This window comes from Rhamphochromis sp. 'chilingali' (genome assembly GCF_963969265.1).
Source record: "Rhamphochromis sp. 'chilingali' genome assembly, chromosome: 12".
NCBI lineage: Eukaryota > Metazoa > Chordata > Actinopteri > Cichliformes > Cichlidae > Rhamphochromis > Rhamphochromis sp. 'chilingali'.
In genome coordinates this window covers 27,340,274-27,484,452 of record NC_137939.1, presented here as the reverse complement: position 1 = coordinate 27,484,452, position 144,179 = coordinate 27,340,274, and the positions used below count along the sequence as shown (strand labels likewise).

At 40.3% G+C, this 144,179-nt stretch overlaps 4 protein-coding genes and 4 long non-coding RNA genes across 8 annotated transcripts; 7 read left to right on the top strand and 1 right to left on the bottom strand.

Annotated features, from left to right (window-relative positions):
* Positions 1-32,470: 32,470 nt before the first annotated feature.
* LOC308406851 lies at positions 32,471-140,232 on the top strand. The gene is made up of 4 exons (XR_013973596.1): positions 32,471-32,553; positions 32,646-32,774; positions 32,957-33,042; positions 140,013-140,232. It is a non-coding gene; the product is annotated as an uncharacterized lncRNA (long non-coding RNA).
* LOC308406849 lies at positions 33,973-35,264 on the bottom strand. The gene is made up of 3 exons (XR_013973594.1): positions 34,877-35,264; positions 34,673-34,790; positions 33,973-34,541 (listed from the first exon to the last, which is right to left on the bottom strand). It is a non-coding gene; the product is annotated as an uncharacterized lncRNA (long non-coding RNA).
* LOC308406579 (deoxynucleoside triphosphate triphosphohydrolase SAMHD1-like) lies at positions 91,247-108,000 on the top strand (the record flags this gene model as incomplete). Its single annotated transcript, XM_080897660.1, has 7 exons — positions 91,247-91,301; positions 93,950-94,110; positions 103,490-103,686; positions 103,946-104,052; positions 107,196-107,372; positions 107,590-107,690; positions 107,916-108,000. Coding segments are annotated over exons 1-7 (837 nt in total), but the record flags the coding sequence as incomplete, so codon positions are not given.
* On the top strand, positions 108,013-108,343 carry LOC308406852. Its single transcript, XR_013973597.1, has 3 exons — positions 108,013-108,036; positions 108,119-108,210; positions 108,304-108,343. It is a non-coding gene; the product is annotated as an uncharacterized lncRNA (long non-coding RNA).
* LOC308406850 lies at positions 111,534-112,544 on the top strand. Its single transcript, XR_013973595.1, has 3 exons — positions 111,534-111,638; positions 111,749-111,898; positions 112,018-112,544. It is a non-coding gene; the product is annotated as an uncharacterized lncRNA (long non-coding RNA).
* On the top strand, positions 118,394-140,021 carry LOC308406844 (deoxynucleoside triphosphate triphosphohydrolase SAMHD1-like). Its single transcript, XM_080898108.1, has 17 exons — positions 118,394-118,506; positions 120,540-120,592; positions 120,713-120,752; positions 121,123-121,283; positions 121,447-121,562; positions 121,781-121,854; positions 122,257-122,403; positions 122,489-122,589; positions 133,821-133,929; positions 134,017-134,108; positions 134,205-134,320; positions 134,934-135,067; positions 138,059-138,088; positions 138,174-138,239; positions 138,369-138,473; positions 138,566-138,694; positions 138,877-140,021. The coding sequence occupies exons 3-17, from the start codon at positions 120,717-120,719 to the stop codon at positions 138,898-138,900; spliced, it is 1,440 nt and encodes a 479-aa protein (XP_080754234.1). The 5' UTR covers positions 118,394-118,506; positions 120,540-120,592; positions 120,713-120,716; the 3' UTR covers positions 138,901-140,021.
* On the top strand, positions 122,656-130,448 carry LOC308406578 (uncharacterized protein; the record flags this gene model as incomplete). The annotated part of the gene is made up of 3 exons (XM_080897659.1): positions 122,656-122,937; positions 128,004-128,955; positions 130,444-130,448. The coding sequence occupies exons 1-3, from the start codon at positions 122,839-122,841 to the stop codon at positions 130,446-130,448; spliced, it is 1,056 nt and encodes a 351-aa protein (XP_080753785.1). The 5' UTR covers positions 122,656-122,838.
* On the top strand, positions 123,568-132,693 carry LOC308406846 (uncharacterized protein). Its single transcript, XM_080898110.1, has 5 exons — positions 123,568-123,887; positions 124,335-124,383; positions 130,444-130,599; positions 130,801-130,893; positions 131,845-132,693. The coding sequence occupies exons 3-5, from the start codon at positions 130,528-130,530 to the stop codon at positions 132,157-132,159; spliced, it is 480 nt and encodes a 159-aa protein (XP_080754236.1). The 5' UTR covers positions 123,568-123,887; positions 124,335-124,383; positions 130,444-130,527; the 3' UTR covers positions 132,160-132,693.
* Positions 140,233-144,179: the final 3,947 nt, after the last annotated feature.

The following is a 144,179-nucleotide window of genomic DNA, read 5'->3' as shown; positions in this document are numbered from 1 at the left end:
TTAATTATGTAACGCCGGTACATGTATTCCGTTACTCTCCATATGATACCACTTGGCCAGCACAGACCAAGCAGGTCTGTGGCTGCTTGGTCTGTGCTGTACAGTTGTCCCTCGCTATAACTAGGGATGGGTATCGTTTAGGTTTTATCCGATACCGGTGCCAAACCGGTACTTTTGAAACGGTGCCGGTGCTTAAACAGTGCTCGAACTGGTGCTTAAAGAATGGAGAACACAGACTTTGTCCAAAAACCTCTCATGTTTAGCTATTTTTTTGTAAAAAGATAACAATGTTAGCCTTTTCTGCAGCTACAGGGCATTTATGGTATGACTCTTGGCTGGAAGCAGTGCTTAAACAAGTGCTTTAACAAATTTCCCACCTGTGGGACTAATATTCAAATTCAATTCAATTTTATTTATATAGCGCCAAATCACAACAAAAGTCGCCCCAAGTAATAAAGGTCATCTTATCTTAAACAATGGAAAAAACAAACTTTGTCCAAAAACCGCTAATGTTTAGCTGTTTTCCACTTTTTCTTTGGTCATTTTAGCTTTTTTGCCAGGGTGAAGGGAGTATCTGCCATCAAACAAGAAGATAGCCACATGTAACTATGACGGTGTTTGCTAGTTCACCTTACATGCATTATTTAATAACGTGGTTAGCCTACTCAACGTAAATTACACACGAACAACATTAAGCTACTCACCCAGAGAAGAATGGCTGCTGCTGCCATCATCATCCGTCATCATTTCTGCTACACTGGCAGGGCTAGGGGCCAGGACTCTTCTCTTTGGGTTCTTGAGGGATGTTAACTCCAGGTCCAATAACAGACACCACACCCGCAGTAGATGTGCTCGGTGTGAGGTCTTGCAGCAAGCTATGAAAATACGGCGCATTTCTCGGCTTTTAAAAAAAACCACTATGCGTCGCCAGGTGTTTCATCAGATTCGAGGTGTTACCTCCTTTGCACAGTATCACCTTAAAGCACTTGTTGCAGGCTGCTGAGTTTGTATCTTTTGCTGTGAAGTACAGCAAGACTTTTGACTACTTCGCCTTGGGCATTTTTAATCTGTAGCTCTGCTCTAAAAGAACGTATGTACCTGCTATCCTGCTACTATCCTTGGAAAGGTAAAATGATTGGCTAGAATCCAAAGTATATGACACCTCAGGAATAAAAAAGCACCGAAATGTGCACTGCTTTTCGATCTGGTTACTACCGTTTATGTCAGAATCTGTGCCATAATGGCACCGGATACCGGTACCCATTCCTAGTTATAACGCGGTTCATCTTTCATGGTCTCTCTGTTTTGCAGATTTTTGTGTGGATGCTTTAAGCATCCACACTTTCTTCTTTCTTCTTTATTATTATTATTCCGGGTGTTTCCGTACACTTTTTGCCGTGGAACTACTCCCACAGTTTTCATCCGATTTTCGCCATTCAAACTTTAAAAAATTCTGCTCTTTCTGCTAATGCCGGTTATGACTTTTGGTGCTCATAACTTCTATACTTTTTGAGATATTGAATTTTTTTTTGCAATATTTTTTGCCCATTTCTGCCATATCATCAGTGGCCTCACTGATTTTCCTTGCCGGGTTGACCTGTGTTTTAGCTCAGTGAGATGAGCATCCGTTCTCGGACTGGGAGGCCCGGGTTCAAATCCCGCTTATAGCAACATTTCTTTCAGTTACCAGTTACACTTTCTTAACTCTTTTCAACACAAATTTCAGCTTTTTCACCCCTTTTCAGCACAAATACCAGCTTTTTCACCACTTTTCAGCACAAATACCAGCTTTTTCAGCTGTTTTCAGCAAAAACCTCTTTTCAGCAGAATTCTTCTCATTCAACTCTTTTCACCAGAAATTCTTCTGATTGAACTCTTTTCAGCAGAAATTCTGCTGCTTAACCTCTTTTCAGCAGAATTCTGCTCATTCAACTCTTTTCAGCAGAAATTGTGCTGATTGAACTCTTTTCAGCAGAAATTGTGCTGATTGAACTCTTTTCAGCAGAATTTTCACCTCGTTTCTGCAGAGATTCTGCTTATTCAGCTCTTTCTGCAAAATTTGCAGCTTTTTTACCTCTTATCAGCACAATTCTCAGCAGGTTCTGCTCATTTCAGCAAAATTGTCAATCTCTCCACCTCATCGTTGTGAGAATGAGTTTGGCTCAGTGAGCTAAATAACTAACTGCCCTTAGACCAGGAGGGCCAGGTTCGAATCCTGCTCAGGGCAACATTTTTTTTGTTTTTTTGTGTCTACTGTTTCAGCTTTTTTCAGCAGACATCTTCAGCATTAAGGCATCCACACAGCATTTTCGCAGGAAATGCAAATTTTTCTAGTTCTTTATTATTCCTCTAGTTGCTTCCGTACGTTTTTTGCCGTTTAACTACTCCCTCAGTTTTCAGCCGATTTTCGCCGTTCAAACTCTAAACTCTTCTGCTCTTTCTGCTAATGCCAGCTATGGCTTTTGGTGTTTTTTGCTATTATACTTTTTAAAATATTACACTTTTTTCCTTTAATTTGTCCCATTGAAATGAATGGGAAACTTCCACAATTCTACTAAAACTTTCTTGTCTTTGAAACTTAACTATTGCCTCATACTTTCACCTAGAAACTCCATTCAAACTTTAAAATGTTCTCAAATGATTTGGCTATTCCTGTATGATTCAGCTTTTTCAGATCTTCTACCGTTTTAATCTTATCCCTCTTTGAGTTTTCAGTTGCAAAATTGTGATTTTTCAGAAAATACATGCGTTGCTATGGTTGCTATGCAATTAACTCACAGTGCACACTAGTCCGTTCTGAATTTTCTCTTCATGTCTGAACAACTTCTTGCTACTCGCTCAATTTCCACTCAACTTCCACAAATTATACATCAAAACGTAGGTATTTTTGCTGGCTTTAAGACAGTGTCACTATAATTATTGTGAGAGTTACGGTTTTTTCACAATTTGCCTCGAAGTGACACAAGGTCTAAAAACTCCCCATTCAAAGTCTATGGGGAGGTTGTGAAACTCAGAGCTGAAATACTGAAACTGAAGGTATTTTCAAATCGTCAAAGTTAAGACATGAGGCTTGTCCCCGTATATCTTCAGACACTCCTGACGCTCACAATTCAAGAATTATTTTCTCACCTATTACCGTTCTGAGATGAGTTGGACTTGTTTGAGGGTAGGAAATTTGTCCCTCGCTCAGATTTCTTCAGATTTCAAACTCTGGAAATGAGGCACTTTTTTCTCTCATCATATCTTTTTGATGGATTTCCACAGAGCCCTGAAAATTTCCATGACTGTTCACCAAAGCCTGCTGTTTCTTACGGTGAAAGAATGATTTTGATGCTCCATATAGATTTAGAGTTACCAAAGGTTGTTTGAGCGCAAGTCAAGGCAATTTTGCTTCGCCTCTACTCAGTTACAGTGTATTACAAGTCATATATCTTTAATAATTTATATTTTATCTCTCAATTATGAAGACCTGAAGATTCCCCCATCTCTTCTGAATAAAACGATGCCTGAATGACCGTTCTAGCCTCTACGGTTAGGAAATTATGGCCATTTGTTCGAGGGGAATCCTGAATGTCAGAAATACACTGAAGAAAACTCACACCTCTCTCTGTGTCTGTGTGTGTAAGGGCTGACTACAGCAGGTGCAGCTAATTTAACTGACCTACATATACCAAGCGCAGACTCTCAACAGCTCCTGTTCCCTTTACTCTCTGTGTATGTGTGTCTGTGTATCAATATTTCTCCTATGTTTAAGTATTACTCCTCAATCATAGTATTTCTGCTAAAGCAAAGTACTTCCACTACATCTTAGTACTTCTGCTAAATCATAGTATTTCTGCTAATTCATAGTATTTTTGCAAAATCATGGTTTTGAGGCCAAATCATAATATTTCTGTTATTTTATAACATATGTGCTGAATATATAATATGTGCCAAATCATAGTATTTATCCCAAATTATAGTATTTATGCCAAATTACAGTATTTCTGCTAAAAAGCAGAAATAGTCCTTTTTAGCAGGAATTTCTGCCAAAAGATAGTATTTATGTTAAAACATAGTATTTCTGCTAAATCAGAGTATTCCTGCCAAATCATAGTATTTGTACTCAAACATAGTACTTCTGCCCAATCATAGTATTTGTACTAAATGGTAGTACTTGTGCCAAATCATAGTATTGGTGCCAAAGCATCGTATTTGTATGGAGTCATAGTATTTCTTCTAAATCATAGTATTTCAATCAAATCTCAGTAGTTGTTGTTAAAACGCAGTATTATTGCCAAATCATAGTATTTCTGCTAAATGATAGCATTTGTGCCAAATCATGGTATTTGTGCAAAAACATAGTATGTCTGCAAAACCATAGTATATCTCTTATGTTATAGTATTACTACTAAATCATAGTACTTGTGCCAAATCATAGTATTTGTTGCACATCATAGTATTGGAACCAAAACATAGTATTTGTCCCAAAGCATCGTATTTGTATGGAGTAATAGTATTTCTTCTAAATCATAGTATTTCAATCAAATCTCAGTAGTTGTGTTAAAATGCAGTATTATTGCCAAATCATAGTATTTGTACCCAATCATAGTATTTTTGCCAAATCGTGGTATTTGTGCCCAATTAATAATTCTGTTATGTTATAGTATTACTACTAAGTCGTAGAATATCTGTTATGTTATAGTGTATCTGCGGAATATAGTATGTGTGCTAAATCGTAGTATTTATACCAAATCACAGTATTTGTGCTAAAACATTGAACTGTTATGTTATAGTATTACTACTAAGTCATAGTATTTCTGCCACATCATAGTATTTGTGTGAATTTGTATACTGTAATATCACTGTATTATGTAGTGGCTAAGTAGGGGCTGTTTACAGTGTAAATAGGTCATCTCTTGTGTTGGAGTGCCCTCTTGTGGCGCCTTTTGGGTAGTGCCTTAGTAAACGTGAACCCTGTAAGAAGTGGTATCAGACTGATTTGTAGTGGAGGAATTTGTTGCCAGTTTTCTTAATCATAGAAACCACACCATATAACCTCTCCACATCCTCCTACTGTATGCCATACCTCCCTGTACCATCCATCTGACCGCCAATAAACTCCACCTGTGGTAATCTAATCCCTGGATGTCAGCCTCTCCTTCTGACCGAGGATAGTTACTATTGCAGCATCACCCAGCATTAAACTGACGTACACCATTCTGTACAATAGTATTTGTGCTAAAAAGTAGTATTTCTGCCAAATCATAGTATTACTGGTATTTCATACTATTTAAGCGAAATTACAGTGTTTCTGCAAAAACATTGCATTTTTGCTAAATCATAGTATTTCTGTAATCTTATAGTACTTGTACTCAATTATAGTATTTGTACCAAAACATAGTATTACTGGTAAATCATAGTATTTGAGCCAAAACATAGTATTTCTTCCAAATCATAATATAACTGCACAATAAAGGTTCTTGAGCCACATCAGTGTTTGTGCTAAAACATAGTATTTGTGCTAAATCTTAGTATTTCTTCTAAATCCTAGTAATTCTGCTCAATGATAGAATTTCTGCTACGCTGTAGTACTTTTTTGCTAGATTGTAGTACTTCTGCTAAGTCAAAGTATTTCATGTAAATCATAGTATTTCTACCAAGTCCCAGTGTTTCTGCTAAATCATAAATAATGTTTTAGCACAAATTGTATGATTTGGCTCAAATACTATGATTTTTCCAGAATTTTCTGTTTCAGCACAAATGCTATGATTTGGCAGGAAAAAAAATATTATTTAGTATAAATACTAAGTTTTAGCAGAAATACTATGTTTAAACTTTAAAAAATTCTGCTATTTCTGCTAATGTGTGTTATGACTTTTGACCATTGAAATCAATGTGGTCACTGATTTTGCATGCCGGGTTGAGCTGTGTTTTAGCTCAGTGAGATGAGCAGCCGTTCTCGGAGTGGGAGGTCCGGGTTCAAATCCCGCTTGTGGCAACAATATTTTCAGTTCACAGTTGAACTTTTTTAACTCTTTTCAATTTTTAGCTTCTTCACCCATTTTCAACACAAATCCCAGCTCTTTCAGCAAAAACCTCTTTTCAGCAGAAATTCTGCTGATTAACCTCTTTTCAGCAGAATTCTGCTCATTCAGCTCTTTTCAGCAGAAATTCTGCTGATTCACCTCTTTTCTGCAAAGTTTTCAGCCTTTTCACCTCTTATCAGCACAATTCTCAGCCGCTTCTGCTCATTTCAGCACAATTATCAGTCTCTCCACCTCATCTTTGTGAGAATCAGTTTGGCTCAGTGAGATGAGTAGCTGCCTTGAGCCCAGAAGGGCCAGGTTCGAATCCTGTTCAGGGCAACATTTTTTTTCAGCTTTTTTCTGCAGACATCTTCAGCGTTAAGGCATCCACACAGCATTTTCGCAGGAAATGCAAATTTTTCTAGTTTTTATTGAATTTTGCATACTTTTTTTTTCAACAATGCATTGTGTTCTGCGTCCTGATTGGCTGTAAACCATTGCACAGTACACAATGAGTTCAACTTGTCAAATTTACATATGCACCTATACACATGCTAAAGGAAGGCAGAAGTAACTATAATTTTGGGATTATAAGGCGCATTAAGCGAAACAAAACAGTCAGATAAGTCAAACTTTAACTCATTCTGCTTGCTTCTGATTACTGACACTGAGTGAGTCAAAACCATTGCTTTGGCCGGGTGGCCATTTTTTTTTAGCACACAACAACCGGCATGTGGAAACTAACAGAACTGTACTTTGAAAAACCCTGTTTGTGTGTCACCAAATACCGTTTTAATATTTTTTAGCCAAGAATTTAGTGGTTTAATCTTCAGATATCTGGTCGGTTTGTCAAGATAAAGCCTCTTTGCAAAAGTTAGCTGCCATAACCCCCGCTGTTCACTGACTTCATTTACTGAGGTTATATTTATCAGGTTTTTATTTCCTGATGTTCGTATGTGTTCATACCTGTTTCAGTCGCCAATTCTGAATTATAACTAACATTAAAAACACGTCTGAGGAGGAGAGAGCGCAAATAAATCCGCTTAACAACTGATCTTTGGGTTTTTGTTCAATAATCAGCGTGACCTGTGTATAAACGCATAAACTTTATTAAAAGAAATAACATTGGTGTTTCCATCAGGTAGTAACTGTTAGGTTTAACTGTACAAAGGTTGTTTGACACTATGAAACACATACAGACTTCATGATGTTCGGCTAATATTTTTATATTTTATATTAATCATGAGGGTAAAGGCCCTGTACACCACAGAGCGAGGTCAGCATATCCACAATATCTTCAGCTCTCTGAGTTAACCCAGAGTTTCCCAGCTGGGTCACATGAAAGTATCAGCAGCATCAAACTAATCTAATGGTCATCCACAAATAATTCAAGGGTTATACCAATATGATTTTACAAAAAATCATCCTTATTACTGCCAACTATTAAATGTGTCATAAATATTTATTTAATTATTTCCAATTTTAATTAATTAATGCCACATTTAATTAATTATTTAATGGTGTATTTAATTGATTCATTATGGCAGTCCCGGGTGCGTTCCATAGAAAGACAGCGATACATGTAGAAAAAACAAAATAAAGAAATACAGATGACTACATCTGAAAAAACTGAGAAAGAAACAGGTGACATGGATAAAGGATGGAAAAAATAAAGAACAAATAGTGCTGTGCATGAAAGAAAAGTGGACAGTGAAAATAGAGCAATGGATGAATGCTGGGTCTCTCCAGATCCAAATTTTTTTTTATCTCTGAGATGACAAGGACCCTAGAGAACAGTTTGTAAGAACTGACCCTCCCACTTTTCCAATGAGATAAGTTTTTCAGGTATGAACATAATCCAAATTAAATATGGTTCCCAGCTAATCAGTGAGCACCTCCTCGTGTGTATTAGGAAGGCTCAGCTACTGAGACTGCAAGACCAGACAGACCACCCTGTGCACGACCACTAATAACATTAGTGATGGTAAATGTTAAAAAAATATATATACACAAAATGTAATTTGTCACTGCAAAAAATGTATTCTGTTCTTCTGGATGTATGGTTTTCAGTGGGAGAAACAATTTGTTACCCACCTCATCCACGTGATTCTTCAGTCTCACCTAAGTGATGGTTTTGCCAACCTTATAAACAGAACATTTGCATAATGACTGAAACTAGCATCACTAACAAACAATGGATTGTGAGGTTAGTTTCATGATCATTAATATGCAAATTGTCATGACCATCAACAGTCACTGTTATCTTAACAAAGAAATGAGTAAAATATAACGTCTTTAATGTCCTTTAGAAACTAAATCTATCAAACAGTGTTTCAAATCAGTAACTTCAAACTTTCACACCTTTATTAATTTTACTCTCCTGTGTGTGCCAAAAATAGTGGTGGTATTACGAAAGCATTTAACGATTCAAATCTTTAGATTTACTATGATTGTCTTGTCCACAATAATAGAATGGGATATGATATGTGAAAGCTAATACTGCTGTATCAATTAATCATTATTTGGCAAAGTTGTTTATTTTATTCTATGAGCATGCTTGCTTTATCTTTAAAGCTTTCGCCACTAAAACACCTGCCTGTATATTCTTGCAGCATGAGGACGCCTCTAATGGCATGCTTGATCACATACTGGAAAACACAGACGGTCTGAAGGACATGATGGAGAAGTGTGGTCTGGAAATAAAAAAAGAAAAAGAAGATGGAGATGACTTAAAGTTCATTAAGGAAATGATTAAAGGAAAGAAAAATACAGATCAGGTATTGGACAGTTGTGTGAATTAAGTATCATCTTTGCTGCAGAAGACAGTATCTAATGTTTCTACGCTGGCTTTATTTCCACAGTGGCCATATCAAGGTCGAGAAGAGAATAAATCCTTTCTCTATGAAATTGTGTCAAACAAGGAAACTGGGATTGATGTTGACAAGTTTGACTACTTTGCCAGGTAAAGCTTGCTTTACAAAAGAAAAAATCACTTTTTGATGCAATATGCAAAACTACTTTGTACTGTTTTCTGCATTCAACTAGTTAGTTTTACTTTTTGTAGCAGACTTAGTGGTTCTTTTAAGAGTTTACCAGAAGTTGTTTTTTTTAGTAAGTTTTTGTTGTTGTGGTTTTATTTGCATGTTTCCTCTCTCCCATCTCAGGGACTGCCAACGGCTGGGCCTTCCGAACAGCTTTAACCATCAGCGCTTCATCACGTTTGCAGGGATCTGCTGTGATGAGAATGGGCGCAAACACATTTGCTCTAGAGAAAAGGTGTTGACCTATTTTAAATCTGTTTTAAAGGAAAAATTGATCTGAGTAGCTATAACTAAATTATCCTGTCAACAGGAATTGGCAAATCTGTATGACATATTCCAGACAAGGCTCTCTATCCACAGAAAAGCCTGCCAACACAAGATAAAAATGGCTGTAGAAATTATGTGAGTACTTACAATTCCATTTTTAATACTACACAACACAACATCTAGTTTGTCTGCAGAGTTCCCCTGAAGTCATGTGTTCGGTCATTATGTCCAGGATCAAAGATGCCCTCTTACTAGTAGATGACCACCCAGACTTCAAAACTATGAGTTCAAAAGGCGAGATGCTTTCTCTTTCTGACAGCAAAAAGGACATGGAAGCATACATAAAGCTGACAGGTAGTGGCTTCGATCTGTGGATAAATTATAATTTGTCTTTGCATGCACTCTTTTTCTTACTGTAACAGCTTTTATTTTTCTATTTCAGTTAATTTCAGATTTTTATTTATAGGTGCCTTTAAGACCCTCAAGGTCACCCTACAATAGTACAAAACAGTAGCAGCAATACCATATAATAAGATGTAGCAAAACAAAATTTAAACACAAGGTAAATGAGAAAAAAAACCAAGCATGACAATATAAAAGCTAAGCAAGGTGAAAATAGACTAAGACGGAATTATGGGTATCCAATTCTGAATTGATGGGTTTTGAGACGTGATTTAAAAGTGGTGAGAGAGTTTGTGGTCCGGAGATCTGGTGGAAGTGCATTCAGGCATGCAGGTGGAACAGAAAGAAGGGAAGCTGAAGAAGAGCAGCGTGTATGAGGGGGTCAGTACATATGGAGAAGATCAGATACATATCGAGGAGCGAGGTTACGAAGCGATTTGAAAGTAAGAAGCAGGATCTTGAAATTGACACGGAGGGAAGCCAATGGAACTGTTAAACAACAGGTGTTATATGTTTGGTTGAACTAATTCTGGGTATAATACGAGTAGCTGTATTTTGAACTAACTGCAATTTATGAAGAGATTTTTGAGGTAGACCATAAAGAAGAGAATTACAGTAGTCTAAACGAGATGTGACAAGAGCAGTGTTGGGACTAACGCGTTATTAAGTAACGCGTTACAGTAACTACGTTATTATTGTGGTAACGAGCACGGTAACTAGTTATTATGCCAAAATCAGGAACGCGTTACTCGTTACTGGGATTTAGATAGGGTCGTTACTCGTTACTTCGTGTGGTGGCTATCACGGAGCTTCCACAGATTCAGTAACGTTAGCAAGTGGTGGAGGCCAGCAGGTGGATGAAGGAAAAGAGACCCGAGGCGGCCGCCGGTCCAAGTGTGAACTGAACTTCAGGTAAGAAGTTATGACCTGCAGTCTCTCTGGGTCAGATATAAACCAAGTGTAGGTGGAGTTTATTTTCGTTATTCTGACTTTTTCCGTACTGCGTGCTAGCTAGCATGACGGAGTTTCTATACAGCTGGGTGGTGCTATGAAGTTAATGATGTTGAACTTTATTTTGTTCATAAGTTATTAGAGTTGCCAACCGTCCCGTCTGGTATTCAGAGAAAATATTACGCGTTTCTTATTGAGGTGAAAAGGAACAGTTTGTCCCGTAATTCAGCTGCAATGAAAAAGACACAAAGCTGGAGTTATTCTGTGTTTACGCTGCACAGCTGCCTCTCCTCTCATTCTCCCGTTTCTACTTCAATCATGAAACTGATCAATGATCAGCTGATCAGCTCTCTTGTTTGTTTATCGCCCACTTTGCGCCGAAAGAGGAAACCAGCGGATGTCGCGCTAAACAGCAGCAGCACGTTTAAGCTTGATCAGCTGTTGTTAGACTTTATTTAATATTAATTTCTAGTATCAGCTGATGTTTGCTGGAGCCACAGCTGTAAAGCTGCTGGTCATGATATGGTTTGGTTATCTGGTGAGAGGGAAACATGAAGATGAAACCAGGAGATGTCCTTACTGGATCATCAGAGCTGTGATGGAGAAACAGGTTTACCTTTTAGGTGACATGAATGAGTTGAAGTTATGAACTGTTTCTGAGAGACAAATAACCCCAGGATCCTTTTCTAAGTAGCTGACAGCTGGTAACTGTGCAGGGGCGGGTCTAGCAAAGTGTTGCCAGGGGGGCAGGTAGGGCATTAACAGGGAAAGGGGGGCACAAAGAAATACTTTTCTTTCTTATTCTCATTTAAAATGTCTAGCTTTTAAAAAATAATTATCTGAATCTTACAACAAACGATTGATAGGTTGATGCATATATACCATCAGAACAGTGAACATCACTGTCACAACAGTGTTTATTTTCATTCAAAGGCTTTATGATTTTTCCTATAATGGTGGGCCAGTCTCTAGTCAAAATGCCCGGGACGATTTTCTGTCCCAGTCCAGCCCTGTATGCAGCTCATCTGCAGTCTGGTGTTACCTACATCTTCCTATTCAGAAGGCAGAATTTCCGAGTTCTGAGTACAATCAAAGCACCACGACTGCAGTTTTTGTGTTGGATGTAAAAGGCGCGCATGACGCTGTGACGTAGGCTAGAATCATGGCAGCAGTCAATGACGGTCCAGGCGTGGGATTTCTCTCGTGGAAATATGCACATTATCTTTTTCTTTCTATTGGTAGGTGGCACAGTGCACTGTGGCAAGTAAGCAAGCTAGAAGACTGCAAAGTTATGGGAGCAACACATTAACAAGAGAATTCTGAGTAAAACCAAAGTTACTTTCCCTAGTAACTAGTTACTTTGAAAGTAACGAGTAACTTGAAGTAACTGAGTTACTTTTGAGAGAAGTAACTAGTAATGTAACTAAGTTACTATTTTAAAGTAACTTACCCAACACTGGACAAGAGCATTGACAACTATGGCGGTACTGTTTGGAGTGAGTGAAATACAGAGGCGGTTAACATTACAAAGATGAAAATAGGAAGACTGATGATATTATTTATATGTGCTGTGAAGGAAAGAGCGCTATCATGACACAGAGACTCTTAACCAGAGGGGAGGGTGTGACAACAGAGTTATCAATGGATAATGAAAAATTATTGTTTTGAACTTAAGTCAGTTTTGATATGGTGCCTATTAAAATTAATTCTGTTTTATTGCCATTAAGTTTAAGAAAGTTGTTAGTAAACCAGACCTTGATTTCACTTAAACAGTCAGAAATGGATGTGGGTGTGAGAGTAGCTCTGGGTTTGAAAAATAAATAGAGCTGGGTGTCATCTGAGTAGCAGTGAAAATGGATGTTATATTTCTTGAAAATATTACCTAGGGTGGGAGATAGATAATGAAAAGTGAAGGACCCAGGACAAAGCCTTAGGGTACACCAGAATTATCTGGAGTAGATAGTGATCTGTCAGTGAGTAAATGAATGAACTGTGAACGGCGAGAGAGATACGAGGCAAACCAGGCGAGTGCTGTACCATTGATGCCAAAAGATGTATTTGAATAAACCATCTCCAGATACAGATACAAATTGTGAAAGAATATGGACAACACTCAAACACACTTTTGACTGACACTTTTAAATATTTCACTGTTTATTTATTTAAACTACTGTGGTCTGCAGAGCTTTATTTTATTGTATTTTGTTTGCTATAATAGTTCAGTTTTGGGTTTTTTGTTGTTGTTTTTTGTGATACAAATTTGTGTAAATAACTTTGTAAGTACTGACTTAACCAATTTATTTCTGTATTACTTTGTAGATCAGGTGATTGAAAATATACTCAACTCTTCCTCTAAGAAACATTGGTGGTTTAGCTGGAGAAACAAGGAAAACAATAAAAAGTTGGAGGATGCAAGGAAGATTCTACAGAGGGTTATGACTCGGGACTTGTACCACTGTCTGGGTGAAGCCACGGTATGCAGTTATGTTTTCATGTGCCTGTATTACAAGTCAAATATTCACCCTTAATGGGATGCATGGAAGGAGCAAAAGAGGGAAAGAAAAACAAAATCTGAGCTTACAAGGCATAGAATACTACTTTTTAAGAAAGTTTTACAAGAGCTCAAATTTGGCAGATGAAAAAAAAAAATCTAGAAATAGAGAAATTAAGAAAAACAGATTTTCTTTAAACATTATATATGTGATCATGCTTGCTGTGTGTTTTCAGTACTGAATAAATCCTTTTCTTCTCTCTCCCACATTTCCCCTTTCTCCATTGAAGAATAGAAACCTAGTGGAAATAACAGAGGTAAGAATGAGAACATCTCATGAAACAAGATTAACAAAACAATAATAATTACACATGTTTTCACCTCCATCCTTCAGGACATGAAGAAAGATTTGAGAAAACAACTGGTTGACAAAACTGGGGTCAGCAAAGATGACTTTGAAGTAATTGTGAGTTTTATTAATTCAAACCTTTTTTAAAATCTTGAGTTTTGTTCATTTTCATTTGATTTAAAAGATTTTTCAACCTCCACTGGGCCAATATTCACATGTGATTATAAAGACAGGCTTCTCTGTAAAATTTCATTTTAGGAAGTCACTTATGACTATGGGAAGGAAAATGAGGACCCCATCAGTAAAGCATATTTCTTTCGCAAGGATGATCCTGACAAAGGAATCCCAATGAAAAACTTAAAGGTCAGAACTACAGCATTTCTTTGCATGAGCTTTGTGTTCTTTTTTTAATCATTTCCAAAAGACAACTTTGGGTGTGTAATATGTAATTTTTATCCTACTGTCCCTGATGTCAGGTGTCCAACCTTTTGCCAAATCGTTTTTCTGAGAAGATACTTCGGGTTTACTGGAAGAACCCAGAAACTAAATCTGATATTAAACGAAAAGCCAAGGATTGCTTCAAAAAGTGGTGCAAGAGAAAGGGCTTTGAGGTATTGCTTTATTTTATTTAATTGCTATGATTGATGATAACTACATAATAAGCAAAACTATGTGAGTGTAAGCAGGAAAAGTGCATTTAAAAGAAGATCATCCCGTAAGAGCCCTGAGTTCAGTTTACACTTCATCACTCTTACGTCTTGGTGGTACTAATAAACTTTATTTATAAATACAGATGGAACAAATGGATGATGATGACCATGACACCCCAGCACCTCCAGGAAATTAACAGTGGATCTGAAAATTTGAAATATCCAGATATTACATTTTTGTGAAGAGATTTTAATATAGGTGATTTGAATCGGGAAATTAGTGTAGTTTGGATATCTTCATTTTTTTTTCATTTTTGAATTTAAACCTTAGCTTTATGATTTAGTCTAGATATGAAATGTTATAAAAATGTTACATATTAATAAACTATTTTTTGTGATTAATACTGATACTAACTACTTCCTTCAATACTTCCTTCAACATGTATCAATATGAAACAAACTGTTGATAATCTGAAATAAATCATTTATTGTAATGTTTCAACTACATATTGTTTTCACTAGAATTTCACTAAATAGATCACCTCGGTTCAGTAAATGCAGGTTTCTGTACTGCTGTGATTTGCTCATTGTGTGAAAATTAATTATTTATCATGTCATCTCTAAATGAACATTTAGATTAATAGAACCTTTTAACTGTTTTTCTGTCTAGATTTATTTCCATTCTGATTTCTGGTCAAAATAAATGTATTTTTCTGTTTGTTTGTGTCATTGTGTATGTGATTACTCGCGTTAAAGAGGTTCCTCAGTTATTTGCACAATGAGTGGATAGAAAGAAAAAAAAAATCAAACAAACAAGCGTTCTTTTCTTCCTGTGCACTTCGCAAAAACTTATTTCAGTTTGTATTTGGGAGAAGGAAGATGCTACAGCAGTCTACAAAGGCAATATGGACATTACTTTTAATTTTATTGCACAACAAGACAAGAGCAAAACTGTCTCCAGGACAGAAGTGATTGCATTATATTTATAACACAGCTCTTTACAACCATCTGCAAAGAAACAATGCTAACACAAATCTAACAAAGTAATTCAATTCAATTTTATTTATATAGCGCCAAATCACAACAAAAGTCGCCTCAAGGCGCTTCATAGATACAGAGAAAAACCCAACAATCATATGACCCCCTATGAGCAAGCACTTTTGCAACAGTGGGAAGGAAAAACTCCCTTTTAACAGGAAGAAACCTCCGGCAGAACCAGGCTCAGGGAGGGGTGGCCATCTGCTGCGACCGGTTGGGGTGAGAGAAGGAAGACAGGATAAAGACATGCTGTGGAAGAGAGACAGAGGTTAACAACAGATATGATTCAATGCAGAGAGGTCTATTAATACATAGTGAGTGAGAAAGGTGACTGGAAAGGAAAAACTCAATGCATCATGGGAATCCCCCGGCAGCCTACGTCTATTGCAGCATAACTAAGGGAGGATTCAGGGTCACCTGGTCCAGCCCTAACTATATGCTTTAGCAAAAAGGAAAGTTTTAAGCCTAATCTTAAAAGTAGAGATAGTGTCTGTCTCCCGAATCCAAACTGGAAGCTGGTTCCACAGAAGAGGGGCCTGAAAACTGAAGGCTCTCCCTCCCATTCTATTTTTAAATACTCTAGGAACAACAAGTAGGCCTGCAGAGCGAGAGCGAAGTGCTCTAATAGGGTGATATGGTACTACAAGGTCATTAAGATAAGATGGGGCCTGATTATTTAAGACCTTGTATGTGAGGAGCAGGATTTTGAATTCAATTCTGGACTTAACAGGAACCCAGTGAAGGGAAGCCAAAACAGGAGAAATATGCTCTCTCTTTCTAGTCCCTGTCAGGACTCTTGCTGCAGCATTTTGGATTAGCTGAAGGCTTTTCAGCGAGTTTTTTGGACATCCTGATAATAATGAATTACAGTAGTCCAGCCTGGAAGTAATAAATGCATGAACTAGTTTTTCAGCGTCACTCTGATACAGGATATTTCTAATTTTAGAGATGTTGCGCAAATGGAAGAAAGCAGTCTTACATATTTGTTTAATATGAGCGTTCAAGGACATGTCCCGGTCAAAAATGACTCCAAGGTTCCTCACAGCGTTACTGGAGGCCAAGGTAATGCCATCCAGAGTAAGAATTTGGTTAGATACCATATTTCTAAGCTTTTCAGGGCCGAGTACAATAACCTCAGTTTTATCTGAATTAAGAAGCAGAAAGTTAGCGGCCATCCAGGTCTTTATGTCTTTAAGACATTCCTGCAGTTTAACTAATTGGTGTGTGTTACCTGGCTTCATGGACAGATAGAGCTGGGTGTCATCAGCATAGCAGTGAAAATGTATGCTATGTCTTTTAATGATTTGAGAAAACTTGCACATGACACTTGTCTTGCCCGTGCTGAATGCTTGTTACTTTTTTGATATAATTGTTTATACGTGTGAAGGTTGATTTTATTTCCAGATCTTGTGTATGCGGGCTCCTGGTGGAGCCAGTTTTTAAGACAGGGATCCAGGTTTGGTGAGTTGACGCATGAGCGTGTCCATGCGTCAAGAGGTGGGGTCCAGAATTAATATTAAACAATGTTTACTATTATTGTTGCAGTGATTTGTGTGATTAGCTGTTTATTTACAAGTATTAAATCTATGCAAGTGGTGCATCCATGTTCAGATGAGGCTTTGATGGCCTATAAGTGAAGTTCACTGAACTAAAGAATGTGGTTTGATGATTGTTGACATGCTCTCCAAATAGAAGTTTTTTTTGAAATACAGTGGTGCAGCAGTGAGGAGAAACATTCCAGGCATAGCGGACAGCCCAGGCAGTGGTTGAGGTCAAAGATCAAGCTGGTTGGGGCCCATCATGAAATCAGACCTTGGAGCCACAGCAAGGACCATGAAACTGCCTGCAAAATAGAGGAGAGGATCGTCCACAAGATGGGAGAGAGACTTCAGGAGGATCAGAGATCATCTTCAGCACAGCAGACAGGACACAGAGAGCTGTGCTACTAAGCTTCCAGGAGATCAAGAGGAGACTTCCCACAGCAAGATTTTAAATAAAATGAAAGATTCAATATTGACGCTGAGGAAGACAACTAAGGTGTACGACGTGCTCTGCCTTAAACCTTCAGCAGCGTTGGAACACGAAAACTCGAGGGATGAGGAGCGTGCCAAGCTCCACCGACAGCGCAGAAGGAGTTCGAGGATGACATCATGATTCTGTGAAAGCACAGGAACCAGAAGCTATGGTGGTGATGACAGCAGTTTACTATGAACATCACCTAATGTGCCACTGTACTGTGCATACGATGACACTCTGAAGGCTGCTGGGATCATAACAGCAGTAAGACAACCCTGCACCCTTTCCACAGAGGTGTTTCTCTGCAGAGCGTGGACAATTAAGGAGTCATAAATATCCCCCTCACAGGACGAAGGCTTGAATGGGGTAATGAGAGGCCATAAAACTAGAGTGCTGAGAGGTCTGCAGCTTTGGAAATAGCTGAGACCCATGTTGACAAACAACAAAACCAACTGGTATGTTTGAATGTTTATTCTACATACATTTGGACTCTGGTCCTATGGACAATGATGGAAACAACTGGAAGAGACATTCATGACGCCCTGCAGAACTCAAACAACTCTGCAGAGAGACATGTGATTTGCACACCTGGAGGAAGCATTACCAAGCTGAGATGTTTTTGAAAATGTTACTTTCTTATTTTCACTATTAAATTAACAATTTCTTTGGTTGCTCGTAAGATGCAGTTTGCCATGAGATGAGCTCAATGAATGGGATAACCGCTAATGCATTTGTTAAACTGTGTACTTTTTCAGTAATTTAGGGTGATTTGACATATGCTGAGTATAAGAATGTTTGCCTTAAAGCTGTCAGACATGAGGTATTCATAACTGGGAACTTTTCTAGCATAAATGTCGAAAAGGGGGGAAATGTTAGATTTGTATTGTTGATTGTCATTTATGCTTAGAAACATTTAACCATAGATGCTTAGAAGTGTATAATCAATTGTGTAGTGATAAGTTGTGTGATCTTTAACAGGCTACAGAGGCTTGGTGTGCATTCCTGGAATGCACACCTGCATCTTGGGGGCATGGGAAAAGTTTGCATCTTGCCTTATAGTTTTATGGTAGGATTAACGTAGTTACATTTGTTCTAGTCTAAGTGCTTTTCTGTTTAGATGAACTGCTGGACTTCCTTACCGGGGGGGTCTAGTCTACCCTCTTCCTGACCAAGGATGTTTGCTTGTGTGCTTTTATGACCCTTTGATCAGCAGAACCACACACACACACACACACACACACACACACACACACACACACACACACACACACACACAAGGTACTCTTTGTGTGTATGTAGACGTCATATGTTAATGACCCTATGCATATTCATGTAACCTCAATAAAAGGATAGTGTACGGGAGAACGGACGAGAGCAACTGGGGCCAAGCGAAGGAACGGCGTTTGTCCGGTTCTCTCCCGTGCACGAGTACCATGAAGAAGTTTGCCTACTTGCGTCTTGCTTGCAGTGTAATTATATTGTCTTAACGTTCCAGCGAATAGGTTCAAGCTACAAACCTATCACACACCTTGTGCTTTTGTGCACTCCAGTGATGTTGCAGCTCTGAAATATGGCCAAACTGGTGGCAAGTGGCATCTTGGCAGCTGCACGCTTGACTTTTCTCAGTTCATGGGCAGTTATTTGGCGCCTTGGTTTTTCCACACGCTTCTTGCGACCCTGTTGACTATTTTGAATGAAACGCTTGATTGTTCGATGATCACGCTTCAGAAGCTTTGCAATTTTGAGACTGCTGCATCCCTCTGCATCCCCTTCTCATTACAGAGATGCACATCACCTAATATGCTTAGTTGGTAGTAGGCTTTCGAGCCTATACAGCTTGGAGTAAGACAACATGCATGAAGAAGATGATGTGGACAAAATACTCATTTGCCTAATAATTGTATGGCACGAAACCGCTTCCAAGACATCATGCAACACCTACGCTTTGATGACAAGTCCACCCGCTGTGATCGAGCAAAGACTGACAAGTTTGCTGCAATTTCCAGTGTGTGGGGATCATTTGTCACCAACTGCATCACGTGCTACAACCCTGGTCTACATATCACCGTTGATGAACAGCTTTTCCCATCAAAGACTCGGTGCTGTTTCCTGCAGTATATTGCAAGTAAACCTGACAAGTTTGGGATCAAGTTTTGGGTGGCTTGCGACCTAATATCCAAGTACATTTGCAATGTCTTCCCATATCTTGGTGTAGCCAGATGGGCTACTCGCCTTCCGTTGTTTTTCTTCTCTCATTCTCTCTCTCTCTCGCTCGCTCTACCACCCTCGCTCTCTTTCCACTGCACTCGCTCCTTGTATCAGGTGATCGGGTTAATTGGGAACCCACCTGCACATTGATTGCAGGGTGGCGCTAGCCTGTATAAAGCTAAGCCGATGTCTTGTTGGATTAATTCCTCCCGAGCTTCTGGTACGATACAGCAGTAAATGCTGGCGTACTGCGACGGACTGATCAGCAAGAGCCGATTATACGACAGCTACAGGTATGCTCTCGCTTAACCTTGGATTCCCTCCGAATACTGGAATTGGTGTTAATATCCTTTTCCGGCCTGTTGTAGCGCAGCAGTCTGTTTAATTCTGCCATTGCGGAGAGAGGTGTTCGTGGTATCTCCACCAATGAGAGTATAGTGCCTCCGGTCCTGGGGTAAGCTGTTAGAACTACTTTTATTAGCATTCATAGCTATAAGAGTTTAAGGTTACACTTATCTGTTTCAGGGTTCACTGCTGTACTCACCTCTCCATGGTAAATTGTCCAACCTAAATTGGAAGAGTGGACTGCCTTCTCAGTTGCTGTTGTGAACTCCTCCTTGGTGGAGTCTGCTGTCTTGTCTTGTTTTGTCTTATCTTGTTTTTATTAAGTAGGCTTACCTTTTTTTGGGTTCGCCTGGTGTTCTATTTTACCCTGGACTGTTGCTCGTACCCACACTTCTGTGATCGGGCTGAAGTGATTCTCTGCCCGAGTGTCGTGCTGGGACTCTAAATCGCCTGGGTGGCCGGTCTCAGCCGGTGGGGAGCCAGACCGGCCTACGCCTGAGAATAATTATTACCAGCACGAGTGGTAGTTTGACCCGTGGGGAATAAGCCTTTCCCGTGTGTGTGTGTGTGTGTGTGTGTGTGTGTGTGTGTGTGTGATTTCTTTTATTAAAGTTATTAAAGTGTGTTTTAGTCTTTTTATGATTTGTAGCGAGCCTGACGCTCAGTGTCCTTTTATTCTTTTAACATACTTTTCTGTGTTTTATTTCAGTGAAGGAGGACGAGCCAGTGGCCCTGGGACCTCAGGTGGTGGGTCGTTTTCACACTTTCTTTTGTACAGCACTGGGTGGTCTGCAGTGATTCTTTTGGTGTGATTTTCTTTTGGTTCCACGGCTGCTGGTAAGTCCAAGTTCCACGATTGTTTATTTTTACTGTAGGACACTGTCAATAATGACGCTACATCTTGCCTTTTAATATTTTATTTATAAAATATTATTTATAATATTTTATTTCTATAAATAAAACTGTTTTAATATTGGAAGCCAACCTGCCTCAGTGTGCATCCTTGAATCTGTGCGGTCTTCTTTTATTCCTTTTATTTATTTTTCTTAAATATATTTCCTGGGGGTGTAATTCCCCTAGGTGGCGTTGTCAAGTTTATTTATTTTGTGCATAACCCCGCCGACCACTTGGTCACATACTTGGCGTTGTCGACAGGATGCACGTTTGAGGTAGATGTTTGGTTTTGTAAATTGTTTTATTTTTTTGCAACGAGTCTAGTTCACCTGTTTGAAGGCTCTATTTGTTTTAGAGTGTGATTATAGACAAGACAGCAGTATCCAGGTAGAAGGAAGAGTAATAGGATTTTAGCACCTTGCTGATTTAATTTTCTCTTTTTTGTTGGGTCAAAATTTATTATGGAGGAAGAATTGCAGCAACTTAGAGACTTGGTAGTGCAGTTAAGGGCAGATAATGAGCAATTGCGCCGGGATGGGGGCGCTGTGCTCGAGTCTGGTGGCGGGGCCGCGTCGTCCTCTTTCGTACCAGCTGGTTGCATACCAAATGTTGGTAGCCAGGCCGCCGTTACAGAGCGTCTGGTGGTGGTGCCTAGGGACCGTAAATGTCCCATGTTCAATGGTAGAACAGGCATCACTATAGCTGAATGGGTCGAAGAGGTTCAAGCATGCATGCGGGCCCGGCACCTGTCTGTTGCTGATCAAGCTTTCTTTATTTTTGACCATTTAGAGGGAGAAGCAAGGGAGGAGATCAAATTTCGCCCTAATTTAGAGCGAGGGGATCCTGCTCGGGTGTTGACCATTTTAAAGGAACTGTATGGCAATGCGCAGTCCTATGTCACTCTGCAGCAGGCTTTCTTTTCGAGGAGACAACGGGAGGAAGAGACTTTGCAGGAGTTTTCCTTAGCGCTAATGGCTCTGATGGAGCAAGTAAAACAAAGTGCACCTGATGGTATGCGTAACGCAGAGGTGCTGCTCCGAGACCAATTTGTAGAACATGTTGTTGATAGTGGTCTCCGCAGAGAGCTTAAACAATACGTTCGCCGTGTGCCCACTGCCACCTTGTTAGAGGTGCGCGGGGAAGCAATTAGATGGGAAAGAGAAGGGTTTTCAGGCGGTGTTCGCGACCGTGGCTATTCTCAACCATCGGCATATGGTTTTCAGTGTGGAGTGCACACTAGCCCTAGGTTCGCTCCTGTTGGTACACCCGAGTCCGAGTGGCGTGAGCTAAAGGAACTCCTAAAGCGCCAACAAGAGCAGTTAAATCGGCTCACTGAGACAGTGGCTTCTTTACAGAACCCCCGGAGAAGTGTTCGGCCTTCACGGGCTGGCTCGGTGATTTGTCGCCGGTGTCAGCAGCCAGGACACTTTGCTAGGGAGTGCACTGGGGAGCGGGCTTCACGCCGCCCTAGAGCAGGTTCTGATTCAGGCCCTCCTTATGCCGCAGTTGGCAATCATCTTCCCGCTACCCAGTCGGAAAACTAACGCCATCTGTGCTGCAGAGTCACAGTTCAGGTGGGGAGTTCACTGGCTCACAGAAAGATAGGATTGGCAGGCTAATTTCATCGTGTCCAAAGATGGATGTGCTTATTAGTGGGGTAACTGTCCCTTGTTTGGTGGATACTGGGTCCATGGTTTCCACCATCACAGAAAGTTTCTTTTTGGCACATTTTGCCCCTTGGGGACAAGAACGCCTTCAGTCATGTCATTGGCTACAGCTTCGGGCTGCCAATGGGCTTGCCATCCCTTACATTGGCTATTTGGAGCTCAGTGTACTCCTGTGTGGCAAGGAAATGCCCTCTTGTGGAATCCTTATAGTGAAGGACCCTCCTGGGGCTACGCCCTCTGTCCCTGGCATCTTAGGAATGAACGTAATCCGCCGCTGTTATCAAGAACTGTTTGGGGCTTTCGGTGGCTCTTTGTTTCATTCTCCTTCTGTGTCACAGGCACCGAGACCAGTTTTGGAGGCCTTACATCAGTGTCACCAGTCTGCAGCCCAAGCCCCAGAGGACCCTGTCGGTACCGTTAAGGTACAGGGCCCGCGGGCCGTGCGGATACCTGGTGGTGTTATGCAGCTGGTGGCCACTACTTGTTCTCAGCAGTTGTCAGGTCAGGCTGTGCTTTTTGAACCTTCTGAGTCCGGGTTGCCAGTTGGGTTGCTGGCCTCTCCATGTTTGGTTCAGGTGGATAAGGGCGTTGCCTACATCCCAGTCACCAATGTAGGGACAGCGGAAGCTGTTCTCCACCCGCGGACCCGTTTGGGAGTGATAAGCAAAGCTACTGTTGTTAGCCTCCCTGCCGGTGTTAGCGAGGAACACTCTTTTCCTGTTACCGTTTCCTCCCATACAACCAGCAGACCTGCTCAAGAGATGGTGGATACGATTGACCTGTCTGCTCTCACTGAGTCAGAGCAACACGAGGTACGGTTACTTTTGCGGAAGTACCGCTCTGTTTTCTCCACTTATGAGGGAGACTTGGGCTGCACAAACCTCATTTCGCATGACATACCGCTACTCGATGACGCACCTGTCCGGCAGAGGTACAGGCGAATTCCTCCTTCTGATTATGAGGCTGTCAGGGCTCATATCAACCAGCTACTGGAGGCCCAGGTAATTAGGGAAAGTAGCAGCCCTTATGCCTCTCCCATCGTGTTGGTCCGCAAGAAGGATGGAAGCCTCCGGCTGTGCGTTGACTATCGTTTGCTGAATAGCAAAACAAGGAAGGACGCCTTCCCCTTACCTCGCATCGAGGAAAGTCTGGATGCCCTAGCTGGCGCACGCTGGTTTTCTACCATCGACCTGGCCAGCGGGTACAACCAGGTGCCAGTTTCTGAGCAGGATAAGCCCAAGACCGCTTTTTGCACGCCGTTTGGCCTGTTCGAGTGGAATCGTATGCCATTCGGGCTGTGCAATGCTCCTGGTACCTTTCAGCGCCTAATGCAGAGGATGTTCGGGGATCAGCAGTGCCAGTCATTACTGCTGTACCTAGACGACATCATTGTGTTCTCCTTGTCTGTCTCTCAGCACCTGCAACGGCTAGAGATGGTGATGGCAAGGCTGCAGCAACAGGGGCTCAAGGCTAAGTTAGAAAAGTGTGCCTTTTTCCAGCAGAAGGTTAACTACTTGGGCCATGTAATCTCCTGTGAGGGTGTCTCGACCGATCCAGCCAAGGTTGACGCAGTAGCCAAATGGCAGTGTCCTCGTTCCGTGTCAGAGTTGCGATCCTTTTTGGGCTTCGCCAGCTATTACCGGCGCTTTGTGGAGGGGTTTGCCGCATTGGCGGCTCCCCTGCATCAAGTGGTGGCTAAATCGGCTGGCACAAAGACAAAGAAGGGCTCGGGACAGAGTTTGAGTGCTCTTTGGACCCCTCAGTGTGAGGAGAGCTTTGAGGCCCTGAAAGCAAAGCTTGTGTCTGCACCTGTGCTAGCATATGCTGACTTTACGCGCCCATTTATCTTGGAGATTGACGCCAGCCACAGTGGTTTAGGTGCAGTTCTCTCCCAAGATGTAGAAGGTGTCGTTAGGCCAGTGGCTTATGCTAGTCGAGGTCTTCGGCCACATGAGCGCAATATGGACAATTACAGCTCCATGAAGCTGGAGTTTCTTGCACTCAAGTGGGCCATGGCCGAGAAGTTCCGGGAGTACCTGCTGGGGCAGAAGTGTGTGGTTTACACCGATAACAATCCACTCAGTTACCTCTCTTCAGCTAAGCTGGGTGCCACCGAGCAGAGGTGGGCCTCCCAGCTGGCGGCATTCGATTTTGAGATCAAGTATCGCTCAGGCCGCAGTAACAGGAATGCTGATGCTCTCTCTCGACAGTATGAGACGAGCTCCAGCTTGGCCGAGGGTGTGTTGCCTGGGACTTGTGTCCCGACTTCACTTCGGCAGGCTCAGTGTCCAGCCGTTTTGCCCTCCGTTACTCAGTTGGAGATTGGGGCCTTTCCATCTCACTCCCTGGAGGATATTCGTGCTTTGCAGGAGGCTGACCCCCTCCTCAAGGATTTCTTGGTACACTGGAGGAGGCACACCCTGCCCTCTTCGGAGGAAAGGAATCAGCTCCCCAAACCAGTCATGGTTCTGCTGCGTCAGTGGGATCGTCTGGTGGAGAAGGATGGCATCCTTTATCGCCGTATTTTGCGTCCAGGTGGAGGTGAGGAAGCCCTCCAACTTGTTCTCCCAGAGGCTCTGAAGCCTGAGACCTTGAGGCAGCTGCACCAGGACCATGGGCACCAAGGTATTGAGCGCACCACTGAACTGGTCAGGCAGCGTTGCTATTGGCCCGGGATGTCCTCTGACATCAAGCAATGGGTTCAGCGTTGTGAACGCTGTCAGGTCGCAAAGGACTCAGGGTTGGGGCCTCATAGTTATATGGGTCACCTGTTGGCGTCTAGGCCAAATGAAATCCTGGCCATAGACTTCACGGTGTTGGAACCTTCCCGTAGTGGAGTTGAAAACGTTTTGGTTATGACTGACGTTTTTAGCAAATACACTGTTGCAGTCCCTACTCGGGACCAGCGGGCCTCTACTGTGGCCCAGGCCCTGTTAACAGAGTGGTTTTTTAAGTTTGGCGTTCCAAGCCGCCTCCACTCTGACCAGGGTAGAAATTTTGAGAGTTTGGTGATGCAACAGTTATGCGAATTGTATCGGGTAGCCAAGTCCCGTACAACCCCTTACCACCCAGCGGGTAATGGGCAGTGCGAACGGTTTAACCGAACCCTCCATAACCTCCTCCGGACTCTGCCATCATCTCAGAAACGCGACTGGGCTGCATGCTTACCGCATGTGCTCTTTTGCTATAATAGCACGCCACATCAGGGCACCGGAGAGTCACCGTTTCTCTTGATGTTTGGCAGGGATCCTAGGCTGCCTATTGATTTCCTTCTAGGCCGCGTTCAGGACCCAGTGCCTGGAGAGGTACAGGACTGGGTGGCCGAGCACCAAGCCAGGTTAATGGTGGCTTTTGAGGGAGCTCGGGCACGGTTGTCGCTGGCCGCTGACCGCCGTAAGGAACGGCATGACCAGAGAGTCCACCCTGTTCCTTTAAAGGTCGGTCAGCTGGTGTATCTTCGAGATCATAGCACCCGGGGCCGGCACAAGATCCAGGACCTTTGGAGCTCTGTGGTCTATCAGGTGTTGAGGGCACCCCAAGAGAACGGGGCTGTTTATACCATTGCCCCCGTGGGAGACTTGGAGAAGGTTCGACATGTCCATCGTGACATGTTAAAGGCACAGGTCAGCCTAGGGCCACCTACACCTGGTCCACCGGTTCCACCCCCACCTGTACCCGCTGACTCAGAGCAGACCTCTCTGAGTGACGACGAGTTGTGGCTCCTTGTCCCTGAGGTACCCTCACACCCTGTCGCACCTGTGGTGTCACTTCCCGATGCCTCTAGAGTTCCATCGGTGGAGCTCAGGTCTACTCCCAGTGTGATTGTAGCACCCTCGACCTCTGCTCCCCCAGGTTCTTCCTCAGGCTCTGTTGAACAGTCTGAGGTGAGTGGGCCACATTTGCGGAGAACAGCACGTTCAACAGCTGGTCATCACTCAAATGTTTATCACTTGCCACGTCCTGTTGAATCTGCGTCAGTTGCTAATGCTCAGCTTGCCATATTCAGGCCATGGTGTTAGGTTCCTTGAGTTATTGTCGGGGCGCCAATACAAAAAAAGGGGGGTAGATGTAGCCAGATGGGCTACTCGCCTTCCGTTGTTTTTCTTCTCTCATTCTCTCTCTCTCTCGCTCGCTCTACCACCCTCGCTCTCTTTCCACTGCACTCGCTCCTTGTATCAGGTGATCGGGTTAATTGGGAACCCACCTGCACATTGATTGCAGGGTGGCGCTAGCCTGTATAAAGCTAAGCCGATGTCTTGTTGGATTAATTCCTCCCGAGCTTCTGGTACGATACAGCAGTAAATGCTGGCGTACTGCGACGGACTGATCAGCAAGAGCCGATTATACGACAGCTACAGGTATGCTCTCGCTTAACCTTGGATTCCCTCCGAATACTGGAATTGGTGTTAATATCCTTTTCCGGCCTGTTGTAGCGCAGCAGTCTGTTTAATTCTGCCATTGCGGAGAGAGGTGTTCGTGGTATCTCCACCAATGAGAGTATAGTGCCTCCGGTCCTGGGGTAAGCTGTTAGAACTACTTTTATTAGCATTCATAGCTATAAGAGTTTAAGGTTACACTTATCTGTTTCAGGGTTCACTGCTGTACTCACCTCTCCATGGTAAATTGTCCAACCTAAATTGGAAGAGTGGACTGCCTTCTCAGTTGCTGTTGTGAACTCCTCCTTGGTGGAGTCTGCTGTCTTGTCTTGTTTTGTCTTATCTTGTTTTTATTAAGTAGGCTTACCTTTTTTTGGGTTCGCCTGGTGTTCTATTTTACCCTGGACTGTTGCTCGTACCCACACTTCTGTGATCGGGCTGAAGTGATTCTCTGCCCGAGTGTCGTGCTGGGACTCTAAATCGCCTGGGTGGCCGGTCTCAGCCGGTGGGGAGCCAGACCGGCCTACGCCTGAGAATAATTATTACCAGCACGAGTGGTAGTTTGACCCGTGGGGAATAAGCCTTTCCCGTGTGTGTGTGTGTGTGTGTGTGTGTGTGTGTGATTTCTTTTATTAAAGTTATTAAAGTGTGTTTTAGTCTTTTTATGATTTGTAGCGAGCCTGACGCTCAGTGTCCTTTTATTCTTTTAACATACTTTTCTGTGTTTTATTTCAGTGAAGGAGGACGAGCCAGTGGCCCTGGGACCTCAGGTGGTGGGTCGTTTTCACACTTTCTTTTGTACAGCACTGGGTGGTCTGCAGTGATTCTTTTGGTGTGATTTTCTTTTGGTTCCACGGCTGCTGGTAAGTCCAAGTTCCACGATTGTTTATTTTTACTGTAGGACACTGTCAATAATGACGCTACATCTTGCCTTTTAATATTTTATTTATAAAATATTATTTATAATATTTTATTTCTATAAATAAAACTGTTTTAATATTGGAAGCCAACCTGCCTCAGTGTGCATCCTTGAATCTGTGCGGTCTTCTTTTATTCCTTTTATTTATTTTTCTTAAATATATTTCCTGGGGGTGTAATTCCCCTAGGTGGCGTTGTCAAGTTTATTTATTTTGTGCATAACCCCGCCGACCACTTGGTCACATTGGCAAGGACCCCAATCGTCCCACTGGGGAGAGACTTTCTGAAAATGTAGTAATGAGGCTGATGGAACCATTCCTAGACAAGGGCAGAAATGTTACCACGGACAATTTTTTCACATCGCTTTCACTTGCGCAAAAACTTCTTAGACGGAAAACCACCATCCTCGGCACAGTCAACAGGATTCGCAGGGAAATTCCTCAATCCACTAGGCAATGAATTCACCACTCAGGTATGTTGCAGGTCTTTTGTGGTTCTATGTTTATGTGTTTCATTGTGTGTAAAAGGGCTATGGAAATAACAATTTATCTTATTTCTTAGGTGTTTTCAACCTCTGCTGCCACGCCATGCCAGGATTGTGAGTGATTGCTGAAAATGTTGTAATATACTCACTCGCTTTTTATTATTATTTGTAAATATGTGTACAAATGGTTGGTTTTTTGTACTGTTTTTATCAATAAATGTCAGCAACAAAGGACCTACACCCATGTGTGTTGATTTCTCCCTAAGATGGCAAACTGAAACACTCCACTCCCCCACCCCCTTAATCACACACCCCCACTCCCCTCCCTCCAGAATTCCTATTTAACAGCCTAATATACATATGAATGACTAGCCAATTTAGCTTCCACTTCCAGCATTTGACTGCTCTCCGGCTTTTAAAGGTAGAACGGTAGAAGCCTGGCAATAACAGGCTACAGAGGCTTGGTGTGTATTCCACACTGGAATGCACACCTACATCCTGGGAGCATGGGAAAGTTCGTACCTTGTTTATTGTGTTATGGTAGGATTAACGTAGTTACGTTTGTTTTAGTCTAAGTGCTTTTTGTGTATAAATGAACTGCTGGACTTCCTTACTGTGTTATCTAGGATGAGGGGGGGTCTACCCTCTTCCTGACCAAGGATGTTTGCTTGTGTGCTTTTATGACCCTTTGATCAGCAGTACCCCCCCCCCCCCCCCCACACACACACACACACACACACATCCACCACACACACACAGGCAAGGTACTCTTTGTGTGTATGTAGACGTCATATGTTAATGAACCTATGCATATTCATGTAACCTCAATAAAAGGACAGTGGTACGGGAGAACGGACGAGAGCAACTGGGGTCAAGCGAAGGGACGGCGCTTTGTACGGTTCTCTCCCGTATACGAGTAACATGAAGAAGCTTGCCTATTTGTGTCTTGCTTTGCAGTGTAATTATATTGTCTTCAACGTTCCAGCGAATAGGTTTATGCTACAAACCTATCAGTGTGCAATCAGGGATGGACTGGGACAAAAACTTGGCCCAGGCTTTTTTGGCCCACCTACCTCTGCATATCACCTTTAAAAACTATTTATCTTGCTTTGTTATCATTTGGTATCATTCTTTTCAGCAAAACCTCATATTTCTGAATTTACAGTTAGTTTTTCATTTTGACACAATTACCATAATTGATCTAAAATCAGACAAAAAACATAAAATCTGAGTAGAAAAGGTTATATTTTTTATTGTAACAACCACAGATATGTTTAACAGATCATAACTTGAAATGTAAATATAAATTTTAAATTTATAAACAAACGACAGTTAACTATTTGCAGCCATGGGATTCTTTTATAGCCATTTCAAACTATTTACAGAACAATCTGGTGTTCTGCATCAAATAAGATGCCATACAAATTATTTTTGCCACTCCAAAAAATATTTTTCGTCCACTATAAGACAGAGGACATCATCTCAAGCCTGATACCTGCAGGCCTGACTGCACGAGGTGTATCACTCATCCCGTTTTCCACCTAGAGACAACATTTACACTGTAATCTGTCTCTGGTGACTTTTTAGCTGCAACTGTGACATTCACCAGTCGCCTCATTGTTCTGACACACACACAAAAAAACTAGCAACTACACACTAACTACACACTCCAAACACATTAAATATCACAAATCTCACATCTCAAAACTCTCACTCTCTCTCGCTACCGTCACTCTAAAACAATTACCCTTCTTCCTAAACAACAAATGCCCCATGTTGCCATATGATTTTTTGATTGGCTGACATGGTACATTTTTCCACCAATAGGAAAGGGGTGTTTGTTATTTTATTTTATATTTGTTTGGTCATAAGCAGAGAGTGCTTGCTAGCGCTGTCTTTAGATGTAAATTTGACAATAGCATTCAGGAAAAATAAATGCAAACATTTTTTTATCATGGCTCTGGTTTTACGTGTTCTTGTCAACACAATTTAAAAATTAGTATATAGTCTGAATACCTCACTTTAAACACAAAAATGGACACTGAGGCTTGTCTTGGGTTCACATGACATCTTGTTGCTATGTCATCTTAAATTGGTCATGTTACCATGGTTTACTACTTTTCTTTCTGAGCCAATCAGCAGCACTTGTGCAATTGTTTTGCCCACATAGCTCCCGGTAAGCTGTAGACAACTTCAACTGTCTGTGTGTTTACAAATAGTAATGCATCCGTGCAGCATTTTCTTTTTAGTAACGGTAACAGCATTGTAACAGTAGAAATAGTAATGAGTTAGATTACTAGTTACTGAAAAATGCTGTTATTCTCATCACTGCTCTTCTCTTCCCCACCTCTCCACAGCTGGGGCGATAACGGTGCAGCAGCTAACATGGTGGTTAATTTGACACATTTTGCTGCATCTGCTAGTTTATTTTTATTGTTTTCTCTCAGGTGTGGACCAAAACAACTGCACCAAGACCCTGTGGCCCCATCAGATGATCTCATGACTCATTGAGTGACACCACTGACCAGTCAGTTGGTGGCATGCAGTCTGATCACATCACATTTTAGTACCTGCTCAGATCGCTTTGAACCCTGACTGAGCAGGCGCTATTTTAGTACCTGGTACAAGGTACTATGACCTAATAGAAAACCCTGAAAACTGTGGCGAGTAGATCCAATTAGGTACTAATAAAAAGGGGCTTTTGGAGAAGGTTCGTTTATGGTATGAACATAATTCAAACTCGATCCCAACAGACTACCAGGTGTACATTGAGAGTTTGAACTAAAAAGCTTCTGTAAGATTTACATTAGAAAAAAGGCAGGAAATTACTGTAGATGTGCAAAGGCCTGTACAGGCTAGTATCTAGCCATAAAATAAATGGAAATTGTCCTCCGGGAACTGCATGCATACTCCCGCCACATCAGGACTGATATTGTCATGCACCAGGAGGAATCCAGGACCCAATGCACCAGCATAGGGTCTGTAAGCGTGGGACTTCAACCCAGGATCTGTTGCATAACTTGTAGAGGTTTGTGTGTCTCTCCATGGATATGGCTCCCTAGACCATCACTTATAAACCCTCAAACTGGTCATGCTAAACAATGTTACAGGCAGCATCACATTTTCCATGGCTTCTCCAGACCCTTTCACAGCTGTCCAATGTGAGCCTTTCTTATGTGTTCAGCTCTCATCTGTGAAAAGTGCAGAGTTCCAGTGGTAGACTTGTCATTTCTGGTATTTAATGGCAAATGCGTGGCGCAAAAGAGCAGATACTGCTCTGGACGGGACCTTCTATGGCGCTTTCCTGCTCTCCTAGAGTTACTGCTGTTAATGCCCTGGATTCTCCTCCATTCTCTTGAGACTGTACTGGGAGACACAGAAGAACATCTGGCAGTGGCTTGTATTAATGTGCCATTCTGGAGGATTTAGACAGCTTCTGTAGGGACCATGTATTGCATCAGTCTTCCAGTAGTGACACTGACCCTTGCCAAAAGCAAAACTAGCCAAAAGCAGTGAGCCAGCCTGACGCAGGGCTTATGCAGAGAGACAGACAACCATACCCACCTGCGGGCAATTTAGATTCCCCACTTAACCTAACCCCACTACTTACATGTCATTAGACTGTGGGAGGAAGCTGGAGTACCTGGAGAAAACCTCCAAAAGAACATTAAACTCCACACAGAAAGGTCCTGGCCAGATGCGAAGTTGAACTCAGGACCTTCTTGGTGTGAGGGAACAGTGCTAATCACCACGCCACTGTACTGCCCGATGTTCTCAATATTTGAGACAGAGTTAAGCTGAATTCATCGTAGCTGATTTTGATACCATTTTGAAACCATTTAAATCCATAATGAGTCATTCATAGTCACCTACATAATAGCTTATTAGCTCAGTTTAACCTACATTTTATTTTATTGCTGGAAAACATCTAGTTGATTACAATATTTGCGGTGTGTGAGTGCGCTAAAAAAGAGAGAGATGATGTGACTCTTCTCTCCCTTTCTCAGCTCAAGAAAGAAGACCAAGAGGAAATACAAGTAAGAGTGAAAAGTGATCATAAAAAGAGATCAGCAAAACAATGATAACACAATGACAGCACATGTTCTCTCCTCCATCTGTCAGAAGATGAAGGACAGCTTGGAAAATGAACTGGTTAAAGTCATTCCAAAAGACAACTTTGAAATTATGGTGAGTTTTTATTCTAATTACACCCAGTAATGAATATTCCTAAAATCTTGGCTTTTGTTTTGTTTTTTTTAGCTAAATTGTGTTGCCAACCTCCACTGAGTCATAATGTACATGTGAACATCAACACAGGCTGGTCTGTCACACTCTTCTTGTAGGTTGTCACTTTGGACTATGGGATGAAAAACAAGGACCCCATCAATACCACATATTTCTACACTAAGGCTAACCCTACTGAAGCATTCAAGATTCCCAGAGAACAGGTCAGAACTACTGCATGTCTTTGCATGAGCTGTGTGTTCTTTCTGTAGATGTCTCTGTAAAACAGCTTTTATGTTACTGTCCTTGTTGTCAGGTGTCCAAGCTTCTCCCAGTGTGCTTTGCTGAGAAGATCCTCAGAGTTTACTGTAAGAACTCAGCGAGTCTGAGAGATGCTAAGTTCTGCTTTCAAAGCTGGTGTCACAAAAATGACTTTCTAACTGAGGTAACACTTTATTCTGTTCAATGGCAGTGACAGGCATTACCATGTTACAAGCAATGTGATGAGAACATAAACAAGAAAGCTGCAGTTAAACCTGCATATCCTGTCAGAGCCTGGAGTTAGTATTACACTTTTGACCTTTTGGTTGTACTAATGAACTTGTCTGTGTCCTTTTATATCTACAGGATCGAGACAGAGCAACTCCATGAAATGAAGATGGGAAACACTGAGAAATTGGTTTTTTTGTGTTACTGCAGAGATTTAAAAACAGGTAAATCGATGAACTAAAGTAGTTTGGTGATTATATTGTTTATATTTATTATTAGTTATTTATACTATTTATCACACATTGTCACTATAATCAAACTATATAGCTCAACTTGACTCAAACGTTTAGATACAGTAAAGGCTACTGTTGTGATTTGCTCATTGTGTGAAAAATCATTATTTATTATATAACAGTTCTAGATGAAAATTTTACCAAAGGATAACAGAATCTTTCTGCTGTTTACTGCTGGTTTCTGATCAATTCAAAATAAAGTTTATTTTCTCTTTGTGTGTTATTTTTAAGTAATAGCTCTTAAAAGATAAGATGGAACGATGGCACAAATAGTCTAACGAGCTCAAAAAGAAAAGTGTCTGGACTTCTTTTGTTAGGATGCCTGGGTCGTCGACCCAGGGTTTTTGAGTTTATGATATTATTTATACTGTCTAGTTTTTGGGTTTCTTTGAGTTCTGTCTTATGGCTTATGTCTCTGTCTTCTTTAGTTGCTCTGTTTCCCCTATCACCTGCATCCCCTTGTCTAGTTCGCGTCTATGTGTATCCTAAGTTCCTATATCCCCGTGTTCAGTCAGTGTTTGTGTCTGCCCTGTTCCCACGTCTCTGTTCCCTTTGTAGTGTCTGCATATGAGTCTGTGTCTTTGTTCAGTCTGTGTTATGCGTTTCCTGTTTTACTTTGAAGGTCTCTGTCTTATCTCAGTGTGTTCAATTTACGCTTCTTTGGTCTCGTCAGTTCTGATTTGCCCCAGCTGTGTTTCCCTCCTGTTACTCATTTCCTGATTGCTCCCTCTGTGTATTTAAGCCCTGTGTTTCTCTGTGTCCGTGTCGCGATCTACCGTTTATTTTGCTGTGTGTTTTGCCTGTCCACCGGTGTTAGTTTATTTTGAGTTTTTCCAGTTATGTCATGTTTGCGTTCAGTAGTGATGGGCAGATGAAGCCCCATGAAGCACTGAAGCTTTTCATCCAATTGGTTCACCCCAACGCGAAGCTTCATGAAGCTTCATTTGCTCTAGCAGGACACCTACTGGACGTAAAAATAATAGCTGGCATGAATTTGAAGAGTGTGGCATTTTGCACACAGCCTGTAAATGTCAACAACAAAAGGAGTGTGTAAAACATGTATATTGTAGTGATGGCAGTATACTGTGTATATTTATAGTGGCAGTATGGGAAATGATTATTTGGAAATGCTTGAAATGGAAATGATCATTTACTGTGAGGTGAGGTGTGGTTGGGGTGTGGACAGTGGTTGTGCTTTTGTAACGTTGAGGTATGGACAGCTACACACTGAGGCTTTGTCCTGCCTGTTCACATTTTATTCTGTAAAAACTAAATTTTCACTGCTTTTATGACCTTTTTAGTGGGGAGAACATAGCTAGGATTTAATGATTTAACAAATCTTTTGAATCCTTTGTCCTCCACAATGCTAAATGGCTGGGAGTCCTCAATCACCATGCTGACCAGGTCTTCATCTATTTGAGATTGTTCTCCTGAGGAAAGACAATAAAGATAAAGCACAAATATAAATATCACATACGTAACTTATAACAGTTGTATAATATTGTTATATCATTTAGTAACATTACTGCATGCTATATTATCATGGCATTTGATGGCTCACCTGGTCTTGCTCCACAATCGGTGTCCCCCTTATTCTCATGCAAAGCTCTGTAGTGCCTAAGCATGGATGAGGTGTTGTTGTTATATCCCAGCTCCCTGGCACATAGAAAACACTTCACCTTGTACAAAAGTCAAGACAGCTCAACATAAATTGTATTGCACCATCAGTATCATGAAAATACATCTTCTGTAGAAATTTACATACCTTGTTGGGAGGAATAAGATCAAAATGTTCCCACACAGGGGAGGACATCCTCCTCTTCTTAGCTGGCTCCATTCTCTCCTGACTTTCTCTCCTCACTCTCATAAACCTCCATACGGTCTCCAAACTCTCACTAACCGCAACTCTCCATCAAACACCCACATTTTTGAATGAAGTCTGAGGGGTTTATATCGCTGTCATATCTCGCGGCAAAGTTCGAACCACTTCATGAACCAGTCACGTGGTACAGCCGGGCAGCGAGGCTTCGGACGTCATCATTTTCAGCTCCTCCCATAAATGAAGCAAGCCTCGATACGCGCTTCGCGGAAACGCCCCCTCCATTACTCGACACACGCTCCGAAGCCTCGATACAGAACGTCCCATCACTAGCGTTCAGCATTAAAGCTGTTTTTGTTTAAGTTCTGTCTCCGGAGTCTGCACCTTGGGTCCTATTCCTGCCTGCACACAGCCACACCTAACATCTTTAAGGTTCTTGAAGACATTTTACCTATTATCCGAGAAGCTTCTTCAATTCTAGGGTCAAATGATCCTCTACCTAATCACATTAGGTAAAAACTGGTGTAGGTCACAATCATTGTTCAGTGGGCATCTGGGAAGGGATCCCATTCCAGGCGCCTTAACGCTCACTCACATCGTGGGCCATCTGACCTCAGGAAATCACATGATAGGGTTGGGCTGGGTTTCACAATGAGCTCAACTGAAACCTTGGCCGATTGTGACCTACACCTATTTTCACACCTTGGCTCATGTGATTAGGTATAGGATCATAAATTCTGGGACTCCACCATTTGACCTCATAAGTGAAGAAGCTTCTCGGATGAGAGGTGAAACGTCTTCAAGCAACTTAAAGAAGTCCAGACGCTTTTCTTTCCAAGCTCCATAGACTACGATGACCTGGATGACTGAGAACCTTCACACACCTAAGACACAAATACTATATGTTTTTAAAAAATTGCATAAATTTCACTATGCTACTCAGCCCCGCTGGTTACTGTTGGAAAAATCATCCATAATGCAAAACATAACAGACATTTATAGCAGTTCACATTGTATCTGATTTCCGATCCCTAGTGATGCTCGTGCAGGAGTGGAGTTTAGGTAATAATTATTATTGTTCAGAGAGATCAAGCCCATATGTTGTTAGCCCCTTTGCCACAGCTGAGGTTTAGAGACGCCAGAAACCTTGTGGGAAATGAGAGATTGAAAGAACTGTGTTTAAGAGAGGCTGGACAGTGTCACAGGACAGTCACAAAAGCTGTTGGCACAATTTAGATGGTTGTGCTCCAACTTACAAGCAAACCAGGTGCACTGCAGTTACTAAGTTGAGAAGAATCTTTATAACACATGTATCAGACCACATATGTTTGTATAACATGTTTGTGTTGTAAAATTTCAATATTCCTTTGTTCTGTGGCTCATGTGCACTTACAAGCTACTGGCCAAAGCTAGTGAATGCCAGGTACTGGATCAGTAAAGTGTGTGGTGCTGATATTACATGCCATTGAATGAAACATGAAAATGAACATGCAAAGTGAAAGACTGCTACAACCATCAGAGTGGTACACAAAACTTTACAGGCAAAGCGACTTGGATGGATTCTTCCGAGGAAACAAAGATTTAAGCTGCACTGATTAGCCATCGTCTGCAGTTAAGGAAGTTTCTTTAATATGTGTAGTTGGTGCAACGATAAGATGCTGTAACACATAATGTTACCGATTATAACTTACTTATACTGATACTGAGATTTTCCATGGACTACACATCTGGCAATCACTTGAAAGAAAAAGAAGAAAAAAAAATATGTTAAGTGTCATTCAGTAAACATCACAGCAGAGCACAGTCTAAATCCACTGCACAGCCAATCACTGTGATCTCCAGCTGTGAGGTCAGTCTGTGCTCATCATCAGCTGATGGCTCTGCTTTCACTGCTCTGAGATTAGTAATGGTTTGTTCTTAGTGTGGAAACACAGCTAGCATTAGCATGTACACAAGCTTCAGTGATTTTTAATTGTAACAGATGTGTGTCTGCTTGAAAATTACCTTGATCAACATGTGTGATGTAGAGAAGATAGAGGGTAGAAAGGTTGTTAATAACTCATTTAGTACATTATCAAGGACAACTGGCAATGATGGAGAGGGGACGGCAGCTCTGAAAATGTCTGGTCTAATAAACAGGCAGGCTGATCAAGTGCAGGCTTAGCAGCACCTTCAGATTAGCATCTATGAAAATCTCTGAATGTAATATGTTTAAATGCCTTACGAGCACTCCACTTTACTGTATATATTTTTATTTATTTAATTGGTTTTATTTAAAAATGAAATGTACAATATTAACATAATGTTCCCATTGGATGCATTTTACGAGTTATCTTAAAGCTAATTTCCATGTGGAATCGATAGATTTTCCTGTAAGGGGAAATTGTTGTGTTACAGCAACACGATAAACAAAAAAAGAGTTTAAAATATTACGGTCTACACTAAGCAACAAACAAATAACAAAGTTAAAGTACCACAGATGCTTGTTAAGGGCCTTATATTACCAGAGTGCAAGAATGTATACATACACACCGTTGATTGAAAAAAAGGAAAAAGCCAGAATCAAAGTAAAAATTAAGTTAACTAAAAAGAGAAAAAACCAAGACTGACATGGTGTATTAGAGTGGTGCAATTTGCATTAATATGTACACTATAAATCTAAGAAAAACAGCTGCTTGAAGGTATAATACAAAAATATGTTTGGGATATTAGGACTGACAGATGGCGCTGTCTGGATTGACAAGCGCAGCTGCGTTTTAGAAGAGAGGACCCAGACCCTCAGAGACAGGACTGGTCCGAACAAAAGAGCCGTTTATTTAGGTTGGATGACAATTAAACAAGAATACAAAACAAAAGGAGACTTAGATTTTCACTAAACAAATTAAACTGGGTATGTCTGTGAGGGTTCTTAGTCATCCAGGTCATCGTAGTCTACGGAGCTTGGTGAGAAAAGCATCTGGACGTCTTTACGTTTCTTGAAGACATTTCACCTCTCATCCGAGAAGCTTTGTCAGTTCTAAGAGTAATTGGTGGAGAGTCCCAGATTTCTGTTGGGAGAAAAACTCAGGAGAGCCTTCTACGAGCGTGGCATCTCAGTGTACTTCAAACCCAGCCATACACTCTGACAAAAACTGGTTCATCCCAAACCACAAAGCTCCCAAACACAAATGTAACAACGTAGTATATGGTGTACAGTGCAGCAAGGAATGTTCAGACCCCGATATTGGAGAAACCAAACAGCCACTTTAAAAACACATGGCACAACAAGAAGAGCCAACTTTACAGGACAACCGAGGATGCCAATGTGCACATTTTGGACAGTTGATTTGAAAGAGGAGTGAAATAAGCCATCTATGTCCACTGTGAACAACCATCTTTTAACAGAGGTGGTGGCTTACGACACCAACTGTCTGCCATCTATAATTCAGGTCTTAGATCCCTTCCCAGATGCCTTAACACCCACTCATATCTTGGGTCATTGGATCTCAGTTAGTCCCATGATAGGGTGAGCAAGGTCTCACAATGGATTCTCCTACCTTGGCTGATTGTGACCTACACCCGTTTTCACACCCTGCCTCCTGTGATTAGGCAGAGGAGCAATAGGGGATCCATGACCATCTTAGGGACATTCCTAATAGAGCTTAAATCTTGGACTCTCCACCAAGGACTCATAGAACTGAAGAAGCTCCTCGGATGACAGGTGAAACGTCTCCAGGAAACTTAAAGAAGTCGAAATGTTTTTTTAAGACGAGGTGGCCAATGTATGTTGAGCATAATGATTAACATGCAATAATCATATGTTGGTGCAGTGAAGTGTGTTTCTCAAATAAAATATGAAACTCTCATATGAGAAAAATAATTTAAAAATACAAATGCTGATGCATGAATATGCAGTGAGTCCAGGCATTAAGTCATAGGTGTCAAACTCTGGCCCGCGGACCAAATTTGGCCCGCAGCCTAATTACATTTGGCCCGCGAAGCCATACCAAATTACTATCAGAGCTTGTCTACTGGTATTATACAGCTAATATATATATTGTTTAGTATTAAGCTTTGCTTGTTCCATATTCAGTTTTTCAGCAAAACGTGTTTGAGTCCATAAGAAAAGATTCATTCTTATATCTGGGGGAATAAATATATTTCAATAAATATTAACGTTAGCCTGCGACTTTGTTCCAGTTCTGAATTTTGGCCCACTGTGTATTTGAGTTTGACACCCCTGCATTAAGTTAAGTGTACATATGACCTCTTTAAAACACGTGTATGAGCTCAAACAATTGGTAAAACAAGACTGAACAATGTTGGACACGCCTAATGCATGAACCAAAAATAAATAAAGCAGTAGAAAAACTGGACACACAGGATAAAAACAGCACAACAAACCTTGAGTGACTGTTCCACAAGTATTCCTTCTTTTATACTCAAGTCTTCCTGATCATCATGTTTTCTCTTTAGACATAGCATACAGGCAGGCTGATCAAGTGCAGGCTTAGCAGCACCTTCAGATTAGCATCTATGAAAATCTCTGAATGTAATATGTTTAAATGCCTTACGAGCACTCCACTTTACTGTATATATTTTTATTTATTTAATTGGTTTTATTTAAAAATGAAATGTACAATATTAACATAATGTTCCCATTGGATGCATTTTACGAGTTATCTTAAAGCTAATTTCCATGTGGAATCGATAGATTTTCCTGTAAGGGGAAATTGTTGTGTTACAGCAACACGATAAACAAAAAAAGAGTTTAAAATATTACGGTCTACACTAAGCAACAAACAAATAACAAAGTTAAAGTACCACAGATGCTTGTTAAGGGCCTTATATTACCAGAGTGCAAGAATGTATACATACACACCGTTGATTGAAAAAAAGGAAAAAGCCAGAATCAAAGTAAAAATTAAGTTAACTAAAAAGAGAAAAAACCAAGACTGACATGGTGTATTAGAGTGGTGCAATTTGCATTAATATGTACACTATAAATCTAAGAAAAACAGCTGCTTGAAGGTATAATACAAAAATATGTTTGGGATATTAGGACTGACAGATGGCGCTGTCTGGATTGACAAGCGCAGCTGCGTTTTAGAAGAGAGGACCCAGACCCTCAGAGACAGGACTGGTCCGAACAAAAGAGCCGTTTATTTAGGTTGGATGACAATTAAACAAGAATACAAAACAAAAGGAGACTTAGATTTTCACTAAACAAATTAAACTGGGTATGTCTGTGAGGGTTCTTAGTCATCCAGGTCATCGTAGTCTACGGAGCTTGGTGAGAAAAGCATCTGGACGTCTTTACGTTTCTTGAAGACATTTCACCTCTCATCCGAGAAGCTTTGTCAGTTCTAAGAGTAATTGGTGGAGAGTCCCAGATTTCTGTTGGGAGAAAAACTCAGGAGAGCCTTCTACGAGCGTGGCATCTCAGTGTACTTCAAACCCAGCCATACACTCTGACAAAAACTGGTTCATCCCAAACCACAAAGCTCCCAAACACAAATGTAACAACGTAGTATATGGTGTACAGTGCAGCAAGGAATGTTCAGACCCCGATATTGGAGAAACCAAACAGCCACTTTAAAAACACATGGCACAACAAGAAGAGCCAACTTTACAGGACAACCGAGGATGCCAATGTGCACATTTTGGACAGTTGATTTGAAAGAGGAGTGAAATAAGCCATCTATGTCCACTGTGAACAACCATCTTTTAACAGAGGTGGTGTCTTACGACACCAACTGTCTGCCATCTATAATTCAGTTCTTAGATCCCTTCCCAGATGCCTTAACACCCACTCATATCTTGGGTCATTTGATCTCAGTTAGTCCCATGATAGGGTGAGCAAGGTCTCACAATGGATTCTCCTACCTTGGCTGATTGTGACCTACACCCGTTTTCACACCCTGCCTCCTGTGATTAGGCAGAGGAGCAATAGGGGATCCATGACCATCTTAGGGACATTCCTAATAGAGCTTAAATCTTGGACTCTCCACCAAGGACTCATAGAACTGAAGAAGCTCCTCGGATGACAGGTGAAACGTCTCCAGGAAACTTAAAGAAGTCGAGACGTTTTTTTAAGACGAGGTGGCCAATGTATGTTGAGCATAATGATTAACATGCAATAATCATATGTTGGTGCAGTGAAGTGTGTTTCTCAAATAAAATATGAAACTCTCATATGAGAAAAATAATTTAAAAATACAAATGCTGATGCATGAATATGCAGTGAGTCCAGGCATTAAGTCATAGGTGTCAAACTCTGGCCCGCGGGCCAAATTTGGCCCGCAGCCTAATTACATTTGGCCCGCGAAGCCATACCAAATTACTATTAGAGCTGGCCTACTGGCATTATACAGCTAATATATATACGTATTGTTTAGTATTAAGCTTTGCTTGTTCCATATTCAGTTTTTCAGCAAAACGTGTTTGAGTCCATAAGAAAAGATTCATTCTTATATCTGGAGGAATAAATATATTTCAATAAATATTAACGTTAGCCCGCGACTTTGTTCCAGTTCTGAATTTTGGCCCACTGTGTATTTGAGTTTGACACCCCTGCATTAAGTTAAGTGTACATATGACCTCTTTAAAACACGTGTATGAGCTCAAACAATTGGTAAAACAAGACTGAACAATGTTGGACACGCCTAATGCATGAACCAAAAATAAATAAAGCAGTAGAAAAACTGGACACACAGGATAAAAACAACACAACAAACCTTGAGTGATTGTTCCACAAGTATTCCTTCTTTTATACTCAAGTCTTCCTGATCATCATGTTTTCTCTTTAGACATAGCATACATTTTCACTGCTATGTAGGTGATACCCAACTTTATCTATCCATGAAGCCAGATAATACACATCAATTGGTTAAACTGCAGCAGTGTTTTAAGACATAAAGACCTGGATGACCTCTAATTTTCTGAGTCTAAATTTTAATAAAACTGAGGATTTTGTAAATGGCCCTCAAAATCTTAGAAATATAGTGGCTAACCAGATTCTTACTCTGGAGGGCATTTTCTTGGCTTGCAGTAACACTGTGAGGAACCTATCAAACCACATGTGTTTTGTAGCATGTTTTTGTTGTAAAATTTCAATATTCCTTTGTTCTGTGGCTGATGTGCACTTACAAGCTCTTGGCCAGAGCTAGTGAATGCCAGGTGCTGGATCAGTAAAGTGTGTGGCGCTGACATTATATGCAAAATCAAAGACTGCTACAACCATCAGAGTGTCTCGATGTCATCCAGGTGAGTAAATCGCAAAAAGTTGATTCTGTTCATCTAGCATATATTCAAGTGACTTCTTTGCACAGTGACTGAAACAAACCCACTGATTAAACAATGGGCTCTGAGGTCAGTTTCTTGATCATTAATATGCAAATTGTCATGACTATTGATCAACAGCCACTGATTAACCACTGATTTTGTTCAAATAAAATATGAAACTCTGATATGAGAAGTATGAAGTAAATATACAAATGTTGATACATAAATACCCAGTGAGTCCAAGCATCAAGTTAAGTGTACACATGATTTGTTTAAAACACGTGTATGAGCTCAAACAATTGGTAAAACAAGTCTGAACAATGTTGGACACGCCCAATGCATGGACATAAATAGCAGTTAAAAACTGGAAACACAGGACGAACACAACACAACGGACCTTGAGTGACTGTTCCACAAGTATTTCTTGTTTTATACTCAAGCCTTCCTCATCATCATGTGTTCTGTTTCCTTTTTTGTTGTGAAATCAGAGACAACTTAAAGATGCCTAGGAGAATATTTTCATAGCCATTTAATCAGGTGAAGAAACTGCAGAAAGCTGAAGTAAATATTGGTTTGAAAGAGTAAACGGAGAGGCAGACTGATTACAGCTAGCAACAAATAATTTTTCAGTGATTATTTTGTGCTGTTGAAAAAACAGAATTGAACAAAGTTGGACACCCAATGCATGAAACAAAAGATGATGTAGAAAAACTGGACACACAGTATTAATACAACACTTAAATATTCAGGCACTGAAGACACCAAGTGAAGTGTTTTAGGTGTAATTGTCCCATTCTTCCTGCAAACAACTCTTAATGCTCTTTCAATCCTTGGCAAATAAACATAATGCAGACAAAAAAGATGTAGCTCATTGAGTGAATCCAACATACCCTGTTCTTCCATAAAGTTAAAGATATTTATAAAGTGTCTTGATACAACTCTGTTGAGTTCTGCCCACAGTCTTTCAATTCTTTGGTTATGTACTGAAACACCTGTAATAACACTGCCTACTCCTCTTCTCTGTAACATAAAACGAGCAACCTGTATATTTTCCATACCATGATCACACCTGACCCTTAAGGGCAAACCAAAGTGTTGTATTCCTTCCAAAAATAATGACAAGACACTTGAGGCTCTGTTATTGGATAAGCAACGTAAGTATATGATAGTTCGGCTGAAGCCATCAACACAGCCATGCAGCACCAAGTGCCATCTAATCAACTTGTGGTTGCCGTCAAAATGCCTGTTGAGAGATCAGAAAGCATTACTACAGTTCCACATGTTTGTTCATATTATTTAGTAGTGAATTCCTGACCCTGTACTTAAACAAAAACTAGGTTTCATTTTGTACATTTACTTCAACAACACCACACCTCTCTCTCTCACACACACACACACACACACACACACACACACACACACACACACACACACACACACACACACACACACACACACACACACACACACACACGCGTGCTTACACGTGCACACACATACACACAGTGGCATAAAATGTCTTTTTCCACACTACGTTTACCTGGCACAATCGATGTTAGAGATTAAAATTGTGATGTGAAATAAAGGATTAAATAACTCAGCAGTATATACATTAGACGACATCTAAATTGATGTACTATGAATCCCCCAAATATTTAACATACTTATAGCAATTTCAGTTTATTTGGTTATTGTTATTTTTTATTATTATTATTACCTTATGCTGATCATATAGATTAACTTCAGTAATGTTTTGAATGAAGGACCTTTAATTTTGATGTATTGTGTTAATACTTTTAAACACAAGGCCTGACCATTTGTTTCAAAGCAGTGAACTTACCATAAGTGGTTGGGGGCCTGAACACTATAGATCCTTCGCCTTATCGCATGACGACGTCTAAATGCACGTCCAATAGGATCCACTTCCTGTAGACTTTGTCTGACCCTCCAACGTTGAACTCTTAAGCCATGAGATCTCAGACTTCCAAGAATGTATACTTCCCCTGCATTTGGAGTGTTCTGTAGGATATCCGTCACAAGGCCATTCAGTTCTTGATTTGAAATATCCACATAGCTTAATGGCTCAACTCCCAAAGTTTGTCTGTGTCTGTACAGGGTTCTTCGACTTATTCCAAAGCATGATGCAATTCTCTGCCATGTCATACCAATGGAAACAAAGTGAGAAATCTGTTCAGCAGATATAGTGTATCGTGGCCAACCTGGATGACCACTCAAGGTGGTTGGGGGTAACAATCTGTGGGTCACATAAGCAGATCTCTGTCTAGCATCATATTCATGTAGCAAGCTGCAAAAGCATCTATACAAGGATCCTAGTAGGTTGGTGGCAACCCTATTATTGGGATCATATCGAGATACAGCAGCAAGAAATAGAATTTGTGTATGATCATCTAGCTCTCTATAAAGCCGCTCTTGTCTGATATTGCCCGAATTTTCATTTTGGAGCGCCTCAATACATTGCAGAGCTCAAGTAAAAAATCTTTCAACATCTTCTTCATTGGTTCTCACCTCAAACAACAAAGAATGTATGTAAAAAATGACAAGGATCTGATGTAATTTCATTGTAGATGAGGTACTGTCAGACACAGTCTTTCCAGATTATACGGGCAGCTAGCATAGCCAGGATGCCCCGACTTGTTGCAATAGGCTGCTACCCTACAACAATGTTTGGATAGTCACTGATGAAGGCAAAAGATTTTTGAATTATACCTCTAACAGACTGTTGTAGACGTCACCGCGGTGTTAGCTGTGCATTAATGTGTTATTTGTTTTTCCTCACCTTCCTGTGCAGCTAAAATACCTTCCTGTTCAATTGAAATCTTCTTGGTTTTCAGTAGTGTGTGTGAGAGCGTTTCAGTAGTGTGTGTGAGAGATAAAATTTCAGTAGTGTGTGCAAGAGCGTTTCTGTAGTGTGTGCGAGAGCGTTTCTGTAGTGTGTGCGAGAGCGTTTCAGTAGTGTGTGCGAGAGCGTTTCAATAGTGTGTGCGAGAGCGTTTCAATAGTGTGTGCGAGAGCGTTTCAGTAGTGTGTGTGAGAGATAAAATTTCAGTAGTGTGTGTGAGAGATAAAATTTCAGTAGTGTGTGCAAGAGCGTTTCTGTAGTGTGTGCGAGAGCGTTTCTGTAGTGTGTGCGAGAGCGTTTCAGTAGTGTGTGCGAGAGCGTTTCAGTAGTGTGTGCGAGAGCGTTTCAATAGTGTGTGTGAGAGATAAAATTTCAGTAGTGTGTGCAAGAGCGTTTCTGTAGTGTGTGCGAGAGCGTTTCTGTAGTGTGTGCGAGAGCGTTTCTGTAGTGTGTGCGAGAGCGTTTCAGTAGTGTGTGCGAGAGCGTTTCTGTAGTGTGTGCGAGAGCGTTTCTGTAGTGTGTGCGAGAGCGTTTCTGTAGTGTGTGTGAGAGCGTTTCAGTAGTGTGTGTGAGAGCGTTTCAGTAGTGTGTGTGAGAGCGTTTCAGTAGTATGTGTGAGAGTGTTTCAGTAGTGTGTGTGAGAACGTTTCAGTAGTATGTGTGAGAGTGTTTCAGTACTGTGTGTGAGAGCGTTTCAGTAGTGTGTGTGAGTGGTAAAATTTCAGTAGTGTGTGTGAGTGGTAAAATTTCAGTAGTGTGTGTGAGTGGTAAAATTTCAGTAGTGTGTGTGAGAGTGTTTCAGTAGTGTGTGTGAGAGCGTTTCAGTAGTGTGTGTGAGTGGTAAAATTTCAGTAGTGTGTGTGAGTGGTAAAATTTCAGTAGTGTGTGTGAGAGCGTTTCAGTAGTGTGTGTGAGAGCGTTTCAGTAGTATGTGTGAGAGTGTTTCAGTAGTGTGTGTGAGAGCGTTTCAATAGTGTGTGTGAGAGCGTTTCAGTAGTGTGTGTGAGAGCGTTTCAGTAGTGTGTGTGAGTGGTAAAATTTCAGTAGTGTGTGTGAGAGCGTTTCAGTAGTGTGTGTGAGAGCGTTTCAGTAGTATGTGTGAGAGTGTTTCAGTAGTGTGTGTGAGAGCGTTTCAATAGTGTGTGTGAGAGCGTTTCAGTAGTGTGTGTGAGAGCGTTTCAGTAATAATGTCCCTAACGGCACCTCATATACTTTTACCCTGTTGTTTAACACAGGTCAAAATAAAGGACAAACAATGCATATGCTTAAGCAGCATTTATTATTTGTTGGTTCTTCCTTAAGTTGCAGTGCATTTGACCTCACAGGCCCACTGTAGAAAGTACTACAAATACCTGTATAATGATATCACTGTAAAAATAGCACCAAAGGAAGGAAGCACCAAAACTCCTGTCTTTATTATTTGGAGAATTGGAACAGCTCTTACAATGGCTACCACACAGGTTACCTGTCTCATTTAGTAATGAAAAAAATGAACTATTTGAACACACCTTTTGTCTTTTTTGGTTGATTAGATTTTGTTTTGTTGATTTCTTTAATTGCTTTGATTTGTGTGGGGCCGAAAAGGTATGTTGAAACACACATTCATTTCTAAATAAGTTTTGTTTGCATTGGAAATAATTTCAGAGAATCATGTAGGGCTGTGATCCAAAGTTGTTCCACAAACTCAGTGTCTTACGCTTTCATTTATTTCGTTAAATGCAAAATTCTGGGTATTGACTATATATTTGGGTTTCAAAGTACACATGTAAATTTTTCCACATTCTAATCAATCTTCCCTATTTGCTCCCTTTCAACATGCAAAATAACCTACAAACTGTGTGTGTGTGTGTGTGTGTGTGTGTGTGTGTGTGTGTGTGTGTGTGTGTGTGTACTCTCCCTTTTTCCAACAGAACCCAAATCACCCCAGGCCACAGACTATTTGCCCTTTTTATTTATATACATATATATATATATATATATATATATATATATATATATATATATATATATATATATATATATATATATATATATATATATATATATATACACACATACATATATATATACACACATACATATATATATATATACATATATATATATATATATATATATATATATATATATATATATATATATATACACATACACATATATATACACATACACATATATATACACATACACATATATATACACATACACATATATATATATATATATACACATACACACTATGGCATGCCCTTTAGGAAAATATTATATATATATTCCAACCAAAGTCTGAATATATAGAATGAAACTTGAATATATAGAATGAAGCTTGAATATATAGAATGAAACTTGAATATATAGGATGAAACTTGAATATATAGAATGAAACTTGAATATATAGAATGATCTTCTGAATATATAGAATGAAACTTGAATATATAGAATGAAACTTGAATATATAGGATGAAACTTGAATATATAGAATGAAACTTGAATATATAGGATGAAACTTGAATATATATAGAATGATCTTTTGAATATATAGAATGAAACTTGAATATATAGGATGAAACTTGAATATATAGAATGAAACTTGAATATATAGAATGAAACTTGAATATATAGGATGAAACTTGAATATATATAGAATGATCTTTTGAATATATAGAATGAAGCTTGAATATATAAAATGATCTTCTGAATATATAGAATGAAACTTGACGTCACGGAGGCGCTTGCGCCATCTAGTGTTTTCCTTGTTTGTACCTGCGAGGAATGGCACTATGAGCCAGTCCGCACGGAATTTTGTGGCTCAAATTCTAAGTAATGAGGAGCTAATTAACACCCTGGCAAATGCATGTTCTGGGCAACCTAATATTTGTACTAGTGTACCGCATCGTACTACTGATGAAGAAATTTATTCACTTTTTCGTCGTGGAAGACCAAATGCAGTGAACCTCTCCGGTCAGATAACCCCTGGTTATCCAGCTAACGTTACTGCGGTCAAGTGAGCCCTCACTTACGAAGTCGCAGTCAAGCTAGCCGCCCCGCCAGCCGCACCTAAAATGTTGTTGCACTACTCTTACGCATATTACGGTATAGGTGCCGACTGGCTTAGAAACGCAGTGTTTTCTGTCCTGACACTATTTTACTTCACAATCCACTCCCAGTTTTGGTTAATCTCCACTTTCACCCCTGTGATCCACAGCCCAAATTACTGTATGATTCAGAGAAAATTAACAATAAAATTTACCCAATTTACTCAACTATACTTTTAATGTCCTCATCTTTGAGCTCAGATTACAGGAAAACTGAAAGAGGTGACGCAGATATCTCACTGGATTCTGACTCTGGGTGACCCCCACTCTGCATGCTGTGATCCACAGCCAAAATTACTGTACAGTTTTTGAGAAAATTGATAGTAAAATCTTCCCATTTTGCTTTACTGTACTCTACATATTGACATCTTTGATCTCAGATTACAGGAAAACTGTAAGAGGTGACGCAGATATTTCACTGGATTATGAATCTAGGCTGTCGCCACTCTTCACCCTGTGATCCACAGCCAAAATTACTGTACGGATTTTGAGAAAATTGATAGTAAACTTTGCACAATTTACTCTACTGTACTCTATATATTCTCATCTTTGAGCTTAGATTACAGGAAAACTGTAAGAGGTGACGCAGATATCTCACTGGATTATGACTCTGGGTGACCCCCACTCTGCACCCTGTGATCCACAGCAAAAATTACTGTACAGTTTTTGAGAAAATTGATAGTAAAATCTTCCCATTTTGCTTTACTGTACTCTACATATTGACATCTTTGAGCTCAGATTACAGGAAAACTATAAGAGGTGACGCAGATATTTCACTGGTTTCTGAATCTAGGCTGTCGCCACTCTTCACCCTGTCATCCACAGCCAAAATTACTGTACAGTTTTTGAGAAAATTCATGGTAAAATCTTCCCATTTTGCTTTACTGTACTCTACATATTGACATCTTTGAGCTCCGATTACAGGAAAACTGTAAGAGGTGACGCAGATATTTCACTGGATTATGAATCTAGGCCATCTCCACTCTTCACCCTGTGATCCACAGCCAAAATTACTGTACGGATTTTGAGAAAATTGATAGTAAACTTTGCACAATTTACTCTACTGTACTCTATATATTCTCATCTTTGAGCTTAGATTACAGGAAAACTGTAAGAGGTGACGCAGATATCTCACTGGATTATGACTCTGGGTGACCCCCACTCTGCACCCTGTGATCCACAGCCAAAATTACTGTACGGATTTCTGATAAAATTAAATCCTATTCCATTACCAAACAAAATGAGTTCATTGAAGTATTTGCTTAGCTACAAGAAATGTCTTTCCACACACAATTTAAATTTTTCAAAATGTCATTCACACACCACCTCAAGTATCAACTTCAGTTTTAGACATTATTTATTCAGTGCTTAATCACAACAATAGTCAACTTAAGGCACTTACATAATAAGTTAAACCTTACAATAATACATACAGAGAAAAACCCAACAATCATATGACCCCCTATGAGCAACAGTGGGAAGGAAAAACTCCCTTTTAACAGGAAGAAACCTCCGGCAGAACCAGGCTCAGGGAGGGGCGGCCATCTGCCTCAACCGGTCAGGGTGAGAAATTACATTTCTCAGATTACTGATTTCTCATATTACTACTACACAGTTTAGATACACTCAACAAAAATATAAACGCAACACCTTTGTTACTGCTCCCATTCCCCATGGGATGGACGTAGAGACCGAAAATTCATTCCAGATACACAATATAACCATCCCTCCCAAACAGTGGTCACAAATCAGTCCAAATGTGTGGTAGTGGGCACATCTGCCATATTGAGATAATCCATCCCACCTCACAGGTGTGCCACATCAGGATGCTGATCTGACATCATGAGTAGTGCACAGGTGTACCTCAGACTGCCCACAACAAAAGGCCACCCTGGAATGTGCAGTTTTTTGCGCTATTGGGGGTCTGGGGACCCAGAACCGGTCAGTATCTGGTGTGACCACCATTTGCCTCATGCAGTGCAACACATGGTCGCATGGAGTCTATCAGATTGTCAATTGTGGCCTTTGGAATGTTGGTCCACTCCACTTCAATGGCTGTGCGAGGTTGTTGGATATTCGTGGGAACTGGTACACGCTGTCGTATACGCCGGTCAAGCACATCCCGAACATGCTCAATGGGTGACATGTCCGGTGAGTATGCTGGCCATGCAAGAACTGGGACATTCTCAGCTGCCATCTGCCCTGAACAATGTGAACCATGATTCATCCGTGAAGCGCACACCTCTCCAACGAGCCAGACGCCATCGAATGTGAGCATTTTCCCACACAAGTCTGTTACGGCGACGAGCTGGAGTCAGGTCAAGACCCCGATGAGGACGACGGGCATGCAGTTGAGCGTCCCTGAGACGGTTTCTGACAGTTTGTGCAGAAATTGTTTGGTTGTGCAAACCAATTGTTCCAGCAGCTGTCTGGGTGGCTGGTCTCAGACGATCTTGGAGGTGAACCTGCTGGATGTGGAGGTCCTGGGCTGGTGTGGTTACACGAGGTCTGCGGTTGTGAGGCCGGTTGGATGTGCTGCCATATTCTCTGAAACGCCTGTGGAGACGGCTTATGGTTGAGAAATGAACATTCAATGCACGGGCGACAGATCTGGTTGACATTCCTGCTGTCAGCATGCCAATTGCACGCTCCCTCATTGCTTGTGGCATCTGTGGCATTTTGCTGTGAGACAAAACTGCACATTCCAGGGTGGCCTTTTGTTGTGGGCAGTCTGAGGTACACCTGTGCACTACTCATGATGTCAGATCAGCATCCTGATGTGGCACACCTGTGAGGTGGGATGGATTATCTCAATATGGCAGATGTGCCCACTACCACACATTTGGACTGATTTGTGACCACTGTTTGGGAGGGATGGTTATATTGTGTATCTGGAATGAATTTTCGGTCTCTACGTCCATCCCATGGGGAATGGGAGCAGTAAAAAGGTGTTGCGTTTATATTTTTGTTGAGTGTATCTAAACTGTGTAGTAGTAATATGAGAAATCAGTAATCTGAGAAATGTAATTTCTCACCCTGACCGGTTGAGGCAGATGGCCGCCCCTCCCTGAGCCTGGTTCTGCCGGAGGTTTCTTCCTGTTAAAAGGGAGTTTTTCCTTCCCACTGTTGCTCATAGGGGGTCATATGATTGTTGGGTTTTTCTCTGTATGTATTATTGTAAGGTTTAACTTATTATGTAAGTGCCTTAAGTTGACTATTGTTGTGATTAAGCACTGAATAAATAATGTCTAAAACTGAAGTTGATACTTGAGGTGGTGTGTGAATGACATTTTGAAAAATTTAAATTGTGTGTGGAAAGACATTTCTTGTAGCTAAGCAAATACTTCAATGAACTCATTTTGTTTGGTAATGGAATAGGATTTAATTTTATCAGAAATCCGTACAGTAATTTTGGCTGTGGATCACAGGGTGCAGAGTGGGGGTCACCCAGAGTCATAATCCAGTGAGATATCTGCGTCACCTCTTACAGTTTTCCTGTAATCTAAGCTCAAAGATGAGAATATATAGAGTACAGTAGAGTAAATTGTGCAAAGTTTACTATCAATTTTCTCAAAATCCGTACAGTAATTTTGGCTGTGGATCACAGGGTGAAGAGTGGAGATGGCCTAGATTCATAATCCAGTGAAATATCTGCGTCACCTCTTACAGTTTTCCTGTAATCGGAGCTCAAAGATGTCAATATGTAGAGTACAGTAAAGCAAAATGGGAAGATTTTACCATGAATTTTCTCAAAAACTGTACAGTAATTTTGGCTGTGGATGACAGGGTGAAGAGTGGCGACAGCCTAGATTCAGAAACCAGTGAAATATCTGCGTCACCTCTTATAGTTTTCCTGTAATCTGAGCTCAAAGATGTCAATATGTAGAGTACAGTAAAGCAAAATGGGAAGATTTTACTATCAATTTTCTCAAAAACTGTACAGTAATTTTTGCTGTGGATCACAGGGTGCAGAGTGGGGGTCACCCAGAGTCATAATCCAGTGAGATATCTGCGTCACCTCTTACAGTTTTCCTGTAATCTAAGCTCAAAGATGAGAATATATAGAGTACAGTAGAGTAAATTGTGCAAAGTTTACTATCAATTTTCTCAAAATCCGTACAGTAATTTTGGCTGTGGATCACAGGGTGAAGAGTGGCGACAGCCTAGATTCATAATCCAGTGAAATATCTGCGTCACCTCTTACAGTTTTCCTGTAATCGGAGCTCAAAGATGTCAATATGTAGAGTACAGTAAAGCAAAATGGGAAGATTTTACCATGAATTTTCTCAAAAACTGTACAGTAATTTTGGCTGTGGATGACAGGGTGAAGAGTGGCGACAGCCTAGATTCAGAAACCAGTGAAATATCTGCGTCACCTCTTATAGTTTTCCTGTAATCTGAGCTCAAAGATGTCAATATGTAGAGTACAGTAAAGCAAAATGGGAAGATTTTACTATCAATTTTCTCAAAAACCGTACAGTAATTTTTGCTGTGGATCACAGGGTGCAGAGTGGGGGTCACCCAGAGTCATAATCCAGTGAGATATCTGCGTCACCTCTTACAGTTTTCCTGTAATCTAAGCTCAAAGATGAGAATATATAGAGTACAGTAGAGTAAATTGTGCAAAGTTTACTATCAATTTTCTCAAAATCCGTACAGTAATTTTGGCTGTGGATCACAGGGTGAAGAGTGGCGACAGCCTAGATTCATAATCCAGTGAAATATCTGCGTCACCTCTTACAGTTTTCCTGTAATCTGAGATCAAAGATGTCAATATGTAGAGTACAGTAAAGCAAAATGGGAAGATTTTACTATCAATTTTCTCAAAAACTGTACAGTAATTTTGGCTGTGGATCACAGCATGCAGAGTGGGGGTCACCCAGAGTCAGAATCCAGTGAGATATCTGCGTCACCTCTTTCAGTTTTCCTGTAATCTGAGCTCAAAGATGAGGACATTAAAAGTATAGTTGAGTAAATTGGGTAAATTTTATTGTTAATTTTCTCTGAATCATACAGTAATTTGGGCTGTGGATCACAGGGGTGAAAGTGGAGATTAACCAAAACTGGGAGTGGATTGTGAAGTAAAATAGTGTCAGGACAGAAAACACTGCGTTTCTAAGCCAGTCGGCACCTATACCGTAATATGCGTAAGAGTAGTGCAACAACATTTTAGGTGCGGCTGGCGGGGCGGCTAGCTTGACTGCGACTTCGTAAGTGAGGGCTCACTTGACCGCAGTAACGTTAGCTGGATAACCAGGGGTTATCTGACCGGAGAGGTTCACTGCATTTGGTCTTCCACGACGAAAAAGTGAATAAATTTCTTCATCAGTAGTACGATGCGGTACACTAGTACAAATATTAGGTTGCCCAGAACATGCATTTGCCAGGGTGTTAATTAGCTCCTCATTACTTAGAATTTGAGCCACAAAATTCCGTGCGGACTGGCTCATAGTGCCATTCCTCGCAGGTACAAACAAGGAAAACACTAGATGGCGCAAGCGCCTCCGTGACGTCAAGTTTCATTCTATATATTCAGAAGATCATTTTATATATTCAAGCTTCATTCTATATATTCAAAAGATCATTCTATATATATATTCAAGTTTCATCCTATATATTCAAGTTTCATTCTATATATTCAAGTTTCATCCTATATATTCAAGTTTCATTCTATATATTCAAGTTTCATTCTATATATTCAGAAGATCATTCTATATATTCAAGTTTCATTCTATATATTCAAGTTTCATCCTATATATTCAAGTTTCATTCTATATATTCAAGCTTCATTCTATATATTCAAGTTTCATTCTATATATTCAAAAGATCATTCTTTATATATTCAAGTTTCATCCTATATATTCAAGTTTCATTCTATATATTCAAGTTTCATTCTATATATTCAGAAGATCATTCTATATATTCAGAAGATCATTCTATATATTCAAGTTTCATTCTATATATTCAAGTTTCATCCTATATATTCAAGTTTCATTCTATATATTCAAGTTTCATTCTATATATTCAGACTTTGGTTGGAATATATATATAATATTTTCCTAAAGGGCATGCCATAACACACACACACACATATATATATATATATATATATATATATATATATATATATATATATATATATATATATATATATATATATATATATATATAAAACACCCAGCACGCCCCTGCGGGCGGTTTATCCTTCAAGCTCGGGTCCTCTACCAGAGGCCTGGGAGCTTGAGGGTCCTGCGCAGTATCTTAGCTGTTCCCAGGACTGCGCTCTTCTGGACAGAGATCTCCGATGTTGTTCCTGGGATCTGCTGGAGCCACTCGCCTAGCTTGGGAGTCACCGCACCTAGTGCTCCGATTACCACGGGGACCACCGTTACCTTCACCCTCCACATCCTCTCGAGCTCTTCTCTGAGCCCTTGGTATTTCTCCAGCTTCTCGTGTTCCTTCTTCCTGATATTGCTGTCATTCGGAACCGCTACATCGATCACTACGGCCGTCTTCTTCTGTTTGTCTACCACCACTATGTCCGGTTGGTTAGCCACCACCATTTTGTCCGTCTGTATCTGGAAGTCCCACAGGATCTTAGCTCGGTCATTCTCCACCACCCTTGGGGGCATCTCCCATTTTGACCTCGGGACTTCCAGGTTATACTCGGCACAGATGTTCCTGTACACTATGCCGGCCACTTGGTTATGGCGTTCCATGTATGCCTTGCCTGCTAGCATCTTGCACCCTGCTGTTATGTGCTGGATTGTCTCTGGGGCATCTTTACACAGCCTGCACCTGGGGTCTTGCCTGGTGTGATAGACCCCAGCCTCTATGGATCTTGTGCTCAGAGCTTGTTCTTGTGCTGCCATGATTAGTGCCTCTGTGCTGTCTTTCAGTCCAGCTTTGTCCAGCCACTGGTAGGATTTCTGGATATCAGCCACCTCCTCTATCTGCCGGTGGTACATACCGTGCAGGGGCCTGTCCTTCCATGATGGTTCCTCGTCTCCCTCCTCTTTCTTGGGTTTCTGCTGCCTGAGGTATTCACTGAGCACTCGGTCAGTTGGGGCCATCTTCCTAATGTATTCTTGGATGTTCGTTGTCTCATCCTGGACTGTGGTGCTGACACTCACCAGTCCCCGGCCCCCTTCCTTCCGCTTAGCGTACAGCCTCAGGGTGCTGGATTTGGGGTGAAACCCTCCATGCATGGTAAGGAGCTTTCTTGTCTTTATGTCAGTGGCTTCTATCTCCTCCTTTGGCCAGCCTATTACCCCAGCAGGGTACCTGATCATGGGCAGGGCGTACGTGTTGATGGCCCGGATCTTGTTCTTACCATTCAGCTGACTCCTCAGGACTTGCCTGACCCTCTGCAGGTACTTGGTGGTTGCAGCTTTTCTAGCGGCCTCTTCATGGTTCCCATTCGCCTGTGGGATCCCCAAGTACTTGTAACTGTCCTCTATGTCTGCAATGTTGCCTTCTGGTAGTTCAATCCCCTCAGTTCTGACTACCTTCCCTCTCTTTGTTACCATCCGACTACACTTCTCCAGTCCGAACGACATTCCAATGTCATTGCTGTATAGCCTGGTAGTGTGGATCAGTGAATCGATGTCTCGTTCACTCTTGGCATACAGCTTGATGTCATCCATGTACAGGAGGTGGCTGACAACTGCTCCGTTCTGTAGTCGGTATCCGTAGCCAGTCTTGTTAATGATCTCACTGAGGGGGTTCAGGCCTATGCAGAACAGCAGTGGGGACAGAGCATCTCCTTGGTAGATCCCGCACTTGATGGTGACTTGTGCTATGGGCTTGGAGTTGGCCTCTAGTGTTGTACGCCACATCCCCATTGAGTTCCTGATGAAGGCTCTTAGGGTCCCATTGATCTTGTACAATTCTAGGCATTCCAGTATCCAGCTGTGGGGCATTGAGTCATAGGCCTTCTTGTAATCAATCCAGGCAGTGCACAGGTTGGTCAGTCTGGTCTTGCAGTCTCGGCTGATTGTTCTGTCTACCAGTAGCTGGTGTTTTGCGCCTCTGGTATTCTTGCCAATCCCTTTCTGTGTCCCGCTCATGTATTGACCCATGTGCCTGTTCATCTGTCATATATATATATATATATACACATACACATATATATATATATATATATATACACACACATACACATATATACACATGTATATACACATACACATATATATACACATACACACATATATATATACACATATATACACATATATATACACACATACATACACATATATATATATATATATATATATATATATATATATATATATATATATATATATATATATATATATATATATATATATATATATATATATATATATATACATACATACATACATACAGTGGGGCAAAAAAGTATTTAGTCAGCCACCGATTGTGCAAGTTCCCCCACTTAAAATGATGACAGAGGTCAGTAATTTGCACCAGAGGTAGACTTCAACTGTGAGAGACAGAATGTGAAAAAAAAATCCATGAATCCACATGGTAGGATTTGTAAAGAATTTATTCGTAAATCAGGGTGGAAAATAAGTATTTGGTCAATAACAAAAATACAACTCAATACTTTGTAACATAACCTTTGTTGGCAATAACAGAGGTCAAACGTTTACTATAGGTCTTTACCAGGTTTGCACACACAGTAGCTGGTATTTTGGCCCATTCCTCCATGCAGATCTTCTCGAGAGCAGTGATGTTTTGGGGCTGTCGCCGAGCAACATGGACTTTCAACTCCCGCCACAGATTTTCTATGGGGTTGAGGTCTGGAGACTGGCTAGGCCACTCCAGGACTTTCAAATGCTTCTTACGGAGCCACTCCTTTGTTGCCCGGGCGGTGTGTTTTGGATCATTGTCATGTTGGAAGACCCAGCCTCGTTTCATCTTCAAAGTTCTCACTGATGGAAGGAGGTTTTGGCTCAAAATCTCACGATACATGGCCCCATTCATTCTGTCCTTAACACGGATCAGTCGTCCTGTCCCCTTGGCAGAAAAACAGCCCCATAGCATGATGTTTCCACCCCCATGCTTCACAGTAGGTATGGTGTTCTTGGGATGCAACTCAGTATTCTTCTTCCTCCAAACACGACGAGTTGAGTTTATACCAAAGAGTTCTACTTTGGTTTCATCTGACCACATGACATTCTCCCAATCCTCTGCTGTATACTCCATGTGCTCTCTGGCAAACTTCAGACGGGCCTGGACATGCACTGGCTTCAGCAGCGGAACACGTCTGGCACTGCGGGATTTGATTCCCTGCCGTTGTAGTGTGTTACTGATGGTGACCTTTGTTACTTTGGTCCCAGCTCTCTGCAGGTCATTCACCAGGTCCCCCCGTGTGGTTCTGGGATCTTTGCTCACCGTTCTCATGATCATTTTGACCCCACGGGATGAGATCTTGCGTGGAGCCCCAGATCGAGGGAGATTATCAGTGGTCTTGTATGTCTTCCATTTTCTGATGATTGCTCCCACAGTTGATTTTTTCACACCAAGCTGCTTGCCTATTGTAGATTCACTCTTCCCAGTCTGGTGCAGGTCTACAATACTTTCCTGGTGTCCTTCGAAAGCTCTTTGGTCTTGGCCATGGCGGAGTTTGGAGTCTGACTGTTTGAGGCTGTGGACAGGTGTCTTTTATACAGATGATGAGTTCAAACAGGTGCCATTCATACAGGTAACGAGTGGGGGACAGAAAAGCTTCTTACAGAAGACGTTACAGGTCTGTGAGAGCCAGAGATTTTCCTTGTTTGAGGTGACCAAATACTTATTTTCCACCCTAATTTACGAATAAATTCTTTACAAATCCTACCATGTGGATTCATGGATTTTTTTTTCACATTCTGTCTCTCACAGTTGAAGTGTACCTCTGGTGCAAATTACTGACCTCTGTCATCATTTTAAGTGGGGGAACTTGCACAATCGGTGGCTGACTAAATACTTTTTTGCCCCACTGTATATATATATATATATATATATATATATATGTATGTATGTGTGTGTGTGTGTGTGTGTGTGTGTATATATATATATATACACATACACATACACATATATGTATATATGTATATATGTATATATATATATATGTATATATATATATATATATATATATATATATATATATATATATGTGTATATATATACACATACATATATATACACATATATATATACATATATATACACACACTTTTATATATATATATATATATATATATATACACACATATATACACACATATATATATATATATATATATATATATATATATATATATATGTATGTGTGTGTGTGTGTGTGTGTATATATATATATATACACATACACATACACATACACATATATGTATATATGTATATGTATATATATATGTATATATGTATATGTATATATGTATATATGTAGGGCAGGGATAGCTCAGTAGGTAAAGTGGTCGCCCCATGATCGGAAGGTCGGCGGTTCGAATCCACTTAACGGCTACCCTGAGGTACCCCTGAGCAAGGTACCGTCCCTACACACTGCTCCCCGGGCGCCTGCTTAGTGGGCTGCCCACTGCTTCACTGAGTGAATGGGTCAAATGCAGACAAAAACAAGTAATTTCCCCATGGGGATCAATAAAGTATCCATTATTATATATACATATATATATATATATATACATATATACATATACATATATACATATATGTGTATGTGTATATATATATATATACACACATATATATACACACACACATATATATTATTTAATGTTTCCATTAAATAATGTGGGTTTCTGCATAAGCCATTAATATAAAGTAAACAAAGAAATATAAAGGGACACTTTGAAAACACATCAGATATCAATGGGGAAAAACAATGTATGTGCCAGATGTGCATATACACAGTTTTTTCTCCAACAGTGGCAATTTTCTGGGCAGAAAAATCTAAATCGAAAACAAAGATCTCCTTTGCAGGATTTGTTGCCAAATGTGTCAATCATAACTGGATCAAAATCAACACATAGGAAATTGACCTCCACTGAAGACATCGAACAACAGACAGCAAAACAAAGGTCACCTTGGAGGATGTCACAGCAAAAGCAGAAGGTGATATTACCACCGAAGTACACAAAAGCCCATACACAAATAAAAATCTACGTACAGCACTAACACCTAATCAGAAGAAAAGAATGTTACAGTGAGCTAAAGAGAAGCAATCATGCACTGTGGATTACAGTAATATTTACAATCAGGTGATCATGAATCAATCAAAACAAATAAGAACTAGCCAAGGATGATGATTGAGGAACTTTAGGCTGCTGCTCCATTAAAACATAAAGATGACTTCCTTAACAAAATACACATTTTCCATGTGTATTTTGCATGATGAAAAATGTGATGAAAAGCAAAAAAGTTCAAAGAAAGAAAAGAGGAACTATAATTTCTGCCAGGGGTTGTATAGTTTCCTGTATGGCTAAGCCAAATGAAGTGGAGATGTTTGATCATAAATGTGATTTTCATGTTTTAATACACAGTAATTCAAAGTGGGATCAGTTTCTTTCTGTGTCAAGAGGGAAGGTCAGTGACACAGAGGTAGATGATCAAATATTGAATTTGCTATACAAATGGGTATCAAAGTTATCACCTCAATGATCAACTGTTGCTTCCTCCATTGAAACAAATGTAATATTGTAATATTGCGGCTCCGATGCTCTGGAATAACCTTCCCCTCCAAATTAGACAAGCGTCATCAGTGCAGGTCTTTAAGTCCAGATTGAAAACCTATTTTTATTCCCTGGCTTTTAACTCTGTAGGAATTTTATTGTATGTAATGATCTTATGGTATTTTTAATTTGGTTGTTGTTTTGATCTGTGTTGTTCAGCACTTTGGTCTGCCTGGTGTGTTCATAAAGTGCTATACAAATAAACGATAATGATGATGATGTCAGTGTATTCTGTTTTGCTTCCTCGCTGTCTTGTCATGTTTAATTAGCCCTGTGTTTTCCTTTACTCTTTGTTGCATCGTTAACCTAACCTAACTTGCACCGTCATGGCTGTGTGTCTCCCTCTGTACCTCCTCATGTGTTTTGTTTTACACATGTCCCAGTATAGTTTTGTATTTTTTCCGTTTCAGCAAATAAAGCCAAAACGAGTTTGGGTCCTTTTCCTGCCTGCTGCACAAATCCTACACTGGCTGCAACTTAAAAGTAAAACAGCTTTTTCTCACAGCACACTAAATCCCATGCACAGGTATTGCAGCAGTGCTAGAAAACACAGGGGGGGGGAATTAAACACCAAATACATCTTATTGTAGATCTTGAAGTGCATAGCAGTCAGAACTTAACATCAGTTCATCAGTTAACACACACGTCACATTATTACATGTGAGATCCTTCAGTTTAAGGTTTTATATGGCAGTTATCACAGGTCCGTATGTATTAAAATGGTTGGTCTTATGAGTATAACATGTTATCGATACAATTTTATTCAGAAAGCATGAAGTTTTTTAAAAAAAAAACAAAGGAAAAACATGCAAGTATAATGTAAAGTACATTAAATGTTTCCATCTTAATGTTCTTATTTGATTTTTTGCTCAGTGCATCTTTACTTTGTGAGTGAGTTAGTGTTGGAATTTCTGCATAGTTCCATTTTGTCTTTTGTTAAGGTTTTGATGTAATATGTCAACCATTCCTAAAAAAATTTTGTTCAGAATAAAAAAATCTGAGTTACTAAAAGAATTTATTGAACAAAACATTACTGAACAAAACATTTTTTTCAACTTTATTGTGAAAAAAAATCAACGGTCAACAAACAATCAGTCACTATAAACAGAAATAAGTCAAAGTCAGCAGAATCGTAAAAATGCTATTTCAGCTCAGTATTGCAACAATGCACAAAGTCTTCACATTTAGCAAGAATATGAATTTTTACAAAACACTGTTTTAAAATATTGACTATGTTAATTTCACACATCATACAAAATTGGTACAGCTTCTGGATACACAGAGTTGTGCATCCAGACTTTCTCACCACCTTCCTTAACAATTCTTGAATTTAGTTCACTGGCTAAAAACAGATAAAAACACAGCTGTTTGATGGCACTGGTTGCTTCAGATCTTCTAGTCTCCAGACATGAAATGATATCTGAAAGGGAATTCTTTTTTTTCTTTTTCTTACATAAAATCTGATATGTGACATCTTCACATAACATGCTAACATAATCTGGTGCTGAAGAGACACAGACTCACCACATTCTAATTTTTAAGTATTGTTTCATTTTCTCTGAAACACCTAAATACTGAGAATGTAAAAGGAAATGTTATGTAGGTGACTCGACCCTGAAGATACACATTTTCCTTGCCTGTGCTCATCAAAATCAGGCACAAAAATGGCAAACAAACTGTAAAATAATTTAAACTATACATTGGGTTTGTCAAAATATGATCAGAGTGTCTGATAAAGGCAAACTTTCGCTGTTTACCTTGATTAAGAATCGTCTTAGACCTTAACTTTAAAATACTCAACCAAAATGTGCTGTAGTTAATTTTAAAAACTGAAAATAGGAAGCAAAATATCAGGACGTTGTTTCAAAGAACAAGGAACATTATTGTATGTGCACCACCAGTGTTGGGAAGGTTACTTTTAAAATGTATTCCACTACAGATTACATGCCCAAAATGTAGTATGTAACGTATTCCGTTATGTTACTCGATGAGAGTAACGTATTTTGAATACTTTGGATTACTTAATATATTATTATGCTTTTTACAACTACATGTATGTACTATTGCAGTGTGATTTATTACTATTACTGAAGACTACTCGCCATACCAATGCCAACTAGATTTTTAAATCTTAATATAAAATGAGCAACAGTGGCTGCACTTTTTGCGGTGATCTCGTATAGAAAACTATTGCGCGCGTATATGAAACAGGTTTGCAACTTTGCTAGCAAGAGACAGAGAGATGGTCAAGATTCGGCTGTGTGCAGGCAGGAGTTTGACCCAAAATGCAGACTCTCGGACACGAGGGATGAACTGAAAAACCACAGCTTTATTGAAGGCAAAGGAAAAGGCATACAACACAAAACTAAACTAATGTGGAAAAGAATAAACTAAACTCACAGGGAAACACACAAAGAAACACAGCCGTGAGGGACGGCGCGTCACTGACACTAGACTTGTACAGGGAGTGCAGAATTATTAGGCAAATGAGTATTTTGTCCACATCATCCTCTTCATGCATGTTGTCTTACTCCAAGCTGTATAGGCTCGAAAGCCTACTACCAATTAAGCATATTAGGTGATGTGCATCTCTGTAATGAGAAGGGGTGTGGTCTAATGACATCAACACCCTATATCAGGTGTGCATAATTATTAGGCAACTTCCTTTCCTTTGGCAAAATGGGTCAAAAGAAGGACTTGACAGGCTCAGAAAAGTCAAAAATAGTGAGATATCTTGCAGAGGGATGCAGCAGTCTCAAAATTGCAAAGCTTCTGAAGCGTGATCATCGAACAATCAAGCGTTTCATTCAAAATAGTCAACAGGGTCGCAAGAAGCGTGTGGAAAAACCAAGGCACAAAATAACTGCCCATGAACTGAGAAAAGTCAAGCGTGCAGCTGCCAAGATGCCACTTGCCACCAGTTTGGCCATATTTCAGAGCTGCAACATCACTGGAGTGCCCAAAAGCACAAGGTGTGCAATACTCAGAGACATGGCCAAGGTAAGAAAGGCTGAAAGACGACCACCACTGAACAAGACACACAAGCTGAAACGTCAAGACTGGGCCAAGAAATATCTCAAGACTGATTTTTCTAAGGTTTTATGGACTGATGAAATGAGAGTGAGTCTTGATGGGCCAGATGGATGGGCCCGTGGCTGGATTGGTAAAGAGCAGAGAGCTCCAGTCCGACTCAGACGCCAGCAAGGTGGAGGTGGAGTACTGGTTTGGGCTGGTATCATCAAAGATGAGCTTGTGGGGCCTTTTCGGGTTGAGGATGGAGTCAAGCTCAACTCCCAGTCCTACTGCCAGTTTCTGGAAGACACCTTCTTCAAGCAGTGGTACAGGAAGAAGTCTGCATCCTTCAAGAAAAACATGATTTTCATGCAGGACAATGCTCCATCACACGCGTCCAAGTACTCCACAGAAAATAATTCTGTCATCACATAAAAGAAGAAAAACTAATGACATGGCCTCCTTGTTCACCTGATCTGAACCCCATTGAGAACCTGTGGTCCATCATCAAATGTGAGATTTACAAGGAGGGAAAACAGTACACCTCTCTGAACAGTGTCTGGGAGGCTGTGGTTGCTGCTGCACACAATGTTGATGGTGAACAGATCAAAACACTGACAGAATCCATGGATGGCAGGCTTTTGAGTGTCCTTGCAAAGAAAGGTGGCTATATTGGGCGCTGATTTGTTTTTGTTTTGTTTTTGAATGTCAGAAATGTATATTTGTGAATGTGGAGATGTTATATTGGTTTCACTGGTAAAAATAAATAATTGAAATGGGTATATATTTGTTTTTTGTTGAGTTGCCTAATAATTATGCACAGTAATAGTCACCTGGACACACAGATATCCCCCCTAAAATAGCTAAAACTAAAAACTACTTCCAAAAACATTCAGCTTTGATATTAATGAGTTTTTTGGGTTCATTGATAACATGGTTGTTGTTCAATAATAAAATTATTCCTCAAAAATAAAACTTGCCTAATAATTCTGCACTCCCTGTATTGCAAGTGATTTCTTTGCACAGTGACTGAAACAAACCTACTGATTAAACAATGGGCTGTGAGGTCAGTTCCTTGATCAATAATATGCAAATTGTCATGACTATTGATCAACAGCCACTGATTAACCACTGATTTTGTTCAAATAAAATATGAAACTCTGATATGAGAAGTATGACGTAAATATACAAATGTTGATACATAAATACCCAGTAAGTCCAAGCATCAAGTTAAGTGTGCACAACTTGTTTAAAACACGTGTATGAGCTTAAACAATTGGTAAAACAAGTCTGAACAATGTTGGACACGCCCAATGCATGAACATAAATAGCAGTTAAAAACTGGAAACACAGGACGAACACAACAAAACGGACCTTGAGTGACTGTTCCACAAGTATTTCTTGTTTTATACTCAAGTCTTCCTGATCATCATGTTTTCTGTTTCCTTTTTTGTTGTGAAATCAGACACAACTTAAAGATGCTCAGGAGAATATTTTCATAGCCATTTAATCAGGTGAAGAAACTGCAGAAAGCTGAAGAAAAAATTGGTTTGAAAGAGTAAACGGAGAGGCAGACTGATTACAGCTAGCAACAAATAATTTTTCAGTGATTCTTTTGTACTGTTGAATAAACAGAATTGAACAAAGTTGGACACCTAATGCATGAACCAAAAAAAAAATGATGTAGAAAAACTGGACACACGGTATTAATACAACACTTAAATATTTAGGCACTGAAGACACCAAGTGAAGTGTTTCAGGTGTAATTTTGTGCCATTCTTCCTGCAAACAAGTCTTAAGGTGGGCAACAGTACGGGGTCTTCGTTGTGGCATTTTGTACTTCCAAATACGCCACACATTCTCTATTCGAGACAGGTCGGGATAAACTTTTACATGATGGCTCAGGACAAATTTAGCTCTTTTTAAATTACTGTTGATCTCCACAAACTAAAGAATTCGAGTCAATTTCCACAGCTATGGGCCAGTTATGTTTACAGTTGACATTTTTATTCATTGATTTAGCACACAACCATTAGGCTGGGCTATTTAGATGCTTTTCTCTTTACTTATGTTAGTAAAATGATCAGGGATCTAGGGAAGTGGTCACTTGCAATGTTGAACCTTGAACAATATTAATTATGATGATGTGGGAACAAGACCAACACGAGGATATCAGATCCTGCTGGCAGGCACGACCCTAAAATGAGTTCTATTTTTAAAAGTGTTGACAAGAGAAAGACAATGAGCTGCCGAGTTAGTTAGGACTGTAGTATAATATAATACGCTCAAGTTATTCCTGTCCAGTTATTTACAAATCACTATCTATTACCCACTCCATGTTGTTTTCCATTTTTTCATAGTATTGGGTTAATGTGCTGTCTCCAGTATTTCTAGTACATTTTGTTTGTTCATACATTTGCTGCAGTGATATGGAAGCTGTTCCAGTCTGTTGTGGTAAAAGGAGAGCTGAGTGTAAAACTGAAGCTCTGAATTTACCATTACCTATGGTTATGAGCACTGGGTAGTGACCGAAAGAACAAGATCGCAGATATAAGTGGCTTTGTCCGAAGGGTGGCTGGCAAACACCTGGCCTGTCTCCTTTAGAAATAGGGTCAGGTGTTTGGCCATCTGGGAGGGCCTCAGAGTAGAACCGCTGCTCCTCCACATCAAAAGGAGCCAATTGAGGTGGTTCGGCATCTCACTATGATACCTCCTGGGTGTGGTGTTCTGGGCATGTCCCAGCGAGAAGAGGCCCTGGGGAAGACCCAGAACAAACTCAAGAGAATCTATCTTTTGGCTGGCCTGGGAACGCCTTGGTGTTCCCCTGGAAAGGCTGGAGGAGGTGGCCCAGGAGCGGGAGGTCTGGGTTTTCTCTGGTTAGGCTGCTGCCCCTGTGACCTGGCCCAGGACAAGCAGAAGAAAATGGATGGATGGATGTCCAAACAGGGACTCAGAAATGCACACTATCTTGGTCGACTGCTGCATCTAAACTTTCTCCCAGACTTCTCTTTCTTTCTTGCCTTCATAAAAGACCTAATGTCCTGTTCAATATCTAATCCAAAGTTTATTTAGCATACAGACTGGAAAATCTGGGATTGATCCACTGACTTTTCAATTTGTAGGCGCTACTACCTGAGCCACAGCCCTCACCAACACTGCATGAATTTAGAAACTCCTTTTAAGTCTGAAACACATGGAAAATGTGTTTGTTTATGTGGTAAACAAAAAAGTGTGAAACAACTCAAAACATATTTTAGATTTTTCAAATAACCAGGCTTTGCTTTGAATACAGCTTTGCACACTCTTGGCATTCTCTTGATGAGCTTCATGAGGTAGTCACATGAAAAGGTTTTCCAGCAACCTTGAAAGAGTTCCCAGAGATGCCGAGCACTTGTTTGACCTTTGGCCCTTACTCGGTCGATCTCATCCCAAACCATCTCTATTGTGTTTAGATCAGGTGACTGTGGAGGCCAGGAAACCAAATACTAAACATACTAAACCAACTAAACGCAAACTGGAAAGGATGGCATGTCGCTGTTGGTGCTGCTTCAGTGTGCGATTTTGCGACTTCCTGCAATTTTAAAATTACATTGATTAAAGTCATATTTAGTTTTGTTTTATAAATTCTCTATTTAAGCTAATTGTTTGGAGGAAATAACCCTTTTGCTTGGAAAATGGAACAAATGTACAGACCTATTTGAACTGGAAGACACTCACCTTCTATCAGTGTTTGCACAGTGTACCTTATGATTGCACAGTTCTGTGTTTTTTTGTCTCTCTGTTTTTGTATCCAAGGGTGTGGTGCTCCTCCCTCACAGCTACCTGTTTGCACACCTGTCATCGATCATGACATCAATGCTGTTATACTGCTGTCCATACAATGTATTTGCATTTTCATAAACAGAGTATTCATAATAATTCTTTAATATCATAAGTTTCAGTGTGCCTTCAATTTTGAATAAACCCCCAACAGTGTCACCAGCAAAGCACCATCACACCTCCTCCTTCATCAGAATCAGAATCAGAATCAGAAAGGGTTTTATTGCCAAATGTTGAGTTTACAACATTAGGAAATTGCTGCGGTGCTTCAGTGCAAACATACTGTTATAAATTACACTTAAATAGACAAGAAAATAAAAATAAGAATAAGAATTAAAAGTGCTGGGGAGGGGAGAGAGCAGCGACATGTGAAGACGTGTTTTTGCGAGCTCTGCTTAGATTGACCATTTGCGTAATTTTCCCGCTCCCCTTCTAGTACATCCCGGCGCGAACCCGTCTCACAAGTGCCTAATCTTTCGAATCAGTTGTATTTTGTAGTCTAAAGCTGTTCAACATGCCTAAATCGCTCAAGCAGAAGCCGGGGCCTGATGCCTCGGACTTGCCTGGTGCGGATCCGGCCGCGGGGGTGGGGGCCGGGCCGGATCTCGACACAATCATGGCTGCCATAAAGCAAACGGAGCAGAATGTGCTAGCCAAGATCGACTCGTCTGTGATGACAGCTGCAGGTGAACTACACAAGAAAATAGACGACTTGGCGGGTGATTTAAGGTCAGAGGTCCTGAGTGTGCGCGCAGAGTTTGCGAAGGCTATCGAAGACATGCAGAAAGAAAACGCCACGCTCTCGACCCGCACTGATGATCTTGAGGAGGAAGCTAATGGCCAGGCTAACCGTGTTGTAGCACTGGAAGCTAAAGTTGATGCGCTATCTGCCCAAGTCGTCCGGTTGGCAGACAAGGCCGATGATTTGGAGTCCCGGCAACGTCGTGATAACTGCAGACTAATTGGAGTGGAAGAGGGATTCGGAAATATTCGACCGGAGAAAGCCGTGGCTGAATTGTTGAAGGAAGCGCTCGCCCTCGACTATACGCCGACGCTCGATCGGGCGCATAGGAGCCTGCAGCCGAGGCCAAAGGATGGAGATGCCCCGAGACCGATAATCGTCAAGTTCCACTATTTTCAGGAGAAAGTGGATGTTCTTCGAAAGGCCATGGGGGCAGGTCCCATTACCCGTAATGGGAAGCGTTTCTACATCTACCCAGATTACTCGGCCACCGTTAGAAAGAAGAGATCGGCCTTTACCGAGGTGAGAAGATTGCTTCGCCGGTGTACGGGAGTGAAATATGGTCTCCTGTATCCAGCTACATTGAAAATCACGACCCCGGCTGGCGAACAGATGTCTTTCGAAGACCCGATCAAGGCAAGGCACTACGTCGAGACCAATCTGCGCCCGCGGGAGACGGAGGGAGAGTGACAGTTAATTCACGGACCACAACAAGTATCACACGCTGCGTGCTACCATTGAGGTAGTCTGCACAGGCTGTGCATTGACTGGTGAACGTCGCCACGCTACGGTTGGATGCCCTTTATGATTGGACAAGGTATAGCTATAAGATGTTGGGGATTTCTGTGGATGTCATGTGGCCTGGGGAATATTTTATTTCAGAATATCTTCGGTATCCTCATTGGTCTTAGTTCCAGCCCGACACCATAACCCCAACAGTGCTTTTATTTTGCTTTTTGATGTATTCTGATTAATTAATCCCCTTTTTCTTATCACCAGTGTCATTATTTTTATTGGGTTTTACCCCTTTCTTGTGGGATTATTTTCCAACCGTGAGTGTTCAGAGCCGTACCGGCCTGTAAGTGGATGGGTGCCGACATGCATGCGGCAATAATGATGCTGAGTCAAGGGTCCTATTATACTTTGTTCTGTCTTTGCTGAGTTCATGTAAGAGTTTAAGCTAGTGTAAACGTGTTATATGCCTAGGAGAGAGAGGAGTGTTTTCAGGGCAGTCTCAGGTTTGTGGAAGACCAGCCCAGGGGTCCAGGATGGTGAGAGGTTTATCTATGTTTATCTGTTTGTTTTTGTTAGTTTTGCTTTGGGTTTATCTGTGGTTTATGTTGTGGCTCAAACAGGCACTGAAACACTGAGATATAACCAACGTGCAGGATCAGTCTATTATCGATTGTGGCACTATGACTCTGGATAATGTGAATAATCAACAGAAATCGGTCTCATTCATTAGCTGGAACGTCAAAGGGCTGAATAATTTGGTTAAAAGAAGCAAGGTATTTAGTCATTTGAAATCGCTCAAACCTGACGTGATGTTTCTACAGGAGACACACTTAAATACTAACTCCCAAAAAAGATTAGGTTGTAAGTGGATTGGACAAATATATCATTCACGTTTTAACTACAAAGCCAGGGGAACAGCAATCTTAATTAGGAAGGGGGTTCCATTTGAACACTCTGAAGTGATATCAGATCCTAATGGCAGATATGTTGTAGTGGGCAAGCTGTTTAACACACCACTAATACTGGCTAATATTTATGGACCTAACTGGGACAACGCACAGTTCTTTCTTAATTTTTTTTCGACTCTCCCAGACCTTGTCTCCTATAAACTAATTCTAGGTGGAGACTTTAATTGTGTCCTTTCTCCCCAGCTGGACCGATCAAGCGTAAGGTCGAGCAACACCCTCTCGTCAGCAGCAGTGGCTATTAATTCCCTACTTCGTTCTTACGGCCTATCAGACCCTTGGCGTGCAACAAACCCATCTACGAAGCAATTTTCCTTTTTTTCCCCTGTACATCATAGTTACTCCAGGATTGATTACTTCATTGTCGATAACCAGCTACTTCCCTTAATTTCCAGCACCAAATACCACAGTATAGTGTTGTCAGATCATAGCCCTGTGCAGATGGGTCTGGTTTTTCCAGGTAATGTAGCGCCCCAACGAACGTGGCGGCTAGACCCCCTATTACTTTTATGTGAACGCTTTAAAACGTTTCTCAGCAATCAGATTGACTTCTTTCTAGAAATTAATGACACCCAGGATGTGTCGAGGGGAGTCTTGTGGGAGTCTATGAAAGCCTATATTAGGGGCCAAGTTATTTCTTATGTGGCACACAGAGACAAGGAGCGCTCTAAACAACTTAAAGAACTGGCTGACAAGATTGCGGATATGGATAGGCGTTACGCTCTTTCACCTACGCCAGATCTTTTTAAGGAGAAATTACTGTTGCAAACTGAATTTGACACGCTTATGACATGGAGAGCCGAAAGAAATATTTTTAAATCCAGGCAGGTATATTATGAGCATGGAGATAAAGCGGGGAGGCTCCTTGCACTTCAGCTCAAACAGCGGTCAGCTGAGCGCGTGATTTCGGGAATTGAAATAGGTGCTGATTCGATATCTCACGACCCCCGAGTCATTAATGACCAGTTCAAATATTTTTACTCTACCCTATATCAATCAGAGGTGGGCAGTAATTCATCCGAGATCTACTCGTTTCTTGACTCGCTGGATCTTCCCAAGCTCTCTCCGGACGCTCAGTCGCCTTTGGAACAGCCGTTGTCGATTGAAGAGATAACGAACGCTATTAAATTATCTCAGACTGGAAGGTCGCCAGGTCCGGACGGTTTCCCCATGGAGTTTTACAAGGAATTCTCTTCGAAGCTCACACCTATTTTAGAATCAGTTTATGCTGAATCTTTTGCTACTGGCAATCTGCCGCAGACGCTTACCCAGGCCACGATCTCAGTCTTACTAAAGAAAGATAAAGATCCTGTACAGTGTAGCTCATACAGGCCAATAAGTCTTTTGTGCTGTGACTATAAGATTTTAACCAAAACTCTTGCACTACGGTTGGACCCTATTATTTCCACCATTATTAATGAGGACCAAACGGGCTTCATTCCCGGACGGCAGTCATTTTTTAATGTGAGACGACTGTTTAATGTGGTATTCTCCCCCCATTCGACAATACAACCGGAAGTTATTCTGAGCCTTGACGCTGAAAAGGCGTTTGATAGAATCGAATGGTCCTACCTTTTCACAGTTCTGGAGAAATTCGGCATGGGACCTACTTTTTGTAGATGGATTAAAGTCCTATATTCAACGCCTATGGCTGCAGTCAGGACAAATGGTCTGATTTCGGAATATTTTTCGCTCTACAGGGGGACGAGGCAGGGCTGTTGCCTGTCACCCTTCCTGTTTGACATTGCGATCGAACCGCTGGCAATTGCTATCAGATCTGATGAGAGGATTAAAGGTATATCCAGGGGTGAGGTAACTCATAAAACTCTGCTTTATGCTGATGATCTCCTTTTGCAGATATCAGACCCAATTGGGAGTATGCCCCACCTTTTCCGCTGGCTGCGGGAGTTCAGCAACATATCGGGGTATAAGGTTAATTTATCAAAATCTTTACTGTTTCCATTGAACAATCTGGCAAAACAGACCACTTATGACGATTTGCCTTTTAAAATTGAAAATGACAAATTCACATATTTGGGACTGGAAATAGCTGGCTCGATTAAGACTATTTTCCAGTATAACTACAGGTCTATTCTGGACAGTACTAAATCTGATCTGGGTAGGTGGTCAAAACTTCCACTTTCGCTGGCAGGACGGATAAATGTGGTGAAGATGACTGTAATGCCCAGGTTTCTTTATCTATTCCAAATGATCCCCATCTTTCTCCCCAAATCCTATTTTGCCCAGCTGGATCGCTTTGTCTCTTTGTTCATATGGAACAAAAAACCTGCACGCATAAGGAGAGCAAGCCTGGAGAGAGCTAAAGCTGATGGTGGTTTGGGCTTACCTAATTTCTTATTCTATTATTGGGCTGCTAACATTGTCAAGCTGACATATTGGATAACCATGTTTGCGGATGGGGAGGGTCCAGTCTGGGCAGATATGGAACTGAGAGCTACACTCCCAATCTCTCCGATTTCGATCTTAACTGCCCCTCTCCCACTGAATGTCAAAGCATCTGGGCTGAACTCCAATTTGGTGGTTCAAAATTCAATTAAGATCTGGGGTCAATTCAGGAAAAATTTTAACTTGACAAATACTTGTAGCTTTTCTCCGATAATGTTCAACCATCTTTTTACACCATCTCAAATAGATCATTCATTTGCAGTCTGGCACAGAAACGGTCTGGTTTTCTTTCAAGATCTCTTCACTGAGGATGGCTTTGTCTCATTTAAATATTTGTGTGAAGACCATAACTTACCAAAGTCTCACTACTTCAGATACCTTCAGGCTCGGAGTTTTGCCTCTAAATTTCTCCCAGGGTACCCGTCTCTGCCCTCTAAGGACCTACTGTATCTAGTTCTTAATGTGAGTCAGCCCACTAAAAGAGCAATATCGAAGATTTATGCATTGATTCTTGAAAGCTGCCCTCATACATGGGACAAACCTAAGGCGGCGTGGGAAGGGGAGGTTGGAGAACTCATATCAGAAGACATCTGGAAGAAAGCCATACAGCGTATACATACGTCTTCTCTCTGTATTAGACATGGCCTGATTCAATTTAAGGTCGTCCACAGGCTCCACTATTCTAATGACAGACTGTCTAAACTGTACCCTGATGTTGCACCGAATTGTCCTAGATGTGATTACTCTCCTGTTTCTTTGGGGCACATGTTTTGGTCATGTCCCTCCCTGTATGGTTTCTGGACATCAATTTTTCAATCACTGTCAGCTATATCGGGTGAAACACTGCGGCCTGACTCTTTGATAGCTATCTTCGGTGTACCTCGGGAAGAGCTGAGACTCTCTCCCCTCCACAAAAACGCAATAGCCTTTGCCTCGTTGCATGCCCGCCGTCTGATACTGCTGAGCTGGAAGGCGTCGAACCCTCCTTCCTACGTCCATTGGATTAGAGAGGTGATGTTGGGATTAGCTCTGGAAAAAATTAGGTATACCGTGCGCGGCTTGGAGAGTAAATATGACAAAACCTGGTCACGGTTCATAACTCATGTCAAGAGTCTGTCTTTTGCCTGATTTATTGTTCTTTACTTGTTGGTAATTTATGCTCTTGCTCTCTTCTCGGACTGCTGTCCATAGTCTCCTCAATGCCCGTACTTTGACTGTTGGGATTTCTTTATTCCCTTTTTCTTCTTTGTTTCTTCTCTCATGTGCCGGGGTCCGGCTGTTGGTGCTATAATGACTGTCACAGATTGGTTTGAGTGTTTCTCCCCTTTTTTTTTTTTTTTTTTTTTTTTCTGTGTTGTGTGTATTGTGCTTCCTGGTTGTGGGGATGCCACCTGGATGGGGGTGGGGGGTAGGGTTCGCAACTTTTGTAAGAAATTCTGGACTGTTTTGTTGGAAAACTATAAATAAAGTTGTAAAAAAAAAAAAGAATTAAAAGTGCTAATAAGAATTAAAAGTGCTGATAGATAGATAGATAGATAGATAGATAGATAGATAGATAGATAGATAGATAGATAGATAGATAGATAGATAGATAGATACATGATATATACATGAGTGCAGGTGGTGATCAGTGCCAAACATGGAATGATGCAGTGAACACAGCGTAGGGTCATGTGTTAGTGCTTCACATTAGGACTCATCCATGCATTTATCTCTAGTTGCCTTGATTACTGTAACAGTATCTTCACAAGTTTACCTAAAAAATCAATCAGACAACTGCAGCTGATCCAGAACGCTGCTGCTTGTGTTCTCACTAGAACCAAGAAAATAGAGCACATTACCCCAGTTTTAAAGTCATTACACTGGCTCCCTGTAGCTCAGAGAACAGACTTTAAAGTGCTTTTATTAATTTATAAATCCTTGAATGGGTTAGCACCAGAGTACATTAGAGATCTGCTATCATGGTACAAACCATCTAGATCAGTTTGGTCCTCCAGCTCTAGTTTACTGACTGTCTCTAGAACCAGAACTAAACATGGAGAAGCAGTTTTTAGTTTCTATGCTCCTCACATCTGGAACACACTATCGGGAGAAAGCAAAGCTGCAGAGACACTGAACTCTTTTAAGTCTAAAATTAAAACTTACTTATTTAAACTAGCTTATGAGTAACTGATCCTATTATGGCTTTCTACTTGCTCGTTTTAATTTTCATACAAATTATTGTCTTGATTATTGTTTTATTGTAAATGTTTTCTTGTATTTTAACTTTTAAAGTGATTTATGTTCTATGTTATGTGTTTTAATTTTAATCATGTGAAGCACCTTGAATTGCCTTGTGCTGAAAGTGTGCTATACAAATAAAATTGCCTTGTCTTGCCTGGGAACCATACATACAGAGACCATCCATTCACCTTTTCTGCATCGCACTAAGACACGGTGGGTGCAACCACAGGTCTCAAATTTGGACTCATCAGACCAAAGCAAAGATTTTAACTGGTCTGATGTCCATTCCTTGTGTTTCTTGTCTCGGATGAGAGGTGAAACGTCTTCAAGGAACTTAAAGAAGTCCAGATGCTTTTTTTTCCAAGTTCCTTAGACATCTGACTAAAGACCATTTTCTGTAGTATCTGATCTACCTGTGTCATTCTTCTCCAGACACAGGTAGATCAGAGATGTACAACTCTCCGGTTGAACACCTCAAGACTATTTTCACATTTGTCAGCCAGGTTTGCCATTTTGATTAGGACACAAGATTTTTATGGCATTTTGTTATATGATGTTGTGCTGTTTCTTAAAAAATTTTTGTGGAAAAAAAGAATGGTTTGTGGTGTTATGTAATAGTAAGTAAGTAAGTAAAATTTATTTATATAGCGCTTTTCACAGATAAAAATCACAAAGTGCTTTACAACACAGGAAATGGAAATATAAAAACAATATAACAGTAAATAAAACAATGTAAAACAATAAAACTATAAAAACAGCCTAAGAAGAAATTAATCAAATTCTTTTCTAAATAAAAATGTCTTCAGCTGTTTCTTAAAAGAATCAATGGAGTCTGTGCAGCGAAGAGACAGTGGGAGAGAATTCCACAACCGTGGTGCCACAGTCTGAAAGGCCCGATCACCACGAGTTTTAAAACGAGTGCGCGGTACCACCAGCACTCTCTGATCTAATGACCTTAAAGCCCGAGAAGATGAATGTGGTTTCAGCAGGTCAGATAAATATTGAGGAGCCTGACCATGCAGGGCCCTAAAGGTTAGAGCTAAAATTTTAAAATGAAACCTAAAATTTACAGGCAACCAGTGAAGGGAGGCCAAGACTGGAGTGATATGCGATCTTCTCTTGGTGCCTGTTAAGAGACGTGTTGCAGCATTCTGCACAGTCTGAAGATGATTTAAGGCTGATTTGTTAAAACAAGTAAAAAGGCCATTACAATAATCTAAACGAGAAGAAATAAAAGCATGAATAATCATCTCAAGTTCAAGCTTTGATACCATTAGTCTGAGTTTAGAAATATTCCGTAAATGATAAAAACAGTTTCGGACCAGCTGCTTAGAATGCTGCTCGAGCGACATCAAGCTGTCAAATATGACACCGAGATTTCTAAGGCTTGATTTTACATAAGGGTCTAAGAAGCTGATATGCTGTCTAATTTCTGGGACCATGTGGTCTGGAGCAATAATTAGAGTTTCTGTTTTATCAGAGTTTAGTTGGAGAAAATTTTCATTTAACCATTTGTTGATTTCTGTCAGGCAGTTACTTAAATTAGACAATTTATAAAACTCAGACATTTTGAAGGAACTGTATAGTTGGATGTCGTCAGCATAGAGATGATAGGAGATATATTTATAGCGCTTAATAATTTGGCCTAGGGTAAATACATAAAGTAAAAAGAGAATTGGACCCAGGACAGATCCCTGAGGTACCCCACTGTTGATTCTGATGTGACATGATTCATGCAAACAGTAAAAGATCTCTCAGACAGATATGATATAAACCATTTTAAAACAACACCAGTAATCCCAAACAAGTTCTTGAGTCTGTTTATCATGATACTGTGATCTACAGTGTCATGATAAACACTGTAGATCACCTCTCCCGACAGGAGAGGTCTCAGTGTCTCACTCCAACTTTATTAACTGACTCAGTAGAACTTCACATACAGTAAGCGCCAAAATCTCCACCCCAGCACTTCCCTTCAACTTGGGTGTGAGTGGAGCCACCTGGTGGTCTGCCACACATACACCTCCCCCCCCCCCCCCCCCCCCCACCCCCCCATTCAGTCCAGGACCGTGGGCCTAAGCAAACGGCCCGAACAACTGAACCTGGGAGGGAGAGAACAGGCAGAGGAAGGTCCATCCTGTGAACGAGGCTGGTGAAGGCGCCTGGTTTGATAACCCTAAATGGGCCGTCATACAGCGGCCGCAGCGGTGTCCTGTGGGCATCGTGCCTGACAAAAACAAACTTAGCAGTCTCTAAAGTCTTTGGAACAAAAGTGTCAGGCAGGCAATGGTGCACCGGACTCGGAACCCGAAGCGAGTGCAAAAGCGGGTTGAGAGATAGCACCGATGGATCGAAGCATGGGGGAGGGTTCTTGGGCGAGAATTCTCCAGGCACGCGGAGGGGCTGACCAAACACTAGTTCAGCTGGGGAAGCGCTGAGATTCTCCTTAACCGCAGAGCGCAGCCCAAGCAAAACCCACGGGAGGCGGTCAACCCAATTGCCAAACAACTGCGCGAAAAGCTCCCTTAAGCCACCGGTGGAACCGTTCACACATCCCATTAGCTTGCGGGTTGTATGCGGTTGTGCGGTGGACCTTGGCCCCCAGCCCATCAGCCATGGCCGACCAAAGCTTGGAAATGAACTGGGGGCCTCTGTCTGAGGTAATGTCCGCAGGGGAGGGGGGGGGGACGCGAGACCCAGGTTGATAAAAACGCCTTGGCCACCACTGCTGCGGTAGTGGACTTAACTTTGTAACTTTGTTAACTGACTCAGTAGAACTTCACATACAGTAAGTGCCAAAACCTCCACCCCAGCACTTCCCTTAAACTTGGGTGTGAGTGGAGCCACCTGGTGGTCCGCCACAGGTTCACCTACTCCATTCTGAATTGGAGCATTAAAAAGTTTAAATACTCTGACTCTGATACCTCTTCAAAGCCATGTGAGGACAGTCCTCAAACAAACTCTCAGCACAGTTAATACAAAATTGGAACTTTTTGAGGCTGTTGCCTCTCATAATTTATGACGTGGCGGAATGGAAGATGGAACAGATGATTTTTACCCCACTGCATTCAGACTGCAAATGAATTGCGCATGTGCAGAGCCACTGCTGGCATGTGATGTGCAGCAGCAGCAGAAAAGGACCTGTGAGGCTCAGTAACTGAGATTTTATTAGAAAACTACAGACATTTTGCGCCGAAAAATATAATTTATTTCCAAATGCATCATGATAACATCATTTCAGTTTGTTTCATTTCATCAACAAATAAAGGAGGTTACATATAAGCTACTTTTCTATTGCTCAAAACTTGTCTGAACACAAACTGCACTTGTTGGTCTACTGTGATGTATGTGGCTGAAGAAAACAAATTGCTGTTATTTTTAGGTTGTACAGTCCTAATCAAAAGTTTTAGACCATTTGAAAAATGGCAAAAAAAAATCATATTTTGCATGGCTGGATCTTAACAAGGTTCCAAGTAGAGCTTCAACATGCAACAAGAAGAAATAGGAGTGAGGCAAAACATTTTTTGAGCATGTGTAAAGGGCTACTAGCCCCGCTATGTAGGGGTGAAGAGGCGCACAGGTTGCCCTGAACGACTAAAGGGTGGTGGGATCTGAGTCCGTGACCCCCCCCCCCCGTACAGTTGACTCTGATACTTACTTCTGTAAGAATGGTTTTAGCTGTCTGGCTGCTACAGGCACAGAAGAGGGGCTCCAGGATTCAATCTTGAGAAACGATGCCTGTCTGCAGTATACTATACTATCAGACATGAACACAGCCTAGTCTACCTTCCCTCCGATTTTCTGTACCCCAACCAGATAGCTAGGGTGCCCCTACTCCAAGGCAACTTGGGTTAGACAAAAACATGAAACGGTCTCTTCTAAGCAATGTTAAACTTTAATTTGCTCAGATGGCCCTTTGAACTTTACCATCCATCAGTTATGATGGGCCCTGAAATCATGGATGGCAAGAAACAAAAATGCAAAAGAAATAAAAAGAAATCAGGTTCAACGAATGTCACAGGCAATTGTGACCCCACTGTTGTAAAACCCTGGGTTTACACTAGCCACAGACAGGGATCCAAAAAAAGATATCACGAAACAAATAAAATAATGACACAAAGAAATTCTCTTCTCCAGAATGATTAACACTGTATCACAAACATAAATCAATTCACAATGTTCGCAGGGTAATAGTCCCAGTTCCTACGAGTCAGTCCCAACAAAATGTCCTTTGAACATGCAACCATATACAGTCTTTTTTTGAGGTGTAACTGTAGTGAACAGGAGCTGACTGCAGGGTCCCAGTCCGTTAAACTAACCAAAGCTACAGCAGCCGGAGTGAGCAGTCCAGTCTCAGGTTCACGAAAGCAAGGAAAATAGAAACCATACCTTTGTTTCTCGGCGACAGTGCGTGGGAAAAGCACAGGGCTACGAAAGGCGACACTTTCACATACAGCGTAACCAGGAGGATGAAAAACCAGGACGTCGTCTGGATGGCAGGGTAACCTATTCCTCGGTGACCCACTTTGTCCTCGATGTCGGGTCCGTAGAATACATCCAACCTCAGGCTACCAACGGACAACATTAAGTGTCGTGGCTAAAGTCCTCGCATGTTCACTTAACGGCCAAACCCAGCCTAATCTAGCAGGAAATGGTGGAGGGTCTTAAAGAAAAGCGCAGCTGGAGTTAGCTCTCGCTCCAACTCCCCAGTCCCAACGCTATCTACCTCGACGGTGGCCTGCAGCAACACTAGTTGCGGCTCGTGACTACACAAGCCAAGCTTCACACACAGAGCGAAACTCTGTCTAAGCTTGCTGCAGTTGCGACTTCTGCTTCACTGACCTCACGGATACCTCTTTTGGCTTCAGTCAAACCGTGAGGCTTTCTTAATGTGGCTAGCCGTGGCAACACGCGGGAGACGGCAACTTCTCCTCTCATCGGCTCCACACATCCACACCAGAGCGCGCGCACGGGTTCTCTCTGACTTCTATTTATTTTTTTCCTCACCTTACCCAGACAGGCCACTGGAGGCACTATATGGGAGCCACGACCATCTGCTCCTTAGAATACCATGACCCTGATGACTGAGAACTTACACGCTTATAGCAAATTAAGCTATAAGATTTCAAGATGGCGGCGCACGTAGTTGCAGCAGCTCAGTGTTCTACCGATCGATGCTATGTTTGGATAATTTTGTACGCCTTATGTTTGTTTTTGTGTTCTACCAGCCAAGCGAATAACATCTATAGCCGACATGATCTCCTCAAGATTGGAGTAAGCTACCGCGAGAGCGTGACTAGCAAATTTGTCCGCTTACACAAGATACCGGTGGAAATAGCGAGGAGTCCGGGCTCCCCATGGATTGTTATCCCTTCGGGGTGGAGGCGCAGGCGGCGTCGAGAGAGAAGGAGACGGCGAGGCTGCAGGGCCGGCGCGCTAGCCAGGCTACGGAGGCAGCCACTCAAACCACCGCTCCCCAGCCTATTCATCACAAATGCCAGATCCCTCGCGAACAAGTTGGACGAATTGAGATTGCAAATAGCAGCGAATAACTTCATCAAAGACTCATGCATCCTTCTTATCACTGAATCCTGGCTACATCAATCCATTCCAGACTCTGCTATTGAGCTAGCAGGCTATACCACACAGCGACATGACCGAACAGTGGACTCCGGTAAGCGCAAAGGAGGGGGGCTCTGTATGTATGTGAACAACAGCTGGTGTACCAACACAGTGATAATAGTTCACCGGACATTGAATATCTGACTGTTAAATGCAGGCCCATCTACCTACCTAGGGAGTTCACCGTTGTCATAATAACAGCTGTTTACATACCACCAGATGCTAATGCTAACTCTGCGATCGCACTCCTGCATACAAACATCAATAATAAACAGAGCACTTACCCTGACGCTGTACATATCGTAGCAGGGGACTTCAATCACGCAGACTTAAAAAGAGCAATCCCCAAATTCCACCAGCACGTCAAGTGTGCCACTAGGGGTGACAAGATTCTGGACAAAGTTTATTCCAACATCAAAATGGGCTACAGGGCCAGACCTTTGCCACATCTGGGTCAGTCTGACCACTTGTCACTGTTTCTAATCCCTGCATATGCCCCCCTCAAGAAAACTGCTCTTACCATCACAAAGAATATTACCATATGGCCAGAGGGTGCCTCTCAGCAGCTGCAGGACTGTTTTGACAGGACTAACTGGGATATCTTTGAACATCAGGACTTGGAAATGTTCACAGACGGTGTCCTCTGCTATATAAAACACTGCATAGACACTGTTACAGCAGTCAAACGGATCCGGGCTTATCCCAACCAAAAGCCCTGGATGACCCGGGAGGTCAGGCAGCTGCTGAAGGAGAGGAACATTGCGTTCAGGGATGACTACACCACAGCCCGATCCAACCTGAAGAGAGGCATCAGAGAGGCAAAGGGGGACTATAGGAGGAGGATTGAGGACCATTTGAAGAGTAATACCAGCCGGCAGGTGTGGCAAGGCATCCAGCACCTAACCAACTATAAGATCAATCTCGGAGCTGCGGACGGTGACCTGGAGCTGGCAGAGGAGCTGAATATCTTCTTTGCCCGCTTTGAGACCAGGGTACCGGAGGTATTGGAGCCACAGCAGCAACACGCCACCCATAGCAGCACCACCCTCACCCTGGAAGAGCACGAGGTGAGGCGCATGCTGCAGGCTGTTAACCCGAGGAAGGCGGCGGGTCCTGATGGTGTGCCAGGTCGAATATTGAGGGATTGTGCAGGACAGCTGGCTGGGATCTTCACCAGGATTTTAAACAAATCCCTCGCACAGGCGACTGTCCCACTCTGCCTGAAGTCCTCCACCATAGTCCCCTTGCCTAAGAAGCCCCACATCACTGGCCTGAATGACTACAGACCGGTGGCACTCACCCCAGTGGTAATGAAATGCTTTGAGAAGCTGGTCCGCAGACACATCACAGCAGCCCTGCCCCGCAGCCTGGATCCACACCAGTTTGCCTACAGAGCAAACCGATCCACGGAAGACGCTGTAGCCACAGCACTCCATGCTGCATTAACTCACCTGGAAGAGCATGGTAGCTATGTGCGGATGCTCTTCGTGGATTACTGCTCAGCTTTTAACACCATCCTTCCACACAAACTGGTGGCCAAGCTACAAGACCTGGGGCTTCCATACAGCACCTGCATGTGGATCAATAGCTTCCTCTCGGGCCGTAGACAGAGAGTCAGAGTTGGCCATCACACATCCTCAGCCCTGAGTCTCAGCACTGGCTCACCCCAGGGCTGTGTGCTCAGTCCACTGCTCTACTCTCTCTACACACACGACTGCACTCCTCGCCACCACAGCAACATCTTTGTGAAATTTGCAGATGACACCACAGTGGTGGGGCTCATTTCCAAGGGAGACGAGTCTACGTACAGAGACGAGGTGGAGCAGCTGACGTCATGGTGTAAGGCCAATAACCTCCTCCTCAACACTTCAAAAACCAAAGAACTCATAATAGACTTCAGAAGGAAAAAGGCAGAGATCCAACCACTATTCATAAATGGGGACTGTGTAGAAAGGGTGGCAAGCTTCCGCTTCCTGGGAGTCAATATAGAGGAGAACCTTTCCTGGAGTGTGAACACCTCCGAGCTGCTGAAAAAGGCCCAACAGAGACTGTACTTCCTGAGAATTCTCAGGAGGAATAACATCACACAGAGACTGCTGGTGTCCTTCTACAGAGCCACCATTGAGAGTGTTCTAACTTACTGCATATGCATCTGGTACACTAGCTGCACAGGGGCTCAGAGGAAAGCACTCCAAGGGATCATTAACACCGCCCAAAAGATCACTGGCTGCCCTCTCCCCACACTGGAAGTTCTACACAACGCCCACTGTTTTAAAAAGGCCCAAAACATCATAAAAGACACCTCACATCCTGGCCACTCCCTGTTCGAACTGTTGCCCTCAGGCAGACGGTACAGGGCAATCAGAGCAAGGACTAATAGACTCAAACACAGCTGTTATCCAACTGCAATAACACATCTGAATACTACAAAAAAATGTCCATCACGCCACTCTTGTGTTAATCTATGCACGGTCTGAAGCATGTGTGTGGGAATGTATGTGAATGTTTTACTGTTATATCTTATTAGTATTTTAAGTATTCTATCTATTTTATTTATTGAATTTTATTGTTTTATTTATATTTTGATATTGCTAGGGATGATGCAATGATCGGGGACCATTCTTAATTTCGTTGTTCTCATGACAATGACAATAAAGTTTCTGATTCTGATCTGATGCATGTGCCCTTACACATGCAATTTATTAAAAACAACGCTTAAACTGAAACAGGCTGTTTTACAGCTGATCAAAAGTTTAGGACCACACATCCAAAAAACATGGGTATACCCCCAAAACAGAAAGTTCCAAACTGAGTAATTAATTGGTCCGCTGTTCTTGTTGATCACTTCATGCAAGCGTTTCCATGAGGCGAGTGGGAACATTTCTCCAAGTGGTGAAGACGGCCACATGAAGGGCGTCTACTGTCTGGAACTGTTGTCCATTCTCAGTTGGATTTAGATCAGGGAAAAACACAGGATGGTCCAAAAGAGTGATGTTATTCTCCTGGAAGAAGTCCCTTGTCCTACGGGCATTGTGTACTGTAGCGTTGTCCTGTTGAAAGAGCTTGTTAAAAGAAAATTGAACATAATGTGATCAGCTACATGAAATGTGCTCCTTTTATTGATCACTAAACAATTCATATGTCTATGTGACTTTTCACCTAATAACTTTTGTGTGATAAACTTATTTGGCAATTAACAGCTTCCTCTTTTCTAAGAACATACAGACTTAGAAAAGGGGAACCTCAGCTCTGAGTTCTTAGAATAACTTTGTTGTCTTTGTACACACATGTAACAAGCTTGTATAAATAAAGAATGCAGAGAGTGACAGAGCACGAGTCCGTGAGTGTCTCCTGCGTATGAGCGCTCTGTGACCGTCCTCGCGAGTAAAAGACAACTGCAGTATTTGTGTTTTCTAACTCAGGTGTCTCAGCTGAAGAACTGCGGGGTGATTTTTAGAAATCCCCTGTCAGAGCTCCTTCTGTGAGAGACTGCTGCATCCTAGATGCATGAAGGAGCGTTTCCGCAGGTCCTTCCTCCCTGCAGCTGTCAGACTGTACAATCAGAACTGCTCCTAACAAACATAGATGTTTACATCTGCGCTGTAACTGCAATAATTTAATCAACCGATTCACACTACAACCTGGTTTGCCTCTTATCTGTAGTTATTTTTATTTAATTTAATAACTGTACAGTACTCTGTTTATAGTAACCATTGTCCTTAATGTAAATATGTAAGAAAAATTGTGTATGTTTCTGTTCTGTGTCCTGTGTACTTTTTGTTGTATATGTGTCTTTCTGGCTGCTGTTACAACCAAATTTCCCCTTGTGGGACAATTAAAGGATTATTCTATTCTATTCTGAAAAACCCAGTCGTTACCACACAGATGAGGGCCTTCAGTCATGAGGGATGCTCTCTGCAACATCTGGACATAGCCAGCAGCCGTTTGACACCCCTGCACCTCCTGAAGCTTCATTGTTCCACTGAAGGAAAAAGCATCTCCCCAATCATTGTGGCGCCCCCTCGTCTGTAGGGTGAAGAAAACATCTCAGGTGGGACCTGCTTGTCATGCCAGTAAGGTTGGAAACCATCAGGACCATCAAGGTTGCATTTTTTTACAGGAGAAAAAAAAAAAGGTTATCTTTTTTTCTCATCAGAGAATTGGTTTTTGAAGCCCTTCAGTCTCAGATGCCGTTTGATGGTTATGGGGGTGCAGTTGGCACCACTAATGGCCTTAATTCAGGTTGAAGATTTTTTAGGTCTTCCACTTCACGTTTTTGTTCCATAACCCCCAGGATTATTTAAGAAATGGCCGTCTTAACTTATCCCACCTCAGGCGCGCTGTGAGCGACCCTGCTTATGCAGTTCAACGAGCCGACCATGTTCAAAAAGAAACGTTTTTTTGCTTTTGCCATCAGAACATCCTGACAGTCTGACTACCTGACAGAAAATGACAATGAATCCACAGTTTTGCACAGATTTGGCCTTTTAAAGGCATGTGGTCCTAAATATTTGATCAGCTGTAAAACAGCCTGTCCCAGTTTAAGTTTGTGAAATGTAAGTTAAATGTTTTGTCTCACTCCCATTTCTGCTTGTTGCATGTTGTTGGAACCTTGTTAAGATAATATAATAATTTTGTGTAAATATGAACTTTTGAAAAATAAGGCATGTTTTGTATTATACAGCTCTTCTGTGCTTTGTCAATAGGAGATGTTAAACAAGCTTATTAAAATGTATTTTAACTGGTTTACTTTATATTAGTTTTTTATTTCAATGTAATAATTGTACAAAAACCAAAGTTCACTGTGAATTTTACATTTATCAACAAGTATACCGTTATGTATTCTGCATTATCACTATATTTCCCACGGTGAAATTCTGGCAACCACAGCTGCCAGTATTTTACTGTAAAATTAAACTTTTTAATATTTATTTTATACAGTTTCACTGTATTTTACAATGCAAAACTGTAATCAGGTTAATGGAGTGTTTGTTGCTTTTACATGAGTTACCATGAACAAGTTTATCATTCTTCATTGTGAATTTTACCGTTATATATTCTACTTTATCACTATATTTTCCACAGTGAAATTCTGGCAACCACAGTTGCCAGTAATTTACCGTAATATTCAACTTTTTAGGTATGCTACCGTATTATTTTATACAGTTTCACTATATTTAACAAAAACTGTAATCAGGTTAACGGAATGTCTGTTGTTTTCACATCAATTTATGTTTAAATTCAGTCATTTAATGTAAAAAAAATAATTATTATTTAATGTGAAATTTGAGGTTACCAAAATAGGATACCGTTTTGTGTTCTACATTTACAATTTATTTTTCACGGTGAAATTCTGGCAACCACAGCTGCCAGTAATTCACCGTAAATTCTACAATATTTTTTTTTTTACAGTGTACTACAAAACATGCTTCTTAGACACAAGGTATTTTTACCTGTTGTTTAACACAGGTCAAAATAAAGGACAAACAATGCATATGCTTAAGCAGTGTTACATCCCCCAGGAGGATGTCTCTTCTCCCTTCTAACCCTTTGTTTTGTCTAGGCTCCACCTCCTCTGTCCTGATTGGATGCTGCGCAGAGTCTGGCTAATTGGTAATCAGCAGAGCACTACTTAAGGCCTGTGGAGCTGTGCTTCTGTGCCCTCTGGCCATTTTGGTTGCCATACCTGTGCAGGCTTGCATGCCTTTGTAACTTGTATGAGCATGTTCAGACTGCTTGTAGGGGAGAGCTGCCTTTTGCTTTAACACCCTGTTTTCTCCTGTTCATGTGTTGTTAGGTAGGTTATGGTTATAGGTTGTATATTTTGTTTCTTTGAATTCAATTCAATTTTATTTATATAGCGCCAAATCACAACAAAAGTCGCCTCAAGGCGCTTCATAGATACAGAGAAAAACCCAACAATCATATGACCCCCTATGAGCAAGCACTTTGGCGACAGTGGGAAGGAAAAACTCCCTTTTAACAGGAAGAAACCTCCGGCAGAACCAGGCTCAGGGAGGGGCGGGGCCATCTGCTGCGACCGGTTGGGGTGAGAGAAGGAAGACAGGATAAAAGACATGCTGTGGAAAAGAGACAGAGGTTAATAACAGATATGATTCAATGCAGAGAGGTCTATTAACACATAGTGAGTGAGAAAGGTGACTGGAAAGGAAAAACTCAATGCATCATGGGAATCCCCCGGCAGCCTACGTCTATTGCAGCATAACTAAGGGAGGATTCAGGGTCACCTGGTCCAGCCCTAACTATATGCTTTAGCAAAAAGGAAAGTTTTAAGCCTAATCTTAAAAGTAGAGACAGTGTCTGTCTCCTGAATCCAAACTGGAAGCTGGTTCCACAGAAGAGGGGCCTGAAAACTGAAGGCTCTCCCTCCCATTCTACTTTTAAATGCTCTAGGAACAACAAGTAGGCCTGCAGAGCGAGAGCGAAGTGCTCTAATAGGGTGATGTGGTACTACAAGGTCATTAAGATAAGATGGGGCCTGATTATTTAAGACCTTGTATGTGAGGAGCAGGATTTTGAATTCAATTCTGGATTTAACAGGGAGCCAATGAAGGGAAGCCAAAACAGGAGAAATATGCTCTCTCTTTCTAGTCCCTGTCAGTACTCTTGCTGCAGCATTTTGGATTAGCTGAAGGCTTTTCAGTGAGTTTTTTGGACATCCTGATAATAATGAATTACAGTAGTCCAGCCTGGAAGTAATAAAAGCATGAACTAGTTTTTCAGCGTCACTCTGAGACAGGATATTTCTACTTTTAGAGATGTTGCGCAAATGGAAGAATGCACTCTTACATATTTGTTTAATATGTGCGTTGAAGGACATCCTGGTCAAAAATGACTCCAAGGTTCCTCACAGCGTTACTGGAGGCCAAGGTAATGCAGTCCAGGGTAAGAATCTGGTTAGATACCATATTTCTAAGCTTTTCAGGGCCGAGTACAATAACCTCAGTTTTATCTGAATGAAGAAGCAGAAAGTTAGCGGCCATCCAGGTCTTTATGTCTTTAAGACATTCCTGCAGTTTAACTAATTGGTGTGTGTGTTATCTGGCTTCATGGACAGATAGAGCTGGGTGTCATCTGCATAGCAGTGAAAATGTATGCTATGTCTTCTAATGATGCTGCCTAAGGGAAGCATGTATAATGTAAACAGAATTGGTCCTAGCACTGAACCCTGTGGAACTCCATAATTAACCTCAGTGTGTGAAGAGGACTCTCCATTTACATGTACAAATTGGAGTCTATTAGATAGATATGATACAAACCACTGCAGTGCAGTACCTGTAATACCTACAGCATGTTCTAATCGCTCTAATAGGATATTATGGTCGACGGTATCGAATGCTGCACTGAGGTCTAGCAGGACAAGCACAGAGATGAGTCCACTGTCAGAGGCCATAAGAAGATCATTTGTAACCTTCACTAAAGCTGTTTTTGTGCTGTGATGAGCTCTGAAACCTGACTGAAACTCTTCAAATAAACCATTCCTCTGCAGATGATCTGTTAGCTGTTTGACAACTACTCTTTCAAGGATTTTTGATATGAAAGGAAGGTTAGAGATTGGCCTGTAATTAGCTAAGACTGCTGGGTCTAGAGATGGCTTTTTGAGTAAAGGTTTAACTACAGCCAGCTTAAAGGCCTGTGGTACATAGCCGATTATTAGAGATAGGTTGATCATATTTAAGATTGAAGCATTAATTAATGGCAGGACTTCTTTGAGCAGTTTTGTAGGAATGGGGTCTAAAAGACACGTTGATGGTTTGGAGGAAGTAATTATTGAAGTTAACTCAGAAAGACCAATTGGAGAAAAAGAGTCTAACTTAACATCAATGGTACTAAGAGTAGCTGTAGATAATATTACATCTGTGGGATGATTATTGGTAATTTTTTCTCTAATGATAAAAATTTTATTTGTGAAGAAGTTCATGAAGTCATTACTAGTTAACGTTAAAGGGATGGTTGGCTCAATAGAGCTCTGACTTTTTGTCAGCCTGGCTACAGTGCTGAAGAGAAACCTGGGGTTGTTCTTATTTTCTTCAATCAGTGACGAATAGTAAGATGTTCTGGCTTTCCGGAGGGCTTTCTTATAAAGCAGCAAACTATTTATCCAGGCTAAATGATGATCCTCTAAATTTGTGACACGCCATTTCCTCTCCAGATTACGAGTCATCTGCTTTAGGGTACGTGTTTGAGAATTATACCACGGAGTCAGGTACTTCTGATTAGAGACCTTGGTTTTCACAGGAGCTACAGTATCCAGAGTCGTACGTAGTGAGGAGGTGAAATTATTAACAAGATAATCGACCTCTGTTGGGGTAGCGTTCAGATAGCTGCTCTGCTCTGTGTTGGTACAGGGCATTGAAGATGATAACAGTGGGTGGATTATATTCTTAAACTTAGTTACAGCGCTTTCAGAAAGACATCTACTTTGATAAAGTCTACTCTCCACCGCTGTGTAATCAATTATTGTAAATGTTATCAGGAAATGATCAGACAGGAGAGGGTTTTCAGGAAACACTGTTAAATGTTCAGTTTCTATGCCATATGTTAAAACAAGATCTAGAGTGTGATTTAAGTGGTGGGTGGGTTCTTTTACATTTTGAGAGAAACCAATTGAGTCTAATAACAGATTAAATGCCATGTTGAGGATGTCATTTTTAGCATCTACATGGATGTTAAAATCACCCACAATAATTATTTTATCTGAGCTCAGAACTAAATTAGATATAAAGTCTGAGAAATCAGACAGAAACTCTGTATAAGGCCGAGGTGGACGATAGATGATAACAAGTAAGACTGGTTTCTGAGTTAAGTAAGTTTCTTTTATTTCTACATCAGGGATGTTTTGTTTGTTATGTTGGCCTTGGCTCTCCCTGACGTTATACCTCAGTCTGAACCCCAAATCTCATCACCAGCACTAAATAAACCCTCTACACTTACCATCTTGGCTCCTCCTTCTCTATCCACCTTTATGTTCGTCCCTTCAACCCCCTAGACTAGCCAGGGGACGAAACAAGCAGCATTTTTCTATTTGTTGGTTCTTCCTTAAGTTGCAGTGCATTTGACCTCACAGGCCCACTGTAGAAAGTACTACAAATACCTATATAATGATATCACTGTAAAAATACAACAAAGGAAGCACCAAAGGTCCTTTCTTTATTATTTGGAGAATTGGAACAGCTCTTACAATGGCTACCACACAGGTTACCTGTCTTATTTAGTAATGAAAAAAATGAACTATTTGAACACACCTTTTGTCTTTTATTGTTGATTAGATTTTGTTTTGTTGATTTCTTTAATTGCTTTCTGGTTTGTTTCGTGTTGGGCCAAAAAGGTATGTTGAAACACACATTCATTTCTAAATAAGTTTTGTTTGCATTGGAAATAATTTCAGAGAATCATGTAGGGCTGTGATCCAAAGTTGTTCCACAAACTCAGTGTCTTACGCTTTCATTTATTTGGTTAAATGCAAAATGCTGGGTATTGACTATATATTTAGGTTTCAAAGTACACATGTAAATGTTTCCACATTCAAATCCATTTTCCCTATTTGCTCCCTTTCAACACGCAAGATAACCTACACACACACAGAGTTTGTAGGTTGTGTGTGTGTGTGTGTGTACTCTCTCTGGCAGTTGATGAGATAACATGACACTTGAAGAACATGAAGAAGGTTCTCCCCAAATACTATCAGCACATCTCCTTCCCCACAAGAGGTAATCAAACACTGGACCACTGTTACACTCCATTCAAAGACTAAAACAGGAAAAACCCAGCTTCCAGGGTTATTTACAAATGGGACAGTGAGGCTGAGGAGGTCCTGCAGGACTGCTTTGACACAACTGACTGGCAGATATTTGTGGATGCAGCTGATGGCAACATCAATGAACTCACAGACTCTGTCATTGGATATATTGGAAAGTGCATGGATGATACCGTCACAAAAACCACTGTCCGCATATATCCAAATCAGAAACCCTGGGTAAATAAAGACGTTCACGCCAAGCTAAAAGTGCGGACCTCTGCCTTTAACTCCGGGGATGCTGATGCATGTAAAGCAGCCAGGTATGACCTCCGAAAGTCCATAAAAAAGGCCAGAAAGGACTACAGGGACAAAATGGAGTCCAGTATATAGAGAGACAAGACGACGAGGCTCCAGTTACAGCAGTGCAAGTAAACAAACAGTAAATATAAGAAGAGTAAGAAAATAAATATACACTTTAGGACTGGGGTAAAGGGATCAATAACAATTTAAATTTTATAATTTACAGTTTGATGATTTAAAGTCTCACACAACCCGTCGAAAGGGGAGGGGGTGGCTGCTTCCAAATAGAGCACATTTCATCATAATGTTGTAAATCCAAGCCCATTATGTATTCATGATTTGAATCCTGGGTTGTGTGAAATCTCAGAAATGCACCCTAGACAAAGTAATTCTGTGAGCTAAGGTGTAGGTCTATTAGGTTATGTTGTGGTGATCCTCGGGTTGAGGGATGGGTGTTCATACTGTAGTGCAAAATTAAAACCAATGAAAGATGGACAAGAAAAGTTCAGAGCCAGCAGGTCCTCAGTTTAGAAAAAAGAGAAAAGAAGAGGAGTTACAAAATATCATTCCATTCATTTGTTTGAAAAGGAGGCGGGTTTTCTAAACAAAAGCTTCAATAAGCATCTCGATCTTATCCTGAAGATTGTGGGATACTGTTTGTCCGTGATTTGAAGAGCCCAGTGCGTGCTCCTGATGAAGGGAAAACCAATTCTGCAGGGGAGACCTACCTTGGCACTTGTGCAGGTGAAACCAAAGGGCAGATATGCTTCACCATATTTTCTAGTGTTTGGCTTAGAATGAAGTTGGTTTGGAAACATATTCAGCGATGCTTCATCTTCTGATTTGCATTTGTGGAGGCGCCCCGTGCTAGCAGTGTCCAAGCATTGTTTTTTGGGTTTTTTTTTTCCTTTTCATACCGCGCTCCCCCTGCAATGGCTCTGCGGGCCCCACACTTTGGAAAGGTCTGTCCAGTGTTGCCAACTCCTCAGTAAGGAAAACCGCTATTGGCTGTCCTAAAAGTCGCTAAATGATGTCATCGCCTAATTTGAATAATTGGTCACGCTGATATAATTGTAACCTATGTAGTTGGAGAGAGAAATAACATTGTGGAAGAGACATAAAGTGAGTAAAAAATGTCCTAAATGCATTTAGAGTTTATTTAGAACTACAGATTAATTGAGTTACTTTGTGTGTGTGTGTGTGTGTGTGTGTGTGTGTGTGTGTGTGTGTGTGTGTGTTTATAAGTAGTTTTAAACCTCGTGATCCACAAAACAGCATAACAGTAAACTGACTGCGTTACAGTCAGTGCGGGAGCAGCGGCTTCGCTCATGCGCGATTCATTTGCAGTTCGGATGCATAGGCGTGAACATCTTCTGCCCTGATAGCAGCTGGGGGAGGACTATCCTCCACCCGTGAGCGCTTTGGAACGGGCGGCACCCGCTGCTTGTTGAGAGTAAAAGCGATACCCGCTTTCACATCAAAAAGTCGTCATAAATAAGTCTCCAATAACACCAGAAAAAGTCGCCAGATTTGTTGCTAGTCGCTTTTTAGAAAAAAAAAGTCGCTAAGGGAGTCTGAAAACTCGCTAAATATAGCAACAAAGTCACTAAGTTGGCAACACTGGGTCTGTCCTATGCACAGGTAAGTAGTCAGTGATGTGAGCACCACACCCATAGATGCACATACACAAATAGAAAGACAGAAGACAGAGGGGAGGAGCATAAACACCAAATACATGTTAATATAAGGAGGAGAGCTTGATGTACATAGCAGTCAGAACTTGACATCAGCAACAGAGACATCCTTTTTGTGCAGACTGAAGTTCATCACCATGGCCAAGGTAATTAACACACACTTAAACATTAACATAAGTCATGATATTATGAAGCAGGTGCTGGGTTGGGGGGACTCATATAAGAATTATTTTTTAAATTTTATATTTTATTTGTTTTCATAGGTCGGCGATTCGAATCCACTTAACGGCTACCCTGAGGTACCCCTGAGCAAGGTACCGTCCCTACACACTGCTCCCCGGGCGCCTGCTTAGTGGGCTGCCCACTGCTTCACTGAGTGAATGGGTCAAATGCAGAGAAAAACAAGTAATTTCCCCATGGGGATCAATAAAGTATCCATTATTATTATTATTATTATTATTATTATTATTATTATTATTATTTCTATATTGTATATAGTTTTTTGTTCAAGATGAGTTTGCTAAAGCCTTTTAACTACACTTCAGTCGGATTAGTGACGGTTAATTTTCCCCAAAAAACTCGATATATTGAAATATGTTTTTGTATTTGAGTTTTCTGTCCAAGTACCTCATTTTGTACTTGCTTCATTTTCCAAGAAAAGGAGTCTGTGAATGGATATTTTTTGGACACCAAATGCGCTTAGGTGGATGAATTTGGTTATTTTCAGATCTGACCAATCAGACCACTGCATTTGGCAACAAGTTTGTTCGTAGCTCAAAACATGCAGTGGTACTGAATATACAATGATATGTAAATAGTAAAATAACTATTTTACCTTGGAGACACAGCTAGATGCTGCTTCAGGTCATTTAGCTCATTAAATGTGGTCCCAATTTTGGCAACAAGAGCTCAAAGTGCCCTACTAACATCCTGAAATCCTGAATCATCAGCATTTGCATTTTCTGTTGTACAGTTCATTTGCTGTTATAGTGTTCTTGTTATGGATAAAAAGTGTCTTTTTTGTTTCAAAATAGCTGATAACTATTCGCTTATACCTGCCAACATCTGCGAACAACTATAGTTCTATAAAGTTGTTCTATATAGTGTGTAACTGTTAATATAGAGCGTTATTAAATTTATTGCTAATGCAATCATATGTCACATTGACATCCCTGGAAATTTTAGATGGTACTTATCATCAGAAAGGTTGTCGACCCCTGATATAAACCGTTTTTAACTCTCAGTGATGCTGCAGTGTTCGTTTGACTTTGGGATATGAAGCCGGCGGTGTTTTGGACCCAGATTACTAGGGATGGGATTTCTGGCTCTTTTTAGAGAACCGGCTCTTTCAGCTCGGCTCCCAACCGGCTCCCAACCGGTTCTTCAGGTTTTTGTTGCTTTAATTTAATTATTAACAACAATATAAAATTATCTACAAAAGGAATTACTAATGTAAAAAAAAAAACATGGTTTTATTTATATATGTTTGTCAGGGGTTTTGACATTTTTCACAAGTAAGAGAAATAAGACACTGCAGACCAATTCAGAGAGTTTTAAAACATGCGCATGGGTGTGTGCCTCTGAGCAAAAACACACACCGAATGCATGCCTTGTTCCTTTATTTATAGGGTAAGAAACTGATTACATAGTGCTTCCTCTTTTCAGTTACAGGAGGAGAGGTTAGACATTATCTCAACTTAATTGACCTTTCAGACTGGGGTAAAGAATACAGAAGTTTATCATGCTTATCTGACATCACAGACACTAAAAAAGAATACATTGCGTTTGTGTTAACAAATAGACTCGGTTATGTGAAAATATATGAACACTAGAAAATAAAGCACACTTGATTATACTTGATTATATTATATTTCATAAAAATCCTCTGACAATGTTTATTTGTAAATATATACGGTGGCCCCTTGAGACACAGCACGTACAAACTCCAAAACACATTTCTAGCATTAACTGAACTTCCAAAACAGAGCTACCTAGATCACTTAAATTACACAATTGAAAGCATATGTGTATTGTTTGTGTCTTTATACACAAGCACTCATATATATTCAAATAATTTAAAAAAAAATGTTCATTTACCTGTTACTACCACACACCAAATCCGGTCGTTGGTACTTCCTGGCTTGTGTAGCCACTAGGTAACAAAAGCTCAACATTGCGCCTAGCGTCCTGGAGCACTTCTGTTGTGTTTTGTAGTGATGTGCGATACCACTGATTTCCTTTCCGATCCGATACCAAGTAATATTCAGGGTGGTATCGACGATACTGATCCGATACCGATACTTTATACAAAAAAACGTATTTTATTTATTGTATCTCAAATTATAGCGTCATAATGATTACAGGACAACAGATTACTTGTTCTTATCACTTAATAAGGCAGAGTTCATCATATAGAAATAAAAAAAACTGAAGTTGTGCTATTTGAACACCTTGCCTGCCTGCAGCACTAAAGGACTCCATGAGAGCATCAGCCTCAATGCTTACAGTATCAAAAATATTCAAAAGGACAAGGATAAAATATCAGTTAGATTTCCTCGTGGGAAAATACCTTATTTTTATTCAAACAAGTTGCCATTGCCACAGTAGAAGGCATGATCCTACAAGAACATTAGCCTAGCATCAGCCTCAATGCTTACTTGCCACTGTTTAAAAAACACTGACTTAAATATAAAAAGACTGAGACCTGCTACCTGTTCTTGGGTAAGAGTTGGAAATAGTCTAATTCTTTTTTGTCTTGTTGTAATGTTATGCCTTGTTCTTTTTATTCACTAAGGTGTTTAATGATCCCATCCATGGCCACATCGAGTTACATCCACTTCTTGTCAAAATCATAGACACCCCTCAATTCCAGAGACTACGAAACATCAAGCAACTTGGGGGGATTTATTTTGTTTATCCAGGAGCATCTCACAATCGCTTTGAACACTCGATTGGGTATGTCCACTGGTTTGCACACATTTACACCTAATTATAATAAAAATCCAATTCAAGGGACAGACTGCTTTATCAACTTTATATACTTGACATCAGATTTTTTTTACTATTTTTAGCAGTGTAGTACTGTACCAACTGAAAACAATTAAGCCAACGTTCTAAAAAGTGTGTGTCCTACATTTTACTGTACAGGGAGTGCAGAATTATTAGGCAAGTTGTATTTTTGAGGAATAATTTTATTATTGAACAACAACCATGTTCTCAATGAACCCAAAAAACTCACTAATATCAAAGCTGAATGTTTTTGGAAGTAGTTTTTAGTTTGTTTTTAGTTTTAGCTATTTTAGGGGGATATCTGTGTGTGCAGGTGACTATTACTGTGCATAATTATTAGGCAACTTAACAAAAAACAAATATATACCCATTTCAATTATTTATTTTTACCAGTGAAACCAATATAACATCTCCACATTCACAAATATACATGTCTGACATTCAAAAACAAAACAAAAACAAATCAGCCACCAATATAGCCACCTTTCTTTGCAAGGACACTCAAAAGCCTGCCATCCATGGATTCTGTCAGTGTTGTGATCGGTTCACCATCAACATTGTGTGCAGCAGCAACCACAGCCTCCCAGACACTGTTCAGAGAGGTGTACTGTTTTCCCTCCTTGTAAATCTCACATTTGATGATGGACCACAGGTTCTCAATGGGGTTCAGATCAGGTGAACAAGGTGGCCATGTCATTAGTTTTTCTTCTTTTATACCCTTTCTTGCCAGCCACGCTGTGGAGTACTTGGACGCGTGTGATGGAGCATTGTCCTCCATGAAAATCATGTTTTTCTTGAAGGATGCAGACTTCTTCCTGTACCACTGCTTGAAGAAGGTGTCTTCCAGAAACTGGCAGTAGGACTGGGAGTTGAGCTTGACTCCATCCTGAACCTGAAAAGGCCCCACAAGCTCATCTTTGATGATACCAGCCCAAACCAGTACTCCACCTCCACCTTGCTGGCGTCTGAGTCAGACTGGAGCTCTCTGCCCTTTACCAATCCAGCCACGGGCCCATCCATCTGGCCCATCAAGACTCACTCCCATTTCATCAGTCCATAAAACCTTAGAAAAACAAGTCTTGAGATATTTCTTGGCCCAGTCTTGGTGTTTCAGCTTGTGTGTCTTGTTCAGTGGTGGTCGTCTTTCAGCCTTTCTTACCTTGGCCATGTCTCTGAGTATTGCACACCTTGTGCTTTTGGGCACTCCAGTGATGTTGCAGCTCTGAAATATGGCCAAACTGGTGGCAAGTGGCATCTTGGCAGCTGCACGCTTGACTTTTCTCAGTTCATGGGCAGTTATTTTGCGCCTTGGTTTTTCCACACGCTTCTTGCGACCCTGTTGACTATTTTGAATGAAACGCTTGATTGGTCGATTGAAGGAAAAAATGTCCATCCCGGTTTTCCCTCCAAGGCACGAGCGATAAGCAGAGTTCTGTCCTTTCCTTCTAAGATTCCTAATTATTTAAAGTAACACTCAGGTATGCCATTCAGCTGGGTTAGTTACGACGTCGGGAGCAGCTTGGGAGAACAAGGAAACACAGACTGCTTCAGGTTGTCTTCCCAAATCGACTCAAAGGTTTATTTAGTACATAACAGCTTATATAGAGGAAAAAAAGGTTCGTGTGTCAGCAAGTTCCGGTACAGACCAAATAAGGAAACGTCTTCCTGCCTTGTGAGCAAAGAAGTATCCTGTGTGTAGTTTATCAGTTCAGCTACAATTTATGATCATCCCAGCAAAATACACTCCTAGACATAGAATACAGAGTTCTTTCATTAGTGAATTCTGAAACAAACCACCTGGCCTTTAACGAGCCTTTTTCTAAGAGATAAAGAAAAAGGGAGGATGGGAGTAAGGAAGTGGTCTCGTCTCTGTGGTATTTTCGACCTTGGGGTACCAGCCTGTGAGTCTTACACATTAATTCTTGGGTCACAGAGAAAGAGAAAAACAACTATTAAATGGGCCTTATTGAGTAACTCTTTTCTGTATAATATCACAATAAAACAATATCCTGTAAATGCTACCATGGTATCAAAATATCACAACAGTTCTCTCCTTTTATCATGAAATGATAACATAGTATAAAGACAGAATGTAATAACATAATATAAAGACAAATCATAACTGTAACTGGTCCTTCGAGCAAGCTTAATATCAAAAATTCCGAGAGCGTATACATGGTATCACACAACAGACAATAATCATCGAAAACATGCTGCAACGGTTACAAAGGCTACAATTAGTTCCCTCCATTTTCCAAACGTGTCCTGTAGCCACTTATGTAGCCACTGACCGTGACCTGCATTGGCAATTAGTTCTATCTTCAATGCTTCAAGTCTATTCATAGCTTGTGTGAATGAACCGTTAGGAGCGGTATTATTGGGAATGAAAGTACAGCATACATCAACGGTTACTAGACCACAGGTACCGGTCCAATTAACAGGTAAAGCTAATCTAAGGGTATTATTGCACAACCAATAAGCGTGTGGGATTGGTCTAGTTAGGCGCGTGACCATGTGTGATTTAACTAACTCCCCCCAGTCAGTATCATTTAATACACCGTCTGGGGGAACAATGATCGATTCTCCGCTCGAACTTGAACTGTGTGTGTGTTCCTCCAGATATGATACAACTTCAGCCACAGAGACAGCTAGCCATGTCTCATTACAGCGTGCACCTGGGGAGTCAGAGAAGAATGTGTAGTTATCCTTTGTATAATCTATGTGTGTGTCTGGGCCAGTTAACTTTAGTCTGCGCAGACATATCATACTAGTATTAAAATGGAAAGGGATCTGTCCTAAGGGCAGTGAGGGCTTTAACCTATTCTTGGGGCGTTTCATTGGGGCGCAGGTCCCTGCGGTGTCATTAGATAACTTCAATAATTCGCCTAATGGAGTCTCAGGGTTAGTTGGTGTGTGTGTGTGTCTAAGTAGGCAGTCGAGAGGGCTCAGAGTCAACTGTAAAGCGTCTTTAAGGAGAGCATTATCTCCGCCGATTTCCTCTAGTCCCTCAGTGAGGGGGAAACCGGATATGGGGTATCCTACTATTACCTGTTCTGGATTAGCCTTTGAACAGACATAACAGTTACTGTTTCCTAAATCACGAGCGGCTATTCTGGCATTTTCATACCAGGCGTTAGCTCCTGCTCTATGGGGTGCATAAAATCGTTTATTAGTGGCGTCTATGTTGTCATTTACTGATTTTAGGGAGCGTGAGGAGTGCATTAAGTAGGTGTCTTGCAAAATAGAACATGAGGTATAGTCAGCAAAATATGACCTGCAGAAATGTGAACATGATTGCAGTTTACAATACAAAATAGCAAAGAGAAATCCTAAGGTTAATGCGATAGATATGATAGATAACCTAAATATATAAGAAAGTATATAAGAAAAACAGTTCTTCAGTTGTCTCCTGGCCTGGTCCCAGGTTCGAGAGACATAGAATAAATGTCGTATGATGACAATGGGCATTTCATTTTCTCCATTATCAGGATGGAGTGAGTCTGGCTTTATCAGATTAGACATCATGTGGTACTCTTGGCTTTCTTTTCCTGCTGGATGTTTGAGTACCTTGTTGTTGTTCTTTCAGGCGTTGTGTGTTAATCAGTGATTGTGTGTGTGTGTATGTACATTGGATCCTGGCGCTGGCTCGCCGGAGATGTCGTCTACCCGTGTGTTTATTTGCTCTGGTTCCGGGCGTTGGCCCGCCGGAGATGTCATCTGCTTGATCCGACGCCTGAGATGGTCCGATTGGGCTGGTCTTAACCCTGCTGGCATGAATCCACTGAGGTTGTCCGTCTGTGAGGATGCTGGTTCTTCGTCACTGCCAGTACAGTCTGGGGCTGGAACACGCGCGGCCTCCCAGAGTGTCCTTGGTTTTAGCGGCTTCTCCAACACGCATCTCCTTGTCTCCACTGGTGGAACTGTGGAGGGGAAAGGCTGAGAGAGACAAACTTTCTGATAGTTATTATTCAGTTTTTCTACCAGGTTGTGAACATCAGTGGACAATGCAATATACATCACCTTCTACTAGCGGTGCCCCTCTGGAGGCTGACCATGGTGTTGGAAACGGTCTTATTTCAAATGGAAATAATTTGGTTACTGCAGATGGAGTCATTCTAATCTCACAGAGGACTTGAGGAAGTAATTTGACCCAGGTCATTAAAGTTTTAGCACACTTTTGAATTACTTCTAATGTGAATGAAGATCCTCTATCACTGTTAATCTGGTGAGGTATTCCGAATCTGGGTATTATTTCATTGCTCAACTTTTGACAGACTACTTCTGCAGTTTCTTTTGAGGTTGGATAAGCTTCTACCCATTTACTAAATTGATCCACTATTACCAGTAAGTACTTGATGCTTCCTTGTGCTGGCATATGTGTGAAATCAATTTGTAATGTATGAAATGGAAAATCTGGTTGTGGTAAATGCTGATGTTTTGCTTTTGAGCTACCTACATTAGTTCGCGCACATGTTAGACAGGTTGCTAATATGCTTTTTACTGCATGTGATGTTTTCTCAATTACAAATCTTGATTTTATTGCCCCTATTACCCCTCTTTGTCCGACATGACTCACACAGTGAAAATGTCGGGCAAGGACTGGCATCAGGGAATATGGGAGGGCAATCAAACCCTTAAGATTTTTATATAAGCCATCTCTGTCATCTAAGGTACAGTCATTATTCTCCCAATAGGTGTAATCACATGCAGATGCTTGCTCTTGTATGAATTTTAAATCAACATTTGTTTCTAAATAGTCTGGGAGTGTAACAAGTGGCAGCTGTAGGGGCACAGATAATACTTCCTGCGGAGGTGGGAGCTGTGATGCAGCTGCAGCCTTGGCTGTCACGTCTGCTAAAGCATTACCTGTTGCTTCGTCTGTGTCAGCTGTACTGTGTCCTTTCGTTTTTACAACTGCAATGGCCGATGGTAGCTGTATAGCCTGAAAAAGTCTTTGCACAAGATCAGAATTTAGCAATTTATTTTCCATCAGCAGATCTAAATCCTCTCTGTCTCCACAATGTGCCAAAGTCATGCACAACGCCAAATGCATAGCGGCTGTCTGCGTAAATCGTCACACGCCTATCCACATGGAGCTCACAGGCGCGTATTAAAGCCATGAGCTCTGCTTTTTGTGCTGAGTGAAATGGTAATGAGTGAGCCTCTAGTATGATGTCAGGCACTGTTACCACTGAATAGCCACAAAGAAATGAGTTGTCATTCGGCCTTGAACAGGACCCGTCCACATAAACCGTGGCTGAGTCTGGGATAGGTGTTTGCTCTAAATCTGGACGTGGTGCTGTGGATTCCTGTATACGTGTCATGCAGTCATGATCATCAAGCCTGTCTGAGCCATCCTGTCGGTCAGAAGAACACAGCATAGGATCAATAAATGTGCTGGCGAATCAGGTGTGCTGCTCGCTTTTATGGTGAGGTTTGCTGTGGAGGTCAGTGTAGCTTCATAACCTGAGCGACGTTGTGCGGTCATGTGTTGTGTAGTTATGTTTGCTAGAATGGTCGTGACCTGGTGATTGGTGTGTAGAATAGTGTCATGTGAGAGTGTGAGCTTCTCGCAGTCCCTTATCATGATAGAGCAAGCTGCTACTGCCCTCAGGCAGGCCGGCATTCCCTGAACAATTCAGGCAGCACCTTTGAGTGGTGGAGGTCAGCACTCCCTTTAATGCATTGAAAGAGGCAGTCATTTCTGTGGACCACAGTATTCGAGGAGGCTTGTCTTTTTTACAACAGTCACGCAGAATGTGGTCATGAAAAGAACAGTCTGGTATCCACTGTCTGCAATAGTTCACCATGCCCAGGAAGGACAACATTTCCTTCTGTGTAGTGGGACGAGGGACGGAGGTCACAGCTTTGACCCTGTCTGCAGTCATGGAACGTTTTCCGTGAGACAGTGTGAATCCCAAATATTGAACAGAAGTCTGACAGTACTGCATTTTCTTTGCTGATGCTTTGTGGCCAGTCTTTTGGAGGTGCTGGAGAAGCATGTGTGTAGCAGTTTGACATAGTTTTTCACTTTCAGCACAGAGGAGGAGGTCATCCAGTACAGCCCTGGAGGAGTGAAGCTGTCCAGGGTAGCACAGACCACCATTGAGAAAGCAGCAGGGCTGTCTACCATGCCTTGGGGCAAACGAGTCCAAGTGTACTGCTTATTTCTATGTGTGAATGCAAATAACGGCTGTGTGTCTTCATGCACAGGTACTGAGAAAAAGGAGCGGAGCATAAATCCACCACGGTAAAATGTGTATGCAATGCATGTCAATATGCTGTGAACATCTGAAACGAGAGGTGGCAGAGGAATGTTGACTGCATTAATTTGCCTTAAGTCTTGTATGAAACGCCATACGCCAGGTTTGTTAGGCTTTGGCACAGGATTGACAGGAGTGTGGGCTTTATTACTCCTGTAGTCTCTAAATCTCCTATGATGACATCTAGAGCTGCGGCTTTTTCGGCAGAAATGGGATGTTGCTTGACATATACTGGCTTGTTGTGTTTTAATAGGTGTACGTGATAAAGTGTACAGTCAATAAATCCTATATCATTCTCACTTTTAGACCACAATGTCATATTCTGGTATTCAGCTGGCAACGTAAGTGCAGAAATAGTACAGTCGATAGGGTAGGTTAGATCTATGTGACGACATGGTGTAGTTATGTCATAAACTATGTCTGAGTTATGTGACAAAATCACTGTTTGACCTTCACTTGTGTGAGCAGTTATCATGTTGTTGAACAGTGTGAGAGAAACAAAAGTGTGGCTTGTTGTATTTGTACACGTTTTTTTTTGGCACAGTGTGTGACATAGAGTACCGGACAAAAAGGATGTTGAGTTCATTCTCTGCTGAGGGTCCAGCTGACACAGAGGATGTTCCTTCTCCATCATGTCGGTACATAGGGCAGAGAAAACATAAGCTGTTATCAGTGTCAGCAAACATTTCACCCTTTGTGTTAAATTAAATACACAAATTCATTTTTGCTTTGGGTGTCTGCGGCTGCTGGAAAACTGAGCTAAATTTGCACCTGTGGGGCCATTATTGCATGCTTCCCTTTGTTGCCAGCTACCTTGTCTGGAAGAGCTCCGCTGACGCCTAGTGGCAGGAACTTGTACTGCATTCTGTGGTCGAGGCGCGTGTGCCCTGTTGGTGGCTGCAAAGCGACATTCTCTGGACCAGTGTCCTACCATTCCACAGCAAAAACACACATCTCTACTTTTATCCTTCCGTCCTCTGAAACTTCCTTGCTGTGCTGGAGCGGGTAATCCTGCATACATTAGTTTCTCACTTTCCTCTGAGCCTTCTACATCAAAATTCACCTTTATCTTAACACTTTTAGCTTTCGTGGTAGTATCTGCACTGGCCTTCAGTTTTACTGACCTGTTTTCTGGCGATAATCGTTCGGGATAGGGCTCCGGAAATAAATTAGAATGCATTGAACTTACAGTCCGTAAGTTGTAAACAAAGTCAGTCACATAAGCACTTCCGCATGTTCTGGATACGTGATCATGGACGTCTTCACCGATTCGCGGACGTGGGTTACACGTAACCGGAAATGGGAGTTGTACTGAGCCGTTATTTGAGACTTTATTTTGTATTTTATTAATTTTTGGTTTTACAGGTACTTTAGATTTTTTATCGGACCTGTCTGTGGTCTTTGAATAATTCTGACCCATGTTCAGTGATTTCCAGAGGGGTTTACACGCTAGGAGGATTTAGGTTAGTATTTTCGCTGCGGCACAGCTGAGGTCACTTTAAATTTATTGCTAGCAATTTTTGTTTGGGTGAGCAACTCTCACTTAACGAGCAACTTCTCGCAAAACAACAGGCAACTCCCTGTGTCTTTCTGCTTTTAATTTACTGCTTTTAACCCTTGAGACCCGTGTTTTTTTTTTTTTGTTTTTTTTTCAAAAGAAAAATTAAACAATTAATTATTATTATTATTTTTTTTTTACGTATAAATGTGTTGTGTCTTTCCACTTGATTATAACTGATTTATTTATAACATTTTATATAAAAGAAAAACGAGAAGCACATTAATTCATAGTAATTTAACATAAAATTGTTTGATAGTGTTAATTTGGAAAGCCACAACTCTAGCGGGTCCACCAACACCACACAAGGGTTAATTTACTTTATTCGGGGACTGAGGAAGTCGTCAGTGTATCTCTCTGGATCACTAAGTGAAACTTCGTCAGCATATCCCGTTTTTTTTATGGATCGATCACTGAGAGAGGTATAATACGGTCTTTATATAAATATGAAAGACGCATATTTACCTTCTGTCAGTCAATCCCACTTCTGACACCAAATTGAAGGAAAAAATGTCCATCCCGGTTTTCCCTCCAAGGCACGAGCGATAAGCAGAGTTCTGTCCTTTCCTTCTAAGATTCCTAATTATTTAAAGTAACACTCAGGTATGCCATTCAGCTGGGTTAGTTACGACGTCGGGAGCAGCTTGGGAGAACAAGGAAACACAGACTGCTTCAGGTTGTCTTCCCAAATCGACTCAAAGGTTTATTTAGTACATAACAGCTTATATAGAGGAAAAAAAGGTTCGTGTGTCAGCAAGTTCCGGTACAGACCAAATAAGGAAACGTCTTCCTGCCTTGTGAGCAAAGAAGTATCCTGTGTGTAGTTTATCAGTTCAGCTACAATTTATGATCATCCCAGCAAAATACACTCCTAGACATAGAATACAGAGTTCTTTCATTAGTGAATTCTGAAACAAACCACCTGGCCTTTAACGAGCCTTTTTCTAAGAGATAAAGAAAAAGGGAGGATGGGAGTAAGGAAGTGGTCTCGTCTCTGTGGTATTTTCGACCTTGGGGTACCAGCCTGTGAGTCTTACACATTAATTCTTGGGTCACAGAGAAAGAGAAAAACAACTATTAAATGGGCCTTATTGAGTAACTCTTTTCTGTATAATATCACAATAAAACAATATCCTGTAAATGCTACCATGGTATCAAAATATCACAACATCGATGATCACGCTTCAGAAGCTTTGCAATTTTGAGACTGCTGCATCCCTCTGCAGGATATCTCACTATTTTTGACTTTTCTGAGCCTGTCAAGTCCTTCTTTTGACCCATTTTGCCAAAGGAAAGGACGTTGCCTAATAATTATGCACACCTGATATAGGGTGTTGATGTCATTAGACCACACCCCTTCTCATTACAGAGATGCACGTCACCTAATATGCTTAATTGGTAGTAGGCTTTCGAGCCTATACAGCTTGGAGTAAGACAACATGCATGAAGAGGATGATGTGGACAAAATACTCATTTGCCTAATAATTCTGCACTCCCTGTAAAGGGTGGCACATTTAGCAGGTGAGCTTGCAAAAGCTCTGAAGGTGAAGCAGTTGGAGCAGATCAAGCCACTGGAGGAGTTGAAGAAGTTGAAGAAGTTGAAGCCTGAGGATTTGGAGAAGTTGGATGAGTTGAATAAATCACTCATCAGTGACCAAGATGTTCTCTGTGTGCAGATTGCCGGTCTTTGTCATGACCTAGGTAAGTAATACACATACTTTTTGTAGCATAAGTATTATGTTGCAGATAGTCATCATAGGGTGTTATTAGACATGAAAGTAAAATGAAACCATCCCCATGTCAAGTACTATGTTGACTTTGACCACTGATGTGGCTAGGACTAGCAAAGTCTTAAATGAAAGCAGAAAATAAAATCCATGTGTTTAACAGGATCAACATTTAAGAAGTTATCACAAATCACCCTGTTGTTCATATCATATGTTTATTTTGTCATATAAAGGACATGGGCCCTTTTCTCATTTTTTTGATGGGATGTTTATGGATGCAATCAAAAGAGACAAAAAAGGCAAAGCAGACAAAGAAGTCACAGACAATGAAAAATGGACGGTAAGAGTTTGAAATAATAGTTGGAACATATATACAAATTTAAATAATTAAATTAAAAAGCGATCTGAGCTTTAGAGGCAACTGGTTTTAAACTTTGAAGAACTATGTTTCCCGGTGCTATGGTTCTTAGTTTCTGTAATATTTTGGAGTTTTGATCCCTTCGTTAATATAATCATGTCTGAGTTTCTATTTACCTTTTTCATGCTTTTCAGTGTTTACGGCTAAGATTTTTTTTTTGTTTCATTATAATTAGATTTGTGTTTGTTACCTTTATTATTCTAGTATGTTGATAATCTTTTGGTATTTTTCCATTATTATGGCGAGTGTCCGTTTTATCTCAACTTTGTTATTCGTGCCTCTCTGGTGTTCTTGTTGTGTCTTGTTTTGGTGTGTGTCTTTTCTCTGTGTTATTTCTTGTTTTATTAAAATAGTTAAATTGATAGGTAATAGTGTCTCTTCTGCCTTGCTTTGAGTTTTACTTCCCCTGTGATTGTCTTGATTGTCTGCACCTTTATTTTGTTTCTCCTAGCTGTCTATCTTCCTTAATCACCCTCTGTCTATAAATTAAGAGAGGATGCAGGGTCATCTGATCAAACGCTAACTATATGCTCTATAGTTAGGGCTGGTTTAGGTGACCCTGCATCTGCTGCAATAAAGCTAGGCTGCTGGGGCTTCCCATGAATGAAGAATATATCTTCTTCACTGAACTTTTTTCACTCACTATGTGTTAATACACCAATCTGCATTTAATCATTACTATTAATGGTTCTTGCTCTCTTTTGCCCTGTCTTCCTCCCCTCACGCCAAAACTGGTTGCAGCAGATGGCTGCCCTTCCCTGAGCCTCGTTCTGCCAGCGATTTCTTCCTGTCAACCCCTTAAAACCTTAAATATGATATTATTTCCAGAAAATTCAATTTATTTTTTTTAAATGGAGAGTTTATTGATACATTTGACAATTTTAAAAAAAAGATATTAAGTACATTTCAATTTTCAGATGTGACTTCCATTGTATTTCCTACATCTGTCTTTTTTTAATTACTTAAAATGTGTTCTCAGAGAGAGAAAAAAATCACACCGACGATGGTAGAAGGCTCAAAAACTCAAAAAACTGTTTCTATCAAATATGACACACTAGGCATAAAAAGATGTGGTTGATGGGGTTTTCTCTATATTATTGTAGTATTTTTACCTTACAATATAAAGCACTTTGAGGTGACTCTTGTGATTTGATGCCAAACAAAACTGAATTGATCATAATTTATGGAAGACATGGTTTTATTTGGTGTCTAGTCTGTATTTGAGTCAAATCCTGAACTGAAAAATAAAATCAGAGTACCTACTCTCACTCTCAGGGTATCTCAGCCACCTTTGTCTGGGCCCTGTGGTGTAAGGATGCTCTTAAGGGTGCAGGGTGGTTGTTGTTCGGTTTAACTCAAATCAAATCTTTTCTTATCACTTACCAGTTAATGGAAATGACTAGAATTTATATTGTGGCATTTCTGGTCCAACTGACTACTCAAAAAATTCACATTATAAGCTGTTATTCTATTCACTGCAAAAACTCTAGCAGGCCCAACGAGAAATCCATACAGAGTAAATATATGTCAAATGTAAAATTATAGCTACACTGTAAACCCAAAGAAGTTTGCAGAATGTAAAAAAATTGAGGCTACTGTTTGCCTCAATCACATGTAGTACTGCTAAATTTAAAAACTTAAGTACATTTCTTCAGTTCAACAGTATTTTCTTAGCCATGACCAATAACACACTGCAATGCCAAAATTTTAAAAATACTAAAATAAATCATTTTAAAAAGAACATAAGATGCTAAAGACATGATGTGCAGTTTTGAAAATCTCAATTGCAGATTTGATGACCCCAACACTGATCCCAACAAAGAGGGGAAATACCTCCAACATTCACAAACATTTGACCATGTAATTAATTTGCACGAAGTTAATGTCTTTGGTATGCTGCTTAGAGATGCTGGTGACAATGAGCAAATGAGAATTGAGAATCAAGAAGGAATCGAATCAATAAGTGATATTGATAATGGAAATGGAATCGCTAAATTCTTATCAATTCTGAACCCTATGTACCACTGTCCTTCTTGTAGTCCAGTGATTGCAACAAAAATTAAACAAAACAACAAAAAATAAAACAAGATACTGTGGTCTGATACAATCACCCAGACTCTTGAGTCTCTTAAGTTGGGGAAAAATTTACCAGCATTCAGACTACCGTACTCTGAATTAATACAGTGTCATTCAGTCCCTTGGTAATAATTGTAGTAGTAGGTTTAGTGCATAGGTCACTTAAAACATTACCAACAAGGTCATCAGCAACAGTTCTTGGGAGATCTTGTTTGATTTTTAGTTACAACTCTGTATTTTTGTAGTTGTTCTGAGTGCAAACTACTTATGGGTAGATAAAAACAGATGATCTGTGTTCTAGGCAGTAATCGCTTCAGAGGCCACTGAACCCGAGTGACAAATGGAAGCAAGGTTGAGATGGTTTGGAAATGTGGAGAGAAGGAATAGTAGATATAGTGGACAAAGGATGATGAAGATTAAGCAGTAAGACATGAGAAAAGCAAGAGGAAAGCAAAAAATTTAAAAAAAAAAAAAAGTGTTCTAATGCTAGAATTCAAAATTTCAGTTTGAGTGCGGGTGTCCCCAACTTTATAAACAGTACACTTGCATAATGACTGAAACTAGCCCACTGATGAACAATGGCCATTAATATGCAAATTGTCATTAATGCTGATCAACCAACAACCACTCTTGTCTTAACAAAGGAATAGAGTAACATATATGTTAAATGTACTTTAGATACTAAATCTATGCACTAACTTCAAAATTTAGTATGATTGTCTTGTCCACAATAATAGAGGGATATGAGGGGATATGATGTCTGAAAGGGATCACTTGGTAAAGTTATTTTATTTTATGAAGGGCTCTTTCGTTTGCTTGTTTTTGGCTTTTTCATTTTGTATTGCTTTTAATTCAGATATTGTACATTGGCTTTGTAAAGCAAATTGATGCTGTTTTTTAAACGTGCAATAAAAATAAGGTTTGCATGCTTGCTTTTTTTTCCATTTTAACCTGTCGCCACTAAAGCATCCACCTGTGTATTCTTTCAGCATGAGAAGGCCTCTATTGAAATGTTTAAACACCTACTGGGTGAAAATGGCTTAACAGAAGTGATGAAGAAATATGGACTGAAAGTAGATGAAGATGGAACTGACCTGGTGTTTATTGAAGAAATGATTAAGAAACCTCAGGATAATGAACATCAGAACAAAGATGCTTCCAAGAAGGTACTGGTCAATTGGGTGAATTAAGTATTGTCTTTCCTACAGAAGTCAGTGTCTAATGTCTTGATGCATGCTCAATCATTCAGCCAAGAAAATCCCAAAAAGTTGATTCTGCTCATCTGGGCATAGCGTTTTCAGTGGGAGGAACGTTTCATCACTCATTCAAGTGACTTCTTCAGTCTTAGTGTCTAATGTTTGTCTTTTGGCTTTGTCTCCACAGTGGCCATATAAAGGTCGAGAAGAGAAAAAATCCTTTCTCTATGAAATTGTGTCAAACAAGAACACCAGGATTGATGTTGACAAGTTTGACTACTTTGCCAGGTAAATCTTGCTTTACAAAAGAAATATTCATATTTTGATGCAATGCGCAAAACTACTTTATACTGTTTTCTGCTTTCAACTCGTTCGTTTTATGATTTACTATTTGTAGCACACTTCGTGGTTCTTTGAAGAGTTTACCATAAGTTGATGAGGGTTTTTTTTTTTTAAGGTTTTGTTAAAATTTATTTTCTTTTTTATTTGCATATTTCCTCTCTCCCATCTCAGGGATTGCCACCACCTGGGCATTCCGAACAGCTTTGACCATCAGCGCTTCGTCATGTTTGCCAGGGTGTGTGATGTGGAGGAGGATAGGAAAAAATCTAAGCACATTTGCTCTAGAGACAAGGTATTGACTTTTGCTTTTTTAATATTTATTTTTAAGGAACAATTAATCTGAGTAGCTATAACTAAACTATGGCTGTCAACAGGAATCTGCAAACCTGTATGACATATTCCAGCAAAGGCTCTCGATCCACAGAAGAGCCTGCCAGCACAAGATAAAAATGGCAGTAGAAATTATGTGAGTACCTAGAGTTCCATTTTCAATACTACACAACATTTAGCTTGTCTGAAGTTGTGCCCCTGAAGTCATATGTTGCGTCATTTTATCTAGGCTCAAAGATGCCCTCATACTAGTAGATGACCATCCAGACTTCAAAATTAAAAGTTCAAAAGGGGAGATGCTAAATATCTCCCAGGCAAATGGCGACATGGAGGCATACACAAAGCTGACAGGTAGTGGCTTCAATCTGTGTTGTGTATAAGTTATAAATTGTTTATCCATACACTTTTTTTTTATTGTAACTGTATTTATTTTTCTCATTCAGTTTATTTCAGATAAACCATCTCCAAATACAAATTGTAAAAGATTACGGACAACACTCAAATAGGACTGTTTCTTTTGACTGACACTTTTAAATTAATTTAACTGTATATTGATTTAAACTACTGTTGTCTGCAGATGGGCTTTACTCTGTTACATTATATTTAGTAATGTTTGCTATAATAATTCAGCTGGGTTTTTTGTGATATAAATTTGTATAAATAACTTTATAAGGCATTACTGATACATTTGTGAAACTGAACTAAATTGATCTTGTTTGAACTGACTTAACTTCCAATTTATTTCTGTGTTTACTCTGAAGATCATGTGTTTGAAAGAATACTCCATTACCAGGAAGGAAGGAAGGAACCTTCCTCCGAGGAAGAAAGGAAAAAAGAACAAGATTTGGAGGAGATAAGAGAGATTCTACAGAGGGTCGTGGAAGGAAGGAAGGAACCTTCCTCTGAGGAAGAAAGTAAAAAAGAACAAGATTTGGAGCAGGCAATGGAGATTCTACAGAGGGTCATGGAAGAAAGTAAAAAAGAACAAGATTTGAAGCAGGCAATGGAGATTCTAAAGAGGGTCATGGAAGAAAGTAAAAAAGAACAAGATTTGGAGCAGGCAAGAGAGATTCTAAAGAGGGTCATGGAAGAAAGTAAAAAAGAACAAGATTTGGAGGAGATAAGAGAGATTCTACAGAGGGTCGTGGAAGGAAGGAAGGAACCTTCCTCTGAGGAAGAAAGTAAAAAAGAACAAGATTTGGAGCAGGCAATGGAGATTCTAAAGAGGGTCATGGAAGAAAGTAAAAAAGAACAAGATTTGGAGCAGGCAAGAGAGATTCTAAAGAGGGTCATGAAACGGGACCTGTACCGCTGTGTGGGTCAAGCAAAGGTATGCAGTTATGTTTTTATGTGCCTGTATTAAAAGCCCAGTATTCACACTGAATGGGATGCATGGATGGAGGAAGGGAGGGAGGGAAACTCAGAACCTGAACTTACAAAGCATACAATACTACTTTCCAAGAGTCGTTTTCATGTAAGTACTAAAACACCAAGCTGTACATTTATAGATATATATTTTCTGAAGAATGTTTTGGAACAGCTCAAATGTGGTGGGTGTGAAAACTCCTGTGTGAAATAGAGAAATTGAGAAAAACATTATCTTTAAACATGTGGTTTCATGTGATTGTGCTTTCTGTGTGTATTCAGTAATGAATAAATCCTTTTCTTTGCCCTCCTTTTCTCCTTTTTCAATTCAAGAAAAAATCAGAAGAGGTAAGAAAGCAAGAATGAGAACAGCTCTTAAAACAAGATTAGCTAAAACAACAGTAACAACACTGATGTTCTCTCCTCCATCCTTCAGGAGATAAAGGAAAGGTTAAAAAACCTGGTTAACGACATTCAGGAGGACGGGAAAGACAGAGATGAAGTTAATGTTGGTTTTATTAATTCATCAAACGTTTAAATTTAATTTCCTTTAAAATATGTTTCAAACTGGTTTATTATTTACATATGAATATAAACACAGAGTCTCTGTTGCATTTCATTTTAGAATGTCACTTTGACATATAACATGGGAAATGAAGAGGAGCCCATCACTAAAAAATATTGTTATGACAAGGAGAAGCCTGAAAAATCAGAGGTGAGAACTATAACCCTCATTTACATGCACTGTGTTCTTCTTTTATGCTTCTCCATAAAACAACTTCGACTTTGCCATATATCATTTTTATGCTGCTGTCCCTTATGTCCGGTGTCCAAGGAGAATGATTCTGAGAGCATATCAGTCTACGTCCATGTGTAAACGGGTATTTTTGAAAACGCAGCTTTTTCTATGCGTTTGGGCCTTTCGTCCACACGTCACGCTTTGCGCCACATTATTGTTGACATGAGATTAATTTCAACAATGGTGGATGAAGACAAGATACTGTTGCTGTTAATCGTACTTACTGCAGTTTTTACACGCTTACATATACTGCCCCTCCATTTAGAAAGATAGAGGTGTCAGAGTGAACTTCGGACGTGGCTTCTACATTCAACACAGACTGGCCAACATTTCTACACAGCTAGGATTTGGCATGTTCTTGACAGCATTTGACTTTGTTTTTTGCATTTACATGTGGACAGAGATATTTTTTTCAAAACTGCATGTGTGGACAGGATTTTCTTTTTTTTTTTTTTAAGTAAATGGAAAATCTCAGTTTTCAAAAATACCAGTGTACTGTGGACTCTTACTTTCATACATGCCCAGGCTTGTCTCATACAGTCTTGTAGTCTTTCATGATTCATCAACAAAACTTGGAATATAATTTTCCTTTTCTGAAGCTAGGCGAGTGTGTTGTTGGAAGGAAAACTCACAAGTTAATTATAGCCAAGCTGCTGCTAGGGGAAAAAAACAATACAAAATCAGTCTTATAGGTTGATGACAGTACATGTGGTGTTATTCTGACACTACCTTATCACACAGCCCTCTGGGAACTAGAACGTCATACAATACTACCTTCCAAGACTCATTTTCTATGTATCCTCTAAAACACCAAGCTGTAAATCAATATTTATTGTAAAAAAAATCCTTTTTAAAACAGAGAAATTAAGAAAAACATTATCTTTAAATATTTGGTTCAATGTGATTGTGTTTTCTGTGCTAAATAAATCTTTTCTTCTCCCTCCCACTTGCCCCCTTTCTCAGGACAAGAAAAAAGAAGAAGAAAAGGAAACACTTGAGGTAAGAATGAGAACAGCTCAAGAAGACTAAACAAGATTAAGAAAACAATAATAATAACACACACTGTTGTCTCTTCCATCCTTCAGAAAATTAAGAAGAAGGATTTGGAAGATAAACTGAGTAAATGCTCTCCTGATGACAAGTTTGAAGTTATTGTGAGTTTTATTAATTCATCAAACTTTTCTTAAAATCTTGTTGTTGCTTTTGTTCATTTTATTTAAAATATGTTTTAAACCTCCACTGGGTCATTATTTACATATTATGAATACAGGCTTCTCTGCAACATTTCATTTTAGGATGTCACTTTGGACTATGGGATGGAAAATGTTGACCCCATCAGTAAAGCATATTTCTATCGCAAGGATAACCCTGATAAAGGAGAACCAATCCCCAAATCAGATGTGAGAACTACAGCCTTGATTTCCATATGCTGTTTTCTTTTTAATGCAGCTCAATAAAACAACGTTGACTGTGTAATATGTAATTTTTATGCTGCTGTCCCTGATGTCAGGTGTTCAGTGTCCTCCCAGACTGGTTTTCTGACGAGATGCTTAGGGTTTACTGGAAGAATCCTAAGAAACTAACAGATGAACAAATAAAAACAAAAGAGGAAGAATTCAAGAAAGTCTTCAATGACTGGTGCAAGAAGAATGGTTATAAGGTATTACTTTATCTATAGGTATTACTACATAATAAGCAAACTGATGCAAGTGTAAGCACGAGTTGAGATTGCATTTCATGACTCTTGGTGTGACTAATCAGCTTTATTTATAAACACAGGATCTAAACAAGGAAGTCCCCAGCGCTGGTCGAGCAACTCCAGGAAATGAATGAATGAATGAATGAATATGTCAAAGATTCAGTTATCAATTTTTTTTGTGCAACAGTAGAGATTTTAATATAGGTGTTTTGAATGAGAAAAAAATAATGTTGTTTGATTTTTTTTTCATTGTTTGATTTAAATCTTAACTATATGATTTAGACTAGATGTGAAATTTTATCAAAATATTACATATTGAATGATTTTTTTTTGTGATTTGGACTAACTGATACTACTTCCTTTAACATGTATCAATATGAAATAAGCTCTTGATAATCTCAAATAAAAAATTTATTGTAATGTTTTGACTACATATTGCACGTTTTCACTAGAATCAAACTAAATAGATCACCTCGTTTCAATACATGCAGTTTTGGGTACTGTTGTGATTTGGTCATTATCTGAAAATTCATTATTTATCATATCGTCTATCAATGAAAATCTATAAAAGTTAGAATCTTTCAGCTGTTTTCCTGTTCTGATTCGTTTGCTGCTGATTTCTGGTAAATTCCAAATAAAGCTAATTTTCTCTTATGTTTTGTGTCACTGTGAAGTTACAGCTCTTACAACATAACATTTAACACACTGTCTGTCCTTTGGGTGTTGCCTGAAAAAGGTAACCAGAATGCCAAGGTGGCTGGAGCTGAGGTGGTAGAGCAGATCACCTACTAATCGGAATGCTTTTTTATCTTGCTGCTACCCCCCCCCCAAAAAAACCCATCTCCATAGAGACTCTGTCAGCTCCCAAAAAGACAAAAAACAAACTAAAAACCAGCAACAAACAACTTAAACATAAACAGTCACAAAGAAAGAACAATACAGTATCCACATCTGAACCAAAGAGTAAAACAGTGAAATGTGGATTATTAAATATTAGGTCTCTCTCCTCCAAGTCTCTGTTAGTACATGACTTAATAATTGATCAACAAATCGATTTACTCTGCCTTACAGAAACCTGGTTGCAGCAGGATGATTATGTCAGTTGAAATGAATCAACACCCCCCGAGTCATTCTAACTAACAGAAACCTCGAAGCACAGGCCGAGGGGGCGGTGTGGCAGCAATTTTTCACACCAGCCTATTTATTAATGAAAGACCAAGACAGACTTTTAATTCATTTGAAAGCCTGATGCTTAACATTGTCCACCCCAGCTGTGAAACTCAGAAACCAGTCTTACTTGTTATCATCTATCGTCCACCTGGGCCTTACACAGAGTTTCTGTCTGATTTCTCAGACTTTATATCTGATTTAGTGCTGAGCTCAGATAAAATAATTATTGTGGGTGATTTTAACATCCATGTAGATGCTAAAAATGACAGCCTCAACATGGCATTTAATCTGTTATTAGACTCAATTGGTTTTTCTCAAAATGTAAAAGAACCCACCCACCACTTTAATCACACTCTAGATCTTGTTTTAACATATGGCATAGAAACTGAACATTTAACAGTGTTTCCTGAAAACCCTCTCCTGTCTGATCATTTCCTGATAACATTTACATTTACAATAATTGATTACACAGCGGTGGAGAGTAGACTTTATCAAAGTAGATGTCTTTCTGAAAGTGCTGTAACTAAGTTTAAGAATATAATCCACCCACTGTTATCATCTTCAATGCACTGTACCAACATAGAGCAGAGCAGCTATCTGAACGCTACTCAAACAGAGGTCGATTATCTTGTTAATAATTTCACCTCCTCACTACGTACGACTCTGGATACTGTAGCTCCTGTGAAAACTAAGGTCTCAAATCAGAAGTACCTGACTCCGTGGTATAATTCTCAAACACGTACCCTAAAGCAGATGACTCGTAATCTGGAGAGGAAATGGCATGTCACAAATTTAGAGGATCATCATTTAGCCTGGATAAATAGTTTGCTGCTTTATAAGAAAGCCCTCCGCAAGGCCAGAAAATCTTACTATTCATCACTGATTGAAGAAAATAAGAACAACCCCAGGTTTCTCTAAAGCACTGTAGCCAGGCTGACAAAAAGCCAGAGCTCTTTTGAGCCAACAATCCCTTTAACGTTAACTAGTAATGACTTCATGAACTTCTTCACAAATAAAATTTTTATCATTAGAGAAAAAATTACCAATAATCATCCCACAGATGTAATATTATCTACAGTTACTCTTAGTACCATTGATGTTAAGTTAGACTCTTTTTCTCCAATTAATCTTTCTGAGTTAACTTCAATAATTACTTCCTCCAAACCATCAACGTATCTATTAGACCCCATTCCTACAAAAAGAAGTCCTGCCATTAATTAATTCTTCGATCTTAAATATGATCAACCTATCTCTAATAATCGGCTATGTACTACAGGCCTTCAAGCTGGCTGTAGTTAAACCTTTACTCAAAAAGCATCTCTAGACCCAGCAGTCTTAGTTAATTACAGGCCAATCTCCAACCTTCCTTTCATATCAAAAATCCTTGAAAGAGTAGTTGTCAAACAGCTAACAGATCATCTGCAGAGGAATGACTTATTTGAAGAGTTTCAGTCAGGTTTCAGAGCTCATCACAGCACAGAAACAGCTTTAGTGAAGGTTACAAATGATCTTCTTATGGCCTCTGACAGTGGACTCATCTCTGTGCTTGTCCTGCTAGACCTCAGTGCAGCATTCGATACTGTCGACCATAATATCCTATTAGAGCGATTAGAACATGCTGTAGGTATTACATGTACTGCACTGCAGTGGTTTGTATCATATCTATCTATGAGGCAACTTTTGTTGTGATATGGCGCTATATAAATAAAATTGAATTGAATAACTACTAGACTACAGAGTACTGTAAACATTTATTTGTGTAATTTAAAGTACCTCATGGGCTAACACACTGAATCAAAACATAGATTTGAGGGAAAATGTACAGCTTTCATACGCATACAATGCCACCTGAAATAACTTTTCAATAAAAGATTTTTTAACTAGCTTTAGTTTTCAGTTTTCAGTTTTATTTGTCATATGCAAGTTAGCACAGGGTCAACATTGCAATGAAATGTGTTTGACGAGCAGCAGTCACTCAGCAGCATGGTACAGTAGAAGAAAATATAATAAAATAAAAATGATAAGAAAATAGAAAAATAGTAAGGAGCAAAATATTAGAAAGACATGGTAAAAGAGAAAAGATGACTAAATATATATGTATCTATAAATATAAATATATGTACACTAGTGATTAAATAAGAAAATCTTGAAAAGAAATATGATGGGAGGGCAGATGGGATATTGCACAGGAATGAGCAGCAGAAAATTACAGTATTGACTTTTAAATATAAATATCAATGACAATAAAGTGGAGTGACCAGTGCAGATTAAACAGAGTACTTGTGAAGCTGCAGGGTAGCTTCTGAGTGCTGTGTTGTGTGTGTTTAAGTGTTGTGGTTGAGGTGTCGTATGGCTTGATGGTAAAAACTGTTTTTGAGTCTTGTAGTCCGAGCAGACAGACTCCTGTAACGTCTGCCAGATGGTAACAAGGAGAACAGCTGATGTGCTGGGTGGCTGTGGTCCTTGATGATGCTGTGTGCTTTACGGAGGCATCGCTGGAGATAAATGTCCTGAATGGCAGGAAGCCTCGTGCCAGTGATGTGCTCTGCTGCCTTCACCACCCTCTGTAGTGATTTACGGCTGCTGGCAGAGCAGCTTCCCTACCAAACTGTGATGCAGCTCGTCAGCAAGCTCTCGATTGCACACCTGTAAAAATTTGAGGTGATGTTGGCATTCATGCTAAACTTCCTCAGCCTCCTCAGGAAGTAAAGCCGCTGGCGAGCTTTCCTGAAAGCAGTGTCTGTGTGAAGGGTCCAGGAGAAGTCCTCAGTGATGTTGACTCCAAGGAACTTGAAGCTGCTGACCCTTTTGACCTTGACACCGTTGATGTGGATGGGCTGGTGTTCTCTGACTGGTCGTTTCCGGTAGTCCACTATCATCTCTCTAGTTTTGCTGATGTTGAGAGTCAGGTTATTTTCCAGACACCACTCGTACAGTGCCATCACCTCCTCTCTATAGGCCGTCTCATCGTTGTCTGTGATGAGGCCTATGATTGTGTCATCCGCAAACTTGATGATGATGTTGGACACGTGTTTAGCAACACAGTCGTGTGTGAACAGGGAATATAGGAGGGGGCTAAGCACACAACCCTGTGGCGTACCTGTGTTTAGGATGAGTGATGAGGAGGTGTGCTTACCAACTCTCACCACCTGGGGCCTGTTTGTGAGGAAGTTTAGAATCCATCTGCAGATCGGTGTTCCCAGCCCAAGGTCGACGAGCTTCGTGGCAATTTTTGAGGGGATGATGGTGTGAAATGCCGAGCTGTAGTCGATGAAGAGCATCCTTGCATATGTATTCCCTTTCTCCAGGTGAGTGAGGGTGGTGTGCGTTGCCAGGGCGATGGCATCCTCTGTGGCTCTGTTTGTCCGATAGGCAAACTAAAGAGGGTCCAGTGTGTCAGGGAGGGAGGAGCAGATGTGACCTTTGACCAGCCGCTCCAGGCACTTCATGATGACGGATGTCAGTGCAACAGGATGGTAGTCATTCAGACAGGAGACCACTGATTTTTTGGGAACGGGAATGATGGTGGATGCTTTGAGGGACGTGGGGACCACTGACTGCCTCAGGGAGAGGTTGAAGATGTTGGTGAACACCTCTGCCAGCTCGTCTGCACACACTCTGAGTAGCCGGCCTGGGATGCCGTCTGGTCCTGGAGCTTTGTGAGGATTTACCTTTTTAAAAGTCCATCTCACAGCTTCTGTTTTCAGAGTTAGAGTTGCAGCCTCACTGTCCTCCTGAGGGTAGAGGATCTGCTCTCTGTTGTCTGCGTCAAAACGAGCATAGAAGTTGTTGAGCTCGTCTGTAAGAGATGCAGTGGGCTGAACACTGCCTGTGTTGTCCTTCTTGTAGTCAGTGATGCAGCGCAGTCCATTCCACAGTCGCCTGGTGTCAAAGCTGTGGTAGCTGGACTCCATTTTGTCCCTGTAGTCCTTTCTGGCCTTTTTTATGGACTTTCGGAGGTCGTACCTGGCTGCTTTATATGCATCAGCATCCCCGGAGTTAAAGGCAGAGGTCCGCACTGATCTAAAACAATAAAAGGAACAGGAGGCAAATGTATACACAATTAAGTGTCAATTCCATGTGTATGTAGCAGAAATACAGCTGATCTGTAAGCCTGGACCTGCTTTTTAGCTGAGCCATATGTTTCAGTAACAGTTGAGGTCTTCCTTGAATGAAAGATAAATGTAGGGTGGTATGCACACACAAATTAACTGATCTGCTGTACAAAAACCGCTAAATATCCTGCTACATATCATTTTGGAGTGCAATAAGACACCACATGCACGTCTTTGTACCAGATCTCTTGATTCTACAAATGCTGTGTGATCTGCTCTGTGATCTTTGAGCGTGACATCATAATGAAATAGCCACAACCCTGCTTCTTAAAACAATCTGACATAATGTGCTTTAAGTTATGCAAATTCTAGGAAAGCTACAGCATTTTTAAAACTAATACTCCATTACAATAGTAATACTGGAAAAACTGCTGGAAGCTGTGATCATATTCCTGTCCATACCTGACATGAAAACATCCATTCTACCCTGAAAGAAAGTTGTCTTCCCTCACAAATGTGTTGCTGAAGATCCTATGTTAAAAACATAATTTGATGATCAAAAAAGGAAACACTGAAATATTAATTATGTTTCTTTAGGGTTTCACATCTCCTTTCATTTGCACCCCATTCTTGATGACCGTTGTGTACAGTTTCTTTCGTCCTAAACTGTGTAGGTAGTTCTTCAAAATGTCATTTGACCAAAGACAAACGAGGCCCCCTTTCTCTGAAACAACTTCCTCATTATGTGATTCAAGCTGTTGAAAACACATTACAGAATTACAAGAAGTGTTTCACACGATCTGGGTCTGAGGTGATTCCGAGGAGATTGCAAGAACATTATGGAGCCACTAAAAACGCTAAAATAATTTTGTGAGCGTTTTGTGAGCACCTGACATAATTTCACATAATATCATCCAATGATAACATCTATCATCAATCTCAGAGATGATGGCTAGTTTCATAAACACACACACACGGGACCTCATACGGGTATCCTTCAATTCATACATGGTTATGTTCACATACTCACTGATATATCACAGCAGGGTTGCTGTACAGTGAATTACCAGCAGATGTCAGTATTTCCAAACGAGCTGTTGAACGGGGCTTCGTGTGATCTGCGTTTTGGCGAAGCAATTCGACATATTCACGGGGCTTTATCACAGCATCAGTAGTACTGTAGTTAGTGTAATGACACCCGATTACAGACTACAGCAAAACAAAGCCAAAAAAAAAAAAAAAGATCACGTGAACGTTTCCACATTGAAAGGAAAAAAATCTTCGTCGTCACTCGGGAGATCTCGGAGTGCTTTACTACTATTGTTTAGTTCATAAGCCGATTTGGTAAGTCGAACTTTGTTTCATATTTTCTCTCAAGGTGTTTATTCATCTCGTATACCTGTTTTTTTTTTTTGTTTTTTTTAAACTCTCATTAAGCTTTGGGTTTATGTCCAGGCTCAGTGGGCTTTATAAAATAACATTTTCTTGTATTTTAAGTGATTTCATGTTTGTATGAAAGCTTTACTCACAGGAGTGTTCCCAGATTAATTTATCAAACCTCCGAATCGTGCAAAGTTGTTTTTATTAATAGTTTTGTATATTCGACTGAATCCATGTCATACTGTTGCAGTGCTTAACACATTTATTAGACCAGCTGTCAACAATAAAGCAAAAATATTGTTTTTAAATCTGTGAAAAACTTGTTTAAGACTCTAAGTCAAAGTGAATTCATGTTTTTATACCCATATTTTGGCCTGCACACTGGACCAGTCTGAGAATTCAGAAATTAATCAGACATAAAATTCAATCACGAAAACGATTTTTTAAAATAAAGCTAATAAATTAACTTCTTTAATATTTGTTTCTACTTTTTTTGTCAAATTTGAATGTGAAAATCTTTGGATAACAAAAATAATTGTATTGTATGATTGAAAGTATCATTTTAATTAAGGGGCTTATGCTTGCCAGTAGATGAAATACGTACAGGACACTTTGCAGTGAATGAGTTTCTACCAAATCTAAAAATGTCCACACAGCGTCAGTGAATAGAACTGAACTGAGATGTCCGTTTAAAGTAAAAGAAGGCAAAGCATCATCCTGTTTCCTTGTAAACGTGCAGCTCAAGACCAAATTAGGCTGCAGAATTGTTAGCACGGTGGCACGGTGGTTAGCACTGTTGCCGCACAGCAAGAAGGTCCTGAGTTCAATTCCAACATCAGGCCGGGGTCTTGTTTGCGTGGGTTCCCTCCGGGTACTCCGACTTCCTCCCACCGTCCAAAGACATGTAGCTTGTGGGGATAGGTTAATTGGATAATCCAAATTGTCACTAGGCGTGAATGTGAGTGCGAATGGTTGTCTGTCCCTGTGTGTTGGCCCTGCGACAGACTGGCAACCTGTCCAGGGTGTACCCTGCCTCTCGCCCTATGACAGCTGAGATAGGCTCCCGCGACCCTGTAAAGGATAAGCGGAAGTGAATGGATGGATGGATGGCATTGTCCCCTGTAGTGATAGCACTAATCTAATGTATTTGGAAAAAAATCATAATATCAGAAGATTTAACATCTCTTTTTTCTAATTCATAAAGAAGTTAATAGTTGTGTGTCTCTGTCATGGTTAGTCTATATCAATACAAAAACATCAATGCAAAAAAGTCTACTTAGACATCAAAACATGAAAAAAAAGGTTTGCCTGGGCCATGAAATGCCACCAATGGACTGCTGAATAATGGAAGGTGTTATGGACTGATGAATCAAAATGTGAAATCTTTGGTTCATAATGCAGGATTTTTGCACACTGTTGATTAGGTAAAACGTTGGTTCCTTACTTTGTGGCATCAAATGTCAAACATTAAGGAGGAAGCATGGTTTGGGTGTTTTTCTTGGATACAGGTGACTTTTACAGAGTGAGAGACATCCTGAACCAAAATGGCTACCATAGCATTCTGCAGTGGCCTCTGGTATGCACCTAGTTGGTCAGGGGTTCATCCTACAGCAAGATAATGACCCAAAACACGAGTCCAGGCTATTACAGATCTATCTTAGGAAAAAAGAACAAGAAGGCAAGCTTGACAACATGGAGTGGCCAGCACAGTCCCCAGACTTAAACCACATCAAGCTGGTTTGGAATGAGCTGGACGGAAGAGTGGAAGCAAAGCAACCCAGAAGAGCCACACATTTATGCAACAGTTAGGAAGACATTTCTGAAGAATATTTGGCTTCTGATGTAGAAAGAAGGGCACAAACACATTCAACTGTTATATCTGTTAAAGGCAGCTACTTTGATGAGTCAGAAGATTAGAAAATGTTTGTTTATAAATAGATTCTATGATTTATTTTTTAACTTAAAAAGTTGTTTATTTGTTCTGTGCTTTAATTCAGAGAACAATGAGAAACTGAAGTGTCAGAGTTTCAATAAAAAACTGGAAGAACTGGTAAGTTCTCATACTTGACCAGTATTGAAAAATTACAATTACATTCATTGACTGTTTCCTTTTATATCCAGAATGCATGTTGTGCAAAACTGTAATCTTTGGTCATTTAAACATTTACAGCACTATGGAGAAGCACTTGAACATCAAAGATTTAAACAAGGTGATGTAACATGAAAGTATCTTCTATAATATGGTCTTTGGTGTGTGGTCTAACTTACTGTTGTGATTAGCACTTCATAAAAATGTGAATTCATAATATATGTGTATCATGTGTATATTTGTCTATGTAAGATATCATTTGATGATCTTTTTAGGGAAATACAATCTTTATATTTAACTCACCTTAGACATAATGTCAGTAGGCTGGCCAGCTGCCAGTGCTTTGGTCAAAGGCAAGGTGACAGAAAATTTGACCTAGCATGAGGCACAGTGTTTACTCACCAAGAGGTGAGTGCTGAACGAAAATCTGAGACCAAGTCCTCCAAAACCCTCCAAGTTTGTCTATTTTTTGTTCATTTCTCTTCACACAGGTGTTTAATGATCCCATCCATGGCCACATCGAGTTACATCCACTACTTGTCAAGATCATAGACACACCTCAGTTTCAGAGACTACGAAACATAAAGCAGCTTGGGGGCGGTTATTTCGTTTTTCCAGGAGCATCGCACAACCGCTTTGAACACTCAATAGGGTATGTCCACTTGTTTACAGATACACTAGTAATGCTTTTCTTTCAGTGCTGCATGATGAAGTGTGTGTGTGTGTGTGTGTGTGTGTGTGTGTGTGTGTGTGTGTGTGTGTGTGTGTGTGTGTGTGTGTGTGTGTGTGTGTGTGTGTTTTTTTTGGTGATACAGGGTGGGGCACTTAGCAGGAGAACTTGCAAAAACTCTGAAGCTGAAACAGCCAGAACTCGACATCAGTGAACGAGACGTCCTTTGTGTGCAAATTGCAGGTCTCTGTCATGACCTGGGTAAGTGCTGCACGTCTTTCACTCTAATAGCATCAAGTTTATAATACTAGCCAGTGTAAAATAAAACATGCTTGGTAAAATGAAAAAGGCAAATGGTCAGTGTGTGTGTGTGTGTGTGTGTGTGTGTGTGTGTGTGTGTGTGTGTGTGTGTGTGTGAGAACTATAACAGGAGGCTTTAATTATTATTTTATTTTTTTTACATTTGTTTCTCCATGAAGGACATGGACCTTTTTCCCATCTTTTTGATGGAATGTTCAACCCCGAAGCAGACCCAGAACATAAAGACTGGAAGGTACGTGAAAAAAATTTTTTTTCTCTACTGTGAGACGCGACATAATGGCCACCCACAAAAATCAAATATATTTGAAAACACTGTCAGATGCCATCTTGAGGAAATAAAGTACACATGGCACTAAATGATAGAAACAACACAGTGTTAACAATTATCAGCACAAACAAACAAACATCATTTTCTGCTAGAAGAAGCCATACCACTGTTATGTCCACGCTCATCATGTCTGACTCATAAAAGTTGAGAACCTCTGGTTAAAACTGGAATACTGACACTAATTACCTCTATTAAGAGATGGTCATGTGCTCAAATTTGATTCTGTATGTTGTATCTGATCATTTTAAACTTTCAACCATTTGAATTCTGTTCTTAATATAAACAATAATAATGTATCTCTTGCAGCATGAGGATGCCTCTTTAGAGATGTTTGATCATCTGGTGGTGGCGAATAGTCTGGCACAAGAGATGGAGCGTTATGGACTGATACTCCCACCTGACCTGACATTTATCAAGGAGATGATTAAACCTCTAAAGATTGATGACGCTGAGGTACTGGCCAGTTACTGTCTGAATATTATGAAACCATTCGTTATCATCGCTGTCACGAACGTCAATTCTGGTGTCGTCTCCACAGTGGCCGTATGAAGGTCGAGATGAGAATAAATCCTTCCTCTACGAAATTGTGTCAAACAAGCAAAATGGGATTGATGTGGACAAATTCGACTACTTTGCCAGGTGGGACTTGTGTTGATGACAAACTCAGTATTTCTACACTCAAAAAAGTCAACTAAGGCAGTTGTTTGATTAATTCAATAGACATTTGTCTATTTAACATGAACATATTGAGTTTAGGTTTTTAAATCATTATCAGTTGTTGGTTTAACATAAAATAACAAAAAGTTTAATGAACTAGATTTGCATTCTTCAGTTCAATTAAATGTAATTATTTTAAATCAACAACTCTAAAACCGATGCCTAGTGCGCATGCTCAAACTTCCCAGACGTGAAGAGGCGGGAACGCGGACAAAGTTATATCTGTTCAGTGAACTGCCGTTTCTCTCTGCGGAATCTTCCACAATACAGGTAAGTGATAAATAACTGAAAATATCTTAGTCAAACGAAGTTGTTCCGTCCGTTAATTGTTTAACAATGTTTTTAATTCCAAATGTGTAAGTTGTCATTAGACAGCGGGAGTGGAGCAAATACTGTGAAAATCGGGTATTAGACGGTGCCAATCGGTACTGTCTAATACCTGATTTCTAATCCGCTCCGGCTATATTTATATTATTATTATTAGCATTTCCACTTAATTGCTTTTTTTTTTGTTACCCGTTTTTGCAGTTTTATAGTGTTTTTAGCGGTTATTGATATGTTTAGTTCAATATTTAACACGTTTGTAATTCACTTTCAAAGTAAACGAAGTTAGCTAAAGCTAGGTAAAAGTTCAACGGTTGTCTCATTGAACTTTTACCTAGCTCTGTTAGCATTCACTTTGGTTTTAAATGACGGTTTAGAAGACATGGTCTTTCTTCACTTTTTTTTATTATTTGCATTTCTTCTTTCTTTCTCTCTCCTTTTTTTAAGCATTCGGCCTCTCGCGGTAATGCAAGTTAAACTAGCGCGGGAGTTGCTAAATATTAGCTGTGTCCAAATTCAGGGGCTGCATCCTTCGAATTGACTTGAATACTAGTGCATGGGAAAAAGAGCATGAACACGAGGTCAAAGGAAAAGGCAATGGCGGATAGTTATGAAAATTGCCTGTCGAACCTTTACCGCAACTACCAGCATCTTTATTGCATAGTGTGAAACACTGCTATTACATTTGGCAACAGATTGGATATTTATCTGTGAATTTTATATTGCAAGAGGTATTTATATGTATTTGTATTTTTTTTATACATTTCCAACAAAGTTAAAAAAAAAATCCACTGTGGAATTTTTATAAAATAATTGTATGTTTTCTTTACCATAGTAACACCACAAAGAAAGCTGCCCCCTTTTTCTGATTGTTTGTGCCTCCTCTTTAATACATGGTAAGTTTTTACCATCATACATTTTTTATGATACTTTTATGATTTAATCAAAGTAAATGGTAAATGGCCTGTATTTATATAGCGCTTTACTAGTCCCTAAGGACCCCAAAGCGCTTTACATATCCAGTCATCCACCCATTCACACACTGGTGATGGCAAGCTACATTGTAGCCACAGCCACCCTGGGGCGCACTGACAGAGGCGAGGCTGCCGGACACTGGCGCCACCGGGCCCTCTGACCACCACCAGTAGGCAACGGGTGAAGTGTCTTGCCCAAGGACACAACGACCGAGACTGTCCGAGCCGGGGCTAGAACCGGCAACCTTCCGATTACAAGGCGAACTCCCAACTCTTGAGCCACAATCGCCCCACAGCCACAATCGCCCCAGTGAAAAAAAAGGTGACAATAAAACCATCCTTAAAACTGCTTCTCTTTTTTTCTTTCAGTGACTTGTATGTGGCAGTGCAAGCGTTGTTCCATCAGGGAGAGTAGTAGGTACAAATTATTGAAACACTGTAGATTACATCACCATTATGGACCCAGCCAGCGTTATCTTTGTATATATGTAAATTGTCCATGCACATTTAAGACTTGGTGTGGACTAAAAACACATGTTTACAGATGTCATTCTTCTCATTTTAAACAGACAGCTGTTAGTTCAGTCACTTTTAGGTGTGAGTTATGTGACTGCGGTGACCTTACCACAGAGAGAGATTATTTTAGACATATTGGATCACATTTACGAAATAGTGAGACAGTAACTTGTGTATTTTCAGGCTGCTCTTTCAAGACAAATATCTTTGGTACATTTTATTCACACAAAAAGAGGAAGCATCATTCAGATTCACTTAAAGATTTCAAGGTAGGTTTAGTGGTGTGTTTTGACCTAGCACAACATTCTGATGACCCTGAAGGTGTAGGTGCTAGTTGCTCTGATTTTTTAGATCCTGAAGTTGGAACTGAGTTTGTGTCAGGAAGTAATCATTCCACTGAAAATTTGACAGATCTTGTTGAACAGAAAATAGCTGGGATATTGTTAAAATTGGAACATATATTTCAAATTCCAGCTACAGCAGTAGATGGCTTGGTGGAGGAGTTGAGTTTTTTGTTAAGTTCTGCTTGTACTTCAATCACAAAACGAACTGTTGAAGAGGTATTCAAGAGCCATAACCTTCATATTGGTCAGGCTGTTGTTGAGGAGCTTGCCAATACAGTGTGCATTTCTAACCCTGTATCAAAAATTTTAGCTAAGTGTGGTCCTCTTGGAACTTCATTTAAAAGAAAACAATACTATAAGCATAACTTTAGGGTCGTAGAGCCTGTTGAGTACATTTTATCTGTTGATCAACGAAAGTCATTTCAGTACATTCCTTTATTAAAGTTATTGCAAGAATTATTGAGTCATAATCACATACTTGATAGAGTGATTGAGCAACATATAGGACAAGAAAAAAGTGAGGATTTGGCTAATGGTCTGAGTGTTTACAGGTCTTTCCGAGATGGCAAGCACTTTAGAACCAATAGTTTTTTAGCTGTTGACGTGTTGAGAATCTCCATTACACTTTACATTGATGATTTTGAGGTTTGCAATCCTCTTGGAACCTCACGCAAAAAACACAAGCTTTGTGGTATTTATTGGGTCTTGGATAATTTGCCTCCAGGCTCTCATTCAGCACTCTCCTCCATTTACCTAGCTGTTCTTTGTAAAAGTGATGATTTAAAGACATTTGGGTTTGAAAAGGTGTTGGAACCCCTGTTAAAAGATCTTGTGATCTTGGAACAACACGGTGTGTTTATTGCTCAGTTAAATGAGTTCGTTAAAGGCACTGTAAATTGTGTAATAGCTGATAACCTAGCTGCTCACGGGCTTGCAGGTTTTGTTGAAAATTTTTCTGGGGAACACATATGTAGATTCTGTGTCGCAAAGAAAACTGAAATTCAGTTTTTGACTGCAGACGTTTTTGAGTGTAGAACACGTGAACTCCATTTGGCTCACTTAAAATCTGCATTGGAAACCTCAAGCTTGTGTTGTGGGGTTAAACGTGACTGTGTTTTGACTAAAAGTCTCTCTCATTTTGATGTTATTTCAGGCTTTCCCCCGGATATAGTACATGATTTTTTTGAGGGCATTATACCTGTAAAACTAGCGGAATGCTTGGCTGTTTTGATCTCCAAAAAGTATTTCACCTTAGAAAAACTTAACAGTTCAATCCAAAGTTTTGACTACAAATGGGGTGATAAGACAAATCGTCCTCACGTCATACCACATACCTACTCAAGGAAAAAACATATAGGGGGGAATGCACACGAAAATTGGGCTCTGCTTCGCTTGTTGCCTTTTATTATTGGTCCCCTTGTTCCTGAAGATGAACAGGCCTGGCATGTTCTTTTGGATCTCAAGGATATAGTGGAACTTGTTGTTGCCCCTATCCACTGTGATGAGTCAATATCATATCTTGAGTTCAAAATCAGAGAGCATCGGCAGAGATACAAAGAACTTTTTCCAAACAGCCGTATTCTTCCTAAACACCATTTTGTAGAGCACTATCCTGTCATGATACGTCTCTTTGGACCTCTCGTTCATAAGTGGACAATGAGGTTTGAGGCCAAGCATAGTTTTTTTTAAACAGGTTGCTCGCCACACCAACTGTTTTAAAAACATACCTCTCACACTTGCCAGGAAACACCAGCTTGTCATTGCTCACCATTTGCATATGTCTGATGAGAAAAAACAGTTGGTGGTAACTAATGTTTCATCAGTGCCTATTGATGTGCTCCAAAGTGACATTGCAGCTGCTTTTAACCAAAGGCTTCCAGATGAAACTGATGTTCACATTGCGAAGAATGTGTCATACAATGGTATGAACTACAGCAAAGGAATGATTGTTATCCATGGAGAGTCATTTGGTCTGCCTGAGTTTGCTGAAATTTTGCAGCTCTGTGTTTTGGAAGGGAAGTTGCATTTTTTGGTGAGAAAGATATCTGCTTGGTATAGGGAGCACTTTAGAGCTTTTGAACTGAGCACGTCACATGTGAGGGAGGTGGCTGTCATTGCACATGAGGAACTGGTTGATGACTATCCCTTAGCTGCCTACTCTGTTGGAGGACTGCATCTGGTTACTCTAAAGAGATCTGTGAGTTTTCTTGGAAAACAAAATTAATACTTGTAAGTATTTTTTATTATTTTTCTTACCCTATAGCATTTGTGAAATTGTCATGCTTTTGATTTGGTCTGTTAGCTGTTGAAAATAAAACTATTTTAAAATGAATTGTTTATGTATGCATTAGAAAACTAAGATTTTTATTTCAAAACACAACAAATCAAAACTAAAGATTTGTTGAAAATTACATTTTCTGAGTGAAACCTGTTATGATTTGGTTGATTAAAGTGTTACAGAATTTCTAATTCCACCATATTGTTTTCACTGTGAACTGATTTTCATAAACACAAGATGGTCTCCAGCAAATAATTCCTTCCCTACAACTTAGTTTGAGCCACCCAAATTTTACCAAATGGTTTGTGCCCTTACCTCACCTTGTCACCAGACTTAAGACAGGTCCATATAATTATGAAAGTATATAATGTTTACACATAGCATGCATCGTCTCTCATTTGTACTTTACTGCAGGATGATGATATTAAGGATAGCCAGAATATATAATGGATGGACGGATGATGATGATATTCCTGTTGTTTCCAAAAATCTGCTTTTAAAGTACAGTGAATTTTTCAATATATTAAGTAGAGGATAATATATATTATATATTAATATATTAAGTAGAGGATGCCAGCGTCTGTCATCCTCTACAGTATTGCAGCAGCATCATCATAACTTCTTTTGCTGTGGTTTTTTTTTTTTGTTTTTAGTTAGAATTAAAGTATTCATTCTACTGCTTATGTCTCTGGGCTGACGTAGCCTCAGAAAGCTCTTTTTACATTCTAGTCTAAACAGATAAGAGAAATTGTGTTTTAACCTTTAATGTATTTCTTCTTTGTTTTCACAACAAAAAATTGTATTTTTAAAGTTGCACAGAAGTGCACAAGGGTCCCTAATTGTTGCTTGTTGATATGCCAAACGGTGACTTTTTCTAAAAGAATTGCTGATATTTTTCAGATCTTCAAAATGACGTCACCCCTAAGACTGCGGATAATCCTGGGTGAAGATGATGCCAGGAAGTTGATTCTTCCTGCAGGGACACCGGTCTCAATTGAAGATTTGTGCCACACAGTAAAGACAAGTTTTGGATTACAGCAAGATATTCGACTTCAATATCAAGATGAGGACTTTGGAAATGAGTTCATGAATATGTCAGATGTCTCAGAAGTAAAGGACAAAGGCACCCTTAAGGTGATATTTTTGCAAAGCCCACAGGAGGAAGATGCAAGAACTTCTCAAAGCCAAGCAACAGAGTCTGTATCCATCTCCTCTGCTGACACAGATGATACAGAGCCTATTTCATCTTCAGGTTCTTCACCATCCTCAAGGCACTGGGTTTGGCCAAGTGTCTTCACTGTACCTCAATTTAGCTATGAGGCAGAATTTGAACTCGAGAAGGCCAATACTGCCTGCGCCAATGGGGGAACTCTATTGAACCCTTCACCTAAACTGAAATCCCAAATTCTGGAACGACTGGCTGAAGAAATATACAAATTCAAAGCCTACCCAACAGACAATGATCTGACTGACGTTGCAGAAGCTCTTGTGAAAAAGCATCCTTGCCTTAGAGAGCAGGGGTCTTTCAATGGCTGTTATGGGTGGAAGATTAGCCTAAAATATAAAATGGCTAACCTCCGCACCAAACTGAGAGGCCTTGGATGTACAGAGGTGACCATAAACTCCATCAAAAACAAGTCTGGTGACAACCGTCAGGCAGCCTTCAATGTGAAGAAACCCAAAAGAGCTGAAGTTAACTATTGTCCACAGCATCCAAAAGGAGAGACATCAGAAAGTCTGGAACAGGAGAGAGTTGCAATTCTTTCTGAGTTGACTAAAAGAAATAATGACTCTGTTGTGAGTGTGAAAATGGAGAAGACTTTCTCATACAGAAGGCAAGAAGTTCTTCAGGGTCAGCCGATGGTTGCAGACTTCAAAAGCAGATGGCCAGCTCTGTTCACTGCGAGAGAGGCAAGTGTGGTTAAAATGCATTTGGATGTTGCATGTAATTTATGTTTTGTAGTCCAAAACTAAAAGTACTACCTGTTGTTGGTTCCTGTATCACTGAAAATAGTAATGTGAAAAAGTAAGTACCGTTTAATTTAGTAGGTTTTATGTATCAGGACATAAGAATGATCCGGATCCTTCCTCGTCATAAAATGTTGTAAATACAGCCTCAGATGGCATTCTGTTAACACTTAAACCAAAACCTCTACTGTTATACAGGTACTCTGGTCTGCTTTTTCACAGGTCTACATTGAAGAGACATTTGTGCATTTGTTTTTTAAGCCTCTTTTAGAAGACGCAATGTAGCGGCATATCAGAGTAATATTCCCGCAATGGTGTGTCTTCTAAATGTGCCACTATGCCTTGGCAAAACAAGATATTGCTGCATTCTGTGCCTGCAAGCTTCATTCTGATATACCTCAATTTTTCTTCAATGCTGAACTTCTGAATGAAGTCTTTGCGCTACAGAGGGAGGTCTTCTGATGACATATGGAATGTGTGCTGGCCTCGGCTGACCAGGACATTCTCAGCTTTACCCACAAACGTTTATCAACCAGTGATTATTTTATTTTATTTGTTTTTTTACCCAGAAGGGATCAGTCTAATTGAGTGCTATGACTTTTCCTGGGTTCAGTGAATGCAACAGAGGCATGACTGTATGACCAATCAGACAGGCGTTGTGCTAAAACGGAGAATCCTCCACACTTTATTGTCAGACAGCTGGAGTTTAATCTAAGCTACCATTATTTAGAGTGGTCCCGAAAGAAAAGAGGGACTATTCTCCGTCATGTTTTAAAGCAGGTGCTGCGTCCGTCTGCCTCTTGCCTTCCTTACTGCAGCTCCTCGCCACAGACAGCTCATTGCACATTTTCTCCAGCTCGTAACTAACGGGTTAATTTGAGCAGCAGCATAAATTTCGAAAACACGCTCGATGGTTAAACATATGCGCAGCAGTATCGCAAACATGTGGATCGCATTCCTCTGAGGGTTTCTTAATATCTGTATTTATTGAAGTTTTTAAACCTAAAGTGATTTTAATTTAGTGCGTCATATTAGAAATGATTATAGGTTATTGCTTGAATGTTTATAGACCTGTTTACCGGTCTCTTCCGTCTGACGCTGTATACGCAACCCTGCACGTCACAGCCCGGGCGCTGCCCCTAGACCCCTCTTTATCCCGTCATGGCTTAATCTTTTGTGAAAAGCATCTGATGGCAGCATATTGCAGCCACAGCTAAGATCTTATAATTGACCAAAAGCTTCTCAGAAGCCGTCATCAATGACAGTACTGATGTCTGCATGGTCTTCTAAAGGCAGCTTTAGTCAGCTTGGATGTGAAGTGAGTGAAATATACAGTTGAGTTTTTAATCAATGTATTTGTTCTCTATTGCAGATTGACAAGGAGTTTCTGCGAATCACCACAAAGCCTCTGCTATCTACTTTCTTTGCCGAGCTTGACCAATATGCACCACGCTTAATGGAAATCTTTCTGAGCAAAGGAGGGACACCTGGAAAGAAAATAAGAGGTCTCATGCTTGCCATCTCCAAGGTTTGTATTAGGATTGAGTAGACTTTGTCATAGGCAGCAAAAATAACTTTTATTTGGAGGTGAAGTTTGTCAATTTTGTTTCGGCTTAACAAATGATACATGCCCGGTTCTAACCTAAAGAATAATTATGCAAGTTAACTGATTACCCTAGCTTTAAGAAAAACAGCCTGGTTTTGGCTCATATTATCTCCTCCTCTCCAGCATGACAACATCCATACCAGACGAGCATGCATCTTGAAGTCCTTGTGCATCTACCTAAACGAAGACTATGAGAAGTTACTAAAGGAGTACTTGGTGAGTCATTGTGACAGCATGTTGACTGTAACATTCTCATACAAATTGTGACGTTGCCTCAAATGCAAATCGTTAAAATTAAAATTTTGAGATTAGCAACAAGACACCTGGTATTGGGGAAAGGATGTCTTGAATACCAAACAGTATTAAGCTCTGCATTAAAGAATTTCTGAAATTTGGTATTGGAAGGAAAGAAATTTATGCATACCGTAGTTAAACTTGATACACAAACATACAATGTATTTTAACATGCATCAAGACAACATTGCTTTTGAATCTGTACTTGGATTAAAATAAGTCCTGTTGTTTTTTCATTGCTATGGTCATCAGTATTTGTAAATAGAAATGTCTATGAACTTTGAGCTGTTTAGTACTAACACTTCTATACCTGTTTTATTTTAGCAGCTGAATTAGCCTTTTCTCAAGTCCTGTCCCCCTAAGTTACTCTTGCTACGTCCGACAAACAAATGGTTTCCTCTGTGCACCAACGGGTACCCAAATGTGTAAGCAGACATGCTTCATAATGTTCGGTACATTTACCTGGGAGTGGGGCCATCCACACTGTTTAATCCATTCACGTTGTTTTTGACTTTGTGAATGGAAAGAACACAACTCCTCCAGACACAATCTCTCGGCGTATCGGTGGGCACACCGCTTCTCCATCTTGCTTGAGGTTAATGTTTGTCAGACACAGTAACGGTTGCTATAATGTGTAATTGGACAATGGCCCTTTCGGGGGAGGGGCTGGTAAGAGGTAAATTATGCCACCTCTTTTGACATGAGAGGTGTATTTTATCATTTATGTATTGGAGTAATTATTAACAACTGCTTTAGTGGTGTGTAATTTTCTGTTTATTACTTTGACTACTTGGATTTTATGAACAGCATAGAAACAGTTGTTTAAACAATCTCTTAAATTTTACTTTGTTGTCTTATATTTTTGTCACGTAGGATACGGACAGTGAGGCAAAAAGCTGCATGGAGCAAACTGTGATGGGGGTGTACGTCATCCAGAAGGAGGGTGCTGAACCTGAAGATGACCCAGAGGACATTGGTGTCCTGATTGAGGGTGTGGAGGCTCTCACTGATTTGGGTAACATTGCACAAGCATGTGCTCTGTTGTTTGGACTCATATACTGTTTGAACCTGAGCTACCCACCAGAACTTAAATGCACCTTTGAAGTCCTCCAGAAGATACTTTTAAATCTTGATGGACAAAAGCTCTCTTCAAAGGCACAGTTTCTGAAAAACAAGCTTATGGAGTGAGAGCACTTGAAAATGACTGATGGGTCTTGAATGGTTCATTGGTGCAATGGTGATTTCCAATATATAATGTTAATATTTGAGTTGTTTATATTTCTTTCTTTCATTTAAATTTTTTGGATTCTCTCTGTTGGGCAATTCACCTTTTATACAGCACTGCAGATGATTTTTGTTTGTCCTTATATAGATGGCTCAAAATGGATCAGAAGTACTGTTCTGTTAATTATTTTTCATTTAATTCTGAGTTTGTAGTATAGGTACTAATTCACACATACCATAATGCTGTCATGTGTTGAATGAAGATATCATTGGAGTGCTTTAGTGCCCCCCTCTGTTTTTGTTTTTTTTCTCTCTCCTCTGTAGAACAAAGTCAACATTTTACAGAAACTGCATTGAGGGGTTTTCCCAAAGAAATGTTCATTGTTTTTAGCTGCACTGTTACTATGTTGTGTTTATGTGTCAAGGGCCTGTAAAGTTTAAGACCACTGCCACCTGTTAAGTTCACTGTATTATTGTGTCCATTTTGCTTGCTAGCATGTTTTAAGACACAGCAAAACTATATTGCTAGCTGCGGAGGACTGCAACCAAAATTAAAAAATAAATACAGAAATATAAAAATTGGTCAAACTAATAATTATTACAATGAGATAAACCAAACAAATATAGATTTTCATTTCAAGTAATTAATTACATTTGAAAAAAAAATTGTCATCTGTCATTTAATTTGATGTTAAGCCTTCTGTTTCTATTTTAGTTTTACTTCCTAAATTTTTTTTTAATCCTTATTTTTTTTTTTTTTTTTTTTTGCCTATGGATTCTTTTGTTGTTGTATTGCTCCCAAATTATTTCTATTTTTTTTTTCCAAATTCACACAATAGTAATTCTATTTTGTTACATGTTTTAACTTGCCAAGTGGGAGATGTATTTTTATCTTTTAGTTTAATTTTTTAAAATACAGTTTATATATTGAGCAAATTTTGCATCTGTTTTTAGTTGTGGAAGCTTTGGTTCCAACATATTATCTATGTAAATAAGTATCCTAATGTTTTACCTTTTGAAGTGTCATAATGCTTGCAGGTGTACAAAAATGGTAAGCTTTTATATTGTCCACTAAATCCAGTTAATAAAGTTAATGTTATCATAATCTGATTGTGACTTTTTTTGTAAAGTAGTGGGTTTCTAAATGTGTAACAAATGTAAACAAATCTAATTGAAATAATTCGATTGAAATGAGTGAAATCATCAACCCCATATTGGTTTATTAAGCAAGACTTGCAGTAATTGCCTTGATTAACAAAGTAGTTGTTGAAACAACAAGATTTAATTGTGTTTTCCTAAACTTTTTAACTTGTGTAGAATGAATTAAAACAAATTTCACTCTACATACTTAAATAAATCACTTCAAATCAATATAAGTATACTATGTTGATCCAACGTAATCTGATTACATTAAACTACCAAATGCTAAATGTGTTGGTTTGACATGATCGAAAATGGTTTATTGTACTTGGTTAAATTGTGTGCAAAAAGGGTGCCATGATTAAATTGTGTTCATCCAACAACAGATTTTTTTGAGTGTATCTACAGCAAGTCTTAAAGGTGTTTTGGAGGGTTTACCATAATAAATGTAATTAAATTGATGTAATTCCTCACTCGTATCTCAGGGACTGCCACCACCTGGGCATCCGGAACAACTTTGACCATCAACGCTTCATCATGTTTGCCAGGGTGTGTGATGTGAATGGGAGGAAGCACATTTGCTCTAGAGACAAGGTGTGGATCCCTGCTTTTTATCAGTTTTTAATGAGTAATTCATTATCTGATTGGCTGTGACTAAACTATAGGCGATGGTCTCAACAGGAAGTGGCAAACCTGTATGACATGTTCCACACAAGGAACTCTCTCCACAGAAGAGCCTACCAGCACAGAGTAACCAAGAGTGTAGAAATTATGTAAGTACCAACTGTGTAATTCTATTGTAAGACAACATTTATTTCATCTACAGAGTTCCCATAAAGTCATATACTGGGTCTTTTTTTTTTATCCAGGATCAAAGACGCCCTCTTGAAAGCAGATCAGTACATCCTGACTAAAGGTTCAGGAGGGACAACGTTCTGTCTCTCCAAAGCTAAAACTGACATGGAAGCCTACACAAAGCTGACAGGTAGTGGAAAACATGCTCTACATATTTCATTTTATATTTCATATATTTTATATACCGTATTTATATATTATTTTATATATTTCATATATATTTTATATATATTTCATTTTCTATTCAGAAACTATTAAAGAAGGTGGCTAATATGTATGTAAATGAATTAACAACATCTGTTTAAAATACCAATGATTATTTTCATGTTGGTTTGAAATTGAAAAAAAAAATCTCACTCTGCTGTTACTGCAGTTTATTGCAACTTACTGCAACTTCTGCATTTGTGGGGGTTTTTTTTCACACTTTGGAGATGCACAGCATGGAAAAAAAAACTGTTGACTGGCGTGACTATTACAGGATTTGCCATGATGTCAGGTTGATTCTTCAGTATGACGGATACGTCTCTACTAGTTTATAGTAAACTGTAAATTTATTTATTTAATACTGCAGTATTACTAATGCTTTGCTTGCTTTATCGCTTGCTTATTTTGTTTTGTTTATTAATGTTAATCAATTTTTTGTGTGTCTTTCTTTATATGACATTACTGATGAACTTGTGAATGTTTCTTTGGTTTACTTGAATTGACCTGATCTTAACTTTATTTGTCTGTTTACTCTGCAGATCAAATGATTGAAAGAATACTCCACCCTTGTTCTTGTTCAAATGAATTCACTCCCTCTCCTCTGGAGGAAGCAAGGATGATTCTGCAGAGGATCATGTCTCGAGACCTGTACCAGTTTATGGGTGAAACCAAGGTGTGCAATCAGGGATGGACTGGGACAAAAACTTGGCCCAGGCTTTTTTGGCCCACCTACCTCTGCATATCACCTTTAAAAACTATTTATCTTGCTTTGCTGTCATTTGGTATCATTCTTTTCAGCACAACCTCATATTTCTGAATTTACAGTTAGTTTTTCATTTTGACACAATTACCATAATTGATCTAAAATCAGACAAAAAACATAAGATCCGAGTAGAAAAGGTTATATTTTTTACTGTAACAACCACAAACATGTTTAACAGATCATAACTTGAAATGTAAATATAAATTGTAAATTTATAAACAAACGACAGTTATTGCAAATAGTTATTTGCAACTATTTGCAGCCATGGGATTCTTTTATGGCCATTTCAAACTATTTACAGAACAATCTGGTGTTCTGCATCAAATAAGATGCCATACAAATTATTTGTGCCACTCCAAAAAATATTTTTTGTCCACTATAAGACAGAAGACATCATCTCAAACCTGATACCTGCTGGCCTGACTGCACGAGGTGTATCACTCATCCCATTTTCCACCTAGAGACAACATTTACACTGTAATCTGTCTCTGGTGACTTTTTAGCTGCAACTGTGACATTCACCAGTCGCCTCATTGTTCTGACACACACACAAAAAAACTAGCAACTACACACTAACTACACACTCCAAACACATTAAATGTCACAAATCTCACATCTCAAAACTCTCACTCTCTCTCGCTCCCGTCACTCTAAAAAAATTACCCTTCTTCCTAAACAACAAATGCCCCATGTTGCCATATGATTTTTTGATTGGTTGACATGGTACATTTTTCCACCAATAGGAAAGGGGTGTTTTTTTATTTTATATTTGTTTGGTCATAAGCAGAGAGTGCTTGCTAGCGCTGTCCTTAGATGTAAATTTGACAATAGCATTCAGGAAAAAAAAATGCGAACATTTTTTATCATGGCTCTGGTTTTACGTGTTCTTGTCAACACAATTTAAAAATTGGTATATAGTCTGAATACCTCACTTTAAACACAAAAATGGACACTGAGGCTTGTCTTGGGTTCACATGACATCTTGTTGCTATGTCATCTTAAATTGGTCATGTTACCATGGTTTACTAGTTTTCTTTCTCAGCCAATCAGCAGCACTTGTGCAATTGTTTCGCCCCCATCGCTCCAGGTAAGCTGTAGACAGCTTCAACTGTCTGTGTGTTTACAAATAGTAATGTGTCCGTGCAGCATTTTCTTTTTAGTAACGGTAACAGCATTCTAACAGTAGAAATAGTAATGAGTTAGATTACTAGTTACTGAAAAATGCTGTTATTCTCATCACTGCTCTTCTCTTCCCCACCTCTTCACAGCTGGGGCAGCAGCTAACATGGTGGTTAGTTTGACACATTTTGCTGCATCTGTTAGTTTATTTTTATTGTTTTCAGGTGTGGACCAAAACAACTGCACCAAGACCCTGTGGCCCCATCAGATGATCTCATGACTCATTGAGTGACACCACTGACCAGTCAGTTGGTGGCATGAGGTCTGACCACATCACATTTTAGTACCTGCTCAGATCGCTTTGAACTCTGACTGAGCAGGCGCTGTTTTAGTACCTGGTACAAGGTACTATGACCTAATAGAAAACCCTGAAAACTGTGGCGAGTAGATCCAATTAGGTACTAATAAAAAGGGGCTTTTGGAGAAGGTTCGTTTATGGTATGAACATAATTCAAACTCGATCCCAACAGACTACCAGGTGTACATTGAGAGTTTGAACTAAAAAGCTTCTGTAAGATTTACATTAGAAAAAAGGCAGGAAATTACTGTAGATGTGTAAAGGCCTGTACAGGCTAGTATCTAGCCGTAAAATAAATGGAAATTGTCCTCCGGGAACTGCCTGCATACTCCCACCACATCAGGACTGATATTGTCATGCACCAGGAGGAATCCAGGACCCAATGCACCAGCATAGGGCCTGTAAGCGTGGGACTTCAACCCAAGATCTGTTGCATAACCTGTAGAGGTTTGTGTGTCTCTCCATGGATATGGCTCCCCAGACCATCACTTATAAAACCTCAAACTGGTCATGCTAAACAATGTTACAGGCAGCATCACATTTTCCATGGCTTCTCCAGACCCTTTCACAGCTGTCCAATGTGAGCCTTTCTTATGTGTTCAGCTCTCATCTGTGAAAAGTGCAGAGTTCCAGTGGTAGACTTGTCATTTCTGGTATTTAATGGCAAATGCGTGGTGCAAAAGAGCAGATACTGCTCTGGACAGGACCTTCTATGGCGCTTTCCTGCTCTCCTAGAGTTACTGCTGTTAATGCCCTGGATTCTCCTCCATTCTCTTGAGACTGTACTGGGAGACACAGAAGAACATCTGGCAGTGGCTTGTATTAATGTGCCATTCTGGAAGATTTGGACAGCCTCTGTAGGGAACATGTATTGCATCAGTCTTCCAGTAGTGACACTGACCCTTGCCAAAAGCAAAACTAGCCAAAAGCAGTGAGCCAGCCTGACGCAGGGCTTATGCAGGGAGACAGACAACCATACCCACCTGCGGGCAATTTAGATTCCCCACTTAACCTAACCCCACTACTTACATGTCATTGGACTGTGGGAGGAAGCTGGAGTACCTGGAGAAAACCTCCAAAAGAACATTAAACTCCACACAGAAAGGTCCTGGCCAGATGCGAAGTTGAACTCAGGACCTTCTTGGTGTGAGGGAACAGTGCTAATCACCACGCCACTGTACTGCCCGATGTTCTCAATATTTGAGACAGAGTTAAACTGAATTCATCGTAGCTGATCTTGATACCATTTTGAAACCATTTAAATCCTAAGTGAGTCATTCATAGTCACCTACATAATAGCTTATTAGCTCAGTTTAACCTGCATTTTATTTTATTGCTGTAAAAAATAAAGTTGATTACAATATTTGTGGTGTGTGAGTGCGCTAAAAAAGAGAGATGATGTGACTCTTCTCTCCCTTTCTCAGCTCAAGAAAGAAGACCAAGAGGAAATAAAAGTAAGAGTGAAAAGTGATCATAAAAAGAGATCAGCAAAACAATGATAACACAATGACAGCACATGTTCTTTCCTCCATCTGTCAGAAGATGAAGGACAGCTTGGAAAATGAACTGGTTAAAGTCATTCCAAAAGACAACTTTGAAATTATAGTGAGTTTTTATTCTAATTATACTCAGTAATTAATTCTTAAAATCTTGGCTTTTGTTTTGTTTTTTTAGCTAAATTGTGTTGCCAACCTCGACTGAGTCATAATGTACATGTGAACACTGCTCGTTTAGGTTGTCACTTTGGACTATGGGATGAAAAACAAGGACCCCATCAATACCACATATTTCTACACTAAGGCTAACCCTACTGAAGCATTCAAGATTTCCAGAGAACAGGTCAGAACTACTGCATGTCTTTGCATGAGCTGTGTGTTCTTTCTGTAGATGTCTCTGTAAAACAGCTTTTATGTTACTGTCCTTGTTGTCAGGTGTCCAAGCTTCTCCCAGTGTGCTTTGCTGAGAAGATCCTCAGAGTTTACTGTAAGAACTCAGCGAGTCTGAGAGATGCTAAGTTCTGCTTTCAAAGCTGGTGTCACGAAAATGACTTTCTAACTGAGGTAACACTTTGTTCTGTTTGATGGCAGTGGGAGGCATTACCATGTTACAAGCAATATGATGAGAACATAAAGAAGAAAGCTGCAGTTAAACCTGCATATCCTGTCAGAGCCTCGAGTTAGCATTACACTTTTGACCTTTTGGTTGTACTAATGAACTTGTCTGTGTCCTTTTATATATACAGGATCGAGACAGAGCAACTCCATGAAATGAAGATGGGAAACACTGAGAAATTAGGTTTTTTGTGTTACTGCTAGGGATGGGTACCGGTGTCCGGTGCCATGATGGCACCGGTTCTGACATAAACGGTAGTAACCAGACCGAAAAGCAGCGCACATTTCGGTGCTTTATTTCGGTGCTTTTTTTTTCCTGAGCTGTGATACACTTCTAGCCAATCATTTTACGTTTCCCAGGATAGTAGGCGGGGCCAGGTACGTACGTTCAGTTAGAGCAGAGCTACAGATTAAAAATGTCCAAGGCGAAGCGGTCAAAAGTCTGGTTGTACTTCACAGCAAAATATGCAAACTCAGCAGCCTGCAACAAGTGCTTTAAGCTGATACTGTGATACTGTCAAAGGAGGTAACACCTCGAAACTGATGAAACACCTGGCGACGCATAGCGGGTTTTTTTAAAAGCCGAGAAATGCGCCGTATTTGATAGCTTGCTGCGAGACCTCACACTGTGCACGTTGGGTGGGTTGCCAGTTATCGGACCCGGAGCAACATCCCCCAAAAACCCGAAGAATAGAGTCCTGGCCCCTAGCCCTGCCAGTGTAGCAGAAATGATGAGGATATTGATGGCAGCAGCCGTTCTTCTCTGCGTGAGTAGCTAAATGTTGTTCGTGTGTAATTTACGTTGAGTAGGCTAACCACGTTATTACATTAATGCATGTAAGGTGAACTAGCAAACATCATCATAGCTACATGCGGCTGTCTTCTTGTTTGATGGCAGATACTCCCTTCACCCTGGACAAAAAGGCTAAAATGACCAAAGAAAAAGTGGGAAACAGCTGAACATGAGAGGTTTTTGGACAAAGTTTGTGTTTTTTTTCCATTGTTTAAGCACTGCTTCCAGCCAAGAGTGATACCATATATGCCCCATAGCTGCAGAAAAGGCTAACATTGTTATCTTTTTACAAAAAACAAACAAAACAGCTGAACATGGGAGGTTTTTGGACAAAGTTTGTGTTCTCCATTCTTTAAGCACCGGTTCGAGCACCGTTTAAGCACCGGCACCGTTTCAAAAGTACCGATTTGGAACCGGTATCGGATAAAACCTAAACGATACCCATCCCTAGTTACTGCAGAGATTTAAAAACAGGTAAATCGACAAACTAAAGTAGTTTGATGATTAAACTATTTATCACACATTTTCACTATAATCAGACTATATAGCTCAACTTGCCTCAATGGTTTGGATAAAGGCTACTGCTATGATTTGAAAAATCATTATTTATTATATAACAGGTCTCTACATGACAATTTACCAAAGGATAACATAATCTTTCTGCTTTTTCCTCTTTGGATTTGTTTACTGTTGGTTTCTGGTCCATTCAAAATAAAGTTACTTTTCTCTTTGTTGTGTGTTATTTTAAAGTAACGGCTTTTGGAACATAAGAGGGAACTATTATAAAGATACTATATTCTTAAAAATCGCATAGATTTCACTATGCTACTCATCCCTGCTGGTTAGTGTTGGAAAAAAGCATCTAGAATGCAAAACCTAATGGAGCCGGGTAGCACGAGCTCTCATTATGAAACTGACTTAACAGAAATTTATAGCAATTTACATTGTATGTGATTTTTCAGTGGTCCATAGTGGTGCTCTTGGAGGAGTGGAGTTTAGGTAATAATTACTATTGTTCAGAGAGATCAAGTCCATTTGCTGTTAGCCCTTTTGCCACAGCTGAGGTTTAGAGACACCAGAAACCTTTGTAAACTTTGTAGGAAATGAAAGATTACAAGAACTGTGTTGAAGAGAGGCTGGACAGTGTCACAGGACAGCCACAAAAGCTTTTGGCACACTTTAGATGGTTGTGCTCCAACTTACGAGCAAACCAGGTGCACTGCAGTCACAAAGTTGAGAAGAATCTTTATAACACATATATCAGACCACATGTGTTTTGTAACATGTTTTTGTTGTAAAATTTCAATATTCCTGTGATCTGTGGCTGATGTGCACTTACAAGCTCTTGGCCAGAGCTAGTGAATGCCAGGTGCTGGATCAGTAAAGTGTGTGGTGCTGATATTATATGGAAAATCAAAAACTACTACAACCATCAGTGTCTCGGTGTCATCCAGGTGAGTAAATCCCAAAAAGTTCATTCTGTTCATTCTTTGCACAGTGACTGAAACAAACCCACTGATTAAACAATGGGCTGTGAGGTCAGTTTCTTGATCATTAATATGCAAATTGTCATGACTATTGATCAACAGCCACTGATTAACCACTGATTTTGTTCAAATAAAATATGAAACTCTCATATGAGAAGGATGAAGTAAATATACAAATGTTGATACATAAATACCCAGTAAGTCCAAGCATCAAGTTAAGTGTACACGACTCGTTTAAAACACGTGTATGAGCTCAAACAATTGGTAAAACAAGTCTGAACAACGTTGGACACGCCCAATGCATGAACATAAATAGCAGTTAAAGACTGGAAACACAGGATGAACACAACACAACGGACCTTGAGTGACTGTTCTACAAGTATTTCTTGTTTTATACTCAAGTCTTCCTGATCATCATGTTTTCTGTTTCCTTTTTTGTTGTGAAATCAGACACAACTTAAAGAAACTCAGGAGAATATTTTCATAGCCATTTAATCAGGTGAAGAAACTGCAGAAAGCTGAAGAAAAAATTGGTTTGAAAGAGTAAACGGAGAGGCAGACTGATTACAGCTAGCAACAAATAATTTTTCAGTGATTATTTTGTACTGTTGAATAAACAGAATTGAACAAAGTTGGACACCTAATGCATGAACCAAAAAAATGATGTAGAAAAACTGGACACAGTATTAATACAACACTTAAATATTTAGGCAATGAAGACACCAAGTGAAGTGTTTCAGGTGTAATTTTGCGCCATTCTTCCTGCAAACAAGTCTTAAGGTGGGCAACAGTACGAGATTTTCATTGTGGCATTTTGTGCTTCCAAATACGCCACACATTCTCTATTCGAGACAGGTCGGGATAAACTTTTACACGATGGCTCAGGACAAATTTAGCTCTTTTTAAATTACTGTTGATCTCCACAAACTAAAGAATTCAAGTCAATTTCCACAGCTATGGGCCAGTTATGTTTACAGTTGACATTTAATTCATTGATTTAGCACACAACCATTAGGCTGGGCTATTTAGATGCTTTTCTCTTTACTTATGTTAGTAAAATGATCAGGGATCTAGGGAAGTGGTCACTTGCAATGTTGAACCTTGAACAATGTCAGAGATTTACAGTTAACAAACAGTCAGGTGAATAAACAACACTGAGACACTCGAGATATTTAACGTGCTGCACGGGTGAAATACTCAGAGAGCAATCACACCCAGTGCGAGGCACAGCTCTTTATTTATAGGTTACATTGTCAATATGTAAATATGGTCACATTTCCTGTTATGCAGGTCCTGATGCTGTCAGTGTGTAAGCTGTGTGTGTGTGTGTGTGTTTCAAGAAGTTCGTGTGTGTGCTAATAATGTCACAGGGTGAGCTTCCTGTTTCTGCAGAGTTGGTACATTGTGTCTGGTGAAATATGTGAACATAAGCAGAACATAACATTTGAAGCATAATCAAATAAAAAACAGTAAAAACTCTATAACATTCCCTCCTGTTGTAAATATATTTCACTCCTGAAGTTAATATTTTACACTTAATCATACTTTATTATCAGCCAACAATCACTTGCTTATAACATTTTCAATTGTAGCATCATTCAGTATGTGTATGTGTTTTCCTATACTAAATCCTCTTCGTCCAGTTCATCTTCTTGTGGCAGTCCAACATAGGTGATCACTGTGGCCTGTACCATTTTGTCAATCATTGATCTGATACAGGGTAGAATGCAAGTTGAGAACATGCAAAGCAATAAAAGAAGAACTCCTATCAAGACAAGTCCTTTGATCACGAGGGTCTTCCAGCTGCCGCTCAGCAGCCAGGTCAGCCAGTCCTCTGTGTTCGTGACATAGTCTTGCTGCTCTGCATTACTCAGTTGTCGTAACTTGTCTAGGGCGGTGGTCATGGTCAAAGAGTGCACGTTGTCCGGGATTTAGGTGCAACAAGTGGTGTTGAATAAGACACAGAGGCCCCCTCTCTCAGCGAGAATCATGTCCAGGGCGACTCTGTGTTGCATAACCACTATTCTGATCGCGTCGATTTCCCCATTCTGAGCCTTGTTTATCCTTGTTGAGCTGTTCAGGAAAAGTCCAAATTGGTAGTCAAGAGTCTCAATTCTTAGCATGTTTTTTCCATTCCCGATCCATGGGAACAGTTAGTGTAGGACCTTCTGTCTGGTGGTCCACAACTTGAACTCCGCTGGTACATCACTGCCCCAGATTGGGTCATGCGGTTGCACGTCATCAGTGCTCCTCCTGCGTCTTGGTTGGTCCTGATGGAATACTCTGAATGTGTGGTCTGACACTAAAATTGGGGCGCAGAGTCCGGTGCTGTTGGGTGGGATGGTGAAGTATGTCTTTGAGCCACATGCCCATGCTGTACCCTGCACCCAATATGTGCCATTCAGGAAGCTTATCCGTGCCTTTCTGTCCTGCGGCATTCGGAAAGTCTGGGAGCAGTTGTGGTTCATTCCCAGCTTTCTGTTGCCGTATGCGAAGGTGAAACACATTGGATGTTGTATTCCTGGTTCCCTCCTGACATTGAAAGATTTTCCCTTGTCATTGGTTGCATTCAGGTGTACCCAGTATCGGTCATCACAGCTGTAGTTCCAGTCTGAGACCTCTGGTGTACAGAACACTACCTCATTAGTTGTATAGTTGATCAGTGTTCCATTACACCGTGGCAGGTCGGGTTTTGTGACTTGTCTCTTTAACTCAACCTTGAAGAAGAAGATGTCTTCGGGGGAACATGTTCTGCTGGTGGCTTTGTAGAATATACATAGGGCTTCGGAAAGGCTGGGTGATTTTCCATATAGGGTGGCTTGCATTGCTGTTGTTGGGAGGTGAGAACAGACGTAGCAGCCAGTGTGGTTGTCTTCTGTATGTACTCGGTTGTAGACGTACCGGTACCCGGCATTGTTCAGCCAGGGGTGGTTGTGCTCTTTGTCCATATCCTTTAGGTGTAAGTTGTCATATGACCATTTCTTTTGCAGGCGATGCTGTGGGTCCTCGTCTTTCCAGGTGAGTATCCAGCCACTATGAGGACAAGTTTCTTCATGATGACCAGGCACACCCGGGCTCCAGGTGAGTAGACCACTGGCGAGAAGACAAAAGGGCGGGATATACCCAAACAACCCTTTCCTCCACCAGGAGAACA

Bases quoted from the DNA above. Each gene is read 5' to 3' on its own strand.
- LOC308406844 (XM_080898108.1), top strand. From the start codon at position 120,717: ATGGAGAAGCACTTGAACATCAAAGATTTAAACAAG. The intron at 138,474-138,565 runs GTCAGAACTACT...CCTTGTTGTCAG, and splicing joins TCAAGATTTCCAGAGAACAG to GTGTCCAAGCTTCTCCCAGT. The intron at 138,695-138,876 runs GTAACACTTTGT...TTATATATACAG, and splicing joins AAAATGACTTTCTAACTGAG to GATCGAGACAGAGCAACTCC.
- LOC308406846 (XM_080898110.1), top strand. From the start codon at position 130,528: ATGGAAATCTTTCTGAGCAAAGGAGGGACACCTGGAAAGAAAATAAGA. The intron at 130,600-130,800 runs GTTTGTATTAGG...CCTCCTCTCCAG, and splicing joins TCATGCTTGCCATCTCCAAG to CATGACAACATCCATACCAG. The intron at 130,894-131,844 runs GTGAGTCATTGT...TTTGTCACGTAG, and splicing joins AGTTACTAAAGGAGTACTTG to GATACGGACAGTGAGGCAAA.